Source organism: Ruditapes philippinarum, unplaced genomic scaffold, assembly GCF_026571515.1.
Source record: "Ruditapes philippinarum isolate M1 unplaced genomic scaffold, ASM2657151v2 ctg1045_1_1_1_1, whole genome shotgun sequence".
Lineage (NCBI taxonomy): Eukaryota > Metazoa > Mollusca > Bivalvia > Venerida > Veneridae > Ruditapes > Ruditapes philippinarum.
This window is the reverse complement of record NW_026864684.1, coordinates 258,095-392,285: the sequence shown is the minus strand read 5'-3', so window position 1 is coordinate 392,285 and position 134,191 is coordinate 258,095. Positions and strand designations below refer to the sequence as shown.

General features: G+C 31.0%; 2 protein-coding genes across 2 annotated transcripts; one reads left to right on the top strand and one right to left on the bottom strand.

Annotated features, from left to right (window-relative positions):
• Positions 1-67,747: 67,747 nt before the first annotated feature.
• LOC132726510 (beta-1,3-galactosyltransferase 1-like) lies at positions 67,748-69,195 on the top strand. The gene has a single exon (XM_060711839.1). It carries the CDS (start codon positions 67,748-67,750, stop codon positions 68,936-68,938), a length of 1,191 nt encoding a protein of 396 aa, XP_060567822.1. The 3' UTR covers positions 68,939-69,195.
• Positions 69,196-71,039: 1,844 nt separating this feature from the next.
• LOC132726509 (fibrillin-1-like) lies at positions 71,040-127,574 on the bottom strand. Its single transcript, XM_060711838.1, has 49 exons — positions 127,436-127,574; positions 126,303-126,374; positions 114,016-114,168; positions 110,411-110,449; positions 109,198-109,236; positions 108,677-108,754; positions 108,350-108,385; positions 107,746-107,778; positions 106,746-106,876; positions 105,815-106,129; positions 105,322-105,517; positions 102,859-103,112; positions 101,978-102,188; positions 100,565-100,939; positions 99,142-99,345; positions 98,741-98,992; positions 97,600-97,834; positions 96,478-96,650; positions 95,932-96,096; positions 95,639-95,758; positions 94,746-94,871; positions 94,250-94,381; positions 93,825-93,941; positions 92,862-93,116; positions 92,117-92,245; positions 91,155-91,280; positions 90,295-90,420; positions 89,925-90,059; positions 88,777-89,028; positions 88,002-88,118; positions 87,393-87,515; positions 86,175-86,300; positions 85,138-85,263; positions 83,724-83,978; positions 82,212-82,472; positions 81,516-81,776; positions 80,803-80,919; positions 79,916-80,161; positions 79,406-79,684; positions 79,092-79,127; positions 78,732-78,838; positions 77,306-77,370; positions 76,885-77,042; positions 76,072-76,189; positions 75,689-75,702; positions 74,901-75,018; positions 74,408-74,583; positions 74,028-74,092; positions 71,040-73,663 (listed from the first exon to the last, which is right to left on the bottom strand). Exons 2-49 carry the CDS (start codon positions 126,355-126,357, stop codon positions 73,595-73,597), a joined length of 7,299 nt encoding a protein of 2,432 aa, XP_060567821.1. The 5' UTR covers positions 126,358-126,374; positions 127,436-127,574; the 3' UTR covers positions 71,040-73,594.
• Between the last annotated feature and the right edge of the window lie 6,617 nt (positions 127,575-134,191).

The window sequence follows — 134,191 nt, the reverse complement described above, 5'->3', positions numbered from 1 at the left end:
TTTTTTTCTTTTTTTTTTTTAAAGTAATCTAATTGTTATACATGTTTATTGCATTATTTGGATTGGACAATTCTATAATCTTAGTAAACCAAAATCTTAGAACAATGTACAGAATTAAGACTTTTTTTTCAAATAAGTATAGTACACAATGCATTTCTATACTGTTCCTTTTGATTTTATCAAATGCACCATTGTCATTTAAGCGGCTGCCTCTTTGATATGTTCATAAAGTATTCCCGTTACAAGGTCGACATTTATTTAGAATTCAACTTCTTGTTATCAAGGCATACTTTTTTACAGCGATCGTAGGCAGATCCTAACCATTTCAGTCTTTCGGTGCTACAATAGTTTTTAAAACTGTACTCTCTAAACCATTTTTGTTCAATAATAAAACAATCACAAGCTCTCAAATAAAATCTTGGCCCATTTATGACAGACGTCTTTGCTTGCAATATTATAAATTCAATGACATATATTATTAGAGATTGTTGAAGATAAAAAAGGGCAAATTAAAGGCTTGTGTTAAGTAGACTATCACATTTGTCAAGTTTTATTAAATCTCGTCAAATACTGATCGGCCCATTGTATTGTATATTGCAAATCGCTTATTGCAGTAATTTGTAAACTTGTTTTGTAATATGTTCAAAGATACCCCTTATCAATGAATTAAATGAAAAAAGTAAAGTACTTAAAATCTCAACGTATCCGCCTTAAAATTCAATAGAGGAAATATCACATGTCAAGGTGTGAATTATGATTACATAATAATTATAAAGGCAGTAAACAGTAAGTCGACGTTGTGCAATGATATGTCGTATTCAAATCTTTTCGCATGTTTTTGTTCTTTTCTTTTTCGTTTTCCTTTTACAACAAACTGAATAATTATATGATTTCCTTTAAAACAGAACCAGGAAAATTAACCATGGTTATAGTATGCCAGTGCTGTTATTTTTTCATTATCAAGCTTAAATAATTTGTATTGTTTCATTGTTAAAAAAGCAATTGGGAAATGATAGTTACATATTATCATAAATTGTTCCGGTGTTTTTTGCTTCTTTTAAAAGTAGTCCAAAGCTTATATGACTACATTTTCGCAAATACCTTGAATTATTAAAAAATGTCATTCCATGTTAATTAAAGAAGCACTTTTGATTTTCTTTTTGTAAAAACAAGGTCAGATTAAAGATGATATTATTGTATGGCGAGAATGTAAAGGGTAATTGCCACCAGTTATCGGAATGGCATTTCACAAAAGGATAATCTGTTATTCAATACAATTACATTTGAAAATATATATCGGGTCGTGTTTTGAATGATGAAACTCCTTGAATTATGAAATTTAAAATACAAAGTGTTCTATTTCTAATATCGAATCCTTGAAACAATAATATCACATTGAAAACATCCACACGAATGAAAAGCAACATTTTTCTAATTTATGTAACAATATATATTCATATAAAGTGAAATGCATAAAGTACTTTTTTTGTAAATTTAACTTTTTTATATACAATGAAGTTTAAGGAATCGTTTAAGTTGAAAATAAAATCATTCGTCTCATGCACACACAATTACAAGTCCTTTTAAAAGATCAAACATAGAAAAAAACCAGACCATGATGATAGTTTTCTTTGACAACACAATAAAGTAATTATTTTATTTACATCAAAAGGTTACAGTTCCACATTTGAGGTAAAACATGTGTTGGTCCATGACACAGTTTTGCGTTGAAGTACTTTCGTTTAAAAGAAACTTTATGACGATTTCAATGTGTCAATATTTACATTATTTTGAATTAAAGTTTATGACGTGAATGCGATTTAGTTTTTAAAATTTGAAAATACGTTGTACTCTGCATGAAATGTTGAAACAGAAAAAAATACTTTTGAACAGTGAGATAACAAAGGCATTTATGATTTATTTAAATAAAGATATAACCTGGTTATATTTATCTAGATCTTGCATATTGAGTGTTTCATTTTCAATAATACTTTTTTGTTATCTTTCTATATAGGCACATTATGTCACTGAACAGAATAAATGTTTATTTCTTTTGTTAAAGAGCAAACATGAATTTTATAATTTATACATAATGGTTTTAGATGCTTGTTGCCTGGAGACAGTTGCGCTAAATGTGAAGTAATATGTCATAAAAGTAACAAAATGTATTTTTGAGATATAAACATCAAACCAATCATTATTCCTGCTTCTGGAATGTATAATTGAAAAATAAATTCAATTCAAAGTGACTTTTCATTATTCATGAAGTTGAAAGTTCAACTGTAATAATTTAAAAAAGAGAGTTAAATGCCGAATCCAGTCGTCCCTTATATCATTTATAAGGTTAAACTTATACATAAAAAAAATATATGTACATGTAGTTGAACACTGTTGATAATAGTGCAATTGTGTAATAAATAATCACACCAGGTGCACATTCCATAAATATTTACATTGAATTCACCTGCGTTTAGCTGGCTACGGCTTTTCTTATATGAAATTGCTCAAATATCAATTTCATTTCTATCGCTGTTTTAAAGCTCCTTTCTACATTTTCTATTACAGCTATTTATTCTGAAAAGGAAGCTACCTAGATAACAATAAAATCGGGAAACAGTTAATGTTATCCGCTTTCATCTAAGAGTGTATATTCCTTTTTTAGACCGAACAAGACATCTCTAGGTAAATTATCATTAAAACTAGCTTTTCATTATTTTTATACCGTGATTAAATTGGTTAAACCTTATTTTCATAAAAGATGCGCGGCTGTTTAGAATTTCACGCCTATTGGGTCATTTAAACAAAGGATGTAATAATTTCGCTAAAATAAATGCATTTAATGAAAATTGTATGCATCCATCCAGGATATCAATTTGTTACTTAAGAAATGGTGAAAATAACATGCCGTTAAAAATGAAAAATAGATATATATTGTTAATGATGATTCTCGAGGATCATCCTATGAACAGTATTAAGTGTGATGTATCTCATAACATTTTAGAATAATGTCTTGTGTAAATTCTTACAGCGCTCTTTTCCAATTCATTTTGTGCGACAGACACTGTAACTTTCCGCAGAAAAGTACAGATTTTATTATAAAATTCACAAGTCTGTGACATAAGTTTTTATAAGCCTATTATGCCTCTGAAATACTTTCATGTGTATTTCATTTTTTTTCAATTTGTTACAGTTTCCAAAAACATTTGCCACATAGATAAAATAATTTTATAACTGTTTGCAATTGGTATTTTTTTAATGATTATTGTGAATAAGCATTTTGTATGAAAGTCAAAATACTTCTTCGATTACATCGTTCTAACTTAACGGCACATTACTGTACATTTAAATTTTAAACTTCTAACATTTCTTTTAAATCCCTTTAATTTTTAAAAAATTCTTAAATTTTGGGACATGGTTGGGAAATTTTTAAAAAATTTAAAAATATTTTATTTTTGAATAAAAAGTTTTTCATTTCAAAAAATTTAATAAATAAACAAAGAGCATTTTTGGGTTTAAAATCAGAAGGGGCATGCTTAAAAACCCCTGCCTTTAAAAGTATTTGTTCACGCAAATGGGAAAAGGGCCTCAATTTGGGGCCCCATCTTCATGTAAAAAAAGAATAAAATATTGCCACATTTATAATATAAGACCGTAACAGTAATATAAATTGATATAGTGTTGTAAATAGTATGGTAATACATCATTACTTAATAGCACATTAGGCTCAAAACAAAAGCAACTGTTGCTATGTTTATCTTGATGATTTATTGTTTTGTGTTTGATGTCACCGTGGATTGAGAAAAAAAAATTTGTTTTTGAATAATTGATGAAACATTCATTTCTTTTGGCACCACTGATGTAAGTTACTGTCGTATTTTTCCATTTACAAGTAGTAAAGAAAAAAATGTGTCAAGTTTATAAATGTACAGTAATCAATTTTGAAATATAGCTTTTCACCATTTCAGATTTTAGATCGACCTAGTTTATGGAGGCGACAGATATACATCGGAGATCTGGGTACGTGAGTAAATAAAATTTATGTTTGGGAAAACTGAAGTACCGACAAAAAAATATATGACATACAATAAGCATTGCTAGAGTACCGTTGAGACGTTTGTATGAATCTCCTTTTTTTTTAAATTTTTACTCGGATATTGTGAATGTATTTATTTCAATGCATGATTGACTTAAGAATGAATAAATAAACGGTACTAATAATCTCTGAATACGTTTCTAAAATTTAAAGAAAAGGTTTTTTACTCTAAAAATATAATTTCAATCAAATATGTTACTTCTTTTGCATATACGAGTAAATATAATTTATATAAATTTAATTGATTAACATATTCATGTCAGTATTATTCATACATAGTTTGTAATTTTATTTTTCAGATTTTTAACAAGAAAATTAAGTAAATTATATTTTTTTGTATTCAACTCTTCAACGTATTTTTTTTATTAAACTGCTTACTAAGATTATATTCTATCAGAAATTACCTTTCATACTCTGTCAATCATATTTATCTTTTATTCAATTTGATAACATACGTTTACGTTAAACCCATGACGCATTTGAGCCGCGTAACGACAAAACCAACACAATGGGTGTGCGACCAGCATGGATCCAGACCAACCTGCGCATCCGCGCAGTCTGATCAGGATCCATGCTGTTCGCTAACCAACTCTATTACAAGTAGAGGAACTCATAGCGAACAGCATGGAACCTGATCAGACTGCGCGGATGCGCAGGCTGGTCTGGATCTATGCTGGTCGCAAACACACTATGTTGGTTTTGTCGTGACACGGCTCATTTGATTTTTAAATCATAACTTTCAACAAGGAGAGGAAATTTAAAGGAATTTAAAGAGATACCATTTTAAGATAAAATCAATATAACAATTATGTATTTTTTAATTAAATAGCTTGAATATTCTATCTTAACAACAACAAAAAAGAGAAACATATTTCAGGTACTAAAATGAACATTTCATTTAGTACTATTATTATAATTATGTTCCATTGTATGAAGTTTATGAAGATCAAACATCAAATGTTTCGAGCACCCAAGTCATTTACATAATTATAATTACCTGTTCCGTTTAAAGTTTCAAATTGGCACAACATACATTTTTAATGAGGGCACGTTTGCAATAACGATTTTAAACATCAATTCATTTTTTTTTCTATTGAATTTAGATAACAAGAAACAGTAGGGTGTTTTGAATAATTTTAATAAGAATTTGATACATCCTTTTTATTTTTTAAAAACTTTAAATCTAACCAATGGTATCGTTATTTTATTTGATAACGTCTGTCATGTATTCATTATTTGATACCAGTGTATGGGTTTTTTGTTACATGTAGTACAGCATAGGGATGAAATTTATTTCCATGATATTCAGCAACAAAACAACGGCTTCCTAAAAATAAACCATGACAATAGTTGCCTATATCAATCATAATGATCAACATGCTGTCGACAATTCATATGTGATTGTTTAAACTTGATCTTACATAATAGTATTAATTTATTTATTTATTTATTTATTTATTTATTTATTTATTTATTATTTATTTAAAATTTATTTATTTAAATATTAAATTTATTTATTTATTTAATATTGATTGATTGATTTAATTTTTTATATATTTATTATTTATTTATTTAATTTATTTATTTATTTATTTATTTATTTATTTATTTATTTATTTATTTATTTATTTATTTATTTATTTATTCATTTATTTATTTATTTATTTATTTATTTATTTATTTATTTATTTTTTTTTATTTATTTATTCACAAAAGTTAAGGCTTGAAAAGAAAATCAAGTGCATGTTGATTTTATGAAGAATAAATATGAAAGTATATGGGATGACAATAACTGTGTTATACTAAGTCTTTGTTGCCTACCCAAAATTAATCTAATTTAGTTTAGGAATTATTTATTAAAGTTATTCGTAGGTAAGCGATAAGTGAATATCGATGTCAACAATCCTATTTTATTTGACTTGCAATGTTAATTTTTAGAACATATAATATATGAATATTGAAGCTTTAATTACTACATTACAATTATAACGAAGTAGTTTGTAGATTTTTTGCTACCACCCATTTCAAAAGGTCATTATTCGTATTTGTATTCATTTTACAAAACGATAAGACTAGATTATTTTAATATTTATGATGAAAAAACACCGTGTTTCCTTTTCAGACAATTGCATAAAAATGATATAAAAAATGCAAATTAGCTTTCTAGATCAAAAAACCAATTTTTCGATTCAATTTTATCAATAATGAACATCATTCATTCTTTAATTGTATATATCTGCGATGAATAAAAGTTATTAACATTTAAATTAGCTTTTTATGGACAAATTACCTTTAATATCTTATATTACCGTGCAATTTGTTTGATATATATGAAGATATTCATGCATGTTTTATATTTTCATTGTGTGGCCAATGCTATGACAAACGGTACAAAATTGTAATCACTTTTTGTCAGTACGCATGACCTCAAAACGATATTTTCTAACTATCTTATCTGCTATTATATCATATTTGTGTTATACTTTCTTTAAAGCTAAAACAAATGGACGAGGGTTAAAATTTTGGTAACCTCAGACGTAGAAGAAAGACTGAAATGATAACCAAGACAGAACAATGACGATGTAATACAACTGTTATTTAACCTTTATTTGTACACTATCGGAATACATGTATATTTGAATAAGTAGAAAGCTAGAGAAACCATAGTGTAAGCCGCAGTGCAATTTAGAAGCATTGATGTAGAATGATGATATTTAAGTCTGAATTGGTCTGAATCATGACCATGTGATGTCTGAACCACTTTGACATGCCAAGCTTAGGTATAAGCATATTCGAAGCTTTTAATAGATGAGCTGTTCTTTTTTCTATTGAGTCAGTTTAAGAACCATGGCTTGTTTTCTATGGAATGGTTCATACAATTAACATTCGAACAGTGCGCTGAACTGTGACATTCTATGTTCAAATATGACACCCCATGTCGTGAGGTTCTCTTACAGTTAAAACAATAAATGAACCAATACCGCTTATATTTTACTATGCCCATGTGCTATCTAAATGACCAAGCCATATTTACTCCTTAGGCATAACTTTCTATGACTTCAGTCATTATATTTAGCTTTATACATTAAGAAAATTTTGTTCAATAAAATACTAAAAAAATATGAAATTACGTCATAAAGTTTTAATTACTGAAAGGCACTTGGTTGAAATTTGAATATGTTTCTTTTTCTTTTAAAAATCTATTTCAATGTAGTAATTGTCGATACATATCAATTCGTTTTAAACTAAATATCAATGACAAAAACAGTTTTGATCACATGTTTTCAATTTGTTTAACACATTCAGACGGTGATACCATTACTTTCACAATTGTCGACAATAACTAAAATTGGTAAAAAACTGATTCAATTCGGCTTTTTCAAATTTGTTTGTATGTCGCTTTATTTACGTTCCAAAGACGCCAATTTGTTATGAATATTTATAATTTACAAATAAATGATAGTCTCATTACCCAGCATGTTCGTCTCAATATTCAACAAAAGTAGACGACAGTCTCTTTTATATTTTGAAGACTTAATTATGTAATTTAATTGTAAAACTTTTGATAAATAATGTACGGTTCGTTTTTTGAAAAGGTGCATATTAATAGGGAGACATAGACATTCAATTTAAAATATAATTTCAAACGAATATTTAAATAAATATTACATAATAACGATTTGAGGGAAAGCAGTTAAAAAATAATCTCACTGTCGCTGCCTGATTTAAATATTGTTCTGAGTTTGAACAGTATTGCAGGATGAATACATAAACATATATTTATTTAGCAAAACTGTATATCAACTACAATTTTTGGAATACTATTATTCAAAAATATTTATCTCGTTTAGATCACGTTTACATTTATGTATGTAGAAACAAATACACATCTTTCAGCCAACTTCAAAACTTTTCAGGAAGAATATTTCAAATAATAGTTCTAGCAATGGCGTCAACAGACACTATGCATCAATGTTCAATGTTGTTATTTTCCAATATATTTGATTTATAACCAATTACGAAGCAAAATATGTAAATTATTGCAAAGTAGCTTCAATTACGACTCTGTCTAAAATGAAAAAGTTTAAATAATTTATTTCAAATAGGAATACTTGCATAGCCTCTCTCAAATGAAAGAGAATTTTTGATTTGATAAACGTCAGTTGTCCTCTCAGGGCAAACACCGAGCCACGTTTTTATTTCGCCCAAGAAATAAAGGAATTAGTGCATGTATATGACCATAAATATAATGGCAGCATTGAGAATTGGTCTCAAAGCGAAATATATTAACATAAAGATTGATACTCTAAATTATGATTTCCATTCAGTCAAAACGACGAAGAATATATATCTTTTTCGACTCTTATTGTAGTTTAACTGTTCGTACTTCGCAAATGAATATTTGACATTTCATTTTTTTTTAATGACTTGATTTTGAATATAACAATTGGCGTCAATATGTTTATGCCATTTTCCAAAATTCCAGATACTAGCATGATTTTAAAAGTTTTCCAGTTGTATTCTTCAACTGTTTTATCGCTTTGTTTTGAATGTTTTACTTTAACACATTACAATAGAATAAATAAAAAACATAAAATAGAACATAGGTTAAGCGTCTATTCAATATTGCTTATTTAAAGTTGCTCTTAATTTGTAGTCATTTATTATATCAATGAAAAGTGAAAACATCATCATTAAAGTTATAAATGTATTCCTTTGTAGTTATTTTCAGTATCTTTATAAATGATTATTGAATAATTTATATATTTCTGTCTGAAATATGATTTAAGTTAAACTATAATTGGAATAAACTTGGCAAATAGTTCATTAAAATATTGCGTAAATGTTTTATTTTTTCTAGAACATTTTTACAGAGAAAACAAACTCATATAACACTGTCATAATTGTCGTTGAGATCAGGTTTGTCATGAAAGGAAAAAAAAATTTACGATATATTCAAATTAAAAAATCTTTTACAATTTTTATCGATATTATATATTAAACGTTGATGGACTGATTTCCATTTTATTATCAATATTAATTATACTTTTATATACATGTACATACAGATTCAAAATTGTTGTGACAAAAGGATTGGAATGATATAATGTAAACTTGCATGGTCATATCCCTGTGTAAAATTATTTTTGGTCGTTCAGGGCCGTTTATATCATTGAATTTATTACGTAGTCTGTTGAAAATTTAAAATTTCTGATTAAATTTGTGGTAGTGAACATGGGAGATGCTGCACTTTCCATTAATTCTGATAATTAGACGTAATCAAGCTGGATATGCAGTCTTCAAGTTTTTGTATAAATATTTATTCTTTATTTCTATTTTATGAATATTTTATGTCAGTATATGTTAATTATATTTGTTTATATTCCTGTTTACTATGCTTCTCGAAAATTTCATGTTTACATGTATTTTTCTATCATTTGTAATTTGTTATTAGTATGTATTTACTTAAATGCAATAAACGTTTGAATTGAAATATATAGGGTATATATGGCTTAAAATATACATAATATAGCTTCAAATATAGCATCAAGATTTAGTAATTAAAGATATATGAACGTAGAAGAATGCATAAAAGTAGAAATGTTTAAGTTACAATGTATTTTAGCATTATGTCTAAATTTTTTATTACCTTTAATATCTGTCTCAAATTCATCATAATGTTTAAATATCTATTTTCGTCAAGTCTAAATATCAATCAAAAATCATCTTATAATAAATATTTGTATTATAATGACTCTTCTAAATGGTTGTATTCAAATTGAACAACATTAATATACTTGCTATCTTTTAGTTGTGTTTAAGTGCTTTAGTGTCGTTTTTCAATAGATGTATGTTTAACAAATGATCTCTTTTATATGTGACGTAGATAATAAATAAGGCGAGGACGCATGTACCGATTTGTAACCAGAAATATAATTTTGTCATGTTTATATAAGTTACCTTAACCCTAAATGAGGTCATCATATCACATTACAGCCAGATAACTTATCATTTTAAAAAACCGTAATTTATCACATTGAATTCAATAAGAATAAATGAAAACAGCTTAATGCAAGCTTTATTATAACATTTGTTTGAATATATTAATTTTGTATATCGCTTTATCGCTTTGATACATTTGAAAAATAAATTTAAATTTCTTTTTGGTACTTAATAGCTACACTTCAGACAATTTCAAATAATTAGTTGCGACCATTATTTTAAGTATTAAAGAAAGGTTTCTTTTATCAACATAAAACTAATGTATCATTTATCTTTTATTTTTGGTTTGGACATCTAAGAAGAACCACCGACTTCCATATGCTATTTAGCTGGATTGCTTCCTAACATTGAAGGATACAAAGTCTCTGATTGGATTCAAACCCAATGCTTTGAAGACATGTGATTTGAAATCGATGACTTTAGCCACTCAGCCACAGACTCCCCCAAGTCATTATGAAGTAAAGGGAAATATAGCATATGTCTGATCATTTGGGCCTAGTAAGTGGTTTAGTCTACGCTACCATCAATGTTTGTAATCATTGTTGATGATATCTCTTTTAAAACATAAAATCAAAATTCATTAACAAAGTAGCGTTCAACCTGGTGACCTGCAGCTTAAAACTTTTAATATGTTATTAGTTGACACATCATATTAACTATTATTCTATATATACATGTGTTCAAAAGCTCAAAAAAATTATTTGAATAGCTTAACTGCTTTGTCATCAACAAAATTAGTTTTTTCTATCATAAATGCTTTTTAAACCTATAATTATTGCTGTTTGAAATTAAGTCATGTCTTTATAATTCACATGGTAAGGCCAGTGTATTACTGTAAAGCGTTTTTTTTTTTTTTGGTGTTTTTTTCAATATGTTCTCCTTTTATAGAGCGCAACACAAATGATAGTAAAATATCCTTCTACTGTAAAATAGAACGTTAATAATGTCAATTTTCATTAGATAATCGTCATATTTATATCATCTTTATACACGACTGTAATATATTTATGAAACTTGTAATATGAATTATATTTAAAATTCGTAAATATTTATTTTTTAATGGCCCTGTATTGAGAGCAGTTTTGTATATTGTTTATATTGTTTATATTAACGACACAAAACGTTATGAAATGTACATTATAGTTTATATACACACAATTCTGAATGATCATGTAACATACCAAATAAACAACGTGTTTAGCTCTATTTAACCATTTCTCTTATAATCTAAAGAATAATTAGCAAGGCGGTCAATCGTTTGTTCACAGTGACTGGCTTTTTGTTTTATCATCGTTTAATTCCTCAAATCAATAATTAACCATTGATTTGTCTTCGGTTCATCTTTTAGTTCACAGATACAGGTTACATCAATAGTCAATTGTGTATATCAAGAAGGATTGTTAACATGAAACCACACCTGTTTCTTTATTGATCCCAACTATAAGACTGACTACAAAAGTCAGCATTGTTTTCTTTATGACATTGTTCAGAGTGCAACTTGACACCAAAGAAAACAACACTTGTTTATTTATAAAAATAATAACGACGTTAATTTGATACAATATCTATATATTTTTTTTTGCGCTTATGTGTTATCATAAACAGAAAAAGTAATATGAGCACAAACATTATCATGGACAGGGAGGATCACCTGGAAAAATCCACCTACACAAGATCATTGCAACGGCGCCCAGTGGGACACCCATAAATAGCACAAGAGGGCAAAAAGGGTGGTGCATGGATGAATCGTACAAATTAAATGTTACAAGTGATTAACTGGCGCACATTTAGCTGTTGACTGATCTTTTATTTATCGACGATTTTTTTTCTGCAGGTGACTTTTGGCTTCTCTTCAAACATATATCAGAGGATTAGTCGTTATTTGACATGATTAAATTTTCTGTTTGAAGCCATGCTGTATTTAGAAATAGCATGAGCACGTTATTAACTTATCACGAAGAAGGACGTGTATTAACTTGACAAAGGTATTCATAAACATTTAGTTTAAACATCAAATTATGTGTCTCCTTTCAATTTCAAGCAACATTAATTTGTTTTGAAAATTCAATAGAGTCAATATCGAGTGAAGCTGCTGGTCAGCTGTCCATGTTGGCCCTCATGTATACATCTGTTAAGATTTATCGGAGCTTGACCTAGCAATGACTGCTGCATGTGAGCCGCTTAAGCTTGCCCTTGGATTAGATGCCCGGTCTTTCCACAGGGAATGCACCTAACTGTGTTTTTTTTCGGCACTTAATCCTTAACTCAAAAGACGTCTTTCAGGACGTTGTAGGCCTAAAGCGCTAGCAATAATTTGAAAATATTGAAATGTGAAATTGAAATGGAGTGAGTGACTGAATCGGTGTTTAACGCGATATTTATACATCAAAGCAGCAGGTGTCAAGTGCCGTGTGGCAGCCGTAAAAAGGTGCCCCGTACTTCACTTCAGTGTTACTATATTTTTCTGGTCCTTTAGGATAATTGAGTCCAGCACTTTTAAGTGTTGAGAGTTGAGTCCCGCTTAAGTCGGTGCTAGGGGGCGTGAGGGTTGTTGCACTTTTATTATCCATCATGTACAACCCAATCAAACCGAGTCTGCATTTTCATGATTTCTTTTGCTGTTTTTAATGCTTCCAAGGGGTCACTTTTTCCAGATATTTCAACACATTTTCCGTCATATACTGATAGTCCGTCTATTTACGGTCTGAACAGGTTCTCTAACCAGTGCACGATGTAATTTCCCAAATGGAACAGAGGTGGGCTATTGCTTGCCTTCGATACATTAAACATTATTCACTACTATTTCAATGCTGAGCGCCGAACCAGGAGTTGTCAGTACCATTTTCCATGTATTTGGTATTACGTGGCTTGAACTAATAACCGTTTTCAGTATAAGAAGACTGTCTACTAAAAGCCTTATGGAAGATATAAATTATATATGGAATATTAAAATACATCAGCATAATGCATCAGTAAATTAAAATAGACAACGATGAATTTTATTGCAATTACCCAGGGTTTGAAAGCTCTTTTTATATACGATGTCAAAATATATTAAGAATTTGGTGCAGATTAGGGTAACTGATTTATGATGATTTATGTAGTTTTATTGTTTCTCTTAATCATGCTTACTTAATATTTCGGTAGGATTTTTCCTTGCTTATTATCCCACCACAATTCTCACTGAAGTGGCAGAAATGAAATGTATTTCAAATGCACATATAGATACAAGTTCTTCGAGTTACGTTAAGAGATACCAGAAACACTTACATTATTCTTTAAATAAAACATCCCAAAAGGCACTAAACACTATCGTTCAGAACATTTATTTGAAAAAGATATAAGTGTTTCGCCAGTGAAAGACGGGATCCAGGCTTAAATTCCATGTTTTAATTTGAAACAGTGTACTCATTAAACAAATGCGGGTACATTTGGCGGTCAGGGCTATTGATGGGACATATCACCTAAAGTAGAGCCACAGGAATAATATTATTCAGGACAAAGACAATATCACGTTGACAATGCTGGTAATATCCGTTACATAGAAACCGTGTTTATTATAAAATGTTAGATTATTTTGAGATTATCCCTTTATATAACTTGTCCTCGATCCTCAATCCCCGTTCCCCATTATAAGCCGCAAATGTCTATTATAAGTAGCAGTGACTGCTCAGTATCGTATTGATTTGTTTTTTCTTTATGTGTAATTGTAAAATATGTGACCTAAAATTATATTTCAAAATGCTTGTTATAACGATGTACCTATGTGTGTACAAGTTATGAAATAAACACTGTTCTGTTCTGATCTGTTCCGTAACCAAATATATCAAAATATCTATTAGCACATATTAATTGGTGTCGGTTGAGAATATAAGAAAACGTGCCGGTAAAGCCATTTACAAGTTTTATGAAATATACAAATGTATATTGATACCTATCATTTCACAGTTTTATAACGCCCGTTTTATAACTAAACTTTGATGGTATTCATACAGATAATCTATTTTTATGCTAACACATATGTGTCTTTCAAGACTTATTACCGTATCTTTGTTTTTTAATGCCGATTAAGTACCGTGAAATTTATTCAATCAAACACTACATTATTCAATTTTTCATTCAATAACATATTCGAAAGAGGACGATGATATTACAGGTCATTTCAATGTTACTCTGTCGGTATCCAAAGCTATTTAATTTTGTTATCTTTTTCTACTTAAATCCGATTTAATTTTAAGTCACACTATTTAAGAATTATAACGGATTTAAACAGCATGAACTTTCTTGTTGACCTTATGCATCAAATGACTTAGCATCAATTGTTAAACTATCGTGATAACAGTTAATCAAACATTTTTGCACGCAACCTGTATTGTCAATTATATCTCGTGTCTAGCTATGTCAAAAGTTCAGACCATTCAATATTTTAAAGTAGCTCATTTATTAATATTTGTGATAAATCCGTGACACCTGGTACCGTATTATATTCATCTTTTAATAGTATGACGTATATAAAGCGAATTTCAATATACACAAGAACAAAAAGATATTTATTATGATACATCTTTACAATTTATACTAACATAAGACAATAAAACGCACAACAATTCTAGTTTCTCGGTTTTAGCTCGTCGCCCCGCAGCAAGAATAACGTACAATGACATTAATTAGCCAACACAGAAACTGTCATTTCCATAAAAAAGAGAGGTAAACATATTTATGGACGCAAATATTTTCTACTTACTTCATAAATATTTACTTAGGCCAAATGGTATGGAGATAAATGTCTCTACCTTTCAACACAAGACAGTAGTTACGAGTTCGTTCATTGGTAGTTTTAATAACAGTAATTAACGCCAATTTTTTATATACATTTTTGAGTCTTATCTTAGCTGTCGGTCATCTAACTGGCTTTCCTGGATAACTTACCGACAATAAATTGTTCACTTTTCTCCATACTTGACCGACTACTTATCTTATATGATTTCTAAAATCAGCGTTGAGAGAAAAATCAACACCAAAAGCAGCAACAAAAATCATGTTGTATTATTTATTTGTTCACAAGTTCATTTGTAGCGGACCCATAAAATCTTTAACATTTAAATATTTGAACAATACACCAAACGTCAAAAGTTTATCCTACTTTGTAAAAGCAGTCCGCGTTTTTATGAGATTTGTTTGTATCTGTGAAAGCCCTGGTTATTTGTAATACGTATTTGTTTGACCGCGTTCGTTAACAGTAATGAAACGATCGGCACATGATTGAGATTGTGTTTATCCTTTTAAATTTCACATATTTTAAGGGTCGAATAAGTGTTGTTATAATGATAAATGTATTTAATCACGTACATTCAGCGTAGTTATTGTTTGTTTATGAGTATATTATTTAATTGTAAAAGGACTGTTACAATTATTTACTCCATTTCTTTTAAATGTCTTTCCTTACGATAAAAATCCCATAACAAATTCAAAAAATTAATTCTCGACAAAAAATAATTTATATTTGAAGAAATTGTATGAACAATATAAGACCGCAAGTTTGTAAAATGTGATGTCGTTTTAAAGAAAGAACAAATTTATTACTACATGGCAGCCGCAGTATCTCTACTTTAAATTTATTCATGACATTAAACTACGATTAAAATTCATTCGTAATACTCAAGAACGTCTGTAATTTATTCATGATATAAAAGTACGAAGTAAGCCAATGGCCGATTTGTTCAATGAGGTTAGTGCTTACATACTACTGATGGATCTATTATTTATAGTAACTATCTAGTATATAGTACGGCTGTCCCAAAAGGAAGTTGACAATGGCTGTAAAACAATAATATAACGCCTGAGCCTAACTAAGTCTGAGCTAAACTTATTTTGCTAAAGTGTAGTAAAATAGGGTTTAGCTTGAATAGATGTCCAGTTACATACTACTAAGAGATCTACTATAGTATCTAAGGTTATGACACTGCAGAAAACACATATACAAATCATGGCGCCATGACTTTATTATCCATGTCAAATAAACCAATAAAAATATAGTATTTATTAAATGCTTTTATGTATTTTAAACTTATACAGTAGGGATAACACCTTATCAAGTATCAATATGCGTTAAACATATTCAAGTGCTCTAAAAATAAGTGTGCACATTCGATTATTGTATCATTATTACTTGATATGAAATGTTATAATAATATTTTTGCTAAACTATTGAAATCAGATATTGCACAGTTGTATTTGTTGATATAACAACTTACAATTGTAGAATACAAATAACTTCTATATGTAGACACACAAAAAAGGAATACTTAAAGAATTGATTTGTGCAGTTTATTAAATTCGTTTCCCAACCCGATGTGTCAAATAGTGTGACAACATGCAAATATGTTTAATTTAGCTTTGAAATTATTTTTATCTTTAAAGATTGACATTTCGAAACAATAACTTATCCTATACTTAAATGACATGTTATTATGAATGGCCTTATTATAATAAAAATAAATATCTAATCAATTTGCTTTTCTAAAGTACTTTTTTTCATTGGTATATACCAAGGATTGTATAAACAAGTATAAACAAAAATAATTGTACAAAATTTAAAACAAAACATTAAAAAAGATATTTATTTTAACTGTTTATGTTTTTTTGTAGAATACTATTTTGCAGAATATGTTTAATTGTATTACGCTATAGATATTTTTTACATGTCTCATTCGATTAACCTTTTTAATCTTCTGTTAGGCGAAACTGACGGTAAGTATATATATTTCGTCAATTTTGCAGGAAAGTTAATGCTCTTTCGTTACTTCACAGATACAATGAACGGTTGTGAACTTTTAACCGATCGCAAGAGAGTATTAAAAACTATTATTCTTTTAGTAAAGACACCAATTAACCATTAATCTAAAGTATTATATTCAACTAGTTTTTTAAACTTCAACGTTTTTTAAAAAATTTTTTCAAAATTAACAAAATCATAACGTATAGATTTAAATTTTAGTCCCAAAAAAAATGAAACAAACAAATAATATTAACATCTCATAAAATCTTATTTTAAAGTTTTTTAAGACCCTTTGAAGAATCAATTTTTTTTAAATGTTCTTACTCATTTGATCATTTGAGCGATTTTGTTAATCTCTACTTGTAGAGATAATCTTTCCTGAATGAGATGGTATGGTTTTGACATCATTGCAGGTATCATAAACTTCAAATTATTGACATATAGGTCTCATCGTGATACTTAATTATTATCTACACCGTCATACAATAGCACTTATTTCATATCTGTATTTATTCTTATCTAATTAAGTTTACTTTATATATAAATTTAGACGTCATCTCACAACATGCTTTTATAACTGATCGCATTGATTTCATCCAAGAGACGGAGGCGTATAAATATATTAATAATCTATTAAGAAACAAATATTTAATATTTACGCGTGCATATCACATTCATAGAAAATTTCTTTCGAACACTGCAAATCAATATAAGTATATTTTAATACTGAAAAAATTATCAAATTCAAACGGTTTATACGCATTTCATATTTAAAACTTAATAATCTTTTCCTGACTTTGTTGAATGACATTTTGCAAATTGCAAATGCTTAAATAAAGCTCATTTCATATAAGCAAGTGATTCTCAATCATTATTCTTTTCAATAAGAAGTCCCTCGAATATAGTTAACGACTTCATAAAATCGCCTTGTATTTAAAACAGATGAGCACTGAAACGATACTGTGTCACATTGTTATATTAATGATAATACTGTTAAAAATATTTTTTTAAAATTTTTCGCATTTAAGATTTTTAAACATTCTGTAAAAATTTTTTTTTAGTTTTTTCCGTATCCCGTTGACACTTTGGCTATGTAAAAGATCAATAATTTTTTTTTTTCGTAAAGTTCCCACTTTTAAAATAATTTTTTTTTGAATTAATTTATTACCCCAAAATAAAAAAGCATCTAGGAAAAAAAGAAAAAAGAGATCCCAAACGAATTAGTAAGGGTGCAATTAAAATTTCATACGGGCAAAAATAAATGTTTTTGTGTACAGTAAAAAGAAGAAATAAAGTTTTCCCTTTTCTATTGTAAAAATTCATCCCAATAGGGTTGGGGAAAAAGATGAAAAACCCTTTTTTTAAAAAGAAAAGTGCATGTTAATGTTGGGGCTAATGAATTCATTTATAAATAAATAATACACAGAGTAGTGCTATAAAGTACTCATACTATGCTAAATACAGATAAGCATAATTTGAAAATGCATTTCATCAATTTTTAACATGAAATTTTCACACTTTTACTTTTAGTATCTTCTGAACAAATCAACAACAACTTGAGCCATTGAAAATTGCATCGTACATAGATTAAGACATTACTATAATTTAATCATTAGTTGATATGTATGACAACAAAATAAACCAATTTTGTCTTATCAAGATTTTCACATAACTTAGCATAACTGTTCAAAATGAATTGTGAATTATTCATACACATGAAAGATGCTTGTTACGAATCCGCCTCTATAATTGCATAAAATGCAAAAATATGCTCACACTCAGTGCTTTAACATAAACTTGATTATGTTATTCGACCAATTACGCGCAATTGTATGATCTTGTCAATTTGTCACCAAATTTGTTTCATGAATTCATCACAAGAATGCATTCGTGATTTTATTTCAAAATATTATTCATGATTTTATTACTACTATGTATTTCTTATTTCATCACCATAATGAATTCATGATTTCAACTCTAGAACATTCTTATATTTATTTAAAGTAATTAACTATAAAAACAAGAAAACAAGTATATAATAACATTAATTCTATTTTCATAATTGACCAAGAAATTAATGTGAAATTAAAAAACTACAAAAATAAACCTTGTAATTGTTTATTGATAAAGTTTCATGACAAAATAACATATTTTTAAATATTAAAAGAGTTTTACCAAGATCTTGTGATAATTAAACTGTTACTTGATACAATATATTATTTTGTTTTTCATACATGTACCTAAACTTATCTACATGCTGTATTATCTGATTGACTTAAGAAAGCAACATCCGGTAACTTCATAAAATATTTACTATTTATCATCTGGATGTATTGAAGTAACACATTATAGTCTGGTTCAGATCAAGTAATGCAAAAGTCGATCAAAAGATTCTTTTGTCACGCGTTAACATTTATAACGAATACTTACCTGCAAATCCAGAACAACTGATCATGCCCACCACGACAAATGACAGAATCATCATCTTGATACTGATTTTAACTTTTTGTTCTCATTTACACTTTTTCATTATATCCAGTATTGATATAGATTGAAATGCTGAATGTTAGTTCATTTGTTAAAACTAATTGATTTAATTGAAGAATTTAGTGCATACTCCGTAACGTACAGTGTTTACAAGTATCAATGTTTAAAGATATTTATTGTTACAAGTATCAATGTTTAAAGACATTTATTGTTTTTGGTCTGATGAATTGCCTCAGATACCCCTATGAATAATTGAGCCGCTGTTAGAATTTATTGGACATCGTTCGATTTAAATAAATACCGTTCTTACTTCAACCCTACTAAGATGTTTGATCAAACAATATAGGTTTTTTCTTATACCTTATCGCGTACATTGTTCTGATAACATATTATTTGATTAATCTCTGGGGGTTATTTTGTGATTTTTTCATGTGTGCTTTTTTTCTTTGGAATGACTTTGAATTTTTGTGCATGATTAGAATTTAAGCTTAAAATGAGAACACTTTTTATCCTGTTCTTGCTTTTCTAACCTTTTTATTAAACATTTCAATCATTGATCAAATATTTTAACATTGCTATAATTCTTGAAATATCTATTAGTAATATGGTTGAACTGTTTATTTTATTTACGCGTCATTTATTGCTTAGTTTCAATCATTAAAAGAAATTTTGTCAATCAGAGTCATGTCCGTTTAAACATAGAAAGAAATAGGCAGCTGGAACAGTACATTTATTTGCAAAATCAATTATGCAAAGTATAATATTTATATCTTTTCACACTTTATGAAAAACTTGTTTTGTTTTGTTTTGTTTTTTAACTATCATAGAAATAAAAGCCGAACTAGACAGAGTACAACTTTGGACTCAAAATTGAAGGAAGCCAGATGGAGCAAAATAAAGATTTGATAGCTGGCAAAACGAAAACGAGCCCTAAATGATAAGATCGGATCCAATATTAACATATATTGGGAGATCAAATGGAAATATGAAAGTTAACTTTTTACATTTTCTGAGGTGAAAAATGAATCACTTATGATCCGTTACTAGCAATATTTTATGGTTTATTATTAGGAACAACAGCAACTCTTTGAAACCTACAGAGAGAGGTTTATACCTAATTTTCCAAAAAAAAATTGGAGTGTTTTGTGAAATATTATATATATTTTTACAGCATTAAGATAAAAAAAAAATCTACTTCCTTAAAATAGTAAATTACCTATATATATATAAGTGACTTTATGCACATTTACTGAATTAGTAATATGTTTTAAAATATTTACTTTTATAATGGTGATTGACCAGTTATTAGTAATGAAACATATGTTGAATAAAATATGAAAACTACCTTAATCACAAAAAGATTGCCCCCGTTTTTAAACATTGAACGCTACCGATACATTCCGAACGATATGTCTAGAGATTTTAATGGGTCACGTGTATTATTGATTAATTCTACATAGTAAGATTTATATTTAATTCATTTATGGCAGATTAGGATGTTAATTTGATTTTTCCCTCTGCAATAACCATTTACACTTGGATGGGCATAATATCACTTTAATTTTGAACATTTCAAAATTATTGATACAACCATAGAATCTGCCCATATGTAAATTGATATTTCACTGCACTCGATAATACATTTAATCTAGTAGAACAGTATAAAATGCTATTGAAGCATTTTTACCATTTAAATATTTTTTATCAAACATATATTAAAGCATGTGTACCTTTCTTGAAATAAGATTGTTTTTTATTTTAGGTATTCGATTATAAATCTTAGGTTCTCATTTTGAAGAATTGCTGTGTAACCGTGATTCATTGAGGCTGAGAACTGTCAGGAAGAGTACAAAGAGAATTATGATATCATCACATACAAATAAGTCAATAAACCTATATTTGTGCAATCTTTGTATGTCATTCTTTGATATTTTTTGATTTATAATTTAAGAATTAATTATACATATCATTTTAAGTATTTTATTTATTTTTAGATAATGACATAAGCAATGATGTGATAATTTTTTATTTACTGCAATATTGCAATGTTAATTTCTGACTTCTGACAGAGGTGGCTAGATCAAGTAAGAACCATGGGCTTAGTAACGATTTTGTGCACTGGATTTTTGACAGAAAATCAATTTGTTTGCAATGATTTACTGCCTTTTGTGTCTCACATTTTGATTGTCATTTATGAATCCCTGTTATTTTCATAAAAACACGTGTATTTCATTTCTTTATTTGTATTGTTATAAACCGAATGTATTTTTTATCTATGTAAGATTTATTCAAAATCCATATTTTTCATTAAATAATATCGTATACAATTGTTGAGATAACCAGATTAACACCGCTTGCTCACCTTTATTTTTGTTTAGTCCTCGTGTACCCAACAGTGAATAATTTTGTTAGCAGGATTTAAATATTCATCTTTTAATAAACTACACAGTTGGACCAACTGGCAATATATTGTATAAATTGCAAATGTATTGTTTTATTTATAGAATAATTATTACCATATCTTAATACAGAATGAAATAATTATCTGTATTTAGATACTGAATAGATAGCTTATTACTCAACTTCATCAAAGAAACTTAATTTATGACAAGTTAATACACTTGAACTTTCTGCGTAGCTCAAAAAGTGGACCAGTAACAGAACAGTGTTATTTGAAGAGTTGCAAGTCATACAAGAAAAAAAATTAACATATTTATTGAATAAAATGTAGTAGACAAAAAAGAAACTGAGATCTCAGCAAAGGGGGTTAGAGAAACCTTGATTTAACTGAAATAAACTTTAAAACACTCTTAGTTTAAACGAACTTTGTGAATTATAGTAGGCAGTTTATTTTTATTTCATCTCGGTTTTAGGTTTACACTGATGAAAATTATTATACAAAAAAATATTTTTATGATATTTTTAAGGCGTTTTTGTGTATTAATTTCATAATATATAACATTTAGGCAAAATTTTGTCTTTAGTTTAATATTTTCTTTCATTTTTTATTCATTGCCTGGCCAAATGCTTTACAAAAATGAATTCAGATGAAAGTGATGGTTGTCTTCGTGACATTTCCTCTCGAACCCCTTATTGTTGTGTTTGTAATCAATCGATCATTACTGGAAGACTGGAAGCAACCTAATTTTTATTGAAGTCTTTTCCCAATGTACAATAAATATGTATATGTGCAAAATAAGGCGAAAAAAAATTGTTGTTTGCTGACTAAGAAGGCTGATGTGTTACAACTTGCATCGAAAAATGTATAAATAAATATAAAAAACAATTATTTAAAAAAAGCAAAAAAGACAAATAATGATAATAGTTTGATACATTCAGATAGAAAGAAGAATAAGATAGAAAAAAAGAAGGGGAAAAAACAAAAGTAAAAATGACCCGTGATTTAACCCTTTATGATAGTTGAAAATTGTTGGAGAGTCAAAGCGATTCGATTTTTCGATATATTTATGAACTGCAAGGAATATTTTCTCAATATACAAAATTGAACATCTTGAAACTGTTTATGAACTTTCGAAGAATATATTGTTTGCAAAGATATTTTATAAATCGTTTCATTGTGTTATGCTATAGGTGTTTGAAAATTGCAATTAGGAGAGGAAATTTGAATTTAAAGAGATTATAAGATAAAATTCATATAATAATTATGTTGGTTTTTTAATTAAATAGCTTGAATTTCCAATTTAACAAAAAAAAGAGAGACCTATTTCAGGTACTAAAAATGAATATTTTATTAAGTACTAATACTATAATTATGTTTCATGGTGCGAATTCATAAAGATCAAACATCAAATGTTTATACCAAGTCATTTACATAATTATGATTACATTTTCCGTTTAAAGTTTTAAAGTGACACGCCATACATTTTCAATAAGGGAACGTTTGCAATAATGATTTTAAACATCAATTTATTTCTTTTTCTTTTGAATTGAGTAATGTGGAAGAATAACAAGAAACAGAAGGGTGTTTTGAATAATTTTAATAGGAATCTGACACATTCTATTTATTTTTTGAAAGCTTTGAAAAATACTTTAAATATAATCAATTGTATCGTTATGTGAAAACATCTGTCATGTATTCCTTTATTTGATACCAGTGTATGGGTTTTTTGTTTCATGTAATACAACATAAGAGTAAGAAAGAACAAGATTGAAACTTTATTTTCATGACAAAGCAACAAATCTACGGCTTCCTCTAAAATTTACAAAACTTGAATCTTGAAAGAAAATCAGGTGTAGATGTAAGTACATGTATATATGAAGACTTTGAATATGATCAAATATTGTCTACCCTGAATTGTTCGTTTGTTTGTTTATTTTTTTTTATCTAAGTTAGTTTAGAAATATTTATTCAGTAAATTCACGCAACGTGATTTCAATTATTTTTTTACTTGACTTGACTTTGACTTGACTTTAATTGTATATTTCTGCGGTGAATATAAGTTATCAACATTTAAATTAGCTTTTTTATTTACAAATTACCTTTGATATCTTATATGACTGTGCAATTTGATTAAAATATATCAAGATATTCATGCATGTTTATATTTTCATTTTGTGGTCATTTCTATGACAAACGTTACAAAATTGTTATGATTTATTGTAAGTATGCATGGCCTCAAGAATACTTTTTCTAACTTTTTTATCTGCTTTTAAATCATAGTTGTGTTATACTTTTCTTCAAAGTTCAAAAAATGGACGCAGTTAAAATTGTGTTAACCTCATATATAGATGAAAGACTGAATAAATAATTCACACGAAACAATGACGATGTATTGTAATAAAATGTTATTTAACCATTTATTGTTCAATATGGGAATACATTTGGATGAGAAAAAAGCTAGAGAAACCATATTTTACGCGTCGGTACAATTGGATGTAAATATAGAATAGTTATATATAAATCGAATGTTTATTAGGTGATTTGGCCTGAATCAACACCATTCGATGTCTGGACCACTTTCGCGTGCCAAGCTGAAATAATTGCAAGTTCAAAGCTTTTATTAGATTTGCTATTCATTTTTCTATTGAGTCAGTTTAAGAAACATGGCTTGTTTATTATAGAAATGGTACGTACAGTTAATATTCTAACAGCGCGCCGACCTGACCTTCTGGGTTTAAACTCGATACCTCGGTCAAAAAATAAATGATCCCATACCGCATACATTGTACTTTGCCCTTGTGTCTAAATGACCAAGCTATTTACTTCTATGGCATATCTTTCTATGACTTCAGTCATATTTAGCTTTATACATTAAGAAAATTGTGTCCAATTAAAGACTAAAAAGGTATGAAATTACGTCATAAGTTTTAATTGCTGAAAGGCACCTGGTTGAAATTTGAATATGTTTCTTTTCTTTCTTTAAAAAAAAATCCATTTCAATGTAGTAATTGTCGATATATATTTATTCGTTTTTAACTAAATAACAATGTCAAAAATAGTTTTTATCACTGACATCTTTTTAATTTGTATAACACATTCAGACAGTGATACCATTACTTTCACAATTGTCGACAATAATCAGAATTGGTAAAAAAACCTGATTAAATTCGGCGTTTTCAAAATTGTTTGTATGTCGCTTTATTAACGTTTCAAAGACGCCAATTTATTACTTACAAATAAAAATACACTATTACGAAGCATGTTAGTCCCAGTATTCAACAAAAGCAGACGACAGCCTCTCTTATATTATGAAGACTTAATTACACGATTTGATTATGAAACTTTTAATAAATAAAGTACGTTTTTGTGGGGTTTTTTTAAGGTCCATATTAATGGGGAGACATAAAGCATTCAATTTAAAAATATTGTATCAAACCTGTATTCAAATAAATATTACATAATAAAGATTTGAGGGGGAGGATGTTAAAAGATTTCAAACACTGCCTGATTTAAATTTTGTTCTGAGTTTGAACAATATTGCAGAATGAATTCATAAAATATAGATATTTAGCCAAATTGAATATCATCAACTACAAGTTTTGGAATACTATTATTCAAACAAGAGGGCCATGATGGCCCAAAGTCGCTCACCTGTATATGTATATGTATATACATATGTAATTTATATATATATATTATATATATACAATATACATACATACATATATATATATATATATATATATATATATATATATGTATTGCATTTTTTTGGTGTGTGTGTATATTTGAAACTATGTATGTATCTATATTGTATATATATATCTTATATATATGTAAATATATATGTATGTATGTATGTATGTATGTATATATATATATATATATATATATATATATAAATATGTATGTATATATATATATATATATATATATATATATATATATATATATATATATATATATATATATATATATATATATATATATATATATATATATATATATATATATATATATATATATATATATATATATATATATATAATATGTATATATATATATATATATATATATATATATATATATATATATATATATATATATATATATATATATATATATGTATATATATAATATGTATATATCTAAAAAAAAAAAGTCAAGCTAATGAATGACCCCCGGGGCGGGGCCAATTTTGACCCCAGGGCTCTTATTTGAACGAACATGGTAGACATCCATTTGAACATGTTTCGTGCTAAATATCTTAGCTCTAGCTCTTTGCATTCTTTAAAAGAAAATTTTTTAAGTTTTTACTATATGCATATAGGGAAAATCAATGACCCCCTGGGGCGGGGCCAATTTTGACCCCAGGGCTTTTATTTGAACAAACTTGGTAGACACCCATTAGAAGATGTTTCATGCTAAATATCTTAGCTCTAGCTCTTTGGGTTCTTTAAAAGAAGATTTTTTAAGTTTTTACTATATACATATAGGGAAAAACAATGACCCCCAGGGCGGGGCCGATTTTAATTCTAGGAACAAAATTTGAACAAATTTGGTTTTGGACCTATAGATGATACCATAGACCAAATATCAAAGCTCTAAGCCATTTACTTTCAGACCAGAAGATTTTTCAAGTTTTCACTATATGTATATAATGAAAATCAATGACCTCCAAGGGCGGGGCCAATTTTGACCCGAGGGCCATTATTTGAACAATCTTGGTAGAGGTCTACCACACAATGTTTCATGCCAAATATCTTACCTGTAGCCTTTGCCAATTCAGAGAAGAAGATTTTTTTATGTTTTACTATATACATATTAGAAAAACCTATGACCCCCCGGGGCGGGGCCAATTTTGGCACTAGGGACAAAATTTGTACAACTTTGGTATTGGACCTTCAGATGATACCATAGACCAAATATCAAAGCTCTAGGCCATTTACTTTCAGACCAGAAGATTTTTCAAGTTTTCACTATATGTATGTAATGAAAATCAATGACCCCCCGGGGCGGGGCCAATTTTGACCCTAGGGCCATTATTTGAACAATCTTGATAGAGGTCTACTACACAATGTTTCATGCCAAATATCAAATCTGTAGCCTTTGCCAATTCAGAGAAGAAGATTTTTTTAGATTTTACTATATACATATAAGGAAAAACCTATGACCCCCCGGGGCGGGGCCAATTTTGACACTATGGAAAAAAATTGAAAAACTTTGGTAGAGGACCCATAGATGATACCATATACCAAAAATCAAAGCTCTAGGCCATTTAGTTTCAGACCAGAAGATTTTTCAAGTTTTCACTATATGTATGTAATGAAAATCAATGACCCCCCAGGGCGGGGCCAATTTTGACCCTAGGGCCATTATTTGAACAATCTTGATAGAGGTCTACTACACAATGTTTCATGCCAAATATCTAATCTGTAGCCTTTGCCAAATCAGAGAAGAAGATTTTTTTAGATTTACCTATAGACATATAAGGAAAAACCTATGACCCCCCCGGGGCGGGGCCAATTTTGACACTAGGGACAAAATTTGAACAACTTTGGTAGAGGACCCATAGATGATACCATATACCAAAAATCAAAGCTCTGGCCCATGTACTTTCAGACAAGAAGATTTTTTAATTTTGTGTTTTTTGAAATCCTTTTCTGGCCCTGTGACCTACATATGCAACAGACCGGAACCATTTGAACAACTTTGAAAGGGGACCACCCAAGGATCATTTCTGTAAAGTTTGGTTGATGTGCAGTCATTGGTTTCAGAGGAGATGTTGTTTATGTGAAAAGTTGACGACGCACGACGCACGACGCACGACGACGGACGACGGACACAGGGCGATCACAATAGCTCACCCTGAGCATTGCTCAGGTGAGCTAAAAAAAATATCTATGATGTGTTGTTAATGGTAACTACATATATAGTCATAAAAATGAAAGTTGTCATATTGCCTTGTACGGGTCAACAATTTATATAGAACAAGAAATATGACAAAGCCGACTCATTTTTTATTATTTTCTTATTTCATTAGTGCCTTGCAAGTATCAAAGTCAAATATACAAGTTCTTTTTCTCCAAAGATGATGTTTTATGTACGTTTACATTTATGTATGTTGAAACAAATACACATCTTTCAGCCAACTTCAAAACTTTTCACGAAAAATATTTCAAATAATAGTTCTAGCAATTGTGTCAACAGACACTATGCATCAATGTTCAAAGTTGTTATTTACCAATATATTTGATTTATAACCAATTACGAAGCAAAATAAGTAAATTATTGCATAGTAGCGTCAATTACTATTATGTCTAAATTGAAAAAGTTTAAATAATTAATTTCTAATAGGAATACTATAATAATTGTTAATCAATTTATTGCCGATCTTAAATGAAAGAGAATTTTTGATTTGATAAACATCAGTTGTCCTGTCAAGGCAAACACCGAGACATGTTTAAATTTCGCCTAAAAAATAAAGGAATTAGAGCATGTATATGATCATAAAAATATTTGTAATATATGATAAATAAATATGATCATAACAATATTTGTAAAATATGATGGCAGCACTGAGAATTGGTCTCAAAGCGAAATATATTAACATAAACATTAATACTCTAAATTATTACTTCCATGTCAGTAAAGACGCTGAAGAATATATAATTGTTTCGACTTTTATTGTGTTTTAACTCTACGCTAATGAATAATTGCTATATTATTTTCATGGATGACTTGATTTTGAATATAGCAATTGGCGTCAATATGTTTAAGCTATTTTCCATAATTCTAGATATAAGCATATTTTAAATAGCTTTCTAGTTGTATTCTGCAGCTTTTTTATGGCTTTGTTTCAAATGATTTACTTTAACACATTACAATTTAATTAATTAAGCAACATACAAATAGAGAAATTGGTGGAGCGCCAATTCACAGTTTACAATTTTTGCTTATTTCAAGTTGCTCTTAATTTGATGTCATCTGTTATATCAAGTAAAAGTGAAAACATCATCATTAAAGTGATAAATGTATTCCTTTGTAGTTATTTTCAGTATTTTTATAATTGATTATTGAATAATAATGGATTTCTATCTGAAATATGATTTAAGCTTAAACTTGGCAAATAGTTCATTAAAATATTGCGTAAATGTTTTATTTTTTAGAACATTTTTATATAGAAAACAAACTCTTTTAACACTGTCACAATTGTCGTTCAGATCAGGTTGTCTTGAAAGAAAAACATAATTTAACGTTTATATACACGATATATTCTAATTAAAAAATCTATTACAATCTATTTTATTGATATTATATATTAAACGTTGATGGACTGATTTCCATTTTATCATCAATATTAATTAAACTTTTATATACATACTGATTCAAAATTGTTGTGACAAAAGGACATGTTTGATTGGAATGATATAATATAAACTTGTATTGTCATATCACTGTGTTGCTAAAATTATTTTTTGTCGTTGAAATTATTGAATCTATTGCGTTGTCTGTTGAAAATTCAAAATCCTGATTAGATTGGTAACAGTGAACATGGGAGATGCTGTACTTTAAATAAATTTTCATAATTAGACGTATAATCAAACTGGATATGCAGTTTTATAGTTTTTGTATAAATATTTATTCTTTTTTTTATTTCCAGAATATCTTATGACATTATATATAAAGGGTGTATATGGCTTAAAATATACATAATATAGCTTCGAAAATAGCATCAAAATTTGGTAATTATAGATATATAAACGTTGAAGAATACATTAAAGGAGAAATGTTTAAGTTACAATGTATATAAGCGTTCTGCGTCTCAATATTTTATTACCTTTAATAACTGTCTCACATATCATAGTGTTGAAATATCTACTTTTGTCAAGTCTCAATATCAATCGAAAATCATCTTAAATATCTGTATTATAATGACTCTTCTAAATGGTTGTATTCAAAATGAAAAAAACACTTATATTCTCGCTATCTCTTAGATGTGTTAAGTGCTTTGGTGCTTTTATTCAATAGGTGTATGTTTAGCAAATGAACCTTTTTATGTGTGACGCAAATAAAAAAGTACGGCACGGACACATGTACCGATTTGTAACAAAAATACGATTTCTGCTTGTTTAGCTTATCATATCAAAATATAGTCAGATAAATTATTTAAATATTCTATCATGTTTACACTTTTATAAACCATGATTTATCATCTTAAATTCAATAAAAATGTAAAACAGCCCTTATTCTAAAATTAATTTGATTATATAAAACATTTGTATATCGCCTTATTGCTTTGGTACTTTTTGCTATAATTGTCATTTAAAAATTTAATTATTGCTAGTTGGAATAGAGTCATGCCTTGAAGATAGAAAGAGCCCACAGAATGGGGTATCAATCAACTGATCCATCAAAATTAATCAACAGAAAAATTGTATACAAATTTGCGTATTTCAAAGATAGAGAAACTGTAAGGAAGCAGCACTTCAAACTTGATGGTAAACAATTCTTTATGCATGAACAGTTCCCGCCTGAGGTCGTGGCAAAACGTAAGAGATTAATTCCTAAACTTCGTGAGGCGAGAGCAAAAAACCATAACGCATGGATCTCTTATGACACATTATTTATCGATGGAAAACCAATCAACTTGGAATAGGAAACATCGGAGAATGGGCCCAAAATATTAGTGTGGAATTGTAATGGTTTAACAGAAAGAAAACTTAATGATCCAGATTTTATTGATAAAATTAGTAAACATGATATTGTTATATTATCGGAAGTTTGGACGGATAGTGAGTCTAACATTGATATTTACAACTTTACATGTTATAATTTCTATAGAAAATTCAAGCATAAAAGGGCTAAGCGTAACAGTGGGGGTATTGTGATATATATAAAAAACAATATAAAATCAGGTGTTTCAATCATTAAAAACCATTTTGATACAATAATATGGCTTAAGCTTCATAGAAATGTTTTCAATTTTACAAAAGATGTATTTTTGGCAGGTGTATATATATGGGGAGATTATTCTCCGGCTGCAAGTGTAAACAATGTTGATTTATTTAACCTATTAGAGCAAGATGTTTTTAATTATGAACAGATAGGTAGCGTCCTTGTGGCAGGGGATTGGAACTGTCGTGTGGGTAACAAGCCAGATTTTATTAGATGTGACAAAAATATTTCAAGTATTGATGATATTGACTACTTCCCAGATGAAACCTTATGCAGAACCTCAAGTGACCTTGTATGCAATGCACGTGGCGTAAAACTGTTAGAATTTTGTAAAGCCACCTCTTTACGTTTAGCCAACGGACGATTGGGACATGATTGCGTAACCGGTGAATATACATATTATAGTCGGCAATCATGCAGTACAATAGATTACTTACTGTTAAAAGAAATTGATTTTCATATCGTTCAATCGTTCACTGTTAACCAGTTTGACTTGTTTAGTGACCATGCATCATTGAGTTTTAAGATATGTGGCGATAAACCACCGGATTATGATGTTTACAATAAAAATCATTACGTTTATTATAAATGGAATGACGATCATAAAATGTTGTTTAGAAGGTCATTGTTGGGAAAAATGAATGAATTTAATAGTATCATGAATGTAAATAATGTTCAAGAAATAAGTACTGTAAATGATTTAGTATCAAATTTTTCTCACTTGATTTGTGAATCAGCTGATTTGTTTTTTAAGAAAAATGTTTATTGTAAGAGTGCAAAAAGGTATGATAACTCTTGGTTCGATACTGAATGCGCTGATGCGAAACGCATATATAAAGAAAAGTTGTATATTTTTAACAATGATAAGTCATGTTTAAAACAGATTATATTTATGTGATTCTAAAAAGACGTATAAAATGATTTTGAGAAAAAAGAAAAGAGCATTTAATTTAAAGAAGTCGCAAGAATTAACTAATTTAAAAACCGTAAACCAAGAGAATTTTGGCAATATTTTTAAACAACAAAATAGACGTACGGGGACGATATATCTGCTAAAGAATTTGAAAAGTATTTTTTTGAAATGTTTAATGAAATAAAAACAACAATCATTCCCGAGGTTGAAACATTTATTGATGACGGAAATACTAATACAAATAACCCTACTTTTGGTGAATTGAACATGCCGATTACCTGTGATGAAGTTCGTGCAGCTGTTCGCAATTTAAATCGTAACAAATCTGCATCGCCAAGTGACAATTTACTTAATGAATATTTTATTGAAACTATTGATATCTTGGTAGGGCATATTACAGATTTATTTAATATTGTTTTTAACGCAGGTTATTTTCCAGAATTGTGGACGCAAGGTTTTATTGTACCTTTGCATAAAAAGGGGGATAATAGAAATGTAAATAATTACAGGGGTATAACATTAATCAGCAATTTGGTAAATTATTTACTAGTATTTTAACTTCAAGGGTAGAAAAATGGTTTGATGATAATGATATGTTATCAGACGCCCAGTTCGGTTTTAGAAAAGGGCTCAGCACTGTGGATGCAATTTTTGTTTTACATAATTTAGTACAACATATGTTATCTGAAAATAAAAGATTTCCGTGCGCTTTTGTCGATCTTAAAAAAGCGTTTGACTCTGTGTATAGAAACGCGCTATGGTATAAATTATTTAAGATGGGCTTGGATGGTAAAATTTTAAATATATTTAAAGCTATGTATTCAGTTGTAAAATCGTGTGTAAAACATTGTAATACATTTTCTGACTTCTTCAATATATCGATAGGTTTAAGGCAGGGACAAAATAATTCTCCGGCACTTTTCGCATTATTTTAGAGGATCTTGACTTATTTTTACAAAACCAAATGGATTGCGGTCTCAATATTTATGAATTATGTATTATTGTTTTATTATTTGCCGATGATATGGTGATAGTTGGCAGATCACAAGGAGACTTACAAAAATCGCTAAATACCTTGTATGATTATTGCAATAAATGGGGACTTGAGGTCAATACGGATAAAACCAAAATTGTTGTTTTCCGTAAAAGGGGACAGGTCAAATTAAGTGAAAAATGGTATTATAATGGAAAACATATTGTAGTTGTTAACGATTTTAATTATCTAGGGGTTGTTTTTAATTATACAGGTTCTTTTGTTTTAAATACGCAGTGCTTAGAAGGGAAAGGTTTAAAAGCTATGAGCATTTTATTGAATAAGATAAACAAATTTCATTTAAATCCTCGTGTTTCACTACAATTATTTGATGCCTTTGTTGGCTCAATACTTAATTATGCATGTCCGGTTTGGCGTTTTACTAAATCTAAAGATATAGAAAGGGTACACCTTAAGTTTTGCAAATCAATATTAGGAGTAAAACAATGTGCTAGTAATAATGCAGTGTATGGCGAATTAGGTAGATACCCCTTACATATCAACAGATACGTACAAATCATTAAATTTTGGCTTAAGCTTGTCAATACGGATAATATTATACTGAAAGAAATTTATAGATATACAGTAAGCAATAGTTTGACTGGTGTAAATAATTGGGTTCAAAATGTAAAATCCTTATTAAATGAATTTGGCTTTTCTTATGTGTGGGACAACCCAATAAATATCAAAAGTAGTTTCTTTTTATCTGAATTTAAGCAAAGAGTTATTGATTGCTTTAGGCAAAAATGGCATTCAGACATAGAAAACAATATTGTACTAAACACTTTGTATAGTTATATCAAAAACGACTTTTGTTTTGAACCTTATTTAAGATATATTTATTGGAAAGGTATACGTATGAATATTTGTAGAATTAGAATATCTGCTCATAACTTAAGGATTGAAACCGGTAGATACGGACGTAATAGAAGACAAAGAAATGAAAGATTATGCCAATTATGTAACTCACCAGAAATTGAAGATGAGTATCATTTTATTTTAGTTTGTCCATGTTATCAAGACATTCGAAGAAAATTTATCAAGCGTTATTACTATATTAGACCTTCTATGTATAAATTAGTAGATTTACTACAATCAGATAATAAAGCTATACTTGTAAATTTAGGAAAATATATAGATGTAGCTAATAAAAAGCGACAAGAATTGTTACTATCCGTTGCTAATTCATAACACATTTTGAAATGTGAATTGGTTCAACTTATTATCCTTATTATCGTTAGAAAGATACATGTAATATTATACTTTTGACGCTGTTATTGTCACGTCTTTTCTGTTTTTGGTGTTTTTCTTCTTACTGGAACTTTTTATTTCTATGAATGATAATGAAATTGTGATGCTTTTTGTTCCTTTATTTGCAGCTGTCTGTTCTCCGTTAGAATGTCATCAGTTAAAACTTTTTATATTCTTCTTATTATTTTTTCTTTGCTTTTGTCATGTGACCACAGAATTATTATATTTGTAATTATTGTATGTAACGAGATACTGTAAATGTATAAGTTACCGAAATAAACTATTTCTTCTCTTCTCTTCTCCTATATAATTATTATGGTAAGGCCAGCGAATTACTGTAAAGCGTTTATTGGTTTGTTTTTCAACATGTTCACATTTTATAGAGCGCAAAACTAATGATAGTAGAATAGACTTGTACAGTTATACTGAACGTTAATAATGTCAATTTTAATTGGAAAATCGTCATGTTTATATCATCTATATACACGACCTAAATACAATTATGAAATAGTGAAATTTAAAAATATATTATTACATAAATTACACTTTAAATTCATAATATCTATTCTCATATGGCCATGTATAAATATTTGTTTGCTTAATATAACATGCGCCTGAGCTTATATAAAAAATAACGGTTTATATACGGCCATATAACCTGTCAAGTGTCTTAATAACGATTTATAATACAACAAACTTCCTTTACTTGTCAATGAGAAACAAAAAGGAATTACTTTAAATGTTTTGAGAGCAGCCTTTTATATTGTTTATATAAGCGTCTCGAAACGACATGAAATATACACAGTTCATAAACACAAAATTATGGGTGATCATTGAAGAGTTAACTGTATTTTACCGTTTAGCTCTATTTCATCATTTTAGTTATAAACAAATATATAATAAACAAGGCGGGTGTATACGGCCGACTTTTTATTTTATTTGTTAATTTCTGAAATCAATAATCAACCATTGATTTGTCTTCGTTTCTTCTTACATCAATAATCAATTGTGTATATCAAGATGTATTGTTTACATGAAGCCGCACCTGTTTCTTTATTGATCCCGACTATCAGACTACAAAAGTCAGCATTGTTTTCTGATTGACATTGTTTAACTGGACACTAAAGAAATTAGACACTTGTTTACTTATAAATATGATAAAGTCGTTAATGTGATACAATATCTATATATAAATATGTTTATATATTGCGCTTATCTTTAATTGTAAACAGAAATAGAAATATGAGCACAATCATAGACACGGACAGGACGGATCACCTAGCAAATCCACCTACACAAGAGCACTGGAACGGCGCCCTACAGGGCACCCAATTAATAGCACAATAGGGCAAAAAGGGTGGCGCATGGGGGAATCGTACAAGTGATTAACTGGCGCACATTTAGCTGTTGACTGACCTGTTATTTACCGATATTTTTACTGCAAGTGACCTTTGACTTCTCTTCAAAGATATTATAAAGAAAAGATATTATTTGACATGTTAAATTTTTCAAGCCATGCTGTATTTTAAAATAGCATATCATTAACTAAGAAAAAAAGAGGTCGTGTTTTAACGTGACAAAGATAATCAAATACAGTTAGTTTTACAGTAGCGTTCATTGAGTCCCTCTTTTCCTTGTTGATCTTGTTTATCATAGTATATCATTAATAATGTGTCTTATTTCAATTTCAAGCAACATTAATTTGTTTTTAAAATTCAAAAGAGCCAATATCTTTATATAGGTAGCCGTGACTGTAATCAAATATATCAAAATATCGATCAGCGCATATTAATTCGTGCTGGTTGAGAATATAAGAAAACGTGCCTTTTAAACAATTTACAAGTTTTATGAAATATAATGATACCTATCATTTCACGGTTTTATAACGTCCTTTTATAACTAAACTTTGATGGTTTTTCATAAATATAATCTACTTTATGCTAACAAATATGTGTCTTTCAAAAGTTATCGCCGTATCTTTTTTTAATGCCGATTAAGTAGCATGAAATATATTCAATCAAACACTACATTATTTTAATTTGCATTCAATAAAATACTCGCAAAGGGACGATATCAGGCAATGTCAATGTTACTCTGTCGGTATTTTAAGATGGTTAATTTTGTTATCTTTTTCTACTTAATCCGATTTAATGTTAAGCCACACTATTGAAGAATAATAACGGATTTAAACAGTTTGAACTTTCTTGTTGACCTTATGCATCAAATGACTTAGCATCAATTGTTAAACTATCGTGATAACATTTAAAATCAAACTTTTTGCCCCAAACCCGTTTTTGTAATTTCACTGTGCACATGCAAAATTTCAGAAACCTTTCAATTTTTGTAACTCATTTATTAATATTTTGTAAACCCTTTGACACCTGTTTTCGTATTATATTCATCTTTTAATAGTATGACGTATATATAGCGAATTTTGATATACAGAAGAACAAAAAAAATAAATATGATGAAACATCTTTATACTTCATACCAAAGTAAGACATAAATTCTATATTATCGGTTGCAGCTCGTCGCCCCGCAGCAAAATAACAAAAATGACATAAATTAGCAAACACAAAAACTGTCATTTTCATTTACAAAAGAGAAGCAAGCAAATAATGAACGTATTAATGCACGCAAATGTTTTCTACTTACTTCATAAACATTTATATAGGACCGACGGTATAGAGATAAATGTCTCTACCTTTCAACACAAGAAAGAAGTTTCGAGCTCATTTAGTTCAGAACCATGTTATCCCTTACGACCCCAATAGCGGCTAGTACAAGAAAGAAGACAAGAAAAGGGTTCAAATCAGCTTCAGGGCTTTTTCACAATCAAGATGTAATAATTAGTGTTTATTATAAGAAACATTTTGATGAGCCATTCCTCTTTCTGGTGTCTTATGTAAATTATATTGCTTGAAGTAGAGCTAAGAAATGTTGATTCTTCCAAACACCTCCCTTTTTGCCCTCTTGTGCTTTTTGTATTGGTATTAGCGCTATTAATTATCCACAATCATTTTCCTTTCTGAAATATGAAAGTCATTGTTAAATGTTACGAAATGTATCTTGACAATTCATCTCGGACCATAAGTATTATTATTTTTGTTGTTGTTGTTGTATTTGTTGTTGTTTTATTTTTTTGTTGTTGTTTTCTTTTTGACATTGTTTTTGTTGTTGATTTTTCTCTCAAAGCTGATTTGAGAAATCATCTAAGATAAGTAGTCGGTTAAGTATGGGGAAAAGTCGACAATTGTAAGTTGGGAAGTTATCCAGGAAAGCCAGTTAGATGAACGACAGCTGAGATAAGACCCAAAAATGTATTTTAAAATCGGCGTTAATTACTGTCAACAAAACTACCAATGGATGAAAATAAATTCTGTTGTATTATTTATTTGTTCACAAGTTCATTTGTACCGGGCCCATAAAGTATTGTTAAATATTTTATTATTTGATCAATACGCCAAACGTCAAAAGTTTATCCAACTTTGTATAGGCAGTCCGTGGTTTTATGAGATTTGTTTTTATCTGTGAAAGCCCTGATTATTTGCAATACGTTTTTTTCTGACCGCGTTCGTTAACAATAATGAATCGGGCACATGATTGAGATTGTGTTTATCCTTTTAAATTTCAGATATTTTAAATGTCAAATAAGTGTTGTTATTATAATAAATGTTTTATATTACGTACATTTTGCGTAATTATTGTTTGTTTATGAGTATATTATTGAATTGTAAAATGAGTGTTAGAATAATGTGCTCCTTTTTTCAATGTATTTCCTCATGATAAAAATCCCAAAACAAATTAACAAAACAACATTGTTATAAATTATTAAAGTACGCCTGTAATTTATTCATGATATAAACATACGATGCAAGCTAATGGCCGATATGTTCAATGAGGTTAGCGCTTACATACATGTTCTTCTGATGGACCTATTATTTATAGTAACTATCTAGTATATCGTACGGCTGTCCCACAAAGACGTGGACAATGGCTGTAAAGCAATAATATAACGCCTGAGCATAAACTTATTTTGACAAAGTGTATATCCATCAATTTGTAGTAAAATATAGAAGTAACTTTAGCTTAAAAAGATTATTTATTTATTATGGTATCTAAGTATAAGAAATCTTAGGAAACACATATACAAAACGTGGTGCCATAACTTTGTTATGCATGTCAATTTAACCCATATAAATATAGTATGTATTTAATGCTTTTATTGATGTAAAACTTACAAAGTAGGCAAAACACCTCATCGAGTATCACATATTCAAGTGCTCTAAAAATAAGCGTGCATACTTAATTATTGTATCATTATTACTTGACATGAAATGTAATAATAATATTTTTATTAAACTATTGAAATCAGATATTGCCAAGTTGTATTTGTTGATATAACACAACTTACAATTGTAAAATACAAATAACAGCTATCTGTAAACACACAAAAAGGAATACTTAAAGAATTGATTCGTGCAGTTTAATAATTCATTTTACCAACTCGATGTGTCAAAATATTGTGACAACTTGCAAACTTGTTAAACTTAGACTTTTTTTATCGCTTTGAATTTTGAAATGAGTTTTAGCTTAAGTTTAAAGAATAACATTTCGAAACAATAACTTATCCTATACTTGAATGACATATTATTATGAATGGCTTTATTTTAATAAAAATAGATATTTAAACAATTTGCTTTTCTAAAGTACGTTATTGCTACATGTACATACCAAGGATTGTATAAATAAGTACATGTATATACAAAATAACTATAAAAATTTAAAACAAATATTAAATAGTATGTTTATTTAAACTGTTTATGACTTTTCGTAGAATACATGTTTTGCAAAATATGTTTAATTGTATCTTGCAATAGAGATTGTTTTAACATGACTCATTAGAATAACCTGTTGAATCTTTTGCTAGGCGAAACTTTCGGTAAGTAAATATATTTCATCAATTTTGCAGAAATGTTAATGCTCTTACTTTTCTTCACACGTACAGTGAACGGTTGTGAATTTTTAACCGATGCGCAAGAGAGTATTCAAACCTATTAATATGCCGTTTGGTATAAGCACATGAATTACGATCAGTTTATCTATTAATATTTAATAACTATTATCATTATATCAGCTTCTTAACATTCTAGAGTTTATTCAATATCATCAAAAAGGTATACAAATATCAATATAAATAACACATTTTCATTCAAATATATGCTAAAAACGTATATAATTGTTATACTTGATGTCCAAAATAAAATAAGTTAGTAGAAAACTAACAATGTAAACAAAAAAAATAATTACTTAACATCTCATGAATATCAGTTATCTTTACTGATTTTTAAGAACATTGAAGTACACTTCAATTTTGTTTAAATATTTGCGTTGCTCATTAGATCATTTCATGCGATTTTGTTAATCTGTACTTGTAGATAATCTTCCCTGAATAAGAAGGCATGTTTTTGACATAATTGCACGTATAATATACTTCAAAAATTATTGACATATAAGTTTCATCGTGATACTAAATTACTATTTATACTGTCATGAAATAACACTAATCTTTTATCTGTATTTATTCTTATCAAATTAAATTTACTTGATATGTAAATAAAGACGTCATCTATATCATGATTTATAATTGGACTCCTCTTGATTTCATCTGAGCGACGGAGTCTCCTACATATATAATTTAATATATCAAGAAACAAATATTTAATATTTACGCGTGTATATCTATTTCATGGACAATTTCTTTCGGACAAGGTACTCAATATAAGTATAGATTCTGATAGATAAATAGGAAAATCAAAAGTTTCATATGCATTTCATATCTCACACTTAATATTCTCCTCCTGACTTTCTTTGATAACATTTTTGAGATTAGAAAGGTTTAGATAAACTTATTCAATATTAGCAAGTGATTCCTAATCATTATTGTCTCTCAATATAATTACCTCGAATAAAGTAAACGACTTCATAAAATCGTATTGTATTAAAAACAGATGAACACTTGAACGATACTGTGTCACGTTGTATGTAATAACATTGTTTATCTAATCATCAACATTTTTACGCATTTGGTGTTTGAAACATTATGCTAAACGTTAACTTAGTTTCAGTTTCTTCTCGTATCCTGTTAGCACTCAGTCTATGTACATGATCAATAACTTCTTTTTTATTCGTAATGTACCGCATCTTCTTAAGATCTCATCTATTTTTCTTAGCAAGTTAATTGATTACCCAATAATCAATGGAAATGCATCTAGGAACAAACTAGGAAACAAGAGATCCATATCGAATTAGTAATGGGTGCAATTAGGAATTTACATACGGACAATATAAGATAATGTTTGTGTGTACAGTAAAACAGAAGAAGATAAAGTGTTTCCATTATTCTATTGATAATAATTCATCCTAATGTGTTTGTGATGAAAAAAGATGAACCTTTTAAAACGATAAACTAGCATGTTAATGTTCGGGCTAATGAATTCCTTTATTAATAAAGAATACTCAGAGTAGCGCTATAAAGTACACATATCATGCTGAATACAGATAAGCATAATTTGAAAATGCATTTCAACAATTTTTAACATGAATTTTTACGCTTTTAGTTTTCGTATCTTATGAACAAATCAACAACAACAATCTTAGCCATTGAAAATTGCATCGTACATAGATGAAGACAATAATATAATTAAATCATTAGTTTATATGTCTGACAATAAAATAAACCAATTTTGTCTTATCGGCGTTTTCACATAACTTAGCATAACTGTTAAAAATGAATTGTGAATTATTCATACACATGAATGATGCATGTTACGAATCTGTTTCTATAATTGCATAAATTGCAAAAATAGGCTCGCACTCGATACTTGAACATAATTTGAATGATGTAATACATGTACGACGACTTACACGAAATTGTATGATTTTGTCAACAAATTATTTTCATGAATTCATCACCCAGATTGCATTCGTGATTTCATTTTTAAAATATTTTCATGATTTAATTACCAAAATCATTATTATGTATTTCTTATTTCACCACACTTATGAATTTATGATTTCATCTCTAGAATATTCTTATATTTATTTAAAGTAGGTAGCCATAATAACAAGAAAATATAAGTATATAATAACATTTCTATTTTCATAATTGACCAAGAAATTGTTGTCAAAATAAAAAACTACAATAAAATTTATAATTTTTCATTGATAAAGTTTCATGACAAAATAACGTCTTTTTAAATATTTTGAGATTTGTATCTAGATTTTGTGGTAATTAACCTATTACTTTAATCATCCAAGTAATTAAACTTATAAACATGCTATATTCATTTAATGCACTTAACAAAGATACATCCGGTAACTTCATAAAATATTTACTATTTATTAACTTGTCGTAATACAGTAACACATTATACTATTAGTCTGGTTTAGATTTAGTAATGCAGAACTTTTCATCCCAAGACGATCAAAAGATACTTGAGTCACGTGTAAACATTTAAATGAATACATACCTGCAAATCCAGAACAACTGATCATGCCCATCACGACAAATGTCAGAATCTTCATCTTGATGCTAATTTTAACTTGTTGATCTTATTTTCAAATTCACATTATGTCCAGTATACGAGTTATTGATTGATATAGGTTGAAATACTAAATGTTAGTTTTTTTATTGAAAAACTAATTTATTTAAATAAAGAATCTAGTGTATATTCCGTAACGTACAGTGTTTACAAGTATCAATGTTTGTAGATATTTATTGTTTTTGGTCTGATGAATAACCTCAGATACCCCTATGAATAATTGAGCCGCTGTTAGAATTTATTGGACATCGTTCGATTTAAATAAATACCCTTCTTACTTCAACCTTGCTAAGATGTTTGATCGAACAATATAGGTTTTTTCTATTATAACTAATCGCGTACATTGTTCTGATAAACGCAACATTTGATTCATCTCTGGAGGTTATTTTGTGATTTTTCATGTTTGCATCTTTTGAAATGACTTTGAATTTGTGCATGATTAAATTAAAGCTTAGAATAAGATCACCTACCCTGTTCATTAAGTATTACATTTATAGATCTAATATTTTAACAATGCTATAATTCTTGAAATATCTATTAGTAATATGGTTTTACCGCTTTTTACATATATGCATCATTTATTGTTTACTTTCATCAGTTTCAAACTGGGTTCAGTCATTTGTAAGTCGGAGATATTTCCGTTTAAACATGGTAAGAAATAGGAAGCTTGAATAGTACATTTGCAAAATCAAATGCGCGATTTGCCCATCATGGTCACACAATATAATATAATTTCTTTTCACACCTTATGAAATATAAAAAAATCACCTTCAACAATAGAAATTATTATTGGGCCCAAGCTTATCAATTTAGTCCAGCTTTCTTTTCCAGAGTCCAAAATGTTTAAATCAATATCAGACACATATGGCCCCATTTACATTTGCAGGGTCTACAGCTCCGATAACAAAATCTATACCACATCCATTATAGCCATGTTGTTGTTGTTTTTTATTATTATTTATTTATTATTATTATTATTATTTATTTTTTTCGTGTTTATTTTTTTTAATTATTTTTTGTTGTTGTTATTTTCTTTTTGTTTTAACTATGGAAATAAAAACAGGACTAGGCAGAGTACAACATTGACAAGACTTTTTGGACTCGGAATTGAAAGGAAGTCAGCTGGCGAAACGAAAACGAAGCTAAAGTGATAAGATCGGATCCAATGATGATTTATATTGGGAGATCTAACCGAAATTATGGAATTTAATCGGTTACATTTTATTTTATGAGGTGGAACATGAATTATTTACCCACTACCAGCAACATTTTATGTTTGATTATTATTATCAGCCACTTGTTAAAACTTATTGAGAGAGTTTGTGTACTAATTAAAAAAAATGCTTTATTTGGAGTGTTTTGCAAGTTTAACATAATATTAATTTTCACAGCATTAAGATAAAGTGTATCTATTTCCTTCAAATAGTAAATTACCTATATTTTAATTTTGATTTTTAAATTTGAAATTGTTAATGGATGTTTAACCTCACTCGATAATACATTAATTTTTATAGTAGCTGTAGAATAGTATAAATGATTAGGAAAATCAGAGCATGACATGTTTAATTGTTGCAATGCTCTAAATAAGTTGAACGAAAACAATTGTACAATATATTGTAAGTACTTTCTACCATCATTTCACTATTTTTTTAACAAACATAATTTACATTTATGACCCTTTCTTGAAATAAGATTGTTGTGTTATGTTATTTATTGTATTAGATTATGAATCTTAAGATCTCATTTTAAAGAATTGCTGTGTAACCATGATTCATAGATTATGTGCACTTTCAGGAATAAGTAAAGTCAAGTATAATATAAAGCATTATAATACCATCAGCAAAAATGAACTCATACAAATAACTCAATTAACCTATATTTGGCAATCGTCGTATGTCATTTTTTATTATGTCATCTAAAAATTATTTTAGTTATCATTTAAAATGTTTTATTTATTCTTAAATAATGACATAAGCAATGATATTGCAGTGTAAACTTCTTTGACAGAGTTGGATAGATCTAGTAAGAACCATGGTCTTAGTTACAAGTTTTTGCACTGGATTTTTGGCAGAAAATCAATTCATTTGCAATGATTTATTGCCTTTTGTGTCGCACATTTAGATTATCATTTATAAATCCCCGTTTTCTCATAACAACTCGTGTAATTAATTTTATTTAATTAATTTTAACTTTATTTGCATTGTTATAAGCCAAATATATTTTCTTTAATATGTTCAGATGTATATTAAATCCATATCTTTCATTAAATAATAACGTTTACAATTGTATAAGATAACCAGATAAACACCGTTTGCTCAACTCTATTTTCGTTTAGTCGTCTTGAATCCTACAAAGAATAATTTTGTTGGCAGGATTTAAATATTCATCTTTTAATAAACTACACATATCTTTAAGAGTATATATAAAGCAGACTGAGATAAAATTATGATTAATTTTATTTACTTGTAATGCATAGCAAAGTGTTTTCTCGTTTAGGGCACACGCATATTTTTACTTGGAGACCATATGCCGCTTTTCATGGAATGGCACTAACGTGTCACATTGAAGGTTCCATGATAATCTCCATATGAACACACCTGCGGATGTTACGGTACCGTCCATGAACATGCCCAATCAAACCTAGCCTGCAACATTTTCAATGTTGCCGTGTTGGGCTTTCTTTAGGGATTCGTATTTTCTCTATTTGTTCAACAAAAAATGTTTCCCAAATAAACATAAGGTAAGTAGGGAATATTGCATGATTGTAACTTTTAATATGTTGGATCGTTAGAGTTGTAAAATTGTATTTCATCTAAATTGCTTACATATATAATTAAATGGTTTATTGCTTCGTGCTAAAACTGCCCAATTGTCTATTTATTCATTTGACTACTTTTGTTACATTGCAATATGAAAACAGATTATAAGTAGATACGCTATATAACATCCTTTATCTTACATGATGATTATAATTGCAATTCGTTGACAGTATAAAATAGTGAAAATGCCAGATACATACCTCTAACTTAATATAGAAATAATTATATAAATGTATAAATAAATGCTACAATATATCCATCAATGAATGAATATAAAAATAAAATAAAAATGCATTATAATAGTGAAAATAATGAAACATAAATAGAACATGAAATAATTAGATAAGGATAAGATATGTATGAATAATCATTATCAATAGAATACATTTTCATGCAACAAATATATAATTTATTTTATCAATTATGGAGAAAAATCGTAATTGCTTATTTTCTTACATCCTTATTTATGTAATTATATAACATGAAAAAAATACAATATGAAAATAGCGTTTTTGTATTACAAATTTAACTTATCTATTTCATATTACAAACTGATTTATTTATTGATTGTAATCAGCCAAAAATATAATGTCATTATTGGACAAACTGGCAATATATCATGTATATTGTACATATTGCAAATGTAATGTTTTATTTAAAGAAAAGGTATTACAAATTCTTACAGAATGAAATAAATATTTGTATATAAATACTGAATTGATAGCTTATTACTCAACTTCATCAAAGAAACTTAATTTATGGCAAGTTAATACACTTGAACTTTCTGCGTAACTCAAAAAGTAGACCAGTAACAGAACAGTGTTATTTAAAGAGTTGCAAGTCATACAAGAAAAAAATTAACATATTTATTGAATAAAATGTAGTACTGTAATCTCAGCAAATGGGTTTTGAGAATGTTCTAATTTAACTGAAATTAAATTAAGCAACATTCTTTAAGTTATTTAAAATGAACTTTGTGAATTAAAGTTCTTGACAGTCGGTTATTTTTTCATCTTGGTAAATGTAATTTCTCTTAAGATTTACAGTTGAAAGTTATTATATAGAAATTATTTCAACGAAATGGTTAGATATAAATCTTAATAAACTTAAATATTTTGTATATTTATATATAGAGGAAGGGAACGTCATTTATAGTATTGACTGAAAACTTGATTTATACTAAAGTAAGAAAGACATCACGGTAATAACTCATCGGCCAAACACACAAATAACGAAAAATTGCATAAATTTGCCAAAAAAACAAATCGCAACCTCCATTTGAAAAACAGAGAAAAAACAGTCTATTTACCTATTTTTGAACGCAAATATTATCTTCTTACGTGCTTAAAGCTATTAATGATGTTTTAACTGTCAACCATAAACAGTATCGCGAGCTTTATTTGGGTCACAAACTATGTTACATCATTACTGGTTATTATATGGAAGCAGACTATAGAAGGGTGAAATAAGCTACAAGCTTTTGTTGCGTAACCGACATGTAATACATGTGTTTACAAAAAGAACCATTTTCATAAGCAATTCTTTTTCCTGTGTCTTTTGGAAAATATCATGCTTTAAGTAGAGTAGAGAACGGTGAATTGCAAATTACTATTAGCGATATTTATTATCCGCAATCAAGATCCTTTCTTAAATATGGAGGTTTAATGTTATCAATGTCTCCGTAACATTTCATCTCGGAACATGGGTCTTATTGTTGTTGTTTGTTTTTTCCTCCAAACGCTGATTAAGAAATCATGAGCCGATCACATCTGGAGACGAAATCGGTATTTACTGACTGGATAGTTATGCAAGTTGAGCAACCGCTGAGATAAGACAGAAAATGTATTAAAAACAGCTTTAAAACCAAAGAAACAAACAATACCAAAGTTTACCAAACTGTAATTAACAATCTCTAGAGAAAAATAAATTCTGTTGTTATATTCATTTGATCGCAAGTTCATTTGTGACGGGCCTATAAAAATTGTTAAATATTCGATCGATTCTTCAAAGGTTAAAAGTTTATCTGCCTCTGTCAAAACAGTCCGCGTTTTTATAACTTTTGTTTGTATCTGTAATACACTTGTTTTTTACAATAACTTTTGTCCGATCGAGTTCTTCTTTTCGGATTAATGTGAATGTTTGCAAGCTTTTTAAATCACAGATAAGTGTTGTTAAAGTGATAAATGATTAAATCACGTACATTCAGCGTAATAATTGTTTATTTATGTCTATATTTCTTGATTTGTAAAAAGAAAAATTGGGAAAATTTTATTTACAATTTTTTGTCAATTTATTCCTATCATAAAAGGCAAATCTGAAATATTTACACAATGATATTTTTACTACTTATATGTATTTTCAAGAGTGTATACAATTATTAGACTGTGGATTAAACGTGTTCGAGCATGAATCAATGTGTAATGCAACATGGTCAAAATATTTAACAAAATAGCAAATATTTTACATAAAGAAATAATTGTCTATTTCAATCCTTCGAAATAATTTCCTTCTTCTGAAATACACAATTTCCGGCGTTTTATCCAATTTTCAAATGCGACAACATAGTCCTCTTTAGGTGAACTTTTCAATTACTGAAAAATGACTGGCCTAAGCCTATTTTAACTCTTGAAGCGATGACCTTCAGGATGTTTTTGCATTTTCAGTTTAGAAAACATCACATTGTGCCAAGTTTGGAGAATACTGCGAATGTTAAAGGACAGTCACTCGTTATTTCGAAAATTATATAAATGACAGCGTAATGAAGAAAATACAAATCTTTCATTTTTATCAAGTGTTATCAATTTTTCTGAACAATACTTCGACATTTCTATAATATCTAGATGTGACAGAACGGTCTCTAGAAAGAGGAATTGGGATAACAGAGCAACGAGTATTGAAAGAGAAAACGAAACACTTTCTTGAAATTGTCAATCGCTTTGCAATGCATGGTCGACGAACATTTTTGGTGGCACAATTTTTATTGTTTCACTTGCGAACTGGCATAAAATAGTAAAACCAGCTGTCATCACTAGTCACCAGTCACAATGTTAGTAAAACGGCAACTGTCATATTTAGGAAACATATACAGTAATTTTCGAGCGCATCCGACTCGCTCCTTCTTCTGGTCAGATGTTAGCAAATGGAATATCCATATTGCAGTCATTGCCTTACTTATGCATCCGCCTCAAAGTATCTTTACTTTAAATTTATTCAGAATGTAAAAGTACAATGTAAGCTAAAGGCCGATGTTTACAAATAAGGTCACCGTGAACAATTGTCTACTAATATTATTCTAACAGCTCTCTTAAAAATAAAAATAGATTGTCATGACTTTATTAACGATGTCACAGAAAATGGTTTGAAATTTCAGTCGTTTAAATGGTTTTATATATATGTAAAATATGTCATCTTAAAGTAAATACAAACATTTACTAAGACAGGAATATAAACAAAAGGTAAACGTATTAAAATTTAAAAAGTATATATGCTAATTGTATCATCATTTCTTTAATATTATTAAACTATTGGAATAAGGTAACGATAAGTTGTTGTTGTTTCAAATTGTAAAATGCCGATAACTTCTATCTGTATACATATTTAAAGTAATACTTAAAGAATTGATTCATTTTACAAACTAGACGTGTCAAAATACTGTAACAACTTTCAAACGGGTTTAAGTCATTAGTTTTTTTTTATCTCTTTGGAATGATTTTATCTTGAAACTTCAAAGACTGACATTTTCAAACAATAATTCATTCTATTCTTGTATGACCTTAAGGTGCGCCTTTTAAACGTGATCTTGTTATAATTAGAAATAAATATTTAATTGTTTTTTTGTTTCTAAAGTACTTTTTGCTAAGAAACAAGGATTGTATAAACAAATCAATGTACAAAACTGAAAATCTTTAAACTGTTTATGTTTTCGAATAATATGTTGTTTGCAAAGATATTTTATAAATCGTGTAATTGCGTTTTGCTATAGGTATTGTTTTAACATGTTTTATTCGATCAACCTTTTGAATCGTTTGTTGGGCGAAACTGACGATAAGTATATATATTTTAATCAATTTTGCAGGAAAGTGAATACACTGCCGTTACTTCACACGTACAGTAAATGTTTTTGACCTATTTGACCGATGCGCACCATAGTAGTCATACGTATTCTGTCGTTTAGTATAAGCAAAACAATTCACAGTTTATTTAAGAACTTTTCTTTAACTTCTTAACATTCTAGCATTTGTTCATTATTATCAAAGTTTTATACAAATATTAATATAAATAACAAATTTCTATTCAAATATCTACTAATACATACGTACAGTGTACATAATCATTATACGTGGTGTCCAAAATTGAATAAAGTTAAGTTACAAAGTAAACAAAATATTAATTACTTAACATCTTATGAATATCAGTTATCAGAAATGATTTTAGAGAGCCTTGAAGTACACTTCAATTTTGTTTAATTTGATTTTTAATGCGAGTTCGTTCATCTGTACTTGTAAAACATCTTTGTTTATTTTTGCAATTTTGCATATGTAGTATAAAAAAATTATTCTGTATAAACGGTAACTGGGTTTTTTTCTTCTCGTCAACTGTAAGCACGCACTCTTTCTTTTCAATGATCAATAACTGCTTCTGTATAAGTAATTTGCCACATCTTAAGCTCTTCTATGTTTTTGTTACTTATTTAATTGATTTTCCAATTATCGATGGAATTGCACGAAGGACAGAGATTAAAAAGGTATATATCTAAATGCCAATGGTAGCTATTAATAATTTACCTGCGGACAACAGAAAAAGAAAATGTGATGATAATTCAGCCTGATGTGATTGTTATAAAAACGATGAACCTTTAAAAATGACAATTAAGCATATTAATGATCGTAGAAGTATAATTATTTGTTTATTGATAAAGAAAAACCAAGAGTAGTGCTAAAAAGTATTGATATTGTGCACATAAATAATTAACAATACACATTTATATAATTTAAAAAATGTACAACTTTTTAAACATTATTTTTTTACAATTTTACTTTCTGTACCATATAACCAAATAATCAATAATCTGAACCATTGTAGATTGATATGACATAAAATAAAAGCATAAAAAGATTTAATCATAATTAAATTAGTCTGAAAATAAAATAACTCTTCTTTTTCATTATCTGCGTTTTAAAATACCGTTGCGTAGTTGTTCACAATATTTGGTGCATTCTTCATACACGTGAATAATACATTTAAAGAATTTGTCTATGTTATTGTATATGCTCATAATCAATACTTTTACATAAGATGACAACTTATGCGAAATTTTATTACTTTTTCATCAAATCATTTTCACGATTTCATTACTGGAATTAATAAATGATTTCATCACTTAAATGTAATCATGATTCTGGCATCAGGATATATTTATGATTTCATAATCAGAATATATGAATAATTTCCCAGAACAAATTCGTGAAAATACTACAGTAACTTTCAAATGATTATGATTTCATCAACAGAATGAATTCATTTTCAGAATATACTCATATTCTATAACCAGAATGTATTCATTGTTCACTTATAAAGTACAATCAGGATTTCACCACCGGAATTTATTCATGATTTCATCACAAAATTCATCTCCAGAATATTGTTATATTTTATTTAAAGTTGGTAATTTAATGACAAGGAAACATAAGTAGATAATAACAACAATATATTTTCATAAGTGACCACAATATTATTGTAAAATAAGAAAATTGCATCCATATTTAACATTTCGAATTCTTTTTCATGACAATACAAACATTGCATTGTGACGTTTATGTAGATCTGATGGTAATTAAACTTTTTTTGATACAATTCAGTTTTTTGTTTGTTTGTTTTTTTGTTATTTTTTATACTTGTACTTAAACTTTTATAGATGATATATGTATCTGATGGACGTAACAAAGCTACATCTTGTTCACTACATAAAATATTTTATACTTATCAACTTGTCGTATTGATGTCACACATTTTAGTCTGATTCAGGTTAAGTAATCAGACAATGTAGTATTGTCCATCCGAAGTAAATCAAAAGATAAATTTATAGTATGTTAAAACAATTAACAATTTGAATTTAGTATTTAAACTTACCTGTAAATCCACCAGTACTTATCAGGCCCAGCACGACAAATGTCAGAATCTTCATCTTGATACTGATTTTAACTCTTTGTGTTCATTTACACAGTTACATTATGTCCAGTTAGATTTGGTAATATCAATGAAATGGAACTAATTAAAGTTCTTTTGTTGAAAACTGATTGATCTAAATGAAGAACTAAGTGTATACTCGTAACGTACAGTGTTTACAAATATCAATGTTTGTAGATATTTATTGTTTTTGGTCTGATGGATCGCCTCAGCTACCCCGATGAATAATTAAGACGCTGTTACAATTTATTGGACATTGTTCGGTTTATATACCTTCTTACTTCAACCCTGTTAAGATGTTTGATCGAACTAGGACGCGTATTTTTTCTTATCACTAATCGAGTACGTTTTACTGACAATATAATATTTGATAAATCTCGTACGTTATTTTGTGACCTTGTTCAGTGGCAAACCTAGATCAGTCATTTGTCAGTCGAAGAAACTTCCAGTTAAACGTAAATTGATATAAGTAACTGGAAGAGTAGAATCTAACCATGTAAACTATGCCGAGTTGATACTTGTTTTGCTGAAAAGTCCCCTCCGTTAGGCAATTTAAATGTTTGATGAACTTGGACACCTTCAGAAGTAATTAATTTGCATTTAAATAATGTCACTGGCAAATTTAAGGAACAAGACATCAAAATATGGGAAACAATAGAATGCATTAAATCATCCACACGTATAGATAATTTTTGTTTATTAAATAGCGATTGAACAATGCACTTTCAGATTTTATTCAGAAAACCGGCAATCATGCAATTAGCCAATTGGCCAATTCAATTTACATTTAATTAATTTTATTTGCGAATTCAAATGACCGGTATGCCAATCATGAGTTCACAATACAATAAACATATATATTGAATCACAATGTCAAGGCCACTGTACATATACTTCAATGTATCATCAATTATAAGCTTGTCGTGGACACACAAAATTAAAAATATTACAAAAAAATAAAAATAAGATAACAACAGAAGGAAAACAAAATAATGCAGCGCAAGGTATATGAAGAACAAATGGTACTAGTACGTGGAGATTAATAAGGTCAAGACACCAATCAGGGGAGGGCCCACGGTAAAGTTGAGAAGAAAGAACTTTTGACCCAACCCTTTTTGTAGATTGTGTAGATATTTTGATGTAAAAATTGGTGCATATTAAAATATGCCATTAGATATTTTTATGCAAGCCTACGTAAAGCATTTGCAATACACACAAACTTAATATACTGTGCAAATAGACAAAAGTCAAAAAGGTTATAGTTTGTTGTAAATAAAAAATAACAAATGAAGAATCTCTGCAATCTTAAAGAAGTTTCCTTTGTCTCAAAATTTTATAATTTTATACAACTAGCTGGTGTATGAAAATATAACAATATAACAATGATAACAAATTGTAACCTGCTAGGCCATGACTTTACGTTCATTGAGCACCGCATTTCCATGTTGATCTTGTTTATCATATTTTGTTTGTAGCTGTTTGTTTATTAACTCTAAATACATAGGACACGTAGGAAAAAAGGAAATGCTATTCAGATCAACGTATACAATCTGAAATTAATTCTAAACTCTATTCTTAGGACTGATAACTTAACATACAGTTTCTAAATTTATTTAGTTTGGAATCAGTACATACGAAATCAAACCAGTGATTGTGAATTTAATAATATTCTAACTTTAGTGTCTGGTATACATTGGTGCCACATCTATACAAGTCATATTGATTTTGTTATAGTTGTAATAGTTGTTTTAGAAATCAATTCACAATGAATAATAATAATTATGTCTTTAAGATGATATATCTGCATGTTAAATATTTATCATCTTAAAGCATCTGCGAGCATTTTATTATTTAATGTCCTATAACTGTTTTTACAAGTGTTACACTGTTTGAAATAAATGTATAATTCATGATTTATTATGAGCAGCCATGTTTTATCTTCAGAGAGAGTTAGCTTTCCAAACACTGCAGCATATGGTTTCTATTGGTATACTTTTTTCAGCTTCTAGCTTTCTACTCAAAACTTTTTGCATTTGATTGTAATTATATTGCATACATATGTTTGATTGATGTTTAAACTAAACCTTTTTAACATATTTTACAGCATTTAAGATAATTAAAAAAGGCTCATCTACTCCCTTAGAATACTAAATTACTAAAATAATGTATATCTGAGCTTTAAAACATTATCAATACAACCATAGAATCATCCCAAATGTAAAAATAATGTTCAGCTTCACTCAATAATGCATTAGTAGAATGGTATTAAATGCCATCAGAACCTAGTACCTTTAACTTTTGTCTATAAACACAATTGTACGAAATATTGTTATCAATTTTTACTTTTCACTATTTATTGACAAAACATTAATTTAAGTTTGTTCCTTTTTTAAAATAAGATTTTTTGTGTTATTCATTGTATAAGATTATAAATCTTACGATCTTATTTCAAAGAATTGCTGTGTAATCGTGATTCATAGAGCCTGTGAACAACCGGGAGTACAAGTATAATATTAAAAAAACTATATCATTTAATTTAGCAAAAATTGACTCATACATTACTCAGCAAACTCATATTTGTTCAGTAATTCGTTAAGATTAATGCTTTGTTATGCTATTTATGATTTTCTCGTTAATGTCATTTAAGAATAGTTCGCTCATATCATCTAAAGCTGCACGCCTCAAGATAAGCCAAAATATTTCAAGAAAATCAATATTGAGAAATATATTCTAAACTTTTATGTAAGGTAAAACATTAGTGATATTTTAGATGTTGTATGCGGTTTAAGACTGCTTTTGCAGTATTTTATCACCATATTTCTACTGCGTTACAAATGCAGTAAGGCTGTTTTTGCATATGTGGACAACTGTTTGGTAATTTTCTTGGATTTTAAGTGCCGATTGCAACATGTAAATTGCTTTATTTGTTCATCTCACAATATTTTATTTTTAAATACATTTCCAAACTTTTCATGAAATTAACATTAATCTGGAGGCGTGCTGCTTAAAAGAATTTCCGTTCATGCAATTTATAACTTTTTAAATTATAGCATAAGCAATGATTTGATAATTCTTTACCTATAATTGAAATAATTCAATGCAAGTTCTTCGACCGAGGTGACTAAATCAAGTAAGAACCATGGGCTTAGTTACAAGCTGGTGCACTGCATTGTTGACGGACAATCAATTTATTTGCAATGATTTATTGGCTTTTGTGTCGCAAATATTGCGTTGTCATTTATGAATCCCCGTTATTTTCTTAACAACACGTGTATTTGATTATTTATTTGCATTGTTATAAAACGAATATATTTTCTATAAACTGTACAGATCTATTTAAAATCCACATCTTTCATTAGATAATAACGTTTACATTGTATAACCTAACGTTTGCTCACCTTAATTTTCTTTTAGTCCTCTTGTACCCAACAGTGAATAATTTTGTTGGTAGGATTTAAATATTTATCTTTTAATAAACTACACATATCTAAAACAGTGTATGTACAGCAAGCTGAGATTATATTTATGATTAATTTTGTTTACTTGTACTACATAGTAAAGTGTAATTTTCAATAAATAAGTCCTTACGTAATTAGATATTTTATCATAGTTTAGGGGCCTGTCTGTTGAAAATGTGTCAGAATTAAATCGTTTACATATACATGCACAGTGCGTTAACTGAAGTGCAGGTATTAGTTACCCGCACTCCAGAGCATGCCCATTGCTTGGCTCATTTTTGCTAGGGTTTACTTATTGTAATGGAAGAGAAAGGGAAAGCGACAGAAATATCATGTTCAGATTGTCTTTCATTGGTTACTTTTTCCTGGGGTTTCAGATTGTGACAACAGGGAACGTGTTTTTATGTTTGACTATGATAGAAAAGAGAAAGAACATCAAAACACTCGGCAATCTGATTAATACTCGGGGGCTATGCCCCCTCGTACAAATCAGATAGCCTCGTGTTTCGATTTCGATGCTCTTTCTATTACATATTGTATGAATGTGTTATTCTCATTGCTAAAGTTGTATTTCATAAACCAAACCTATAAATGTATAATTAAATGGTTAATTATTTCATGCTCAAACTGCCCATAAAATCTTTTGATTTCTTTTGTTTCCAATATGAAACAAATATCATATGGAAAATTGATATCCACGAGTTAACATCGCAATGCGTTCGTAGTCGGAATTCATTGACAGAATACCTAATGGCTACATCTTATACTTCATTTTTATGCATAAGATAATTATGTTATTTATTCCATTCAACTCCAACCATGTTTAAATAACTAATGTTCCGACATGTAAATCTCTTTTTATGTTATAATAGAACATTTCATAATGCAAAATGAAAGTATACTATTGGACCAGTGGTTTGGGATATTATAAATAGTTTTATTTATTGCATTTAATTCATTTCTCATCAGGTTGAACATGTATCAATTCAATTGTACAGCAGATAATGTCGCTATTGGACGAACTGGCAAAACAATGTATATAATGCCAATGAAAGGTATTATTAATATGGCAATTATGCCAATATCTTAATAATAAAAAATGAAATAAATATCTGTATTTCGATAGATGAATACTCGACATCATCAAAGAAACTAAATATATGAGAGGTTAATACACTTGAACTTTCTGCGAACTCAGTAAGTGGACCAGTAACATAACATTGTTATTTGATGAGTTGCAAGTCATACAAGAAAAAATGTTAACATATTTAGTGAATAACATGTAGTAGACCAAAAAAGGGAATTAAGATCTCAGCAAAAGAAGTTAGAGAACTGTTTTAATTGAACTGAAATAAAAATTTTAAAACTCTTGGTTTAAATGAACTATGCCCACTTTTTAAAAGTTCATTTTTTTCATTATCTATTGTTTTTTTCGTCGATACCAAGTTGAAGGCAATTATATATTCGTATAACCTGTTTTATTGGAATCTTAAACGTGTACATATATAAAACATGTATATATTTATTCAACTGTTTCTATAAATGTTTATAGCTTCAGACAATGTCATAAGATATAACGAAACAAAGAATCAAGACACCAATTAAGACAGCCGATCATACATTCCCTGTTTTTATCAGATATGATATGAGCCGCGTCATGACAAAACCAACATAATGGGTTTGCGACCAGCATGAATCCAGACCAGCCTGCGCATCCGCGCAGTCTGATCAGGATCCATGCTGTTCGCTATCAGTTTCTCTACTTGTTATAGAGTTGTAAGCGAACAGCATGGATCCTGATCAGACTGTGTATCTATTTGATATTTGCTAAATCGTCAAGTTTCTTACACAATGTTTTTAAAAGTAAAATTCGTTGAAACATTTCGTATGAATGTCTTTTGGAGACACAATATGTTAATTTCTGTATCATATATTTCATATAATCATATATATGTACCGAAGTTCAATAAACAGTTAATTGTTGTTGTACATTCAAAGGTAAAATAAATGAATGTTTCTTAAAATGTTTCGAACACAAAATGACAAATGTTCAGTTTATTGTAATGCAATATTAGTAAATAGTTACTTATCATTATATTAAATATTTCAATGATTATTGATGATGATTATGACAAAATGATTTCCTTGTTGTATTAAAAGGAATTTTAATTTTCCTTGTTAAATTGACATAATTTTATAATGTTTAATTATCGGTTGTTCATTTAATCACATAAAAGACATTGATTGATCAATTTAAAACCTCTGTATACCTTATTACAAATTTATCACATAATTGCACCTTTTCATGTTTTGGTGTAAGCATACTGGTTGTATATTTCGTTACCGATTTATAAATAAAAGTCACGTTTAGAAATACGAAAAAATTAAAACGCTGCTGGTGTGTTATGATTAAGCATATTCATGGTTTTATATAAATATACACCCTGCAAGGTATTGGTGTAAATAATCAGTTTTACAGTCACAAGCCAGTCTTAGCCTATATTGACATTTATTTGACGAATTATCATAAAGTCAAATTGTAAATCACAGATGATAAAAGTCTGTACGATTATGTCAGATTAATACATCATAGAAATGACGAGTCATTTGTCAACGTGAACTTAAACGTGCCGATAATGGTGTTATAACATAAGCTATAAAGCTGATCCCATGTTGTTATCATTTATGTTGAAAAAATGCAAATATTCTCAAGACATCAAAGTATAACAAGTTGATGGTTTTTGCACTTTATTGAGATTAATTTTTTGACACAAATATTCAAATGGATTACGGATCGTTATTTATAGTCCTAAGAGTGACCTCATAATTACAGTGTATTTGGTACGTTGGGTTATAAATGTAGGTTATATAAGTGTTCATAGTTTATGTTCTAATTCATATTTAAAAGTTCAAATGTTTAGTTTAGATAATATAGGCCTCTGGCCTAAAACACACACCAACATGTATAAATTAAACACATTGTTTTTACGAGTTGTAAACATATATTTTATATGAATTGTATATAATTTTATACAACCATAAAATAGATACAGTTTATCAATACCCAACATACATCATTGACCATTTTTTAGAATAGTTATTTTCATTGTGATAAATGAATCAGAAATAAAACATTTTACTCATATCGGGTTAAAATTGTAAAAAAACACAAATTTCTTTTTCAATTCTGAGCTAACTCTTATTATTGTTTGAATATTCTTCCGGTTTATGTACACCAGTTGATATGCGTATGAGTTTAACTATTGGACGCCGATGGAGCTCCTTTAAGTAACAAAGAGTGTGCCAAAAGATTTTCCCAAATATGGTCGGACAGTTACCTAAACGCAAGAGTATTTGTACAAGTAAGTCACATAATTCTTTGATAATTGTTATGTGCATAAAGGAAAAAGACAGAGGTCGAGGCTGAGGCTGAGAATTGATGAACTACACAAAATAAGTGACATGAATACAGAAACGAGTGGTATTTTTATGTCATGCGTTTTTTTAAGCCCAAGTAGGATATTGATCCTACATTCGAGGACCAAACAACAAATAAGGTAAGAATACTTAGGTCACAGGAGCATAACATTGAGGTATTGTACCTTGAAAAAATAAAAATTGAAATTCTAACATATATGTACTGGGTTACATAAAATGGATAAACATGCAAGAGATAAGAAAGAGTTATTCAAATGTACACAGAAGTAAATTAACTCTACTTTGTGCATTTATTATGTAAAATTTAAAATTTTAAAGCTATAAACGCTCTCTATTCTTTCACAATAAAAATGATTATTCTGGAAAAACGGAGTTAGTTAAAGATCAAAAATTTTGCATATAAGGCTAGACCTTATCGAATGTTCACAAATATGAAAAATAAATATTTCCAATCCCGTCATGACAAAAATCCTCACTGAATCCCTTTAACACTAATGTTGCAATTGATCGCAATTTATTGTATGAATACAGTTTAGGTGTTAAGTCTAGTCTAAGAGAGCAATCACTACTTTTGCTATTTGACGTCATCAAAATTTTACAATGAATTCAAATGTTTAAATATAAACAATAAAGAATAAGAGGACAAAACAAGTACGTTTGTATTTAGATACGAAAACCGTACACAAATAAAGTTTGAATAAAAGAAAAAAAAACTATAACATTCGAACGGCCATATCAGTTAAAAATTCACGACTGCGTTGATGTTAAAATTATATTATTTGCTCTTCATAATAGTTTATCAACTTCTTTGTAATCAATGTTTTCATTCAAACATACTTAAAAGATATTTTTGTTTGTAACGTATGTTTAAAGTCAAAACAAACATCTCAAAATTGACTGTTTAGTTCTCATCATATGTAAATATTTGATCAAAATAGTTCTAAATAACGTCCTTTTTTAAATTAATTGAAAATATATCTCGTCGGTCGATACAATGCATAGGCAAATATTTATGAATTTTTGCTACGTACAGAAAGATAATAAAAGAAAGTGATTTTTTATTACGAAAGAATTTTAAATAGATATATCAATACATGTTTACTGTATGGACACATTTTCGAACAGGGTGAATGTTTGTTGTTGTTTTTTTTTCAAATGATAAAAGAAAATACAATTTCTGTCTAGCAATTATGGAGGTTTCAATACCCCTTCAGTAATTAATATTCTTTTTCAAAATTGTATTGTGAACATAAAATTGTATTGTGAAACATAAAATTATATTATGAAACAAGATAATTACCCCGTTATTTTGTTGATTCGGTATGAAAGCAAAAGAGATTGTTTAAAAGATATTTTTTTTACTTTCATTTTTATTTATCTATTATATATTATTTCATTTTAAAGATTTCATATAATGAACTTATTACAGTTAACATTTTAGAAAGCTAAAATGTGCGTTATTGAAATATATTTGACGTAATACTATGTCGCGATAAGGTTTCTGTAATAGCTCTCTCTGATTAAATAGTATATATTTCAAAATGATTTCAATGATATTCAATTTCAATAAAATCTGATTCAGTGGATGTGATTATTGTGTAGTTTATGTTTGAATATTTCACGTTTTGGTTTTCATTTTTATAACACAAATTTAATTTATTTAATATAATATCGATAAAGTGGTGTACATGTATAACAAGAGGTCCATTTAACACCGCTTCAGAAATAGCAGACAAAAAGAAAAATGGCCATTAAAAAAAGGCAACAAATGCGTATTACTAAGAACAAAATATTTTAGTATATTACAGTGCTGTCTCTGCATAACCCGTTTTAGGAGACAAAAATTTTGCTTTGTTTGTTTCGCATCTTACGATGACACAGGGATCAACGGTGGAGATTTGCTTTGGGTAAAATGTTCTGCTCTAGCAAGGATAAATATTGTAAAACTGTGGAAAACGGGAGATCCATCTAAAGCTATGAACATAAAAATTGCAAATTCAGTTGACTTTGTTAATGAGAGATTAATTGTTACTGTTGTTCTTTAGAATAATTTGCTCTTCAGATGGTCGCTTGATAGAGGCTGCACTGTACATTTGAATAGTCTAAATCTTGTTTCTTCACAAATTAACAGAGAAAAAGAGAATCCCAAAAGAACGGCCAAAAACGACAAAATTGTAAATGTTGCAGGCTCAGTTTGATTGAGTCTGTTGAAAAGTGCAAGTTACAGTTACCGACCACGCCCCCATCACCGGTCCAAGCAGGACCCAACATTCAAACACGAAAATAGTGTAATTTGAATCCAGACATGTACATACGACGGTTATTATGACAATTTCAATGTACAAGCCTTATTTAAGCCTTGTAACGATACTTATTAAAAACCCATTCTCCCTCCCGTTTTACTCGTGAGACAAAGCAGTGTACATATTTACAAAGTTTGCCTACCCATCAGTGCTAAATCATGCACCATCGATAAACCTTTTATTTCCGACCAAAATTCATTTGAACTTATTTGAATTATATTGCTTTTTGTACTCAACGAAATAAATTGCCCCTCACCGCTGTGGGTTCGAATCCCGTCAGGGACTTTGGATTCTTTCATGTGAAGAAGCTATCCAGCTAGCTTACAGAACGTCGAAGGTTCTACTCAGGTACCGGTTCGTGCCTGAAATAATGCACAGAGGGGCACCTGAGGTCTTCCTCCACCAGTAAAGCTGGAACGTCGCGATATGACCTATAATGTGCCGATGTGCCGTAAAACTCAAAACAAACAAACAAAAACGTTGAAACATTTCGTATACAATCATTCGTAGAATCTCTTTTGGAAACACAATATGTTAATTTCTGTATCATATATTTCATATAACCATATAGATGTACAAAGTTCAATAAACAGTTAATTGTTTTTGTACATTCAAAGGTAAAATAAATGAATGTTTCTTAAAATGTTTCCAACACAAATTGACAAATGTTCAGTTTATTGTAATGCAATATTAGTAAATATTTACTTATCATTATATTAAATATTTCAATAATTATTGATGATAATAATGACAAAATTATTTCCTTATTATATAAAAAAGCAATTTTAATTTCCCTTGTAAAATTGACGTATAATTTCTAATTGTCGGTCGTTCATTTTATTAACTCTGTATACCTTATAACAAATGAATCACATAATTGCACGTTTTCATATTTTGGTGTAAGCATACCGGTTGAATATTTTGTTACCGATTTATAAAGAAAAGTCACGTTTAGAAATACGAAAAAAAATTTACACGCTGCAGTTTTGTTATGATTAAGCATATTCATGGGTTTATATAAATATAAACCCTGCAAGGTATTGGTGTAAACGTCACAAGCCAGTATTAGCCTATATTGAAGTTTATTTGACGTTTATTTGACGAATTATCATAAAGTCAAATTACGAACCACAGATGATAAAAGTCTGTACGATTATGTCAGATTAATACATCATAGAAATGACGAGTCATTTGGCAACGTGAACTTAAACGTGCCGATAATGGTGTTATAACATAAGCTATAAAGCTGATCTCATGTTGTTATCATTAATGTCGAAAAACATGCAAATATTCTCAAGACATCAAAGTACTAAATGTCGATGGTTTTTGCATTTTGTTGAGATTAATTTTTTGACACAAACGTTTAAATTGATTACGTATCGTTATTTATAGTCCTGAGAGTGACTCATAATTACAGTGTTTTGATACGTTTGGGTATAAATGTAGGTTATATAAGTGTGCATAGTTTATGTTCTAATTTAAAGTAAAGTTTAAATGTTTATTTCAAGTAAAATAGGCCTTCGGTCCAAAACACACACCAACACGTATAAATTAAACAATTTGTTATTATGAGCTGTAAACATATATTTAATATGAATTGTATATAATTTCATTTATTTATTTTTCAAACTTGATGTTCCTGCACAAATAACTTTCAAAAGAATATTGTAGAAAAAAATCAGAAGTCAAAGTTTTTAAACGCTGTAAACTCAAATTGGGTTAAAACCGTACAAAAATACTATTTTTCAATTCTGAGTATATTCTTTTATAATTGCTCCAATATGTTCCGGTTTATGTACACCAGTTGATATACGTAAAAATTGTTATATATGTGTTTAAGCTATTGCACATCGATTAACAAAGACTTTGGCGAAATATTTTCACAAACATGTCGTCGGATAGTTACCTAAAGACAAGTAAGCCACCATTGTCATGTACATAAAGGTAATGGCCGACGCTGAAGCTGAAGTGGAGATATTATGTACTATGTAAAATAAGTCACATGAATACAGAAACGAGTGGTATTAAGTGGTATTTCCTATAACAAAGATCCTCGGTCATGCGTTATTTTGAAGCCCAAATAGGATATTGATCTTTAATATGAGGACTTAACAAGCAATAAGGTAAAATACTTTGATTAAAGGAGCGCTCCATTGAAGTAAAGTACCCTGAATACATAAAAATAGAAATTCTTACATAAATTATATAAACTGGGTTGCTTAATATAGATAAATATGCAAGAGATGATAAAGAATTATTCAAATGTACACGGAATTTAATTTAAATCTATGTTGTGCAATTATTACGCAAAATTTGAGTTAAAAGCGATAAATGCTCTGTATTTCTTTGTGAGTTTCACACAAACAATATTAATGATTAATCTGGAAAGTCTCAATTTGTCTGCACAATACGTATTTCTTTATAGTACGACCTTGCTCAAGATAGTCAATAATGATTATCTCCTGACTAGGCCAAAAGAAAATTGAAGTCATCATCTTCCCTGCTGATGGGACTCTTTTTAAATTCTTCGGAGGGGGTGAGACAGGGTGCTTCCACTACATGCTTTGTTCTTTTGGATTCTGAATCGAATGGTTTGCTCATGTTTCATCCTGAGTTACGATCCGGTAAATAAAATCAGGTTCATCTTCGTAGCGCCACAAAAGACATCTTGAAAGTCAAGCCTTCGTCAGTCAACTGTCTGGAGACCCACCTAGCGGAAACCTTTGACATGCCATAGACATCAGTCAGAATTGCCTGAAATGAACCAAAGCTTACACCCACTTCCGACTTCTCAGCAATGCTTCACAGGTCTCGCCTTCTGTCGCACATGAGCAGATCGTGCACAGCTTTGGCAGTTCCATCGTTGGTGGCCTCTTTTGGCCGCACAGGCCGCTCATCATCTCCATTGCTCTCCCTGCTCTTCTAATTTCAGCAGCCCATTTTTTCACAGTGCTATAGAAAGGGGACTCCATCACAAGTGTATCCATGAAGTCTTCATGTATTCCTTTGGGGGACATCCCTTTTTTACAGAGGTACTTAATGACGGATCTGATTTCAACTTTCTCCATTTGTTCTAAATGACTAACCCCTCTACTGATCAAAGTGTGTTTTATGTCACTTAATCTGTGTAAAACCGCGTGTAACTCGGTCAATAATCTTCAATAAGATATCGGTATGGACGTATCTTGTGTAAATGTCAGGGTAGTGGCTAGAAGTATATCGGGCCGAAAACGTTTTGATCATACCTCGTAAGAAATCGTATACAAATACAGTTTCAGTAAAGACACAAAAACTCGAATGGCCATATCAGCTTAAAATTCGCGACGAGTGCGTTGATGTTTAAATTTACATTATTTGCTCTTAGAATAGTTTATCAAAGGGTTTGCTTCGAATCATATCGGACACAATAGAGGAGAAGAATAGAGAATAGAAACTTCTTGTTAATCAATGCTTTTATTCAAACGTACTTAAAAGATATTTTTTGTTTGTAACGTATGTTCAAAGTCAAAACAAACATCTCAAAATTGACTGTTTTGTTCTCATCATATGTAAATATTTGATCGAAATAGTTCTTAAAACGTTTTATTTTTTAATTTATTGAAAATATATCTCGTAGGTCGATATAATGTATAAGCTAGTATTTATGAATTACTGTCAATAAAAGAAAGTGATTTTTTATTAAGAAAACTTTTAAATAGATAAATCAATACATTTTACTGTATAGACATATTTTCTATCTGGGTGAATGTTTTTATACAACTTCTGTCTGGCAATAATAAAGGTTTTAATTACCCTTCAGTAATTAATTCTCATTTTTAAAATTGTATTATAAAACAGGATAATTACTCCTATATTTTTTTATTCGGTACAACACCAAAAAGATTTTTTTAATATTATTTCATTTCAAAGATGTCAGATAATGAACTTATTTTAGCGATAAATAGTAAATATAGCTACATCATGCGCTATTGAATTGTATTGACGTACTGTTAAGTCGCGATAAGGTTACTGTAATCGCTCTCTCTGATTAAATAGTATTTTTACAAAATGATTTCAATTATATTCAAATTTCAATAATACTCTGATCCAGTTTTGGTGTAGTTCATATTTGAATATTTCATGTTTGTCATTTTTATAAAACTATTATTTTATATCATGTCGAAGAAATGGTTTATATTATAAGTTATAACCGGAGGTGCGTTTAAGAGCACTACAGACACATCAGACAAAAAGTAAAATGGCTACCAAATAAAACAACAAACGTACGAAAAAGATCTTATAGACTAAGTCCATACACTACTGCCAGTGCATAACAACAGATTCTGGTTTTCCTTTGTTTGTATGGTTTGTTTGGTTTTACGGCGCACCAACACAAACTAAGTCCTATGGCGTCGAAAACAGGAAAGATAATTTTGGCTAACCTCGTGTGTTACAAACAAAAAGTAGCACCAGGGGTCAAAACCACCTCACCTGCTGAAGCTAAGAGATGCAAAGACTCCAGTTTTTCGAACTCATTTATTCGCCTAATACGAACAAACAAGGAAAAACGGTGGCTGCAATTCTCATACATCAACCCTTGAAAGCTACCATTCGGCCACAAAAGGGGTTTGCTTTAGGTAAAATGTTCTGCTCTAGCAAAGTTAAATATTGTAATAACAATGTAGAGAACGGGAGATCACTCTTAAACTATAAACATTCAGTTGACTGTGTTAATGAGAGATTAACTGTTACTGTTGTTCTTTGGAAGATGTTGCTCTTAAGATGGTCGTATTATAGAGGCTGCACTGTACATTTGAATAGTCTAAATCTTGTTTCTTTACAAGCCCTTTTAGGCTTGTAATGATACTTATTTAAAACCCATTCTCACTCCCGTTTTATCCGTGAGACAAAGCAGTGTTCTTATTTTGCATAAGTTTGCCTAGTATTCATCAGTGCTAAAAAAGCGCAATCAATTTACCTATTATTTCAGACCAAAATTCATCTTTACTTATTTGAATTATATTGCTTAATATTGTTGCACTCAACGAAATAATTTTCAGGTCACAGTTTTGCATTGTCATTATATTCAATACAAAAAGAGAAATATCTGCCTTATTGTTAAGTTAAACAAGTCGGAAAAAATCAAGGATTACAGAGGTACATCCAAAATGTGACCAATATCATCTTTGACAAGTTACAAGAAATTATCATATCATTTCCAGATTATATCTTCTTATTTCGTCAAAGATGTTTTAGCGTGATATTGACAACTTTCTTGTCAAATTTAGCTCTTTAGAACTTTTAAGTACATCGATATAATATTTACATAGTTAGTTTTTACAACTTGATTGACATTTGTTACGCTGATATTACTGAGCTAAACGCCAAAAATGTTCTATAGGGTCTCGATAGTTCATAGTTTAAAACAAATTTTGAATCTACATTATCAATTTTTTTTTCTGAAGAGCTATGTGACAGATATGTTGAAGATACTCCGATTTAAATTTTGAAAGATGACAAATTGTTTAACAAAGTATGGAAACAGGTCGTTTTATAATGATATTATTGCAATCATTTCATAAAGCATTAGGCCTAAACCGAGGCTTTAATCTTCTTGTCAATTTCGGCATGCGTTCGGTAACTCGTGTCATTCGGTGCATGTGAACTAAAGGAAAAGAAACGTACTTAAAACTTAGGGGTTTAGTAGAACAATTACATTTTCTTGCAATTTACAAGCATTTACATGCAGGGTAGTTTTCTATGCGCCTTATTTATTTATTCATTTATTTTTTTTTTATTTATTCATTTATTTATTTATTACATTCTATCTTTATTTCTTAGGTTCATCATAGACTTTGATTTTTTGATGAAATATTCTTTGTTGAAAAAAAACGTAATAATAAATTATGTCATTTTGAAATACTCGTATTTTCACACAAAAAAGAAATTACACAAACAGTCATAATACGTTTCAAATATTTTCATTTACATTAATGTTGCGTTCCATTTGCGAAAACAGTTCGATTTTCAGTGTCTAGAAGTTTTTATTAATATATGGTATATTATGTTTTATTGTATAGATAATGCTAGAAGTATTATTTACAAAGATATTTCTTTTAATCAGAAAGTTTAGCGCGGAGGAAGGAAGTCTAGTACTGGTGTAACTCTCCAGGAACGATGGTTAGGAAACTACCCGCCTATATGACTGAAATACTGTTGGGAAAGGCGTAAAATGAAACAAACAAACAAACAAATTATAATCAGAAGGGACAATACTACGGTAGAACATTTAGTGAAAGAAATTTAGCGCTGATCTCCCTGCTCCAAAATCAATGTGAAGTTATACAAAAATATGGAATATTTTTACAGCACACTTTTCATTTCAAATACAAAACAAAGAAAAAAAATCCAAATTTCACAATTATATTTGTTATACCATTTGTTTGTCTTCGGTATACCACATAAGTCAGGTCCATTGACTTGGATATTCATCATACAAATACTGTATATTACTCTCAATAAAGAAAACGGTAATATACGAAAGGCTAATAGTGACAAATAAAAAAAATATATAAAAAATGCAAAGGCGTTATAACGCGAATAAATGCGTTTCACGCTTTTTGATTCGCGTTATAACGCATTTATTCGCGTTATTACGCTTTTTGGTTAGCTTTATAACGCCTTTTTGCGTTTAAACGCCTTTCGATTTGCATTATTTCGCTTTTGGTTCGTGCGTTACTACACATTTTCGTGTTACTGCGCCTTTAATTTTGCGTTATTACGCCTTAATGCGTTATAACGCATTTTTTCGCGTAACTACGCCTTTATTTGAATGGTAATGCCCTTTATTTTGCGTAATAACGCCTTTCAATATTATATTTTATTTCATTTGATACTATTTGAAACTAATTTTTTTATTTGGTAAATTTTCAGGGTGATCCGATTTATTTTCTAACGTAAACAAGCTCTAAATAAGCGGATGGAAAGTGCACGTGTTATATTCATGTTTGCGGCATTGCTGTCCCTTTCTATAGAGTGTAAATGTTCATAAAATGCTTTTCGTTGTATTTTTGACAGAAAGAACGCAAGCTATATCTGTAAATTCATTTTGATTGGTCGGATAGTACTCTATATCCTACGGCGGTTGATTTGCGCCATGTCCAACTGTGTTCCGCAGACGAAAACACGAACATACGATAAAATGGCCACTTTGCCATACTTCTGCTCAACGGGGAGCAAAACGGGAAGTTGTTTGTCATATAACAAATATTAATTTAAAATTTAATGAAGCTTTGTATTCAGTTTACACCAACTTCTTACCAGTCATGTTCCTTGAGATAAGAAGTTATTAGTGTTTCAATAAGCTTATAGTTTCAAACACAATGAAAGTAAAATACATTCGTTTTAACTAAAACTAAACATTGAGATTGTTTAAGAAACACAATATATGGAAGGCTGACCTGTTCAAATTGATCAGCAGGGAACGGCGGACTGCTTTCGTTTAATTTACAGTAAATATAAATAAAAAGACAATGGTGGTCTCAAAGTATTGTAAATAAGTTGAGAAAGCTTTAGGTCAAATGTTTGGACCACTTGTATTATTTAAATTTATAGGACCAGTAATTGATTTCCGAAATTGCATTAGGCGTAATGCTGTAAAAGGCAGGAAGCTGAAGAGGGTTTGGGTATTTCAAATATTGACTTTATATACCTTAATTAATAATATATTAATGTTTACTTGTAAAAATAAACTGTACAATTGGCCTTTCAATTGGCTTTCTTTAAAGTTTTGTGAACAATTTAGTCTTTAAATGGTAATTTTTTCATAAAGTCGTTTCATTTTTTCAAGAAAAATATTGTGCTTCTTACTTTTCATTTTTATCGGATTGTATCATGACGAATACACGTATTAATTGCATCTTGACATTGAAAAACAAACATTTATATTTGCTCATTTTGATTGTTATTTGTATTTTTTATTGTATCTATTTTATAGTGCTTTTAAACAAATCGAAGCAATTCATTATAGTCGCGAATAACTTTATGACAACGGAGCTTAATGTGAAATACGCATGCATGAAACCTTGTTCCGATTTCACACGGAATACTGGAAAACAACAAAATGAAAATATACAAATAACAACTACAAGCCCGGCTGAAAGACCTAACCATTGTAAATCATGTTTTAATACTAATTTTCCTCTTCTTTTTGAACCAAAGGAATTATGCCGGGACAAAGAGATCAAACTCGTCATATTCATCACGTCTGTTACATCAGAAAGACGTCATCGTGACGTCATAAGGCAAACATGGCTGTCAGTAACGAAAAACAATTCAGCCGATGTGCGTTATTTTTTCATTCTCGGAAAAGTGATTGGAAACTATAATCAAGAAATACACAATGAACATATTGAGAATAATGATATAGTAATGTATGATTTTATTGACACGTACAATAATCTAACTTTAAAGACAATGCAGGGTTTTAGATATGCAACATCGCGATGTTCACAGGCAAAATATGTGATGAAGACAGACATGGATGTGTATGTTAACTTGCATGCAATACTGTCTAATCTACTAACCACTAATAAGACAGGGACAAATGTTTCTAGAACTGGGCATCTTGAACCTCCTGTACAATATAAAAACTATAAAAGTGATTATCAATTTGGAGACCCTCTATATGATAAACAGGAGATGTTTGGTCTTCTTTGGCACGAAACAGTACCATATAGAAATAGTTCTAAGTCTAAATGGTTTGTGTCTGCGGACGAATATTCGGAAGACTTTTATCCGGATTACTTTGACGGTCATGGTTATGTTTTCTCTATGAGGATAGCACAAAATGTTGAAAAAATTTCCAAGAGTGTTCCTTTCTTCAAATTTGAGGATGTGTACGTAGGAATGTGTTTAAAGAAACTTGGATATCCTTTAATACACACACAAGGTTTTATGAGGATTGATAAAGACTTAACACTCTGCTCACACAAATTTCAGCACGTGTATACCGTGCATAGAGTAAGTATTAATAAAATGAGGAGAATCTGGAACGCCACGTGTCCGCTTTATGGTTTACTGGAGGAAGAGATCAGTACAAAAAAGAATCATCATTGGTTAAAAGTTTATGTGAAGCAGGAAAGAAATAACGTAAACACAAAGACAGTAGGTAGTGCTAGTGAGCATCAAACTGTTAAGGTGTTCAAGTTCTCTTATGTTCGGCAATACAATTAATAATGAATAAACACGTCGGGTAACATCATCACCCTGGCGCATCCCTTAAAATGGATTCTTCTGTAATAGGCTCATTTTCAGAACTTTTTCAAATATGTCTGTACAATATCTTATATATATTGATAAAAGCAAGAGAAATGTATCAGTTGGGTATTTTTATAAAATATTTCTTGATAAGAAACATTTATACAATGAAAAATAACAGTTCATTATCTATTATAAATTATGTAGATATATTAAATCGGGTTATGTATCTATTCATCATTACCAACCCACCAATATCCATAACGGATCCTGTAAATCACACTTACTAACAACATCCAGATATTTTTCTTGCGTTTTGCGTTTGTTTTTTTTTTTTTTTTTTTTTTTTTTTTTTTTTTTTTTTGTTTTTATTATTATTGGATTTTACGTCGCACCAACATTGTAATGGTCATAATGCGATATTCGGGCTATATTGGTGGAGAAAGACTTCAGGTGCCCTTCCGTGCATTATTTCAGACACGATCGGGCACCCGAGTAGAATCACCGACGGTCCGTAAGCTAGCTGCTGATTTATTGTCATGTTTTATACTAAAATCTATCAAAATAAATTAAGTAATGAACTTACACGAATTTAATATTCCATTTATAACATACCAAAAATATAGACCGTTTGAAGTGAAAAAAGTCCATTATTTATTGACGCGCCTATAATGTAACGCTAATATTTAGCGCGTCTTAGCGCTATGTTAATATAACGTAATTGACGTCACGTCAAAATATATGCACGGCCGTGCAATACCATTTCTACGGAGTCGCAAAAACGGCACGGGTATGTGATAGAGGATATTGAATAAGTGTAAGTTCATGACTTCATGACAGGAATGCATCCAAAATCCATTATGGGATTCCAACCCACACCGATAATTAAGTTATTTAAAGTCAGCGTCATTAACCACTCTCCTACGTGGCTCAAGTTAAAGTAAGAATTGTTGTGTTAAAAGAAGACGTAAACCTATTAAACGGTTTGCACAAAAAGTATAATTTTAACTTATTCCTATGTTTTAAAAGAAAATTATATGTAATTACCAATGTTTTATTATGACAGGCTGAAATACAGTATACTTGTTATTAAGTATACTTATTATTCATACATAATTACCATTTGTATGACATATATTTATCAGTATCTCAAAAACATCCTGTACATTTTAAAAATGTTAATAGATTCGGAAATTAAGAATAAATTGTTATTCTACGTTACTAACTTATAACCAGTCAACTGATGGCAGTTGTAAACTTTCGAACATCAAACCAACGGCGTCGAATTTTGATACGCAACCGAGCGGTCTTACACCGAATAATATCTTAGTACTGATTATGGTAACAGTGGAAAGTGCTGTGCTTTTCTAAATGCGGCGTGCAGAGTATGATATGAAAGCATTCTCCATGATGTTTGTGATTAAAGTAGCATAATAATTAGTCCGTCTAAGAATCGGGTTGTTCATTATCGATCTTAATAAGCAAACTTTAAATATTTACGTTTACATGTGAACAAACAGAACTTTATATTGCTGATACGTAATATACTTTGAAACAGTATTACAATGTAGCAGAAATCCTATATTATTATAGCACGGCTGAAATTGTTTCGCAACCTGCCAGGTATTTGTGAGCACTAGATCTTTTGCATGCATTGATGCCTTTCAGCAAAGTGTTTTGCTTTAGTTTGGCAAAAATACACTCACAGTTGTAAATAGGGACTTACGTTGGATACCATTTGTGCAGTCAATCTGTACTGTCTTGGACAGTGTTAATAAAGAAGAAGATTCATGGCTTATTGTTCTACGACTTTGTTTTCGACGGTCTTTTCTCTGTATGAACTCTGTGAACAAACTGTGTAATTTCAATGTATAATATCACTGTGTAATATCACTGTGTGATATCACTGTGATATATATATCTGCGCATATATTCCACGAAATGTCTGATTTATTGTTCACTGGGGTCATCGGCTCTTTGGCTACAAGAGCGATTTTATACCCTGTTGAGCAGGTGCATTTAGGTTGAATTTTGTTGTTTACTTTTTCGAATTTGTTGTTAAGATAAGGAAGACAAAAACTGTTGCATAATTTATTTTTTAACTTAAAAACGTATAGAAAACGGAAATAAATCAGTATAGTTTGATAAAATCTGGAAACGGGTTCGTCATACAAATTGGACAACAAAAATAAAAAGATATAAAATAAATAAAGTAACTCTTAAATGTAGATATATTTTTGAAATCTCCCAGTTATTTTACAAGATTAATATGAAAGAACTTTAACAATATCCATTAGGTTAAATATGAAAAACGTAACAAATCACGTTGTGACAAACAAGAACATTCAATCAACTTCATTTACCCATCAAGTGCAATAAAAACAGCGTACCGAAAGCTATTTATAGGGCACCAATGGCGTTCGTTCCTAAAAATAGAAGATCGGGAAACGAATCGAGGTATGGAGGGGTTTCCTTATTGTTTATGTATTTTATCGACGGCAAATTTCATTTAACACTTTAATTCTTTTAATTTGACAATATTAAACGGTTTACCTAAAATAAAATTATGATATCTAACCTTGAGAAAAAATGAAGGCCGCTTTAAAATATTGATCAAAATGCAGCTGAAACAGAAATAGTTACCCGTGGATCAAAGGCAAGATTCAACAATTATTAAGGATTTAAATTAAACAAAAAACAACAGATACATATAATTTGTACAGTTGACACCCCTCATACTAACAATGGTACGTCCCAAAATCAAGGTCGCATACTCAAAATGAGTATGCTTAGTACTTTCGTTCTTAACACATTTAAATGTTTTCTTTTGGCAAATATCTTAAAGTTTATAAAAGCTATATCTGATGAAATATTTTATCAAAATTAGAAAAAAAAGAGAAGTGCTCCGTAACAAAATATTCCGGTGCTATTTTCAGTAGGTGTCCTGAAAGGCCCATTATACATCAGAAATGCTTTTATTTATATTTCTCAAAATATTTTTTTTTTTTTTTTTTGGTATGTTTTTTAAAGTTTCAAGAAAGTAACTCATTGTCAATTACCTGAATCACTTTTTTCATCTGTTGTATTTTGTCAGTTTGTACAGTGGTGGGGATTTAGTTGTTTGTATGGAACTCAAAATACTACTTTATTTATATTTTGCTACTTTTGTGACACATTATTTAACATTAATCGCTAATTTCTTCAGGTTACAAGCCTCTAGAATGCTCTAAAATCATTACCTAAATGTTATAAAATTCATGTTTCCCTTTTCTAAAGTTGTAGCATTATATTTGTTTCCGATACATAATGGGCCTTTAAAGATATTTCACATAGCTAATAATTCAAATGCATGTTGACTTAACCAATGTAATCTTAGCGCGCTAAGGTCATCATTAATTCAAACCACCTTTACCAAGAATTTATTACCATCCATGCTCCACACTCAATCAGGGGCAACTAAGGGACAACTAAGGGACAGATAAGGGACAAAAAATTAAAACGATATGATTGGCACATTCAACAAACACATATTTACATAAAACGTTACAAACGTAATACTTTTTCCTGTCACCATATTCAGTTAATATCACGATCATATATATATTCTTATGTGAATAAATATTATCAATATAAAATATGAAATAAACATAACATGTAGATAATTGTTTGTACAGTACTTTTACACAATAATTAACGCAAAAAAATAATAGTTTAAAACAGGCTTCTTTTGTTCATTTCTAACAAATTAATGTAGTAAATAAAAACAATTTTTGAAACAAATGCACTTAGTTTAGTTTATGCCTGTTTTATAAAACAAGTTCTTACAACTTATATTAATCACTTTCGAGTCCGCTTCCTGGACTTATACAGTACTGGTGTCAAATGAGGAAACTTGGTCGTGATCAGAGTTGGGCTCGAACACAAGATCCCTGTGTCGAGAGGCAGACACCTTCACGTAAAGGTATGTGTATGTACTTAATCGCAATGCATTCCAAAACTATTGCTTTAACAAGCTATTTTATCCTAACACATTGGCAAAAAAACATTTAATTTACAAATATGTCATATTTTCCTTTATCGTGAATAATTGCCAGGGCATAATAGTGTGGTATTGATATAGGAAATCATTTACCACATAGTGGTATGTTATTTCAACAGTACCCTGCATAAGACATTGTTTTAATAATTAACAAGTGTGGTGACTGAATTAATCCGCCTAGGTGATTTTTTAGTTTTAGTAGGTCCACGGTTTGTTTCCATTCGTCTTATAATGTATTTTTGAACTTTTTACAAATGAAATGAATCGTTAAATAATGTTAAAATGTGTTAACAAAACGAAAGCGTTTTAAATAATTCTTTCACTATAATGTAGGGCATGACCAGATAAATACATTATAATCAAGCATCTCTTAACTCTTGAAATTGATGGAATTATCAAAAATATGTTGGTTGCTTGAACAAGCAACTCCAAAAAAAATCTTTCCAAATATATAATCTATATTATAAATGTATGGTAATATCCGTTCTGTAAAGTATATGAAATGTAGAATGTAATCTACGCCGAAAATTGTTGTCTGCGCATTCTCATGACGCAGACGAGAATCTCGTGTGGTAATGTCTAATTTACTATCATCAGTAATAGTTGTCGTATGTATAACGTCCCCACGCTTCTTGTTCCACTTTTGGCCGTCTTATATGATACTGAAATAAAAGAAACAAAATTACAGTTTGTAATAAGAATTCCATTGAACTTTAATTATATATTTGATAACAATGTTATAAGATATAAACAATAATTTAGCGGTACAAAATGTGTCCACTGTATACTTGAAATCGACCTTTATCCTTTCGGTACTAGAAGTTATTAGAGCCAGGCAAGCCTGAACTTCTGCGTCATCTAACCTGGCAATATATTGTTGGCAGCTCAATCTTTGTATTATGATACTAGAATTCTTTAAATATTGAATAAAATGTGATGGACAAAGCCAATACACGAATTCAGCTGGATAAGGGTTAAATCTTTAACAGCAAAAAACTTATTTATTGTACAGGTGTGAAATTTTACCTTATCGTCGCCACGGCTTGTATGAAAGAGGTAGTTCCAGGTAGACTGACCAGGCCTTGTCGGTTCTGAAATTGACACACATAAACATAAAAAAGAAGCTTTATTTAACTGTAGTATTACCTTAGAAACTGCTAAAAATATTACAAGATTAAAAAAAAAAAAATATGAGCATTGTGTACAACTCAGAAAATTTAAATACTGTAAGATTACACCGTGATAAAAATTTAAGAATTATGAAACATTCATCTTTAAATGAACGCACAGTTTGTATTGCATGTAGTTCCATGTATTTAGACTCCATTCCAACGCGTTGTTTTGTCAGTGAATGAAAATAAAAGTTAACAAAAATGATACACTCAGCACAATGTTTTGATACATACCATTCTCAAATCTATCAAATCTGTAATCAAAATCAGACGTTTCACTCGAGTGTTCGGAGGGTTCGTAAGCACGTGTTTCTGGTGATACACTGAAAGGTCCTGGCACTCCTGTGATAACTCGCACGGGTAATCTGTGACCAAAAAGAGAACTGCTCCGGTCGTCTGGTATTTCCCTTCTGAAATAATAGTTCCAATATTTTAGCTCGAATGCTAAAATAAAAGCTCGAAGCTTTTAAAAAATCTGGACAGTGTGATCTCTCGGAAGCATTATCACACATATTATCTAGATTTTCCTTTCTTTTATGTAAGAAACATCTAAAAAATTATAAAATTAAATATTATGTTTTTTAAGATACATGTGTATAGATAGTACCTTATATGATTCAAGATAAACTTATTTTTGATATTAAAGTAAAAACAGAGTCATTTCAACTTTTCGAAATAAAGATGATAATGTTAATGAGGAATATTTTCTAAGCAGATGGCGGCATACCTTTTGGCGCGTTTTCTGTTTCTGCTGCGTATGAACCATACCAGGACAAATATGGCTAGAGCACATAATAGGAACATTGGAATACCGAAACCGAGGCCAAATATCAACGGAAAATTGTCTGAAATTGTAAATTGTTATAACATTTAATAGATCTAATTGCAAAATTACAAAATAATTATGATTTAACTAGCATAATTTTTAAATCAAAATATAAACAATAAAAAAAAGTTGCGTTATACTTGGTATTAAATGACACTGTCTTTTATTCCTATCAAAATATATGAAAAAATATTGAATAAAACCAACTGCCTTTGATTAATATGCATGTTTTATACTGAGAAAAACCTTTCTATCTCGAAAAATTTCTCCAAATTTTGATTTTAACAATTTTACTGTTACAAACGTGTATTTCATTAAATAAAAAATAAAGACAAATCATCACAAACTATTTTTTAATCAGTAACATAATTTCAATTTAATTTCATAGCATGATATTTTTAAAAAGAAAACTGGTAGAATATTAACAAACGTCCCTAACTCTTTGAAAAACTAGCGACAATAAAGACTTTCTATCAGTATATTGTAAAGCTAGCCTACACAGCCATGCTCTCTGACCAGATTACATTCGTCCTGCTTAAATCTAGCTTCATTTTTTTAATACCCCTTAAAAAAGTAATGTACTCTTCCAAGATAAAAAAAAAAGCAGAACATGTTCATTTTGCATAGTATGGGTAAATTAGAGTCTCATTTTAATCCTTTTTTTTATATATTTCAAAGAATAAACTCACCCTCCTCATCAGGCCTGAAAGTTAAAATATACACAAAATTAATAAGAAATCATTTAATTTATAACGTAAAAGCACATATTCAACGTTGAGGTAACACGCTTGCAAACGAAAAATCCTTATTCAAAAAAAAAATATAATCTCCTACAGCCTTAGATTGTGACACCTAACCAGTATCATTTCTCCATGTTTACAGTTTTGACTCTCAAACAATTTCTAAAATTCAATATATTTTAAATATAGTATCTGTAAGTATACCCTTTTTATACAGGTTTGTTCTGATACATATTTCATTATGATATTTGTTTGCAAGAGGAGAAGTTGTTCATTTCAAATGTGAAAGAAATTATGAAAATTGTACAAATAATGTTTTTACTACAACTTACTCGCAAACTGGTTTTCCATTTTTGACCATACATGTATAATCTGTATTGCAGTTATTTATAGAAGCTTCATAAGCTTTACATGTAAGGGCGTCTGACGCGGCGTTCTGTCCTGTTGGTACTGTAAATATAAAATATGTGATCATGTTATTTTAAATCATTTAATTTAACAAATGCATTACCCTTTTGTCACATAATGTAACAAATGTTTTATCGTGTATATTTAATGTAACAAATACATTATACTGTTATTATATAATATAACAAAAACATTATCATTTTACATAACAATTAAATTGTCATTTTATCTTTTAACATTACAAATACTTGATCAAGTTATAACCCAACATACCAACTTTGTTTTAGTACTTAACAAATTAAACGCCACGTCAGTACTAAAAATAGTATCTAATATGATAACGTTTCTGTCAGAAAATTAAACGTTAAAACCTTTTGTTGAAACACTTTTTGTGAGACAAATATTTTGATTGATTGTTGAGTGGTGTTGCTTGAATGATGTAAAATATATTATCAAATTATTACTTTGCAATCGAATTGAATCACTTTCTAATACATCAGCCATGTTGTTTCAGAACTAACCAGTACTGATGTCATATAAAGGAACATTGAAGCCATCAAGTAGGGCTCGAATCCACATTTTCTCGGTTGAGGATTATAGGCAAGTTTACCACTGCATTAGCATATCAGTCTTTACAAAATTATGAAAATTATAAAAATCTAGACTTTCCGCGAAATTTCACCGGATATTACAAACCTTCATCGTCAAATGAATATCTATAAAAATATAATCCTTACTTGACGTGTTTTCTACGACAGCTCTGTTAACTGGACTTGTTTGATCAAAGAGTGTTATGTTTTCCTTGTGGGATGCCAGGTCGCCATTTGCCTTGCCAAGGTCAGGTAATGACGTCTTAGGTAAAACAACATTGTAATCGGCCACCAAACTGCCTGACCTGTAGAAAAGTGTAAGCAAATAGCTTAAAACAATGTAAAAATAATTCAGTGTGTATGTAATATTAACACGTTAGATTATGATGAAATACTAGAAATTTTAGAAAACTCTACCTTAAAAATAAACATAACTTAAAGAAAAAAGGTTGTCGCTATGATCAACTAAACACTCGTAATCTTTGGTGACTTTGTCGACACCCATTTGTACCTTCATATTACAAAAAATATCATACAGATTGTTTACATTAAGTAAATAGTTACTAACGTTATACTGTTGACGGTGACAGTGAACGTGACATCACCGAGGACTCTCCTTAAATATGCTGTCATCTGAAAAATAAAGCGGACACATAATTTTTATTAATCAATCATCATATACAGTAAAAAACACTTTCCATTCATTTAATTATGACGATTATCTATTATCATCATTCTCATCATCCTCATCATCATCATCATTATTATTATTATTATTATTATTATTATTATTATTATTATTATTATTATTATTATTATATTGATCTGTTGGCGTGGCAGAAAGCATATTATCCCTAACCACTGTGGGTTAGAATCCCAGTAGCGACTTATATGTATCTGTATGATGAAGCTATCCAGCTAGCTAACATCGTAATTTTAACCACGTGCCCGCTCGCTCGTGCCTTAATTAATGCACGAATTAATGCATCTTAGGTATTCCTAAGCTAGTAATACAGTGTGGGTGTGACTTATAACACAGCCAAACAATGAGCTTGTTATGTTATAGAGGATCAGAACCAGGTATATTGGGTCTGTGAATATGATGTAAAATGTGCCACGTCACGATAAAACCAACATAGTGGGTTTGCGACCAGCATGGATCCGCGCAGTCTGATCAGGATCCATGCTGTTCGCTATCAGTTTCTCTACTTGTTATAGGGTATTTAAGCGAACAGCATGGATCCTGATCAGACTGCGCGGATGCGCAGGCTGGTTCGGATCCATGCTGGTCGCAAACCAGTTATGTTTGTTTTTGTCGTGACGCGGCTCAAATATTGATATGACATCGTTTTCTAGTGGTAACAATTTTTAAGTTATATTCTTATCTACAAACACTCAAGATCAAATGGTCAATTATTAGTCAACCCCAAGGATAAAACAGTAATAAATCACATCCAAGGGTTAAACAATAATAAGACAAATCACATCCAAGGGTTAAACAATAATAAGATAAGTCACATCCAAGGGTTAAACAATAATAAGATAAGTCACATCCAAGGGTTAAACAATAATAAGACAAGTCACATCCAAGGGTTAAACAATAATAAGATAAGTCACATCCAAGGGTTAAACAATAATAAGTCAAATCCAAGAATAGAATAATACGTGTCTTTTGAAGTTTGTAATACCTTATATTCATTTACATATTAATTTTTGTAATTTTTCTTTCACCATTCATGTTGGACCCATAGTCGTTTACTTGCGGAGAAACTGGTTAACATAGGCTAGGTTAACTGACTGCCACGATATGGCCGAAAGTTTTGTTAAAATCAGTGTAAAAACAGTCAAACAAACAAACATTTTTTATACTTGCAGCCCTCTATCAAAAAAATCTGTATAACTTAACAAAAAAAATTTTTTAAAAGGTGGCGCAGAGGATCTGCCTTATATTTATATTGAATATAAATTGTGTTTGCTATGAAAACAACAATTACCTTTGTCTTGAATTCCTCTTTATATTGAGCATTTGTTAAGGTAACTTGTAAATTTCCTGTTAAAGTATGTTCCAAAGTCAGTACAATGTTGATCGAAACTGTCGCCGCTAAATAGGAAAAAATAGAATGCTGGATTAGATAAAATGCACTGAAACGAACGAACTATATTCTTTAAATGAAATTGTTAATTACTTAATTAATATGTTATTGACAGGATAAAGTTAGGTAAGAAGCGTTTATATAATCATGGATATTGGACTGTTCCAAATTCAATACAGGTGCGAATACATTACACAAGCCAGCAAATAAAGGCAAATATTCTCAGGAATTATTGTAGAACATTGTAGAGTGTGCACATACCTGGAAGTGCCGCGGTGGTTACTCCCGGGGAAGTATCTGTAAAAAACAAAAGCAATAAAAGGTTATTTATGTACATAGATATGAATAAAATTTAAAAACCATATATTTGATTTTCACATTTGTAAAACCATTAAGTTATTAGGCATCATAAACTGTTAAGCGCCAAGGTAATTTCATTATTATTTTCATGATTGGAAGACCTTCAAAATATTTAACATATTCTTATGAACACTGTGCTTTAATAAAATAGTGTTCTAATATAATAAAGATGAAATTTTAAAAAGTATTTCGAGGTTTAATTTTTTAAAGAATACCTGTGACACAATTTCCGTTTGTATCTCTTACATAGCCCAGCACACACGAGCACTCGAACCCTTCCACTGTATTATGGCAACCCTCATTGTCCTTCGTACAATTGTCCGTATTGTTTGTACATTCATTTATGTCTGTTTGACACCGAGAACCTTCCCAGAATGCGTTACAGCGACAAGTTCCGGTGATATGGTCACATGATTGTGTTGGGACTAATGTATTGGCGTTAACACAGTTACATGACGTTCCACAATTGTCGCCGTATCCATTGTTAGTGCATGCTGTAATATAACACATTGATATATATTACACTTTTAAAATAACTTATTACGATTTTTTGCATTGTGTAGCCAATTAAAATAAAATAAAATCTTTATTTCTATTACGATTAGTGATTGCAAACTAAATAAATGACTATCAATTCAAACTGAAGACATTGCTCGTGCACTTATAACTATATTAAGAATCAGTACATGTTAGTGTTTGTCGTTTTGTTAGAAAAAAAACATTACCGTTGCAAACATCTTGATCTTTTATATACCCTGTCTTGCAAGCACATGTGTAGCTTCCTACATTATTCGTGCATAATTCGTTAGCACCACACGGGTTTGTATCACACTCGTTGACATCATCAGCGCACGTGACGCCTTGCCAACCAGCTTTGCATACACATCCGGTCACGTGATCACAACGTACTGTATTATCACCGTTGCAGTTACACGGATTAGCACATTGTTCTCCCCAACTTGCGGAACACTCTACAGTGGAGTTAAAATTATTTGTTTTATTTAATTAATATCAGTTCTATTCCCATTCTTACATGCTAATAAAAAAATGATAAAATATTTTAAACTACATTGAGCAGTGATTTTCTTAACGTCATTTGGTTTATTGATGTTATATTTGACGTCATATAACGTGTAAGCAATCCTTTTTTATGCTGTACCTTTATCGTTTTCACTCGATTACCTTATCTGTTTGGTGAAGGTGATAGAATCCTTTTTAATCAATGTGCAAGTCGAAGCGTCGATAAGTAAAATAACGTCATAATAGTGTTTTTCTTGGTTATCTATTATAATATCCATGTATAACGGAGTTCAACTCTTATTTAGGGAGGGCATGCCAATATTTTCTCACCTCTTGAAATACTATTAGACACAGATAAAGAATGGAACTAAAAAGAACTGTATTCATTATCCAGATAATACCCTAGGTTCTTTCATGATGATTGAATTTTCATTCAAAATATAAACGTATACCAAATGGGTCTAGGAATTTCCCATTTAGCGAATTTGTGTTGAGGTTAAACCTGCTTGGAATAATGGTGAGTAATATTTTTTTATAGCATGAAACAAGAATTATCATAATATACAACACTGTATACGTTTTGTAAACTTACGTGTACAATCATTTCCGGTTCCAGAATATCCTATGTCACATGAGCACGTAAAAGAACCAATCGTGTTGGTGCATTTCTGATTACAATTGTCGGTATTTGCCGTGCATTCATTGATGTCTGTTAATACAAATTATAGAACGTCAATATACATTAAACGCCTTTGGTTCATATGAAAGTACCGGAAAGTGGTATTTATAATGCTAGAGGTATATCGCATAAATCTAATTTAAAAGTGTTGCTGAGTTGGTTAAACTACAGAACGGTAATAGGTAGTCTAAGGTTCGAGTCCCGACGAAACTTGGAAATTGATTGATGCACGCTAGAATTTGAGATTGGCAGAACAATCTGTGTATTATTTGTTTTGTGCTGTCGGACAGAATAATCTTTGTATTGCTTTCTTTCTATTGTCAGATTTATAATATTCCTTGTGTGTGAACTTTATGAGAACGTTCTGTCTGGCTTCAATTGAAGAGGTTCATATACATGTATATAAGGGACCGAGTACCTCAGCAAATAGGGACATCAAATAATGCAAATTTTCAAACCATTACATACAACTCTTTAAAACTTTAAAATACTTGAAATTTATTTTATCATACCAGGGTAACAAAATTTTTTCGGACCAGGTCAACAGTTGTTTGAATATTATTATTATTTAAAGAAACTTTCTGGGGTTTTGAATAAAGTATTAGATTGTTTTTTCACGTTTTTACCTATACACTGCTGGTTGCTATCTTTTTGATAGCCTGCATTGCAATTACACACATATGAGCCGTCGTTATCTTCACACGTGGATAAAAGTGGACACGTGAACGTGTTTCTCGTGCATTCGTTTATATTCAGATTACACGTTGTGCCCTCCCAGCCAGCTTTACATGTACAAGTTCCATCCACAGAATTACAAGATGCGGTATTACTTGGTACGCATGCGCAAACATTCTCACAATTTTGACCGAAAGATCCTTGCTCACAAACTGAAAAGGAAAAAATCGTTTGGTAATTATTGTTCATGTAGTATTATTTATATATTTATATATTTTTAGCTTTGCATGCACATCCGGTCACGTGAACAGATATCAGCGGGATGACATAGATGTAACACTTGCTGAACAATTGCGTCTAACACTATTTCAATATGTCGCCTGTACAAAACAAGATCTATTTGCAGCACTGTATAATGTCCAAACGCCATGATACCATTGACGGTTGCTAAAGTTTGGAACACATAGACCATATCAATCATATCGCTTCATATAAAAGGCAAGCCCAGATCACCAGACACAAGTTAAGAAATCCTTATAATTTTGATCAAGCATTTACAATAATATATTAAATTTTTTATGTATTATATGATTACGCCGCTATTGCGCGTTATAACAGTGTGTTACAAAATTGATACAACACCCTACCTTTGCACATATCGTCTGCTGTCTTTATAAACCCAATATTACAGTTGCAGACATATGATCCTTGGGTATCCTGGCATGTAGAATCTGCCGGACAGTCGAACGTGTTTCTCGTACACTCATTTATATTTTGATTACATATAGTCCCTTCCCAGCCACCATTACATGTACACGAGCCGTCAACGGCATTACAGGTCTCTGTTTTGCTGGTAATACAGGCACATTTCTGTCCACAGTTTTCTCCGTATGTCCCTTCATTACACACTGCAAAATGAAACCAAAAATAACAAATAAAATTCTGTTATTCAAATTAGATTAAAAGACATGAACATTTAACCATTTATCTGCGACAAAAGAAAAAAAATGTGATATAAATATTTCTACTTCAAATAAGATAAAAAAAAAAGCATGTCATATGAAAATTTAAACATTTATCTGAAACAAAGTTTTTCTACTTTATAAAAAGCGCGTGAAGTTGTTTTTCAGCTAATGGTTTAACCAATAAATAACTAACCATATGTTAAATTAATGATGTTATACCATGTGACTAGGTAACAATGGTGTTATACCATGTGACTAGGTTACAATGATGTTATACCATGTGACTAGGTGACAATGATGTTATACCATGTGACTAGGTTACAATGATGTTGTACCATGTGACTAGGTGACAATGATGTTATACCATGTGACTAGGTAACAATGATGTTATACCATGTGACTAGGTGACAATGATGTTATACCATGTGACTAGGTGACAATGATGTTAAACCATGTGACTAGGTGACAATGATGTTATACCATGTGACTAGGTAACAATGATGTTGTACCATGTGACTAGGTGACAATGATGTTATACCATGTGACTAGGTGACAATGATGTTATACCATGTGACTAGGTGACAATGATGTTATACCATGTGACTAGGTTACAATGATGTTGTACCATGTGACTAGGTGACAATGATGTTATACCATGTGACTAGGTTACAATGGTGTTTTACCATGTGACTAGGTGACAATGATGTTATACCATGTGACTAGGTGACAATGATGTTATACCATGTGACTAGGTAACAATGATGTTATACCATGTGACTAGGTGACAATGATGTTATACCATGTGACTAGGTGACAATGATGTTATACCATGTGACTAGGTAACAATGATGTTATACCATGTGACTAGGTAACAATGATGTTATACCATGTGACTAGGTAACAATGGATGAAATCTTTAGATATGAGATTATACATAACTTCAATAAACACCATCAAAATAGTGTACTCGTATATACTATTTTACTTTTACTATTACCCTGCTGCTTAGCCTTTGCCACCAGTAAAGAGCCGAGCCAGCCTGTAAATTCTTCACATTCGTCAAGTCTGACCAGGCTCTATACTAATGGCTGACATTAGATCTTGCTACCCCTGAATTGATCATGGACAGTTCCAAAATGGTCGCGCTGGACAAATTTATTGATAAAATGGGGGCATGCGCTTTGCAATTCATACCTTGACAGACGTTTTCGCTTGTCAATACATATCCAGCTGCACATTTACAATAGTAAGAACCTTCAGTGTCGACGCATGCCGAATTCTCAGGACACGTGACTGTGGGGCATTCATCAATGTTATCTGCGCACGTGGCGCCATTCCATCCTTCCTTACACGTGCACGCACCATCAACATTACTACACGATTCTGTGTTTGCAACCACACAATTGCAAGGCTGTGTGCAATCGTTACCATATGTATTATCAGTGCATTCTAAAAGAAACAGTAAAACTCGAAACTTAATATCAGACTTTCAACTATCAACTTTCCATCAACATAACAGTATTAAAAGAAAATAACTGGAAGCTGTCATATATAAAATTATTCATCTTACAATAAAAGGTAATTTATCAAATTCAAACTTTTCATAAAAATATATAAATATTAATGGAAAGTCTTGTGTCAATAAATACATGTAATGTGTACGTAGTACGTACATACAGAGCTTGAACTTGTAAAATGGATTTTGGTGAATTTATTGCAGCATTTTATCTTATTCTACCCACATATTAATTAGTATTTCTAGCGGGGAGTTTTATTTAATTTAAAAAAGTGACTTAAATTCTGTACACCAGCATTTTTTTTGCAAGCACATTCACTTAAACCATTTCAAACCACTAAGGATATACATGTACAATATACAATGTAAATGGCTTTAAACATTTTGCTTGTCGACTATTAAATCTGTTACGTAAGAGAGCATCTGTCCAGCAAAGGACACTAGCTCGAGAATCTTAGGTTCCTTAAAGGGAGACACATGCAAAATTTTCTTTTCTTCGAATTTTTTTTTTTCAATATTCTATAAATTTTTTCCACAGGAACAAAAACTTCTCCCTATAAAGAATAGAAAACTACGAGAACGTTAAAGTACCTGTCAAATGAATTTCTAAGACTTATTTTAATATTCACAATATCTGTTATTGTAATTTCTAGAGTTTTTCTTAGTTATATGACTAAATGTTTTCAAACTACTCAGTGACTCTGTCGGCGTCTTAATTTCCTTTAACATGAAGATATAATTACGCTTTAAGCAAGCCCAAAAATTTATAGTATTTATTCAAAAATTCATGCTAGGACTTTAAAAATGTCATTTTAACATGATTCGAGTAAAAAAAGATTAATTTAATATTTTTGTCATTAATTTGCGAAAATATCCCTTTATCATTAAAGTAAACTTCAGGAACGGACAGCATAAGTGACAGGCATGATCAAAACATGATCAAAACAATAAGATAAACACAAATCTAAATGTAACCTCCATCTTCTATTTATAGAACTTTGTGATTTAAATTCTTTATAACATTCTAAGAATCTTGTTATTTGTTACGTAAATGGTCATAATGCTGCCTAGCAATTCAAAAAGAAACATTACCAATGCACGTGCTCCTGTCCGTGTCTAACTTAAATCCGTCCAAGTTACACGAGCAAGTATATCCTCCAGGAGTTTCAGCACAGTCTTGTGAGCAGGGACTTGGGTCAAAATTGCATTCAAGTATATCTGAAAAGATACAAATATTAAACACTCAGCATTTGAGCCGCGTCGTGACAAAACCAACATAATGGGTTTGCGACCAGCATGGATCCAGACCAGCCTGCGCATCCGCACAGTCTGATCAGGATCCATGCTGTTCGCCATTAGTTTCTCTACTTGTTATAGAGTTGCAAGCGAACAGCATGGATCCTGATCAACTGCACGGATGCGCAGGCTGGTCTGGATCCATGCTGGTCGCAAACCCATTATGTTGGTTTTGTCGTGACGCGGCTCATTTATATTCTAAAGTCACTTAAGCTACGTCATAGGAAGTGAGAAGTCAACAGCTATAATCACATCTGCTAAATCTAAATGATGAGAAAATATACACTATACTGGTTTGTCGTGTCTACCATAGATCCACATCATTATTTTGAGACTGACTGCGCAATATAAATGCCAGATTTAAACTGCACAAATACCGCTCTTTGATGCATTCCCATGGCATAACTCGTGATTGTTCTCTGTTTTTTAATGTTGTTCGTGCGGTTCTAGCCTCTAGCTAGAATTATCAACACAACCTTAACTTTACAATTTTACACAAGTCACTACAGGGTATGTGTGACAGGAATATTGGGAAAATATTTGTTATTAAAGAATTTAAAAAAAGAAATTATTAATACATGGGGAAAATGGGAATATTTACAAAGCATTTTTCAGCGTGTACGATATTTATGAAAATAATAGAATCAACCAAAATTGATTTGAATGAATATGAAACTTCACACAATACTGTAAAATATCATCTATATGAAAGTAAAAAAAGTTTCAAAATGACTATGAAAATGTATATGAAAACATGTAAATGAAAGTAAAATTGTATTTTTATAAATTCATTCATTAATTATGACATAGGCAGACATACACATATATTTTACCTTCACATACTGTTGTGGATCCTGTAACGAACTTGAAACCTGCCTTGCACGTACATGTTGCTGTCCCACTAATTACAGCACAGTCCGTGTTTAATCCACATGGATTGGTCACACACGTTTCAGCGGCTTTAAAGATAAAATGTACATGAATGTGGTAATTTTGTTGTTTCTTTGTTAAAACGAAGAAAAAAATAATAATTTTCAAAGCATACAGTATTGTTTTACGATAAAGAAGATACAGTTCTGTTTTACGATAAAAGAAGATACAGTACTGTTTTACGATAAAAGAAGATACAGTACTGTTTTACGATAAAAGAAGGTACAGTACTGTTTTACGATAAAAGAAGATACACTACTGTTTTACGATAAAAGAAGGTACAGTACTGTTTTACGATAAAAGAAGGTACAGTACTGTTTTACGATAAAAGAAGATACAGTACTGTTTTACGATAAAAGAAGATACAGTACTGTTTTACGATAAAAGAAGGTACAGTACTGTTTTACGATAAAAGAAGGTACAGTACTGTTTTACGATAAAAGAAGATACAGTACTGTTTTACGATAAAAGAAGATACAGTATTGTTTTACGATAAAAGAAGGGCGTTAACGAGACTTCAAGTAAAATTTAATAATTTTAAAATGATTATCAACGTTTATTTTTATAGAATTTTCGATGACATTCTACATGATAAAGACAGTGTATTCATGCCCACAGGGCTATTATATCCTCATTTATTACTTCTTCCCCACACGGTCCGTGCCACGATATATTACCAAAAGCCTAAAACCATAGAACTACGATATTCTGAAACAGTCATCTTGGGTATTTAAAACGACATAAGTTGTAGAAAGAAATGAATGGTCAGAATAGTATTGAAAATCAAATATATTGTTGTTGTTTTTTTGTTCTGTAAATAAGTGAATGCGCCTCACATTTTCCCTCCGTCTACTTAGTTTGAATAATCCCGCATTTTTGAAAAAAATGCCTAAATGAGTAATTATATTATAGTCAAATCCGACATCAAATGATATATTTAAAATATCGTAAAAATATTTCCCTTCCCGTCATTAAAAAAAAAAGAGAAAGAAAAAACAAAAACCTCAGAAGTGTCCTTTTAAAAAAGCAGTTAAATAACATTAGCGAAGATGAGTTATTGTTAAAGATATGAAGTTTTCAATCAAAGTTTATCAAGACGGCATTCAAGCATATCATGATACCTGTGCACGTGACCCTGTCTGTAAGGTCAAGGTTGTATCCATCGTTACAGGAACACCTGTAGCTTCCAAGTGAGTTGGTACATACTTGAGTACAGTCATGTTGACTTTGGCATTCGTCAATATCTAAAAAAAATGTTGCGAACAACGATGCAAGCATTAAAATTGTTTCATTAATTTCATAAATAATTTTAATAAGAAGTGGTTAAAACAATATCATAAAATTTAATAAAAGTTACTTGTTTAAAAGTTGAAAGATCAAATCTCTGAACAATACAGAACAGAACTAAGGCTGGGTCTACTAGACAATTTGATGTTGCTCTGTTTAGAGGGACATAAATGTAAACCTGTAGAGCATGACCCTACACCTCGTGCATTATTTCAGGCACGCCATGAACCTGGGTAGAGCCGACATTATGCTGGAAAGCATCTATACGTGCAAGCTTTCAATATACTTGGCGGGATTCGAGTCCACAACCCGAAAGGCAAAGAGAATCGTTGGCAACCACATTCACAATCGGCCACAGTTTCCTTTCTCTAAAATCACAAGATTAAATGTTAAGAGTTGAATTAAAAATAAACACATTATAGGTCACAGAGAAGTATTCTTACCTTCGCATTTACCATCTTTCTCCACAAAGCCAGCAAAGCATGAACATGTATAGCTACCTACAGTATTGTCACATTTCTGCTCGCAAATACTAGCGGTACTCGCACATTCGTCAATATCTATAAAAATATCAAAACAATATTGTTTCAATTAATATCATAAACATTGTTCTTAATATTGAAAATTTAAAATAATATACACGTGACAACACAATACATCTATAAAAGGTAAAGGTCTTGTTTATTATAGTGTCACCCCTACTGAAAGGGCCAGCCATTTTGACTTATGAGACACCTTTTGGTTGCATACCATGTACCTCCCAATTCCTACCACTATGCCTGGCGCCAGGCGGATAGAAATCGGTAACCATTCATTTTAACTACCTCGCGGCTCACGAAGCGGCCATTTCGGAACGAGTCCCACGAGAAACATTCATCCTTCAATTAACGCTCCCCGTGGGGCTCGAACCTTCGACCTCCCGAACCGAAGGCGGACGCCTTAACCACTAGGCCATCGGTACCGGTTATCTATACTTGAATCTTAAGTTACGAAAAAATGGATACACAATGTAAAGAAAGGCAAATAGACCGTCAGTTAGATAATAAGCTCGTCAGAGGAGGAAAAATGTTTGTCAAGGGAGGTAATAAGATATTAGAAATATCATTTAACGCACTCAAAAGTAAATTTTTCGGAATATTCAGATGTACGACAGATTAGTACGTGTGTACTGAAATACTTAATAATGCAGGTATCATATTACAATTTGCATATACACACCTTCACATACGTTATTTGCATTTTCTTTGTAACCCGATTTACACGGGCACTGGTAACTGCCGGGAATATTCACGCACTCCGTGTTGGCCGCCGTGCACGGCGAGTCAACGCATTCGTTTCTGTCAACATCACATTTATCGCCGCTCCAGCCTTCTTTACAAACACAGCCCGTTACAGGATCGCACTTTTCAGCCCCAGCGCCACAAGCACACTCATTTGCACAATTGACACCATAGTGTTCGGAGTCGCATGCTGAATAAACAAAAGATAGGTATAAAACAAAATTATAATAAGAAAACAGTCTGTATGCTTCATGCTTCCTGCTGAAGATCATGTCTTTTATACAAGAATTCCAAGCAAACACAGTCACCTGGTATTGTTCATTCTCATACCCGTCACGTTGTTTTTGTTGTTGTTGTTGTTGTTGTTGTTGTTTTTCATCTGTTGTTGTATTTTGTTATAACATAGCAAAGGGACACAAATATCAACTTTTGATATCAAATTCTTTATAAATAGTTATCTTGGGGGTTTAGTTTACCTAAATTTATTCAAATATACACGCGAAATAGAACAATGCAACAAAAGTAAATGGTCCGCGCAACAAGTTCTTACACCATTACATTAAGCCCTTCATCTTAGGGACGGGGAGGATGTTCTATAACATGTAAAAATGTAAAGCATCACTATAGGGGATCTAGACGTTTTCTGAAAGATTTAGATATTTGAGTTGGCGGGCATCGACCTCACAACACATGGATTTGTTGTCAGACATGCTGTGTTGTCACTAACCCATTGCGGCGCCGCCTCCTATTCTAAAACGATTGGACAGCACACAATTTACAAGATAACGAGAGTGACGAAAATTACGTCATGAATATGCAAAAATAACCTTTCCTGCGTTAGTCACGTAGTAGAAATATAGTGTTAAATGTTGCCAAATCAGTCATTAATTGCATATAACATGTAAATTAATTCTTCAATTGTGAATATTTTTACTTTTCTTTAAAACTTAGTACATTTTTTCCAGGTTGGTTTTCCTGAAATATTTTAGCTCACCTAGAGGCACGCACCTTTAATATATATTCTGCCTGTCCTAAAATTATTTTCAATGAAAAACAAATACTAAAGGAGCAATTTCTAATACACACCTGTACAAGTAAACTTGTCGTTTTCCAGCTTGAACCCGGGACTGCAAGAGCAAGTGAAGCCACCGTTCACATTGACACATGTATCTTTCTCACTGCATTTATTCAAGTTCTCGTTTGGATCACATTCGTTGATATCTAAAGCAGAGATTTATCAATGTTAATTATTTGATTACAGTGTTAAATCTTTTTTTCTCGTATAATGACAAGACCTAAGTTTAAAGTTGACACAACGCCCATTTGACACAATCTTGTCTATAGAATTCATAAGCCGTGCTCATAATTATTCATATATCATGTGAATTGACTAGTATATTGCATGGAATAATATAAAAAAACAACATTATTTCGAATTAATACATGAAATACATACCAATACATGTTTGGTCGTCATCACCAAGAATGAACCCAATTCTGCACGAGCACTTGGGGGCATCATTAACAAACTCACAGATATGTGAGCAGCTGACGGCAGTAAACGCCGCGCATGGATCCTCAGCTATAACAGAAATAAATAAATAAATAAATAAATAAATGTTCCTTCTTTGTCTATAATGTCAAAATCACGAGAAGTGTTAGAATTTCTAAATGTCAATATTTTTCTAAGGAAGGTCAAACGTCGAAAGCTAAAGAGAAACGTTTGTTTTCATTGAACATATTACATATATATGTATTATTACAGCTTTAACACAGGAATATATTTGTTCGGGTTTTTTTTCTGGTGTTTAACATATTTTTGGTCATAGCTCGGCGGTCCATCACCCTTACTCGCTTTCCTGGATAACTAACCAGTAACTACCAATTCCTCATCAAGTATAAGACCATAAGACTTATTGTCCGATCATTATATGGCAGTTATAGTGTTTAAGTATTTTGCATTGATGTCAAAATTACCTCTTCATTTCCGATTTTGCTACCTTAATGATAAATTTTTCACATTCTTTTTGATAAGCATCTTATATACTTTGATTTCATTTTAATAAATATATATTAACAACTGTTGCTCATTCTAAAGAAGAAAACAAATTACTTTTAAGGCATAGCTGCCTTATTAACTTTACACGCTCAGCAAAGGAATGGTATGGTAAATTGTAACGAGAGTAAAGTAGGCGGTACTAAAGTTTTGGAGTTCCTAATACCGTACACTGCGCTACATTTCGCAGTGACTTAGGTAAGGCATTAGATAAATATATTATATAATAGTGATATATTTAGTAAATTAGTGAAACATACAGAGGGTACACGTTTTTCTGTCATCATTTATGGTATAGCCAGATTTACACAAACAGCTGTATCGGCCGATGTTGTTCACACAGATATGTTCACAGCCAGATACCCCATCTGTACATTCGTCTATGTCTACAAATATCAATTAAAAATTATTGATTAGTGTCTATAAATATGTAAGGATACATTTTAACACATTAAGAAGTAGTATGAATTAGTATTAGTAGCATACTTACATATGATGCAAGATTCTTAGTGAAATAAATAGATATTTCACGCAATTCTAACATTAAATTTGTATTTGTTATTTTTTTTTCTATACCGCAATGTACTACAAAGGCTGGATTTTGTAAAAGGCCTTAATTATACATTATACCATTCCAAGTCCTATTTCCATTAACGTAAGACGGGGAAAGTCTTCCAAAGTAAGTTTATATAGACTTCAATAATGACTAAATATCTTTACATACACTGTCACACAGTTAAAACCAGAATTTTTGGCTAAAGAGTAACTATTTGTTGCATAAATGCTAAACTGTAAACAAAGAGACGGGTACTTTCGTGGGTGACTACTACTTTAGACTGTTCTAAAAAATGTCTAGAAACATTGCATATTATAGCAATGACAACCCCTACGTTGTTAATGGTAAAGTTTCCTGACAATATTTTATATTTTTTGTAATATTACTTTCAACGTTCAACGGTCATTTTTTCAACATGTCGGACTGTAATGAATATGCCGACAAGTTAAGTTTTGGTAAAGCTGGTGCTTTCAAGTGTAGAGAGTAGCTTGCATACCGTAAACGTAAAGTCCCAGTCAACCCCTGTCTGCAATATTAATTTGTTGTTTCGGCATGATGAGCGCTCTTTAACGTTTCCATTTCATCTATAGATATTATTTAAAATTGTATTCTGGCAGAATATAAAGCATTGGAATTTGGTGATATTAAAAAACGGTTTTCCTTTACCTATACATTTCTTTGAATCCGTAGGGTCAACTCTGTAGCCTGAAGGACAGCTGCACGAGAATCCACCTGGTGTATTCGTGCACACTTTTTCACATGTATTCAGATTTATATCATTACACTCATTGATATCTGTACGAGAAAATAATCATTTCATTGCATATAGTTCATGGTATTATATTGTGGGTAGTAATTTCACAATGTCATTAGATATAAAAGTGTTTAGTTACTACAGATAAATGCATATCATTATGACAAAAGGTATACAATTTATCATGTAATTACATAGAAATCATGGTTTTTATTGGTAAACTATCGTGCATTATTTCATTGCAACTGTTCTTTTTATTTATTTTATTCAGTAAAATACAAGCATTGTGTCGACATTTAAATCAGTTTTGCATTTAATTTACACATACTAGTACTTATAGTAATTATTATAATAACGTTTTTGTTACAAGCTTATAGTTATATGTAAAATACGGTTGACATAAATGAGCCATGTCATGACAAAACCAACATAGTGGGTTTGCGACCAGCATGGATCCAGACCAGCCTGCGCATCCGCGCAGTGTGATCAGGATCCATGCTGTCCGCTATCAGTTTCTCTACTTGTAATAGGGTTTGTAAGCGAACAGCATGGATCCTGATCAGACTGCGCGGATGCGCAGGCTGGTCTGGATCCATGCTGGTCGCAAACGCACTATATTGGTTTTGTCGTGACAAGTGTAAAGAGCCGTCGTCTTACCAACACATTGTGCATTCTCGTCGGCTTTGTACCCTGCAAGACAGCTACACTTGTACGAACCAACAATATTTACACACTCTTTATCGGTGTCAGTGCAAGTACCCAGTGTGTCACATTCGTTGACGTCAGTTTCACAATTAGTTCCGGTCCATCCGGCACCACAAACACAACCGCGAACTGGATCACAACTTGTGGCGCCAACATCGCACTCACATTTACTTGCACAGTCGGCGCCGAAGAATGGCGGTTCACAGGCTATGCGAAAAATAGTTCGAGTTGCATAAATTCCATTAATTGTCTTTATATTATAATTATATAAAATAATATTGAATACATAAATGTCACTACATTCAATCGGAGAAATAGCTTTAACAAAATATTATTTTGTGTGAACGAAATTAAATAGACATGACAACTGTATATTCCAGGCGTATAATGTCGTTTAAGATAGCAATTATTCTATAAAAATTCTGATGTGTACCCAAATATGTCTCATATGAATTTAATGTATCATGAATTAAAATTTAATGACTTCGTGATATTCACACAAGTATTAAAGAGCAAATATGAACAAATTTATTGAGTGTGTATGGGGAGGGAGGTAAATTCCCTGGGGCCCAAATGCCCGTACCAGATTCAATGTATAATATGTAAATTTTAATCAACCAAAGAATGAAAGCAAAATCAGCCCTAAATGATAACCGGGAGAACATACTTGAAAATTTGAAAACAAAGGTCAACATTTAAAACAAAAAGGCAGCCAACACAAAATCAAGTCTTGAGGGGCAGGAGAGAAGGCGCAACTTTGCAAAGCTGCTGTAATGTTTTAGATTGTTTTCTGTGGTACAACTTTTGTTAACAGCTACTTTAAATATTAAAACACAGAATTGTTGCACGTAAGGTACTATTTCACAAAGTGGACTAATTAGAAAATGTAAAGTTACTATAATTGTAAATACCTACCTTTACAAGATACTTTGTCGTCTTGTAGCTTGTATCCAACATGACAGCTACACTCAAACCCTCCTTCATTATCTTTGCAAGTTTGATCACATGGGCTAGCAGTACATTCGTCTATATCTAAATCATTAAATATTCGTTACGATTCGAGTTCTGTATTATTACGTATACATTAAGAGATTGAAAAATATTTCTAAACACGAATAGTAAGGAAACCAACTACCGGTATTGCAGTAGGTAAAACTTCTATTCTCTGTGCCAAAATAACTGCATGCCTTCATTATCTTTAAGACATATGAGTGTGTTTTGGTACCAGGTTTCTCTTAGAAAAAGATATAATAAAATTTATTTCCAAGTGTTTATAAACATAAATAACTACACCAATGTGTGTCGTTTTTATATCCATTGAAATTATAGATGTAGCTTACTTGCGCACGTGTTATCGCCTTGAAGACTGAACCCGGCTTTACAGAAACATATTGCATTATTGTCCTTATCAAGCGTGCAACCTTCTGCCTTAGAACAGTCAATTGCGTCACATCCGGTGGGTAAAGCAGCATCTGTAAATATGATAATTATGAATGAAAAATTGAATGCAATAGATGGTTAAATGCTGTTAATTGTTTTCCTTTCCATTTCTATTATTGTAATTATTATTATTTTCATCATTAATATTATTTAGCTGAATGAATAGTTGATCTTGTTCGTACGACATGTAATATACATGTATATAGGTGTAATAAGCATTTGCCGACGTACCAAAAGGCACTTTTGATATTTTTGACAGTGGTTTAGACATTTTGAAAGCTGAGGAAAGTGCATTATGTATGTACTGCCTTGGATTGTATTAACAATTTTAAGTACAGCGAGCAGAATTCTGAAATCAAACACTAGACAAGTAAAGAAATGACGTCAAATATTTACCTTTAGCGCATGTTTTTGTGTCTGCGTTTATAGTGAACCCAGTTTGGCAAGAACAAGTAAATGCTCCAGCCGTGTTTTCACAGATCTGTTCACATCCACTTGTTGACTCATCGCATTCATTGATGTCTGAAATTAAGCATTTGAAGTGACATTATGCCCATCTAAGGGTATTAAATTGGTGAAGTGAAAGTTTAAATAAGTTTAAAGTTTGCCATAATTCCTTTCAATGTTATTCTTCGCATGGAAGGCAAATAAATCACGTGGCTAGGGAAATTTTCTTAAGATATCCATCGGAATTTACCTGTTATGTTCAATTTATAAAAGAAGTAGAACAATTTTGGAACTTTTACCATAACATTTTTCCAATATCGTATGTTAGTCAGTCGCCATTATAACAGTCAATCTTTTAATAAGCTAAATTTCCTTCAAGAACTCATCTATTTCTGTATAAAGCAGTAATGTTTATATTGCAACAATCATTTTTTTGTTAAAAACAATCATTTTTCCTGTTTTAGCGCCATATGACTTAGCCATAAAACCAAGTATTACAGCTAAAACAAGCTTGTATATTCATATATTTGCCAGATAACAAGTTATTTTGACTTAAGAACTAATCTGTTTCATTTCTGAACAGAATTGCCATGTAAAAAAAAGTGACGGCATGCCCGAGTAGTTAACGCGTCAGACTATAAATCGAATGATCGAAAGTCGCATGGGTTGAAAAAACACCGTCAGAGTCCAATCGTTGTTTTCTTGAGCAAGAAACGTTTGTACTGGTTAGTTCAAGGAATGAATTCGAAAGTGTGTCTATAAGAATATAGCTTCCGACACAACCGAAGTAAAATAAATTATGTATGCACTAAAACAAATCGGATAAATCAATGAATCAATACCGTTACAGTCTTTTTTATTCGGGTCCAGTCTGTATCCATTGTTACATTCACATTTATAGCTCCCATCTATATTTATACACTGTTGACCACATATTGTAGTGTCCGTGCATTCATCAATGTCTGAAAATGCAACAGACATAAACTATATACATTTTATCCTAATTAACTTCATCCATTTTATTCTAATTTCATTTCATTAAAATCTCTTTAACTAAGATGTCGCGTGCGAAGTTGTTTAAAGGACATGTTTTGTTTAATTAAGGTGAAATAAGATTTAGTAAAATGTCTCTTACCTTTACATTTTGCACCATCGGCTTCATAACCAGTTGGGCATGGACCACATGTAAATGCGTTTAAGCTCGGGTTGGCTTTGTGTTCGGCGGCTACTGTGTCCGTACAGCCACGATCAGAGCAAGGTTTAGCAAAACATCCATCAAAGTCGTTCTCACAGTCGGCACCTTTAAATATGATTACAAAGTTACGATTATAAACAGTATCATCATCATCATCATCGTCGTCGTCGTCCTCGTCATCATCGTCATCGTTGTCATCATCATCGACGTCGTCGTCGTCATCATTATCATCATCTTCGTCGTTATCATCATCGTCATCATCATCGCCGTCATTGTCACCATTTTCATTGTCATCATCATGTTTTTGATCCAAATTAATATGACCAATGTAACACAAATACGAATTCTACTTTCCATTCTCTTAACTTTTATCTTTATATTAATATCTGTACATTTACTTAAATTTATGATTAAAGCAATGTAGGACATGCGCATTGTAAATATACGCTTAATTGATGAAGAAAATAAGGACTGATAATGTTATACCGTCATAATATTCTTCACAGGTGCAAGTTGCATATTTGAAAGTGTCTGTTTCCCGCGCATCTTCACGTATGTTGTCATAGTCGCAGACACCACGTGAGTTACAGCCGGTACACAGTACTATGATGAATTCTAACGCCGGCGATTCTGCGCCTTTGTCGTCCTTTACAACTACACTGAATAAACCAAATAAGCCGCGTCACGACAAAACCAACGTAATGCGTTTTGCGACCAGCATTGATCCAGGATCCATGCTGTTCGCTATCAGTTTCTCTACTTGTAAAAGGGTTGGTAAGCGAACAGCATGGACCCTGATCAGACTGCGCGGATGCGCAGGCTGGTCAGAATCCATGCTGGTCGCAAACGCACTATGTTGGTTTTGTCGTGACGCGGCTCAAATGTTTAAAATGTTTGATAGCAATGACTAAAGTCATGATAAATTGATTGCTTAAATGCCAATTATCCTCAAGAAACGATTTTATTTTTTAAAAGCTTTTTTATTGTTTTGGTTGCTGTTATAGTTCACAAAAGGTTATTTTTTGCCAATTACTAGTACCTTACCCATCTTTTACTTCTGTTGCTGTTTGTCAAATAGTACACTTATAGCTAGAGTCATTAAGTATTTTGTATGGAAGTCAAAATACTACTTTGTTTACATTTTCCTACTTAAATGGCAAATTATTTTACGTTTAGCGCTACTTTCTTCAGGTCATTAGCAATTAACATGCTCTAAAACGATCATTTAAACAGTTGAACAGTAGAATAATAGAATCTTTAGGAAGAGATATTGTTGACTTGGTAATTGTGTAATTAAGAAAAAACTGATACAGACTATGCATAAACAAGAAATATACTTATTGCATGGTCATATAAAGACACTCCAACTTAACATGCAGAATATTGGCCTGTGGTGGCACTGCGTACATTATTTCAAACATGTGTTGAATACGAATTGATTAACTGAACTAGCTACCTGGACTGTTTCCTTAAATTGTTCACACACTCGCCACGTAAAAACATTCGCAACCTACTTCTTATTATGTCACATCTTGAAAAAGATCACATATCATATTTCAATATTATACATACAGTATACAAAATTATTGTTGATGATAATTAAATTACCTTAGAGATACTGGGTTTTCATTTTGGACAGATAAATTGATTTCATAAGTCCCAGCAGTTGCTGAGGCGGCTAAAGTTGCAGTTGCTGTTGAATCTATCAGCTCGGCTGTTACAGTGCCGTCATCTTGCCCTACTACAACAATCTTCTTATTCTCATTGATCATAGTATGAATATAGTATAATTCATCCTTTTCTATTGCTCCGCTACTTGGTGCAACGTTAGGAATTTCGTTGGCTGAAACAAATAAAATATATAATATAAATTATATCTGTAGAATACAACACATTCTCTCTGCGTGTCGATGTGGATATAAAGTTTCATTTGGGTAAGGTATGGATAATGAACAGTTATCGTAAATTAGAAGTAAATTAGAGCCTTACAATATTCGAAATAAGATCTATACAGATACAACAGATATATCAATCACACACACGAGTAGAAAAAATATCTATATAATTATCATTTAAATACATTTTGAACATTGAACGTTCATGTAGGCTTTATAATACTAAAGCAATTTTTAACTTTAATATTTTTTATATTAAAGCTGCATTAAAGAGCCCAAATATTTCACGAAAACCAAAAATATAGTAAGATTTTAAATAAGAAAAGTAAACACATTCACAATTCAAGAAATATTTACATGTTATATATAATTAATTAAGTATTTGTCACTTTTTCTACTGGGTGACTAACGCAGTTAGGGCTATTTTGGTTATTCTTTTTCATTTTTTTGTGGTGAAATTCGTAGATCTAAGTGTTGTTTACAACCTATAAATTGCTTTCTTTGTTGACTTGACTAGAGTTTACTTTTTGAAACATTCTAAACATTTTCATGAAAATCAGTATTAATATGGAGGCATGCTGCTTTAATGTGTTCTTTTTATGTGGGGGTTTGTGTCTGTAAGATTTCTGCGCACTTGAACTCCAAACAGTATTATTGCGCTCCAGGTAGTGTTCATGATATTTCATTTCTTAGAAAAATCAAAGCGCGCACGAATAAAGATAATGATTCTGCAAAAGAACTAAACAAAAATAGTTTATTAAATTTAAAACGGTTTATCGCCCCACCTCCTTTATCTCGTGGTAAAGAGAAACGAAACCTTGGAAATGGGAAAACTAGCGACTACAATATATCACCTGCAAGTGCTTTGTCTTCAACTGCCTTTCCAACAGCTAATTTGGTATCTTGGGCAACGTTCAAGTCGTTGGTTATAGAATAATCAAAAATACATTCTATCTCGTTTTCACCACCACATTGTATTTTGGCTTCTTCCAACTTTGCCGGATCAATATCTGCTAGAAACTTTGGTACGAAATCCGGAAAGCTAAATTGATCGTGGCTTTTTCCTTCGGCATATTTAAATATGCTTTCCTCTGCAGTGGTTATCCCTGAAAATGTTATAATGATATATCAATGAAAATATCTAAAATGTATTGACAATTTGATAACTGTAACAAAAGAATTTGTATTTGATTAGTAACGTTTCTATGAAAAGACAAAATATTAATATTTTACGCACAAAATATTATTTACATACATGTCTTTCCAAACTGTTGAAATATTTCTTTGTCGTTGGATGTATCAGGTATAGAAGTTGTACTTCCTTTTGGAATCAAGTCATCCGATTTATCACCATTGAAGTTACCTAGTAACCCGATCATTTGACCTTTAAAATCATCACCCGCAAAAGAAATGCTGTACTGCAGTAGACCATTACTTTCTGACACGGTAAATCGAACACCTATACAAATAAACAACAATCAGATTTATTTGAAACAAAAAACAACAACAAAATGTTCAATGTAGCCATTGCACAAAAAAATACTTTAATTCTGTGACATTAGAAAAGGCGGGAAAATATAGATTATTGTATATACTAGTAAAAATAATCCATAAATAATATGATACCATGAAGAATTCAAGCGAACTTCGGCATAGTTGAGCATAGATTAGATTTATTAAAGGGAAAATAAAAGACGATTAAATCGCTTGGAGAAAAAGAAAAGGACAATTGAAACTCTTAGCACAAAAAGATATATACTTTATTTTAAAAGAAACATGGACATACTGGTTTGTTTATTATATTAAGTTCTTTAAAGCACTTTATTGGTCAGTTATTGTGTTAACCTGTTCCAACAATAATGTCTAAAAGGAGCATGTTGGTAATATAAAGAAAATGTAGTGTAGGGGTATTGCGTGTATTGCTTCGGACTCATTATCGGGATTTTGTGGATTTATTTATTGAGTTTTATATATGATTTCTGGTAAAAACAACCGTAAAACTGTCAGTTGTCATGACTTAAAACTCTATGTCAAGCAGATTTCCAAAATATGGTTTGATAAAAAATGGCTTTACCCCTTGTACATTTGATAATCATGTATGCAAAATTATGTCTACAATACAATACGATATTGTTAAATTGAGAAACAATAGTAATCACGTATCCGCCATAGATACGCGAAAACAACAAAAAAAACTGGATAAAGGGTGATTCCTCGAAAGCATTAATCACAATTACGTGACAATTGCAGACTCGGTTTGATTGACTCTGCACACGGGGGAAAAAGAAAAAGTGCAACACCCCTCACGCCCTGAGCGGTTTTCAATTTTCATCAAATAAAATGCTGGTTTCTAATTATCCCAAAGGATCAGAAAATATAACAACACTGATTTTTCGTGAATTTCCATGGCTTATGTCGATCAGTTATAGATCGTTTTTTCCAGACACAAAAAAAGAAATCATAATCAACTAAATATTAATACGTTGCGGCGTTGATATATATTGTAATGGACATTCTATAATATAGATCAGTGTTATGTGCTTCCAAAACAAACTTGTTTTCTCTCGTTCGTCCTGATGGGCAATACAGTAAAAATGTCTTTGAAATGCTTACTTACATATTATGAAACATTAGAATCATTCTATATGTCACACAAAAGCAAAGCAAATTATAATTACCTATTGCGTTAAAGAATGCCACTAGTTCTTTGTCTTCTCGTTTTAGATTTAAATCACTCTCTGTGAAGGAGAGCGTATTACTTTCAAAATCACTTGTTAAGTCTATCCAGTTATTATCTCCAATTTTAACCGCCACACTCATTCCGCCGGTCTTGATTTCAACTTGGACGAAATTTTCTAAGCCTTTAACTACAAACGCAGAGAAAACTGTAGCCTCTGATAGTCCGTCTGTGGTCGCAAGCCTTGCAGTCCGTGTTTGAATTTCTAGTTTTGGATTTGCGACATTGTGTTTTATAAGCAAGTATTCTCCAAGGCCATTGAATGTATAATCGAGTCCATCAAGTGTAGCAAAATGAGGATCGCCTCTACCAAATCCTGTCAATTAATTTTTTTTATATAAAAATGAATGCTTAGCAAATCACTGATTCAACAGTTATTTTGATTTAACAGATATTTGGTTCCAAATTCTAAAGTAATGGCAAAAGCAATGAAATGTTTGGCTTTTTTGAAACATATAAGCAAATTTATAAAAGACATAAAGATTTAGTTTTGTTTTGATTTCTTATTTAAAACATTAGTATTAACAAATAGTTTTCCTGTAAGCGAATAATTATTTTTTATAAACAAATGAAATATTGAGAAATACCGACGAAATAAAATGCATATTTTCATTTTCCGTATTTTCACTGTTAAAATTTATTTTTCAGTGCAGTGAAACATGTTTTCCATATTTTCACTGGTACTTTGCCGGACTACTTTCTTCTTAATTCTGCCAAAATTTAAGGGAAATTCTTTCAAATTGTAATGTCAATATATAATAAACAGAAAATTCAAGCTTTTTCTATAAATACAGGATACTTTTTCATCTTGTGGTATGAAAATTATCATATTTCATTCGTCGCTATCGCCACTCATGAACTATTTATATACATTGTACATACCACTCGATGAAAATATCTTGTATTTAGAGAAAAAAAACTTCAATATCCTCTACATATTAACCATATCCCTGCTGGAATAAAAAGTATTCAGGGTTCAGTCTGACAAATATCTATCTATCTTGTGTGATTACTAATATTTAATTGGTATCATGATAACCTTAATATTTATTATGGACAGCTCAAATAGTTGACTCTGTCAAGTACATTGAAGAAATTCAACACTTTAACTCACGTCTCCCTCCTCTGATAGTAAAGTTTTTATTTCTGAATAAAGAACAAGACCTATTGCCAATAACAATGGATTCGTCCCAAACATACACACAAATTTAGTGAATGTATTCCTTTGCACATCGGTCAATTAAGACTGTACATGTATAGAAAAAGGTTAAAAGAATGTATCCGAAGTTTGACGGATAGGACAGAAAAATGGCGATTCATAATTTATGAGAAAAATACCATAATTAATACATACCTATAACGAATATAGGAATGAAAAAACAACTCTGAATTCGAGGTCTTACTGCATAATAGAGACGACACAGATTCGATTGTGTACAACAAATATCCTTGTAAATCAAATCTTGTTGATGAAGGTCAGGATGCGATATCTGATTGTATCTTTGAAAACGACCGGCTCTTCTTGGCCGGCTACGAATAAAGCCGTTCCTTCGATATGTGCATGTCTGAAAATAATAAAGCAGTGTGACAGTCATCATACAGTTAATAGTTTAAGAAAGAAATACATTACGGGGTAGATTCTAACATGGAACTGTCTTTTTACGAAATGATAAAATAGCTTCACTATCTGGAACACTTAACCATTTAATAAGACCAAGGGTAACCATTGTCCTTGATTGTAAACCATGATATTTTACATTGAAAACAGTTGTTTATCGTTCACCTGTGTAGTGGATTTTCTAAGCTTTGCATATGGAACTTTATAGGATATGGTAATAAAAACAAAAAAGTGAGGTATCAACAGTATAAAGCCTGATCAGACTGCACGGGCATGTAGGCAACTCTCGCATGGCTAATCACTGTCGGTTCCAGCCGGTCAATTGTTAAACAGTGTAGAGCCAAAAGGAACAACCGCTGGAGGTGTCTTTCGGTATGCTTAAGTTTTTTCGTGATCGTGGGCGTTTTTCGTCCTCTCGTCATTTAAGAATGTCATTTATAACTCGGTAAATTCTTATGTTGAATAAGATATTCACTGGTACTCTAGTCAATAATTATATAATAGTATACCAATACTATATTCATTACTACACACCTCATTAACTATATACAAATGCATTACTATTTAATGTCATACCAGTAAATAAGCGCTGTTCTATGTCTAAAGCAATTAAATACCTGTCCATAGGGTGCATAAGACGCCGAAGGTGCAGCCGCGTATGTAATAGTTCCACCTTCCTCACCGACAAAGATGAAGTTATTCATAAGACGTGCCACAAACCGGTTACATGGACATATAGGTAGTCGGTTCCTGACTGCTGATTCATAGTTTGCTAAATTTGCTAGCTCCCCTTGTACCCATCTTATACACACACTCTCGCTGTCAAAAGGTGTAACAGACCCCACTGAGTATGCTACAAGGCCGTTACGATCTGCAATAATATAAGCATACCCTTATAATACCTAGAATCGAATGAAAATAAATCGCCACCTTAGTGCAATAAGTGATTAACAGCTATTAAATTTTGAAGGAAGTAATCCACTTATTGCACTAAAGGCCCGGTCACACAGTCCTCCACGGGCGTATCGCGGCCGAATAACGGCCAAAAATTTCTGCCCGTGAAGCAGACGCTGTTGGACGCTTTGAGGTCGCGATAAAGACGCGATACAGCCGTACTTTACCCGTCGTTACACGCGGTAAGAAATTCACACGCGGTTGGCCGCGAGAAAAAGTTTTGGGCTGCCCAAAAATTTAGACCGCGGGTAATCGCGGGCGGTACACGTGGTACACACGCGGTAAAGACGCGGCACCGACGCGGAACGAACGTGCTACGACGTGCTACGGCCGCGGTTAAGACGTGGTTACACGCGGTAGGATGCGAAATTTAAGCGGGTAATCGCGTGTGGAGCACGGTCATAGCACGTTTGTTCCGCGTCGGTACAGCGTTGTTATCACATGCATTAGCTTGTGTACCGCGTGTAAGCACGGACAAACGCCTTTCTCCGTGTAAACAGCGCGCCCAAATATTTGCCTAATCACGTTCAATTGCGTCTTGTACACGTCCCAAATACGATTGTCCACGGCCTAATCGCGTCCGTACAACGTCTGATTTTAGGTATATAAAAAGCGCGATTTGCCGAGCATTCGTCAGTTGTGCTCCAGACGTCAAGGGGTGAACATGGATCCCCGTCACCGTAATGACCTCGTCTTGCTGCTCCAGCAGCATCAGAACCAAGTGGTACAGGTCCATCAGCTCCTCATTGACAGAAGAAGACGAAGGAGGAGGAGGAGAGTGGTCCGGAACATCTGGGTGCGCGACTGGATTGTCAGGAGACCTGAGCTGGGGCTCTACGATCGTCTCATGGTGGAGCTCCGTAATGAAGATCCAAGGGCCTTCCAGAACATCATGAAAATGCCACCTGCCATGTTCGATGAAATAGTGCAGAGACTGACACCAGCCCTTACCAAAGAGATCACCAACTGGCGAGCACCCCTTGATCCAGACCTGAAGGTTGCCCTCACCCTTAGGCACATTGCTTCTGGCGCCAAGTACCGTGAGATGCAGCCCGGTTCGGCTGCCTTATTATATCCGTGGTAGGCCGCGATACTGCCTTGCATCACCCGCTATATGGACGCGGAACAGTCGCCGGCGTCTGTTCCGTAGGCATACCACGGGTAAACCGCGGGTAAGCCAGTTTTGCACATTTTCCACCACGGGCAACCGCGGGCAAAAAAAAAATCGCGAAATTTTACCCGCGATACAGACGCGAAAGGCTGTGTGACCGGGCCTTAAGGTGACGACATGTTAATGTTTTGACACAAACTCTGTTGTTGTATTCCGACAATTCATTTCATTTGCAAACTGAAACCATGCTCTCCTTTTTTAAAAAATACATTTCAATGTAACCAATACACTTTATTTACATGCAAGAACATATTTCTGTCAAGAACGTGATATTGAATATTATTAAAAGACATAAAATTTATCGGCTTTCAAAAGAGTATCACTTTAGTATTTCATTATAGAAATCACTGGAAACGGTTTGCCCAATGGACAAAGTTTTGAATTTTTTGAATTAAGAGACCGTTTGACATTTCCTTCACTAATCACATGTTCCTGAAATCTTATTTCAGCATTGTGCCTATTTATGACAGGATATTATTTAGTGTCGTCTGCATAAGGGTTAGCCGTACAGCTAATCGAATCAGGAAGGTCATTATAAATATTAGAAGAGAACTGATTTTAGCACACTACTATTGTGAACTGCACTTGTTACGGTTTACCGTTTTGAATATGTTCCGTTTATTTTTACTCTTTGCTTTCGGTTTTTTAAGAAAGAAAAAAGATTAATTCATGAATAATAGCTTCAGACCTTCAGACTTTAATAGTCGTTTGTCGGGGGGGGGGGGTGCCTTGTCAAATTCTGCTTTAAATCTAGGTACACTATATCGATATCATGACTTGTGTCTATTCCCTTAGACCAGTCCTATATACATGCTGGTATACAGACGATCTGCTTGCGTTCCTTATAGTGTTGCTTCATGTACGATAACATATATCTTGATAAGGTTATAATTACTTATTGAAATATAAAAGACGACGTTAAATGTTTATGACAATTTTAGCTCATCATACTTACTTTTTAAATTAAGAAATTGATCAGGTCTTTTTAGGGTAGTAAAATCTGCACTGTCTACCAGACCATTAGGCAGTCCGTTTGCTACAACACCGATAAATTGTCTTCCGTTTTTGAATTTCATTTCTCCGTCAACATATGTGTAAAACATATATGCATTATTCAGATCTGACACATAGGTCATTTGCATCGTGACTGTCTGAAATAAAAGAGAAGAGTCTTTAAAAAGGTGTATACTTTGGGAATAAAGAAAAATGAAAACTATAAAATAGAATTTATTTGAATTTTGCATAATCTCAGAAATGTGATGACAGAAACATTCTAGTTAGCAAAAAATTGTAAGGGCACCACATATTAAACACTTTTGATAAATACCAAGTCGCAGAAAAAAAAACTTTCTCCTTTTCATAAAACTTCAGTTTCAATTTAAACATTTGGTAAACTAAAAATTCATTTCTTCATAATTATTATTTATAATTAATATTACAATACCAACCTCGTCAGCTAGTCCACCACTTCGTCGACAAGCTGCCCATGTCACTTTCAAAAGGAAAATCGACTCAAACGTTGGATTATATATGCTGTGCACATACTCTTCAACCACCTTCTTTTCAGTACTGTCATTGCTAAGATCACCCGCCGCAGCACTATAAGCATGGTACCATATATTTCCGACGGAGGAAATATCTATATCAGCAAAATACGGACAGGCTACGTAGCGACCTGACAAATAGGGTTGTTTTACATTGTTCGACGGTGGATCTGGACTCTCTAATGGTGATCCAAATGAAACCACCCCATTCACGCATACCTGAAAATGTTTGCATACGTTTGAACATGATTATGATGGTATGGATTTGTTAGTTCGAAACTAGTGGAACTGAACACCGTTACACGTTGGCGCAAAGAAATTAAACTTACGGATCATCGTGAGGACAAATAAGAACTGTCTAGATTACTAGTATACAGGTCGCAGCGGAAATGTTCTGATACTTGAGACTGTGCTATACATAATGTTTCGCATCTGATCCGAGTTATACGGGGAGAGCCGATGTTTAACGATTGATCAGACTGGTATTTCCGTTAGCTGTACACAGACTGGTATTTCCGTTAGCTGTACACAGACTGGTATTTCCGTTAGCTGTACACATGCTGGAAATTCATCTGACATTGGGTGCCAAGTAAGTCACTCCAAAATTGATTTGGCCGTTATGAATAAGACTGTAAATTTAAACTACGTTGAAATAAAACTTATTAAAAGTATAATAGTATCCGTCCTCAGGGTACATACCCATGGGAGGTAACTAGGCAATGTATGCTTTTTAAAATCAAGAAATGAGAAATTAAATGATACCAGTTCTAACTCTACTATTCTAATATAATATGTGAACATTTAAAAGAAGATTACAAAAATATGTGCGACTTACATATACGGCATTGAAGCCTAGTGTCTTTAGAAATGGAAGCTTGAAGGCAAATTCTAATTTTGTACATCCATCATTTGACCTAGCAATGCTAGTATCTTGTAGTGCTGAACCATAATCCAGTAACAGAGAAGCTGGAAAAGAAATCAAATGAGCCGCGTCACGACAAAAACAACGTAATGCGTTTGCGACCAGCATGGATCCAGACCAGCCTGCGAATCCGCGCAGTCTGATCAGGATCCATGCTGTTCGCTATCAGTTTTTCTACTTGTAATAGGGTTTGTAAGCGAACAGCATGGACCCTGATGAGACTGCGCGGATTCGCAGGCTGGTCTGGATCCATGCTTGTCGCAAACGCATTACGTTGGCTCAAATGTGTATGTGGATTTATTGTAGTAATTGAGTTGCTGTTTTTGGTTTTCGATGTTTTTAACAATCTACTTTTATGATCAATCTTGTTTTGAAAAAAAAAATGTGAGAACAATAATTAATGTAAATGAAATGGGAATTTAAACAAGTTTTTTGTTTTGTGTTTCCGGTCATTAATTGACTCCTTAAAATGACTTAAAATAAAGGGATCGGTTTTAAGCAAATTATGAGTAGACTTTTTATATTGCTAAATTATCAATGTCGTGAATTTTATAAATATACACCTAATACATACATCTGATACATATGAGCCGCGTCACGACAAAACCAACATAGTGCGTTTGCGACCAGCATGGATCCAGACCAGCCTGCGCACCCGCGTAGTCTGATCAGGATCCATGCTGTTCGCTTACCAACGGTTGCGCAGCTGGTCTGGATCCATGCTGGCCGCAAACGCACTATGTTTGTTTTGTCGTGACGCGGCTCATATGTCTTTTGATACTTTAATGAAGCCTTGTACAGTTTAAATGGGATTGTTTTGAACCAACTACATTTTGAATATGGTCAGTTATATATTAAATAGACTGAGTCTATCTTGGATTAAGTGGGTGAAATGTAAACAAAATATTATTACCTGTTTCTGGCTCTTCACCACAACCCTCTAAACCTACAAAAGAAATAAAAATAATAAAGAAACTGATACGAGACTTATCAAACATGCCGCATATTTGCTTGTAATGCCGATGTATCCTTTTTGGTAAAGTTCCAGGTTCTATTTTAGCAAATCCAAAATATTCTTGTCTTTGGTCATTGTCAATATAACACTTTGATATAAAAATGGCAAATACTAAATCATACAAGACGTATATTTAAATTTACAAAAACATTAAAACATTCCCACGTTTTGTAATAGACAACAGTTTTAACTGAATATTTTCATTTATTAAATTATTACTTAGAAATTAAATTTTGAGGAATGCTAATAAAACAAAATGCATATTTTTATTTTCCGTATTTTCACCACAAGGGTTTAACCAGCGCACGACGCAAACCGTTGTTTCCTTGAGCAATAAACTCATTGCTAAGAACTAGTTAGTTTCGGGAATGGATTTCGAGAATTTGTCTAAAAGCTTATTGCTTTCCTTCACAGTCGAATAAATTCTGTACAAGTCAAATATGCAAAATAATTTATGCAAATAATTTAATATGCAAATAATTAGATATGAAAAATAATCTACCTGTATCTTGTCGCCGATATCTTTCCAGGTAATCATCTGAAAAATTAATTATCAACATTATTCGTCAATACATGAGTATAGAAATTATATATTGATTCTTATGGAAATTATTATTATTTTTTTTTTGAATATCTGAATATGTATAAAATTGACATCCCTTAGCATTAAAATCTTCTACATATGAACCACAATTATTAGAATAATTTGTTATGGAATGAACATTTTACTGATATATTCTGTTGAAAATTGAATGATCTACAGTGATTAGGGGCCTTAAAAGGGCTATTCCCAAAAGTTTCCATGTTAAGGGTAAAACAATATCCTCACCTGCATCTGTCACTTCCTTTAGATTTGGAAGTTCCATCTCATACACGCTGCTTTTAACTTCATCTCGAACAATGGTTTCTGTCAAGAAAACAAATAGATATTTCTTTTCGAGAAAAAACAATCTGAATTTAAAATCGAAAGTACTTTCTGTTGATCAATATTTAGCTGATTTTTTAGTTTTGATTTGTTTTGTTTATTGGTGGCATTATAAAAATAAAAGCAAAATCGCTTTTGTCTATATCGGATATGAGATGGCGGTTATAACTGTGAAATCGTTATTTGAATAAGTCCAATACATGTTCATCTTCAATACCACAGTATATTAAAATCATAATTTATGTGAAAAAAGGGGGCACGGACAAAGCATAGTGTACAGGAAACCGGAGAAGTCGTTTAGAACTTGTTGTACATATTATCAACAGTCTGTCACACAAAACCCTCTCCAATTTACTATTTGCCTGTATCTAAAGTATTTAACTCTACTAATTGACAATGATTATAATATTATTTGTTCGCTTTACCTGTTTCCACTTTTTTGTTGATCCATTCGAAACTGTCAACTGAAATAGAACCATAATTTTGTTGATACAATTGTACATCATTAACACCAGAGGTCTGTTCGTAAGTGAAATATTGTAACATATGATAACTGTATTGCCACGGTGATACAACATGCTATATGATCACATTTTTTTCACTTTCATAAGCTAAAAACTTTTTCATTCTGCCTGATTAGAATGGATATCCTTGATATAATTGACATATTGATATATTAATTACATTGATATAATTGACATATTGTTATGTCCCATTAGAAATAACTCCTATATCATACTTTACAGAAAATGACAATTTAGCATTATTAGAAATGGGATTTTCTCCCATGTATCAACATGGGACTTTTCCCCCATAATCAGGATGGGAGATTTCACCCATTGGTGGATTTGTCCCGCAACGAAAATGGGAGAATTTTTAAACATTACTTTTTATGTTTTTATTTACACAATAAAGTATTTGAAGACTGCATTAATAGTTTTCTAGCATAAAATTTCATTCTTATTTTTTTCTAAATCCCCCATTATTTTTATCTCCCATTTTTATAGAATGGGGGTAAAACCCCATGCGGGATAGCAAACCTCCAGTGAGAGAATGATAAAACCCCATGGGGGACTCAACTTTGATTGTCTCCCCAGCACTCATTGTTAGGGGTATGTGAAATTTAAAGACCAGTTTTTGTTTAACTTTATACCCATTGTAAACTGAACTCTTCATTTGTTCTCTTATTACTTAAGAAAGGGTAGCTGAGTTTGCGAAAATCCCGGATTTGCAAACTTATTCCGGAAGCTGTTAAAACAAGTCTGTTAAAGGCACTTTATGCCTCAGAAATCAATATTTCAAATATTTAGAAAGGTCTGAAATGTGTTTGATAATATTATGATAATGAATTTAGAGCATTTTAGATGTTAAACAATGTCAGACAATAACATCAAATGTCCAGTAATATCTTCTGAAGTTAGCAAAATATAAACATTTAGTATTTTGACTTCCATACAAAATACTAACTAACTATAATTTTACCATTTGCCAAAGAGCAAGAGCAGCGATGGAAAGTTTAGCTATATATGGCCAATTAGTAATTGTTTGGAAACTGTTATAAGATATCACAAATATATAGAAAGGTTTTGAGAAATAAAAATGATAGCATTTCGGGGGCTGGACGGGCCTTTAACTTACCTATTCCATATTCACTGCTGCTCGAAACCTCATCTTTATCTAAAATAAACAAGAGCGATCAGTAATCACATGTGTCGCCTCATGATGGCCAATTTCATGTTGGGACAAATTTTGTGACAGACAGACAGACAGACGGACAGTGCACAACTAAACTTGGTACTGATCATTCCTGTAAAGTTTGGATAAAATTGCACCAGTAGTTTATGAGGAGTAGTCCGGACAAGCTTTTGCGTATCTGGAAACACACAGAAAAAAAAACACCTTTTTATCAAAGGGCCATAACTCAGCCAAAAATCATTCAACCGAAAAACCCGTGCAATATGCGCAAGGACTTGAGCTACAGATCAATCCTGTAAAGTTTCATTGAAATTGCATTAGTGGTATAAGAGAAGTAGTCCGGACAAACTTTAAAAGTGAAAATAATTAAAGGGCCATTACTCTAACAAAAATCCTTGAACCGGAAAATGCTGACAATATGCACAACTAAACTTGGTACTGATCATTCCTGTAAAGTTTGGATGAAATTGCATCAGGAGTTTATGAGGAGTAGTCCGGACAAGCTTTTGTATATCTGGCAACACACAGAAAAAGAAACCTTTTTATCAAAGGGCCATAACTCGGCCAAAAATCATTCAACCGGAAAACCCGTGCAATATGCGCAAGGACTTGAGCTACAGATCAATCCTGTAAAGTTTCATTGAAATTGCATTAGTGGTATAAGAGAAGTAGTCCGGACAAACTTTAAAATTAAAAATTATTAAAGGGCCATAACTCTGACAAAAATCATTGAACCGGAAAATGCTGACAATATGCACAACTAGACTTGGTACTGATCATTCCTGTAAAGTTTGGATGAAATTGCACCAGTAGTTTATGAGGAGTAGTCCGGACAAGTTTTGTGACGGACAGACAGACAGACAGACGGACAGACAGACGACGGAGAAGTGATCCCTATATGTCGCCACTACTCCGTAGAGGCGACACAAAAATGAAATATATAAAAACAGGTATAGACTTGAATATGTAAGGCATTTAAGACGTAGCAAAGGCATTAAAAGTAACAAACCTCCATATACATGCATGCGTTTATGTTTATGAAAATTTATGAATTGTTTCAATGACACAATAAATGTTATCAATTGTGTATAAATTAAGTCATTGTACCTAGCTGAGGAAAATATTTGCTCACAGAAATCATCTATTAATTTGTCAGAATAACGTTGTGCAGAATTTTCTCTTTCTTTGTTGAAGGAAAGTGCTAGAATATTTGGTGACAAAAGCTGTAGACTTTGACATATTTGCTTGATTTTTCTGGGTTTTTTTTACTCATCCGCTTTGATATAGAGTGGTCTGTTAGTTAAAAAAGGATAATCTCAAATCTGATTAACATCAGCTCCTAATTAACGTTTAATAGGATCTGACGATCAGCAATAGCATGTCACCTTCTCAGCCAATCATCGGCGAGCTTCACAATTTTGAAAGCATATACCGCAAAGTAGGTAATGGCGTCATGCATATAGCCGGCAGGTAAACTTGCTATACAATCTTGCCATTAAAAAAATGAAGTCTGTTATTTCCAGTTTACTTGTTTCAAATTACTCCAAACCTTTTTTTTCTTACAAAAATCAACAATTTGTTTTACTTCCACGGACAACGAAATTTTGATATTTCGTCGCATGCCTATCTGTAAAAACCGGTTTGATTTCATGGCTTAAAATAGCTTTTTTTCGGGAAATCCGAATCATAATGAAAGCGGAACATATACGGTCGTTATCTGATCTACATGTAAGAAAAAGGTAGATCTGAACTTTATTAAGATTGGGATAAACAGCATATGCGAATATATTATCTAAATTCAATTATCTTTTATCAAGGAAAGAAAATGTTAACAAAGAGCGCCTTTCAATGTATAATTATAAGAGATAAAGGTAATTGTTTAATTCATTAATGTCTCAAGTGTATAAAAACAACATTGATTGTCTAAATGATTTTGATTGGAAAACTATAAATATTTAATAAATAGTTAAACTAATGACGTTCCAGCGTATTTTAATGCTTTTATTTGTTAGGGAATGTGCCTTCTAATCTTGGCCTGCACTGGTCGCAATGCGCATGCGTGGAATAAATTACCACTAGCAGACAAAAGTTTGTTTGAAATGGCCGAAAATACTTCCTTAAAAGAATAATAAATTATAACTGATAATATTCTGAATAAAAAACAATTGTTTGTCTCTAAAAACTCCATAATGTACGTGTATTTAAAAGGGAACTAGCATTGGTGTCTGACTTGTAATAGATAAATTGATTTATTTTAACATATATGTATGGAATGACTTGTTATTATATTGACTGATTTATATTAACATAAATATTTATATACATGTAGATTTACTTGGCATCATGTTATATACACACAGTAAAATAACAATATTAATAAAATAAATGTAAAAACAAAGCAATTCCAATCATCACTACATGTTAATGAATACACAGAAAGAGTTTAAAGTTAAACTGGTCCTTATAATATATAATACTGTACGACTTATGAGACAGATGTTTTATATCACGTTTAAACATCAATGATATATACATATATAGTATAATTAAGTTACTCCTACTTTGCATGAAAAATATATCTAATTTAAAAGATTCAAGATAAGTGGTAATCACATTTTTAAGGTTTAAATGTTGGCATGTGTATGACATATGAGCCGCGTCACGACAAAACCAACAAAATGGGTTTGCGACCAGCATAGATCCAGACCAGCCTGCGCATCCGCGCAGTCTGATCAGGATCCATGCTGTTCGCTTACCAAATCTTTTACAAGTAGAGAAACTGTTAGCGAACAGCATGGATCCTGATCAGACTGCGCGGATGCGCAAGCTGGTCTGGATCCATGCTGGTCAAAAACGCACTATGTTGGTTTTGTCGTGACGCGGCTCATATGTATTTGATTATTAACAGATACAATGTTGTAAAGTGTTGTAGTCATTCTGTCACGTGACAGCGAGACCGTCACAGATTGTATCAATCAAAATGCTCAGATTTTAAGACTTTATATTTTTATTCAAAAACTACACAAAGAATTGAAAGAAATGCGTCCCGTATTTATTGATGATATAATGCGAGCAAGAATGAATGCGTTTTAATTTTAATGACCATGTGCTTTGCTGATTTTTATTTAGCAATCTAAGTTTAATAACATCTTATATGTACATATACTACAAGGACAGTCAGTGTATGGTTTTCGACACATAGTCGAACTTTTTTACCGGCCAGCTGTCATTTTAAGTTACCTTAAAACACTAAGATAAAGTAAACACCCAACATATTATCCCGATCATTTTTTATTGACATTAATCGGAGTGTTCTGGCAATTCGTATTTGATTTTTTTTTTCTTTTGGGGGGGGGGGGGGGGGGCGGTGGACGGGTGGCGATTACCATCTGAATACTTCGAGTGGCGGTTACCATCCGACTGGATGATTATTATTTTCTTCGCGGTTTAAAATTACACAAAACACATTACGTTTTGCAAATCTATCTAATATACTGTTGCCGACGGTTATATGCATGTATGTGTAACTAAAACAAATAAACAAATACCTTCAATACATTCACCATTCCCAGTTTCCATGAATCCGTCAACACATTTGCACGTGCCATCCCAGCACGCGCTGTTGTTTACAAGCATGTTACAAAATGCATCTGTGCTTCCCACCAAGACGTTACAGTCAACGTCCAATGAAACGACGGCATCTACAAAATTTCAACGAATTATTTTATTAAATATCAATCGTTATGGATGATGCTGCTGAAATGATACATGAAATATTTTTCCAGAGGATTTGAAACACTCCTGTTACAAAGTTTAACAACATACAGCATTTATGTACACTGGTATGTGTGATTTGGAACTCAAACAAAGAAATTGAAACTGGCCCGTTTAGGATTAAAGTATTCCACTATATTTAGATGCAGTAACAGAAATATATATTAATTTTTAATGCCTTTTGCAATCTTTTTATATTGTTATGTCCTTTTATTAACATCTGAAGACTGTTTATTTTTAGTTTACAACGTTCTTACAAGACAAATGTTTGAACGTCGCCAAAATAGTTTGAATTGATATGTCAAGTATTTTTATTTATTTATTTATTTATTTATTTGTTCTTTTTTTTAAAGATATACTATGCTCATCTTTGAGTAAAATATTTTAATCAAAGAAATTTATTAAAACCTATGAAATGTGCATATTTTTTCGTTAGCATATACTGGCTAATTACTTAAATATCTTGTAACTCAATATATCATAAATATAATGTTCAAATAAAGATTTATCAATATTGTAAGTTCCAAAAAACATTATTTGTAAAGACATTACCGAATTTACATTTCATGTAAATAAAGGGAGGTAATTAGAAATTTATTTCCGATAAAGTTATAGCCAAATTTGTCAATACGAAATGGATCATAAATTTTAAAGATTACTTACATGTATAATGCGTATAAACATTTGCAGTACATATTTTATTAACATATTCTTGGATGTTTGGAAAATGTTTTAGAAGAAAACATCATTGTTATTATATATACATATATAAAATTTCACTTAAAAGTCGTTACATCCTGAATTACAACACACAGGATCTTTCAGAATATATTTTCATATATGTAAAATACAAAATGGCATTAAATGGATTTCGGAATTCAAAGCTCGTACTTTTGGATCACGTTTCCGAAACAAATGGTCTAGCTCGCGCGAACACTAAGGAATGTATTCTTAGAAATTATTTTGCACTTTTTAAGTAAGGGGTTTTCGCGGTGGGTACAGTATTTTTGTATTTTCTGATCGCAAGATCAGATAAATACATAGCTAACATCCACGGTCTAACACAATATTTCCCAACAGTCCTAACAACGCAATGTAGTTCTCACTCAAAACTGCTTAAAAACCAGCAATTTAAAAGAAAGAACAAGTTTTTGTTACAAGTGTCCAACAAATTACTACACATTCAAACTTTAAAAGTAGCGCTGGCTTATGGAATTGTCAATAAATGCACACTCACAAATTACGCGGATGAATATGATTTTAATCAATGAAAATGCTATTTTTAGCGATATCGATGACCGAATACTACACAAATAAATCTGACTGTCGAGTAGTTGAATATATAGTTTCTACATGTTGGACTGTTTAGGCGAGAAGATTTTTGCTAAATTATTTACTTCAATTTTAAACAACAGGTTTACCCTGAACAAAATACCTCGAAATTACCCTAACCCAAAATGCAATGGAAATTATAAATTACGAATGACTTGATTTTATTCAACCATTGTTTGTATAAATTGTCCGTGGTGCAGGGGTAACGCGCTCGTTTCACGTGTGAGAGGTCTGGAGTTCAAATCCCAGTCGAGTCAACATTTTTTTAAATTCTTTTTTTAGTGTCTTTGTTGGAAATAGCCACGATATGCAAGGATAAAGTGTGGCTATCATAAAAAATGAACATAAATGATTTTTTCAGCAACGGATATACATGTATACAATCATTTATAATCCATATGTGTAAATGCATGATCAACACCACACTTGTTCCTTATTATGTTATCGCTATTAGCGAAGACCCCCTCTAAAGGTATCTGTTCACACTTAATAACTATATGACACTGGTTACATTACCATGTCGATCGTGTTGAGCATAATTGTTTATTATACAATAATTGTAATAAAAAATACAGATTTTATGAATATTGTTTTCTTTCTTTTTTGTGTTTTATGTGCTATTTTAATACTGAGTTTTTACGTTTACTAATATTTTAAGAATTCAATTGTCATATTGACCGACGATTATATTAAGTAAAAACTTAACTGGAAAAAGTCAGTAAATTATGGTTAAACTTTTAATATATAATATTGTTTATTCTTAAAACATATACATGTACATTTGTATTTTTCTTTATCATTTTTTAAATTATCAATCAATTGAATAATTCATAAAATCTAATTTGTAACTTTGAATAATTCCTCGGCATCTTTACTAAACACGAATAACAAATTAAATAAAATGTTTCAAAGTTGATAGTGTCATATTAATACCATAAAAATGTACCTTTTTTCTCAATTATTGTACATATTTATTGTTTTTATCTGATACAAACGTATCAGTGTTTTATCATGTTTTATAAAACATGTTATTGTTGTTGTTGGGTTTTTTTTTTCGAATTGTATGTTTATGTATAATAATAATCAATAAATTTGAGAGTTGATCTGTGTTTATTAATTATTGTAACCAAACTAAGTGACAAACATTCATTTTGAAAAAAACTTATATAACTGTAAATATTTGTTCTGTTCTGTAACGATATCAAACATCTACTCGAAAACCGGGAGAGACGGACAATAAACGTGTGGTACTATTCGCCGGTCACTAGTAAATTCCGGTCAAAATAGACCAGGAGAGACCGGGAATTACCGATTGGAATACACCCCTCTATAAATAGATTTTCGGAATATATAGGTCACCAACTCATCATTCTATTCAGCTTTCGGATACATGAAACATAATAACCCACTGTGTACTACAAAATGATAAATAAAAATACCCCGAAGAGCGCGATTTATTGACGGAAAAGGTTATTTCATTTGAAAATGTTTGCATTGCGAAATTCTCCAGTTCGCTATTCATTGTATATATCGCGACATTTCATTTTTAATTAATAAAATGGTTTCCTGCGGGGAACGTTTTTAATGATATTAATATATTTCATTTAACTATTTTCAGGGGGTGGGGCGAGGATAAATAAACGTTTGTATCTGGATATATTTGACAGTAATCGATTAATATAGAAGAAGGTCTTTGGAAACTGGTGACCGTTGATGACCGGAGAAGATCGAACATAAAACAATTATTTCTTTTTTAAGAAAATAATTAAATAGGCCTACCATTTTATGAATAATTCCGAGCAAAAAAAAAGTAAACACACAAGTATTTATGATGGAAGATGCCACTACGAATATTTTAATTTTGTAGATTTTCAGTATAAACAATTTATTGTTTGTAACATTTTGAGATACATATTAAAGAAACATTGATCATTTTCAAACACATCATTCAAGTTTTTCCACCTTAAACGGTAACATAATTATAGAAAATTAAAAATATCACGTAATAGTTTTTTGTTCTTAATTAGGTGTCTAATTCCCTAGAGGATTATCTGTAACGTACCAGCCAACGGTATTTATCCAGGTTTTAGACCACAGCTGTTTTCTCTCGGCCAATCAGAGAGGCTTAAAAGTGTTTGATATATCCCACACATCACAGTAAAGTGTTTGATATAACTATCTTAGACCACAGCTGTTTTCTCTCGGCCAATCAGAGAGGCTTAAAAGTGTTTGATATATCCCACACATCACAGTAAAGTGTTTGATATAACTATCTTAGACCACAGCTGTTTTCTCTCGGCCAATCAGAGAGGCTTAAAAGTGTTTGATATATCCCACACATCACAGTAAAGTGTTTGATATAACTATCATGTTTGTATTCAACTGAAAGGAAAAACCCGTTATATGCACGCTTTATGAGGGGAAAATTTCTATGTACATTGTATATTGTAAAGTAAATACATGTAGTGTAATTCCCTTCTTAAAAAAACAAACAGATAGCAATAGTCCTTTGACCAATTTATTTCGACATTTCATCACTTTACAAGAATAGTTACTGTATTTGTAAGTAAGAAAAAACTAGCAATAATCAATTGAAATGCGTTTATCTATCTATTTAAATCTATATATGTATCTAAATTTTACGACGGCTTTTGTACAAATATTTTCAGGCACTGTGATTTCAATAATCGCATCCTGAATTATGTCCGGATCACTCTTAATAGCAGACACTGTAGATGTACATTCATTTACAGGTTTTAGAAGAGGGGATTCCACTGGTGGGCAAGGGGGTGGAGTTTCCGAACGGTGACTTGCAACGCTAAGGACATTCTATGCTTTTAGGCTTCAGAGGGACGTTTGTAATATTTGTTTCAGTTCATGAATGAAGTAAAAATGTCAATGCAGGATGTATATAAAGCATACAATAAATAAACGAATATATACTCAAGTAAAATATTTTCAACTTCAGCCGGACAACCAATAAATATCCTGAACCCTAGGGTTGTTTAAGCATTAAGGAAAACGTTTAATGAAAGTTACCTGCCCGTTTCTCTAGCGAGCCCACTCTTGATAAGTAGCCATCGCCAATGATTTCTGTCTAAGAGTATATTTCGGTAAGCAGTCTTGCTTCCAAGCGCTGTGTACGGTGTTATGTCATTAAATCATTTAAATAAGGAATCAACAGGAATAACAACAAAATCTCCCCACGTTGCGAAATTATAATGTTATCACATTCAGAAATGTTAAATTCTTCCCAATTCTGCATGTGAAATCTACCTATCATTCAATAGATTGTGTATTCAGTAACTTATGAAAGAACATGAATTATGCCATTTTCTCGTGCATTTGTTTGCCTACAATAAGGCCATATAGATTGAATAAGAAATATTTGGATATCCCTTTGTAATTGTCGGAGAAAAAAAACGTTTACGCATGTTTAATCTTCACCTTAAACAGAGAAAACTACCTGTGGTCTAAGTCAGATAGATCGCTCGTACCAGTTGGATGTGAGATTTATCAACTCGCTTCGCTCGTTGATAAATCTCACATCCAACTGGTACTCATGATCTATCCTATACTCCGAAAAGGTCAATTAACCAATCATGTACGGTTTACAGATCACATGCTCCTCCATGTACCGAAAACAGGTCACGTGCTCCTCCATGCCTCAAAAGTTAAACGCGTACCAATACCCTGTGGTCTCCAGACCGCAGTCAAGCACCCTCATACTGGTCGGAATAAACGGCTTTTATTATGTCCGACTGAAAGGCTCGAGAAGTTGCTGTCGCCCTTTCACATTGCGCCGAGGACGCCAAAAATAAACTTATACAGGAAAACAAATACAGATATACAGTACGATTAAGATTGCAAAGATCAGAAAATACCACAGAGCTTGCAGCCCTTTGATTTCTCAGTTAAGGGAGAGTACTTAGATAGAGATACCAAAGTTACACTGTCAAGCTTAACAGATTTTTTTCAATTATTAAGAAACATAGTCTAGAGAAAAAGGCAACATTTCGCTTTCATCATGGGCAACTGTGTTTGAATTTTGAATTCAATTTTTGGTATGTTCAATGAAAAATGTGTTAAAAGAGGTCAATTTCTTTCTTCTTTTTTTTAAAATGACAGTGGAAATTTATTTTAAGTTAAACATTATGGCGCACTGATACACGATATTCATATAAATTTTTAATGTCATAAGTGCCATTTCATCTCCATTCAGTGTTGTCCGTGTGTAAGATGTATATTTTACTTTTACTTTCTCTAATTTATCTACATTTGCATGACATTTCTTTGTAAAAAGAGATAGGACAATTATTTAAAGGTACATTATGCCTCAGAAATCCACATATTTTTTTAATTATTTATGAATGCTAAACATGCTTTTGATAATGTTTTGATATGGATTTAGAGCATGTTAGATATACAACAACTGAAAATAGCATTGAAGTTCAATACAAAATACTTATTCACTAAATATACCATTTGCAAACAGAGCAAAATAAGCAAAAAAAAGTTAATTAGTTTATGTCAAATCAGGATTTTAATTTTTTTTTGGGGGGGGGGGGGGCTATGACAAAATAGCAGAGAAATTTTTTGAGAAATAATAATTTTTGCATTTCTAAGGCATAATGGGCCTTTAAAAGAGTAGTTCTAACTTGAAGAAGATTCTTATAAAGTAGATACACGCTAAAATGCAGGTAAGTAAGATTACAAAAACAGGTGTCTCGAGTTGTTATAAAATGATTAGCATTTGCTTTAAAAGTTGAGCTTTTACTTTTTTGCTTCAATTATAATAAAACAGAAATACTAACCTTTTAAACTTCATGGAAAATTCAAATTTTATTACTTTTATGACGAGCCTGATCAAAATGATGAGTTTTTTTTTCAAAATAATCTTTGATATCAGGGCGTTTTCGTTTTAAGGCTTGTTAATAACTTTTAAGATTTTGCCAGATAACCACCGTGGCAGGATATTACTTTATGAATTATTATAACAAAATCCATCAGCTCGGAACATTCATTGAGATAAACTGCCGCCATTAGATATAGTAAGTCAACCGTATATGGTCGTACAATACGTTTCCTTGTTGATTTAATAGACAATTAGTGTGAATATAACAAAACGTGCTAGATAAGTTATTTGATCGTCGGAAATATTTTGATGTTTTATCAAATAGAAACATAACTCGATACTAAAATATTGGTCGGCCTATATTTTGTCTCTGCAAAATACTGTCATTTCAGCATGACATTTTAAATAATATTTGTCACAGGGTGAGAAAGATGTACAATCTGACCGGAACTCAAACCCGGAAACCTTGGAGTACCGTAACTCGGCTCTACCGACTGAGCTATCGGACCGCTTACAGAATATCGTTCAGTTCTGAACCGTGACAATACAATATGCTGATAGCATGTTCTGCAAATTTTGTTAGAAAACCTTTCATGCCTCATATTCGCCATTATTTACTTTAAATATAATAACAATTACGACTTAAATGTTAGAGCCATCTGTTTAGCTCGGTAGGTAGAGCGTTGGACTGTGTATCGGGCGACACGGGTTCGATTCCCGGGCGGTGCAGTTCATTTTCATTTTGATTTATCATGTTAAAATACTGATAAACTGCTTGACAATCTGCCCAGGAACGATGCAGTGGCTAAACTGAGCTCTGGTAAATTCAGTGGATCCAGAGTGAAACTACCAACACCACCACTACTTATATATCCATGATCTTGTTAGCTTGTAGGAACATACAAGTCTATTACATCGCAGCAACTTTTAAGGATAATCAAAAAATGGAACAAAATTTAACACATTTCCCCCTTTAGTTGTTTAGAAATGTGTTTTATTATTCATTTTATTCGTTTAATGCTAACAATTACTAAGATGTAAAGCTGCAGCTCCTTTATTCGAATAATTTATTCTGAACAATTATTTCCTAAATTGCTCTTAACAACAACAATTTAAATAGGAATAATGACTTATTTTAGAAACATATTTACTGCAGTTAATGAAGATAATAATTTAAATTAAACCCTCAGTTTGATTTATTCCCCAGACAACGCCTAAATTAGTTCATATATAAGTAACATGCCAAAAGTAATAATAGCTTAAACACGGCAGTGTCACACCTTTTTTCTGTGATTTATTACTTTTCTAAACTTTAGAGACTAATTTGTTGGTCACAATTCACAAGCTTTAAAGTCAAAGCTGAAATCTAATCAATAACCAAAATGTGATGCAGTTTTTCGTTTGACATATATTGTTTGTTTGTTTGTTTTGGGTTTTACGTCCCATCGACACGGTATAGGTCATATCGCGACGTTCCAGCTTTACTGGTGGAGGAAGACCTCAGGTGCCCTTCCGTGCATGATTTCAGGCACGAACGGGCACCCGAGTAGAGCCACCGACGTTCCGTAAGCTAGCTGGATAGCTTCCTCACATGAAAGAATCCAAAATTCCTGTCGGGATTTGAACCCACAGCGGTGAGGGGCAAGTGGTTTGAAGTCAACGACCTTAACCACTCGGTCACGGAAACATTACGCAACCGATTGAAAATGGTATAATATCTGATTAAACGTCCGCACTCTTTTTCTTTGCTAGCGTTGTTTATAGAGCATTTTTATTTCGAACATTAACTAATATAATAAAACAACTGTACACATAATTAGACAGCGTGCATAACAGAGCGTACTTCTGTTAGCTTTCACTTTTATTTTGTCGGTTTAAGAATAACAAACATATTAAAACTTAGGAATGGTTGTAAAAGTGTAACAATTAAATACGTTAGATACATTTTCATAAATTTATGAACACCTGTACAGGAAAAAACATGCTGACAGTTGGACAATTTTGATCTTATACGGTAGTTGATATGTATATATTATAATTATGTTTCTTTCTCAATCGTTTCTCTTGACTCATTCTGAGTGGGGTTTCAAAATTATAAAAGCCCACACACGAACAATAGATGTCAAGGTGCAAGACTTTTAGAAAATACTCACAATTTGAGGTAGCGTCTTAGATTTACCTTTAACAGGTATGTAAACTCAATGCAATTTGTTTGTGTGGCCGCCGAAATGAAGCTTATTGGTAAGCATGCAATTCTCTAAAATAAAATCAATTTATTTGGGAGTATAATTAAAATTACTAAGAGTTAAATCTGCCGGTGTGTCTGTAATGACAACATGTCCTACCATCTGTTTATATAGTTAACCTGCCGGACCAGATTTCATTTATTGGTTAGGGCGTGGTCATCCTAAGACATAATAAAATATGTGATTAAAGTAATTATTAATTTATGGACAGACTATAACATATTTCTCCTTTTGTGTATTTTTTTAACATCGATTTGTCAAGGCGATAGCTCTCCTAAGTAAAGTATCATCAAAGTAAAGTAGTTACTTCGCTTAGATCTTGACGGTGATAATACAGCGTTAATTCCCACAACTGTCAATCAAATGAAATTAAAACTTAGTTATTGTAATGTTAAATGATAATCAACACGTATTTCAGTGAATGACTTTTTTATCTTGACAACCTTGTTTAATCAAACCATGGCGACACTTGTTAATATGTGATTTATAGATATTGCCAGTTGTGTTTTAACTTAACTATTTTCATATGACATTTATTTGAAGGTAATACTTGCTTTCATTGACAAAATACGATTTTCTAAGCGGTTGCCTCACACATGTTGTCAATTGTTACATGTAAATGTATCAATTCTGTAAATATGTTACGATGATGTACTTATGGTACAAATCTAATAAAATAAATGTTCTGGGGCCGTATTCACAACTGATCTTAAGTTAATTTTTTGACTTAAATATAAGATTTTGCTTATATTTTGAGAAATTTTCTTAGATTTAAGATAAGAATAACTTAAGAACTTAATAACTTAAGATAATAATAATAAGATAATAAGTTAAGATAATAACTTAAGAACTTAAGATCAGTTGTGAATACGGCCCCTGTTCTGTTCTGTATTATTTTGCAGTGACTCTTTGCTTTGCTCCAGTTCTATCCAATGGAATAAGCTTTTAATATGTTTTTTTTCTAATCGATGATACACTGCAATTATTTTAGATTATATTTACATTTGCTTTCGTGATTGCTTTGAGATCTTCGGACGTTTGGAAAAAAATAATGTTGTTTTTTTAGCTTCAGATTCTAAGAGGCTGCGATTTATGAATATTGCGGTTGATTCTTTGCCTGTATGTAAATGTTTTGGTTTTGAGAACATTTTCTGATCATTTTCTTAGATGCTTACAAAGTATGTCCAATTACTGCTTGTATGGTATCCAGGTCTTACAATATACATGTTTGAAAAAACAATATTTAAAAGATAACTAATATATACGAATACTTATTTGTAATAACAAATAACAGCTTATCTTGCATAAATATAAATACTTGCTTGCCAATTTACAATTCATGATTATACTTTCTTTAATTTCTATGAATATTATGAAATTTATAACTCGACTTGTCTCAGTTTGTAAAAAAAATGTCTTCATAACACAAGCAAAGAGATATAAATTGATGAAAACAAAATATCGCGCAACAAAAACATCTTCTCAATGAATGTACGACCGATGTTAAAAAGAGAGAAAAAATACAACAACAACAACAACAAAAACACCCAAACAGTTCAAAGAATAGAAAAAAGGATATGTTCGCGGGGATAACTTGTAGGCTAACCGAACAAAACTAAGAACAAAATGTTTTTGCCAGCCTTACAGTATTATAAAGTATTCAAAGTTATGTTTAACAACTGATTTTGTTTGTTTTAACATTGAATAAAAAGGATAATTTGTATTGTGTTCCGCAGAAAATCTTCCAAAATATTCTTAAAGGACCAAAATGATTCAGATGTTTCATGAAGACTTTGAAGTTTGGCCAAATAAAATGGCAACGGTAAAGCAGCCTGTAATAAGCTAAAAATTACAATACCACATTGCGAAATCATCCCGACCGCCTTTTTGTCACTAATCAATTCAGATAACTCAACATTTTGAAAAGCCGAGTATGTTAATGGGATAATTTTTCATTAATATCAGATTATTATTAAAAAGGAGGCTTTTGAAAATCATTTTGTAGTGACACATGTGAAATATGAGGACAGATTAAGTTTGATTTATACTATATCTCTGAAGCGTATATAATTATTTAATTGATAACTCAACCATTTTTGCTAAATTCTACAATATTAAAAAAGTGCGCAATACTGAATAGTAAAGAAAAAGTATTTCATTTTTCTTTTCTCTTTCAGTTTAATCGTAGCTTTAAATGCAATTGGTCAAGTTAATGATAGTCAATACAAAATCACTGTAAAATAATTGATACGAAATATGTTTTTTGTTGTTGTCGTTTTTTATGGAATGTTGGCTGAACAATTTTGCAATGCCAACATATATTTAAATGTTGAACGCATTTGCTTAGTAAGATTGGTCGTAAAAAAGAAAATAGTTAAGAGACATTCATTTCTTAAACTTGTTCCACTATCTAGATAGTTATTTTTTATCGTCAAAAATTTTAATTCTTGAATTTCCTGTATGTTATGAGTTTTGAATTTCGAGCATACTATAAATTTATGTTCGCTCTGTTCGGCTAATAGAACATGTAGGTCCATGATGACAATTTTGAAAGGTAAAGTTTATTTCTTAAAATCAATCGGCGACCGTTAAAACTTTTTTATTGATTTTTTCTTTCTTTTTTTTTCTTTTTTGTTTTTTGTCAATTATATCTTTTTATATTTTAAACTGGCCAAAGATTTTCGAATTCAGTAAGTCATACTTTGAATTTCTTTTCACTTTATAAGGCTCGTCGAACAATTTTTATAACGTGTATGTAATAATGATGATGCACTTATTGTTACAATAAGTCATGAAAAAAAAGTTTGATTACAATTATGAATCATTCTTTTTCTTAAATAACATAAAATTTAAAAAATTAAAATAAGTATCGAGAAGTTAGTATTGATATGTTGTTACTAAAATGAATTGTTGACAGAAATATTTTTACAGGTGAGAGTTTCATATAAGCTTTAATCTTTCTACTCAATCCTAGATGCAATTTATGTATTGAAATCTTGGTTGAAAATATAGAAGAAGAAATAAATATTATTGCAATCAATAATTTTATCATTTATAATTGATTTCTCACGATTTACACATGTCAATTTGCACATCGATTTTAACCAAAGTTTTTCACTTAGGGAATTTGTATACATTACATATGATAATTTTTACTGTTAATGGTCCTTACCATTAGTCATGATAGAAAACCATGGAAATTATACAAGTTTTTCACGCTGGAGGCATTTGAAAGAGGTAGATAGAAACGTAAACGTTTGCGAAAGGATGACGTTGATTTCTTATAAAATCAAAATGAACTCAACTATTTATTGAATGCTTGGTCATTTCCTCTAAATAAATTAAAATAATACTTAAAACACAAATAAATAGCCATAAATTAATGTATACATGAAACGAATTAATGTCAAGCAACGATATAATTCAAAATGAATACAAGTATATTATAATATTATATAAAATGACCAGCATCAAAAAGGCCCCCAAACCGCTTCACCCCCCCCCCCCCCCCCACTTCAAGAAAAAAAATGAAATGTAAGAATTAAGCGCAAAGGAAAAAGCAAGACTGATGAACTTCAGCATTAACTTTGTGCCATTTCAAAATTAAGAAAATAGATATTATACTCACGTATTCCTGCGTACACTACAAGTACTATAGACAAACACTTCTTAATCTGTACCATTGCAATTGTTCAATCACCTGAAATTAAAAATGTATATATATATATATGTATTTTTTTTCAAATGGTTGTCCAACATATTTTTTCTATAAACACTACACGAATGTACACTGTTTATACGGTTACCCAATCCTCTACTGGTCGTGAAAGTTAGAGCCTTTGCTATATGTAACAAGCCATCACAGCCTGGACACCCTGGATTCTGACCACGCTCTATACTGTATGTAGGCTAACTAACATTTAATTTTCATCTGAATATCACGTATATGATAATATGTTTCATAAAATGGAAGATTGACAAATCTCATTCACGAAATTCAGAATATTAAAGATTCTGGCGTTATTATAATACATCAATAGAGATGCGATATAAGCGGACTTGACCGTTAATGTCCCTTCGTTTATGTTTTAAATCCAATGATCGACAGCTTAGAAACAATCCTCTCAAAGTATAATGTTGCACTATGAAGCAGATTATTCTATTCACTACATTGCCGAGTAACCATCATTGTACAGTGTTGCAGAATTATTCGTGATCTTCCTGTACAAAATTTTCAATTTATCGTTAAAAATTCGTTTTTATATTCATTCATGTATATATTATTGTATGTACATGCCTAATTCAAAATAAAATGTTCTGTTCTGTTAAAGCTGCACACTAGTTTTAATAATGTGGGCTAATATTGTATTTTAAGTCATGTACATTTATATCAGAAAAATTAAAATCTTTACAAGTTTATAAACAATATATGTATGTATGAATGAATGAATGAATGAATGAATGAATGAATGAATGAATGAATGAATGAATGAATGAATAAATAAATAAACAAACATATAAATAAATAAATAAAAGATTTATATTGATATACTGTTTTATTATTTACCATCTTAAATGCTTAGCAGCATTTGCCATGATTAAGACAAATGTTATTTTATAAAGTTAATCAAACTTTATCCTCAATACCTTTCATCACATATATATATATCTATACTAAACCAACCTATTTATTATCCTACAATATAACATTCTAGTCTTAGTGGTCTTAGAATCTAAATAAAAGATATCTATAAATTTTACCTGCGACAGTAGACGAAATTATTTTCTTAGCACGCACTAGTGAATTTCTTCTTTTGTTCTCATTTGAACACATTCCAAATATAAATAAAACTTATCAAATATAAGTAATATTTTCAACTTGTACAATAGTTTTTGCCGACGCACCAAAGCATACTAGACGGAAGCAAAACGCAGACGAATCAGAACAGTTGAAATCACGCCTGCTTGCATATTTCGTATGCAAATTAGCCAACTTATTTTCATTTCGAATAATTCGGCAATAAACATGTCGATTTGGTCTGTGAAACAAACGTAGGGTTTTTTTTAAGTAATTTTTTTACAATATAAATTTATATCTGATAATAAAGGCGTGCCGGAAGTACTTAACGTCTTTGGCGTGCCGGTAGTAATGAATTAAAAAATATATAAAGAATAATAATACAAAATTAAAGATCATGATGACAAAATGTATTTCTACTGTATATAATTATGTAATTGTTATAACATAAAATAACTCTTGAAAATTAGTGCATGTCGTAAAAGGCGATCTAAGGCATGTCTGATACAAAATTTAAATTTAAGAAGGACCTTAGACGTAAAGAAAAGACGTAAACGAAGTTCATATACGTATAATGAAAGAATTTTAATAAACAATAAGACATCTTGGCTGACTCAAACCAAAACACTATGAAAAAAGACAAACAAAAACAGGGAAAGATGGCGTAAAAATCTGCTTCTTTACTGATATATCAAAGCCATTCAAAGAATTAATACATAACGTACGTAGATTACACCAACTGGTACCCGCATTATATTTCGCAGAAAAAATAACAAAACCAGTATTTTCATTACATTACATAACATTACATTTCATGGTCTTGCATTGCATTGCATTACAAATAACTAAACTTTTTATCGCTGTAAACTTGATAACAGCTGCTAAAAGACAAAAGAAGTTTAATAATATTTTAGGATTTTCTGTGAATAAAGTTTTCGCAGACATTTTCGATATAGGTACATGTATTTGATTTTCAGAGAGATGACAGTAGAATGTAAGGTCAAACATTAACTAAGGTGCTTGACATTTTCATTTAACCCCAAAACATATAACAGAAGATTAAAGATAGTTAAAAAATATTTGTATGGACATAGATGAGCCAGCCAAAAACACATGCATGAACTGAAAGCTAGCTAGAAGATCGAAATTCAGAATTTGCAAAGGCCGAAAGGTTAGCCCAAACTTCAACTCCAAACTTTTAAATTTTGATCTTCGATCTAGCTCGAAATTAAAGTCTGGCACGAATTTTGGCCTTTGCAAATTATGAATTTCAATATTCGAGGTGGCTCGAAATTCAACCATATTCGGCTGTTGCAAATTTTGAATGTTGATCTCCGAACTGGTTCGAAATTCAACTTTAGCTCGAAATTCAGTCGTATTTTGATCTTCGAGCTGGCTCGAAATTTAACTCCAGCTCAAAATGCAGCTATTGTTTGCTTTGAATTTTGATCTTCAAGCTGCTATGACCTGAATTTCGACCTCCGATCTTCAATGTCGATACATTTTTGCATAGTTCTAAGTTATAATATATGCCAAAATACTTAAGAACTTTTGGTCGAATTGACCATACGATAATCGTTATAGAATACATAAGAAAAGTTCTCGCCGTGGCTAGGATTTGAACACGCGACCACAAACTTATTAGCAAATTAGTAACAACGCTAAGCCATTGAATCGATTCATCTTTGTCGCAGGTTGTACTTATTGTAATGAAGGTAGGTGTACAATCAACGTAAAATTACAAAGCTGTTCAATATGTGTCGATACCGTAAAAGGCGCAAAATTCAATAAAAAAATATACCCACACGAACATAAATTAAATATTTTTAATAAGAGTCCAATGTAAAAATCGTTTCTAACGGTATATAAAAGAATCTTGATGTTGTTGTTGTCGGTGGAATGGAGTCGCACCAACACATTGGGGTCAAATGGCAGCTTTCTTGTTTTGCAGGTGAAGGAAGACCTCAGGTGCCACTCCGTACGTGCGGGCACCTGACTAGAACCACCGATGTTCCGTAATCTAGCTAGATAGCTTCCTTGTATGAAAAATTTCAAAGTCACTGTACTATATTTGAAATAGATACAATAATTACGAACGTAAGTTAAAAACCAATTAAGATTCTTTCCTATGAAGTCTTTCAAAATTACTGAGTGGAAATTATCATTTATTTTTATATAATTTGCTGGTTAAATGCGCATGATATTATGAATTGTAAGTAAAAAGAAAATGCGATGTACTAGACTAAGTATTTATTTTAAATGTAAATACATAATTGTAACACTAACAAAAATAAAATGAAACTTTAAATTAAAAGTTCGTTAAACTCATACCAATGATTGCGTATACGAGACTGTTACTTTCAAATATAACCCTTTACTGTACATAAGCTCTGCAAATTATAGCCAGAATCTACATGCCGAAAAACTGGTAACTGATTTCCAAAGCATTATGCCGAGTATAAAATCTATGGTGCTTTATGTAAGAAAAATGCAACCGAGATAGCCATGCAAAAATCGGTGAGAAAGTTAAAACATTCCGATGATTTCTTGTCAGTGTTATTTCAACCATACATCGGACAGCACGTGCACGGATACATTACGTATAGACTATTGTAATATATGAATTATTATCACAATGATTCAAGTCTCAATGATATAACGTATACATCACATAGTGTAATAGTAAGTCCAATAATAATGATAAAATAGTTTAATTTGTTATACCACGTGTTTTGTTAGACAACGTATTATGATAATGTGAAAAAAAATTGTGCTTTGTATATAATTATGGTTTTATTGCTTAAAATCAACGTCAATGTGCTTTAAGAAAATAGATCATATCCCAGGTCACACAACACCTTAGCCATGGCCGAAGAACTCTAGGCATTGTAACACCGCACTTTGGGGTCAAACGCACTTTGGGGTCCGACCCCAAAGTGCGTTAAACTTCGCACCGCACTTTGGGGTCCAACGCACTTTGGGGTTAAAATCAAGAAATTGACCCCAAAGTGCGTTAATATGCTACATATCAACGCACTTTTGGTTCAAGAGATCTAAAGGTGTCATCTGAGTTCTGCTTAAATACTGAGTACTAACCTATTTTCTATCTGCGACATTGGAATATTTGAGGTGGAGCTCGAGATGCCTGTCAATACTTTATGATGCTTAAGTGATAAAAGTTTCATTAAATTTACTACTTGAAATATCTAAAAATTGTGTTCATATAACAAAATTACGGTGGCATAAAAGTGACATTTGCATTTTTTTGTTTTTAGTTTTGTATACATATTTTATTTTAGTTTTGCATTCATTTTTTTCCAGTTTTTGCATACATATTTTATTAGTTTTGCATTCATATTTAATTTTTGTTTTTCGTACATATCTTATTTTTGTTTTTTCATGCATATTTTAGCCAATAAAAACAGCCTTCAAATCTCTCAAACAGCCCATAGGTGAGTATAAAACTAGCACAGTGGTTTGGTCACATTTCGGCCCATTTTTGGAATCGGTCCAGTCGTTTTCGGGCGGGCAAGTCTGGTTTCGACCGACCCTTTTCGGCCATTTTTTATATTATATGTATTTTACATAATTATTGTTTTTATTATTATTATTATATATTATTATATTAGTGTCTATTTTGGAAAGGGCTGTTGATTGGTGATCAGTTATTATTCCATGAATATGCACCACTCAACCCCACCCCCTGAGAATTGAGAATTATGAAACTTAGGTCAATTCTTTAGCACATCCAGATAATGTGCAGAACTTATATGCCAGGTGTGCCGGCTCAAGGTCGGGGTCACACCTTCAGGTCAAAGGATAAAGACTTGGGTTTCATGTCCGCTCCTTATCTCCGAAACCCCATGAAGGATTTTAAGGCACCTTGTGACAAATGTTAAAAGTGTTGTTGTTTTTTTTTTGATACCTTCAAAAATGAAAATATTTGTATTTGCAAATGGCATTTGCAAATGAGGTACTGTAATTTACAGATGGCGAAGTGTTTGAAAATGTTGTTTACAAATGGTGTAATTATCCAAACCTCTACTTTGCAAATGGCGTCATGTAAAAATATGTACGAAATAACAAAAATAAAATATGTACAAACAAACTAAAATAAAATGTGTATGCAAACTAAAAAAGAATATGTATGCAAAACTAAAATAAAATATGTATGCAAACTAAAAAAGAATATGTATGCAAAACTAGAAAAAAATATGTATTCAAAACTAAAGAAAATATGTACGACAAACAAACAAAAAATATGTACGAAAAACAAACAAAAAAGTATACAAAAAAACTCACTATAACTGTACTCATCATTGCCAAAAAGCAACATATGAAAAATATGGTCCAGGTAATTGGTCTATGTGTATTTTTTGGATAATATAGAAGAACATCAAAATAAAAAAGCTTCTAAGAAAAACAAATTAAAGCATAATGGGCCTTTAAAACGTTATTTTTAACCCTCGGGGGGATCGCTACCCCACAATCCCCTCTATACCCCCAGTGAGAATTTTACATTATTCTGAAGCTCCGCTCTTAATGTGCGATTACTTAAATAGTTGATATCTTTAGTACTGCCTGTTCGGACTACTACTTAAAGCCGCATCTACACCTAGTCAAGTTTCTTATATGTCACATTTAGCTAAATAAATGGCTCTTTCAACATATTATCAGGCACATTTTTTATTGAAATGTCTTACTAAGATTTCCCATAATTTATCTATCCTATTTCTATAAAATGTGTAAATAAAAAACGGGAAAATAATGCATTAAGCTAAAAACAATGGAGTTAATGAAAGGTGTACATTCTTTTAAAATAAATAGGAAATTTGAGAAAAAATATTTTAAGCTTAATAATTGATACAAATTGTTTATTTGGTGATTTATTTGGTGAAAGTTCTTCACTTACTAATCAAGACCATTTAAATCCCTATTGATTCTACTATAATTCAGGGCACATGTTTGTGTCTATTTAATACCTAGATTTATTGTTTACCATTGACTTTGACTACAATATTTTATTTAAAACATAATGAACATTAATTTTCTATGACCCCAAAGTGCGGTCGTTTGCCTGATGTTTAAAAATGCATATGTACCTGTTTAACGCACTTTGGGGTTAAAATTGGACCCCAAAGTGCGTTACGCACTCTGGGGTCGAACCCCAAAGTACGTTACGCACTTTGGGGTCGGACCCCAAAGTGCGTTTGACCCCAAAAAGCGGTGTTACAAGTTGACTCATTTTTAACAGACTCAATCAAACCGAGCCTGGAATACTTTCAATTTTGCCGTTTTGGGCGTTCTTAAGAGATTATGTTGTTGTTGTTTTTTCTATTATAATCATCATGTGACTTAAGCCATGTGAGTTTGGATTATTTCCTTAGCCATTTACGAAGGGTGAAAGAATGCAAATTATAAATTAAAATTAAGGGACTCTTACCAGTAATAATATATGAATCCTTGGTAAACTGTGTTTGTTTGCAATGTTGTGGGACTTAACGCAATTTTGAAAGTCATATTGTGCCTCAGAAATCTATACTTTTTCTTTAGAAATTTTAAGCAAATGTTCAGTAATGTTTTGAAAATGGATTAAAAGTATGTCAAATGTTTAACAATTGAAGAAGTAGCGCTGAACATGCAGTAATGTGTTGTCAAGGTATCAAAACGTACACACAGTAGTACTTTGACTTCCATCCAAAATACTTATTCACTATAATTATACCTATTGCAAACATAATCTTGAAAGTTGTAAAATAAATAGTGTGTGTATATGCAAATGAGTATTCTTTTGAAACTGTAACAAGATATTAAAATTAAAAAAAAATGGGAAAATAAAAATGATAGCATTTCTCAGGCATTATAGGCCTTTAAACGATTTATTTTTCATATGTATACACATCAAATCGTAATTCTTAAAATTGTGTATTAACATATAGATACATGATGCGAAACGAGAAGGAAATAAGTTTGAAAATTCACTTTTACAACTGAAAGAGATTTAATCAGTTTTACGTAATAAAACATTCTTAAGAAAGACTTCATTTTTTTACCAAAACATGATTATTTATAATGTATTCAGATACAAACCACATGAAATTTCTTCATAATTATGTAAAGAAAGCGAAACTTACTGTACTAAATGTACAAAATGTGTGTGTAAGAAAATGCAATTAATGTATATAATAAAACTGAATTGGGGATAATTTAAAGTCTTCGTGGACATTTTCATGCGTTGTCATTAATAAAAACCCCAAAAATGAAATCATATCTTTATACCCTATGAGTAAACTCATCCCGAACATGAAACGTTCGATTTAAATGCCCAACAAATATGCAGTATTTACAATAAATTTTACTCTATCAGTTTAAATAAAGAATCAAAAGAAAATAACATTCCGTTCCACTTGGTTTATCAAAATTACTACATATCTTCTTTTAATACTAATGTAATAAATATTGATACCGGATCAGTTTATCATTCACTATACTCAGTTTCTCATCAGTGAAGAAATTTGTACTCGTACATGTGCAAATTTGCTGATCTAGCAAAAAGGTGTTAAAACATATCTCCCCAATCTAAATAGGTCATCTTTGCTCGGCTACATCAACATATCACATGAAGGTAGTACGGTGTCCCGTTTGGGCCATCTTGACACAAACACACACGAAAATTTGAAAAGTCGAAATAATGAAACCACGATTTTGAGAAGTCGAAA

Bases quoted from the DNA above. Each gene is read 5' to 3' on its own strand.
- LOC132726509 (XM_060711838.1), bottom strand. From the start codon at position 126,357: ATGGTACAGATTAAGAAGTGTTTGTCTATAGTACTTGTAGTGTACGCA. The intron at 86,301-87,392 runs GTATCATGATAT...TTATCTTTAAAG, and splicing joins AGACAGGGTCACGTGCACAG to CCGCTGAAACGTGTGTGACC. The intron at 85,264-86,174 runs GTAAAATATATG...GTATCTTTTCAG, and splicing joins ATCCACAACAGTATGTGAAG to ATATACTTGAATGCAATTTT.
- LOC132726510 (XM_060711839.1), top strand. From the start codon at position 67,748: ATGACAACGGAGCTTAATGTGAAATACGCATGCATGAAACCTTGTTCC.